The following is a 126,764-nucleotide window of genomic DNA, read 5'->3' as shown; positions in this document are numbered from 1 at the left end:
TGAGATGCGTATATGTACATATGTATGAGGCTCTGGGTTGCAAGTTAATATCACGTCTTCAGTTTAATTACGTGATGGCTTCTTCGAAGGGAAAAATCGTTCAGTTATCGATAGGGACTTTAGTTTGAAAACCATTCCCATAAAATTGGAGTGAATGTTATTAAATTTTTTTTGTTAGCGGTAGAGGTCTGATTTACTTATACCAGAGCACCAAATTTCTTGTTGGGAAATAAATAATTAAATTATTAATAAAAATAAATAAGAATTCATAGGTTGGCGTGGTATTTAAAAATATTTAAATAAATCGCAAAACTAGCTGTGATTTCCTATAACAAACTTATGCAAAATTCATCATTTCGACTATAATTTCAATAAACGGTCATGGACCACAACCCACCTGAAGGGTTTTTAATTATGGAGAGCGCGGTTCGTGCAAAAATACATATGCATATTGACACATTATAATGAAAATACAAAATAATTAGCATTTTGCATAAGCCACTGAGGCGGACAAAGCACCGAAAAGAGACAACTGCAAAAATTATTCAGAATGAATAAAAAAGCTTACACGGCGACTGGATAAAATTGTAAATAAGTAAAAATGACACTCACTGCGAAGAACAAATGAAATTAGACGTGCAGAAAATGCCAAATTGGAAAATGTAAATTTTATAAAAACAAGAATATATTTTCATTGTTGTTAGCAGGAACAAATGCAAAGTAAATGAAAACAAAACACCGGGCAGTCCCAAACGAAATACAAGTGTCAACTGTTGTTTTCCACAAGAAATAATATTAAATGCTTGTGTTCAAATTAAAGTGAGACTTATGTGATTAAAGTTGGGCTTGATCCAGATTGTGGATGTTATTATTTAACAACCTGTTTTATTTGTATTTTTTCAGTGTCTTACCCGCCCACCACGGCTTCAACGGGCATCTACTCTACGGACTCGCACTGGGGCGAGAACGGAATCAATGGCAACTATGCATACGGCGGATCCGATTCGACTCGTTCCATTTATACACCGGACAAAAGTGAGTAGCAAGTCGAAAATCCTATATGAGTTCCATGCACTCTTTACCCCTAGCACTTTGTCACTCAACTCCTACTCACACAACTCTTTCGGTTTCTCTTCGAACTCTTTCTCATTTCATGACCACCATTTCATGGCCATCCATTCAGATACGCGATACCAATCGAATTTGAACGAAATCGGTTTATCTGAACAAAAATCCTTCTTAGATAAGACCCAGAATCCGATGGTGGCCAATGGCATTGCCAGCGGGGAGGATGCGGAATCCGGTGGCCAGAATCCTTCGGTGGCCATTGCGTGGCTGTTGATCACTATGCCGACACTATTGTTAACAATCCGAACTGCGGTTGGTTCTAGCTCTAGATTAAGCCTATGTTAGTTAACGCTATTCTAGCCTAGAGTTACATAATTTAACTATGTATGGGATTAGGTGTAAGGCTTCACGTCACGGTAATGTTTGCAAATAAAATATGTCTAATCGAATAGCCACTAGAGATACCAGACCCTAAATACAATCCGCCCTTCCCCACATATACATTACAAAATATATATTTACATATATATGAGACGTTAGGCGCTACTGAGCCTGGTATGCATATGTATATCCATCAATCACAATTATCAGATATTCAGGAACTAAGAAAAACCAATCAAAGGGTAAATGCAATTTCATTTTGCTTTTAATGCTGTGCTTCAAACTGAAAAAGTTTCATAATTACTATCACATAATTGGTACATTATATGCCACAAGGTCTATATAAATATATACATACACACATTTCTATATATTCGTGCGTTTAACGCTGCCAACACCTACACTTACATATAGAATTACGAAAAACCCCTGAGTTATGCATATAGACGCCTTAAGAATTGCAATGTTAAATGCAAATTAAACCAAGTTTAGACTTCTAAGCCCACACACATATCGATCATGGAAATTGTTTAAGTATTATATAGCCTTTAAATGATAAAACTATATTTTTTGTAGATATAGCAAGGTTAAGTTAAGGAATACGGTTATCATTTGTAACTTTCTAAGTTTCAATTAGATTATTTTAGATCAGATTTAGCAACGAAAACCTCTGGTTTTAGATACTTTTTGACTTCTTATTAATGATTTTCGATTCTGAACATGACCTGCTTAAGAAACATGTAACTAAATGCTTAATATTAATGTAAAGTGTTAAACAATTAAGCTACAGTAATGGAAATACCAAATGTGTTGCTTTAATTATTAAAGGAAATTAAACATAAAGAAGCATGTTAAATATGGAAAAATATATTTGAATTGGATGCAGAGCTATGGACACAATTAAAAAGACACTGAAAATATATATATACCAATATATACAATTATAGACGAACTACACTTATGTAACATGTATTTAAGCATATAAAATGAGTTGTAACTGAGGCATTAAATTAAATAAAAATCCCAAAAAATAAAAAAAAATCATAAAGTGGTTAAGGGGGCATTGCAAGGGGGTATCACAAATGCAATTGAAATAAAAATTAAAAACATCAGCAAGGAACAAAAATTATGTGTTAAATGCTTAATTAGCAACCAAATTAAACAACGCCCCGGACAAACAATGCCAAACATTAATATTACAATAATGAATAAAAGAAGAAAAACTGCGAAACACATTAATAAACAATTAACCTGGCTGCAGTTATTAATACTTTTTTGCATTTGTGTTTGTACTTGTTTTCCCCAGTTCTGATCTAGCAAGAGGCTGGAATCGGAAAGAACGACCAATTCACTCTGACCGCATTTTATTCGTTATGCAATTTTATTTTATCCATTTTTCATACGCATTGCAGCAACAGGAACTATAACAACGGCGGTAAAAATAAAAATACAGAAACGCAGAAAAAAGAGTAAAATTGCGTAAAATTGCCATATTCAATTTAATTATTATGTGGACGTGTGATGTCTGGGGGTTTAACAGCTGGGATTGCGGCGTGGAAGCAGCGGTGGCGTGTCACTTGAATTTCAATGACAAAAGCACCAAACTTTAGCATGAATATTTCATTACAATTTTTAATCATTTGAAAGTGCAACCGGACTGCAACGGTTAATGAGCCATCCCAACGTGGGGGATGCGGGGGATCATGATAAGTTCACGAATAAATGCACCGGAACATATCGATTTCACAATCTGATAATTTCTTTTGAAAATATCGCACTTGACACTTTATTTCGATTCCTTTTTTCCAAGCAGAATTATATTATTAAATTCGGAAAACTCCTAATCCATTCAGTTCCAATTGCAAAGTGATGGCAGAAAAGAGTACCAAACAAATGCGGAAATTGAATTCAACGCACCAAAATACTTGATAAGGAAAAAAGTAAATGGCATTGAAGAGCGGAACAAAAACGGAATCAACTCGAAATCGCGACATAAGATGTCATTTTCATTACGCAAAGGGACACAGCAAACGAGACTCATCTGCATAAAAGGGAAATTATATTTTCTACTTTTTTCCGTCCACTCCTATTTGCTTTTTTCCTGATTCTGTTTTCTGGAAATTGCAATCTGCTTGGACAAAGTTTTCGCAAAGCACGATGGCAAAAACGAAGTATAAATAAATTCAAGGGAAAACTGCAGAAATAAAGTATTCAAAACAATTTCCGCGATGCTCGGCAAGTGGTTAGAGAAAATATCACAGAATTTATGTAAAGTTGAGGACTTCGACCAAAAAAATAGAGGGCAGGATGAACTAAATTAACCTCAAAATAAATGGCCAAGAAAATACAATTTGAATCTGTTCCAAATATTTGGAAATTTTTAAAGAATTGGCAATAGGACTCGTCCCATTATTAATCCATTGCATTCGCTGCGGGCTCTTTTATTCATAGCCCATTGTTATAAACTTTGGCAAACTCTGGGAATTTGGCACAACATGGATGCAGCTGCGACTGCATACTTTTTTAGGCAGTTTTTTACAAACCAAAAAAAAACCAATCCAAGTTGAGGAAAAATGCATTGTGAATGCGGAACGACCCTAAGAACACGGATTTCCTTTTCTCCCAGATAATTTTGTATGGAGGGATGTGACTCATTCTATAACTTTGTTTACTTTCAAAAGTTTATGGTAATGAAATGAAAGTAAAGTTCGATTAAGCTCTTCCGTGTATTTAAAAACACATAATTCCCTGAAATAAGACAAATTAAATTTGATTTAATGAGGCCAAAATATATAAAAGAAATCGAAGAACAAAACTTTAGGTACAATAAATGGGCACCATTAGAAAAGCCACTGGAAAGCAATAAAAACCAGAAAGGAAATAGTAGATTCAGGCGGAGGCGAAGTTGATATACCCTAGCAGCTAAGTCGCATTTTATATTATTAGACATATATCGGATCGGATATAGTCTTTATGAGATCTTTATGAGTATTTCGCTATTAAATCGATTTTCTACATAAAATAATTCGGAAAAAGCTTTTGTCTTCAAAAATACCAAAGTTGTGTCATTTCCGATCGTCCAGACAAATGGCAGCTATATCGACAATCTCGATCCTTCCTCGATCTCGATCTCGAAAAGAAGGATGTGTGAAAAGATTGATAGCCGATAGCTTTAAAGTTGAGAGACTAGTTCGCGTAGAAACAGACAGATGGATAGATGCTTATATCGCCCCAGGAGGGGATCCTGATCTAGAATATGTATATACCTTATAGGGCTGGCGATGTTTCCTTCACTGCGTTGCACAATTTTGACCAAAATTATAATACCCTCTGCCAGGGTATAAGAATATCAAGAAGGCAGCAATAAAAAATTCAAGGAGATCTGAGCCAAGGAATCCAAGTGAACACTGATGGAGCATTGTCCAAATGACATCAATAAAATATTTAAACCCAACAACAGACTCGAGCTATCAAGAGGAAGCGAATCCCACCACAATTGTCCTTCCACGACGCGCCTTCTCACACCAGGGTAAAAAAGCAGAGCTCTACTTGAGTAGCGCCGCGACAAACGAGCTTAACAGGATAAACAGGAATAAGGATGTGCATGAAGACTCACTTGAATCTGGGGACTGGAGATGAAGCTCTGTTCTCTGTCGGAGCTTCTCGTCTCGGTATCATCTTGACTTTGAAGTGGAATGTCGGAATTTGAATTCAATTGCAATAGAATCCTGGCTCCAGCCCTTTAACTCGGTTTTTATATTACGATTTTCCGGTTCGGTTTTCCTCGAGTCATTGGTCGGGCCAGAAGGCGCCTGCAATCGTCTTAGACTTGTTAGCAACGTCTTTCAGCTGTTTACGGGTCTTAGGCGGTTGACTGGAGGAGCAGGGGGCTTGCCTTAAGTTTGTTTTGCCTTTGCCTTGATCCGCTCAAGAAATCGCGGAGGGCAATCAATGGAAGGAGTGGCGCAGTAGCTGGAAGGATTTCAAGATGGGTTGCCAATGATAGGACAGCAATTGCGATGGCTGGGAAAATGACCATTGGGCGGGGGCTATTATGGCACACAAAAAAACTTGGCTGTCTTGGTTTCCATTTCACGTTTTTTGATTTCTCATAATTTGAGCATGGGTCGTCGATTCCATCTCCCTAATCATTCCCCTTTGAAAGTCCCGAATCGCTTGCTCAATTTTTGTGGGCTACATTTACATATTTTAATCAGAAATTGTCGATTTCCCAACGGCAATCAATTTGCTGGGTAGGTTTCTGTTTCACTTTCTGCCCCAGCCCCAGTGGAGATTTAATCTTTGATTTCGCTAGATCTCATTTGCAATTTAGTGCTGGAATACAGAGGCTTTAGGCTTGCTTTAAAGTGGAACTAATCCCCAAGTCTACTGACTGGACGCCAAGGTGTCCACGGCGAAATGATAAATGACTTTGGTGGAAATACATTTTAAAGTGGATTTCTATTAAAAGCCAAGTGTTGCCCTTCCCTTGCAGAATACAGAGTCAATAAAGTATTAAATTACCTTTTAATATGCCACATGGCTTAATGAGCTAGCCACCCCACAGCCCAGTCCCCTCGCCAATGCCGTAAAATCGTCAGGTTAAGTGTTTTACAGCATTTTCCTGTGTACTGAAGTTAATTTTAGTGGGCTCGGAATCTGTTTGTGGCCTGTTAATGTGCTCAGGAAATTTCAGAATTTTAATGCAAATTTAATACAATTAGGCCAAGAACCGGAAGCGTCGAATTTAAAGTGGAAAGCGAGGGGGCGGAACAAGGTTGGAAAACCAATAATCTGCCTCGGAAAACTTTCTTTGTGGACGCCTACAGATATGTATAATAAAGCGAGATAGCGATGGAGATAAAGCGAGATAAGGAGAGGAAGGAAAGCCCGAAAATGCAATTGGGACATAAATTTCCATTTTCGGTTTTATGCCCTCGAGTATTCGCAGTAATTTAACGCTAAGTTTTCTGCTTCGGCCGCTGCTTCCTTTTTTTGTTGCTGTGGTGAGGTCCTGGTCCCAGCCAGGCCACAATAAAATAGTAAACATGAATAAGAAAATAAGTCGCGGGAAAAATGAGAAGAGGAAATTTTTGCCAAGTGGCTTCGCTGTCCGTCGTCTGAGTCTACTACAGTTGACCGCCATCGCATTTTGGATCTCGGAAAAACTTTTCCCCTTTAACGTCTTTCACGGGGATCCTCAATTTACCCTGCTGTGAGTGGTTTTTGTTTTCCTATTTATCTTGGCCTGGCTAAGAGCCTTCTGCTCATCCCTTTCCCGACGCAACTTTGCTCCCTTTTTTGGCGGCAATTTAATGTCATCATAAATACAAATTCAAGTTACTGAAAGCTTCTGCGCTTGCTTCTGTTTCTGTTCTTCAACTTGAACTTCACGCCTTCGGCTCTTTATTTTTCTTTTGGTTTGTCTTTTTATCCTGTGGCCATATTTAGTTACTTTTCGTGGCTTAAAGCCTTTGTCCTGATGCAATTCTATTAAGCGGGGCAGCCGCAACTTTCCAGACCCACTGGATTGCCTATAAATTTTAGCTGTTATCAAGCAAGCACGTCCACTTATTCATACATGTACTACGGCTTGCAGCTGCGCGGCTGGAGCTGGAGTTCCCGTCCGGCTCCAGAGTACATTATTTAGCATTTTTTCCCAGCAGAACATAAAACTATCAGGCAGCAGAAGGGCTATAGCGAATGGAGACTCGATAGACAATAGAATGCTCTCAATTAAGGAAAAATCAATTATAAGGTATTATTTGTTTTATTCAGAAATAATTTTCTGAGCTTTTCAATGAATTTCCTTTAAATCTGTACCTAGTTTTTAATAACATACATTTCATATTTAAAATGTCCTTGACAGGGCATTCGGGGACCGCAAGTCTTCGAGCAGGATCCGTGTGCAGTCAACGGAAAACGGGCGCACTTGCGCCTGGGCCGGGCCATGTCCTTGCACTTGAGCAGGACTAACAAATGCAATCAGCGAAAAAAGTCGGCAAGCACCAACAAAGGCAAGCAACCTCCATTTCCGAAAGGGGGTGTCCGCCGGATTTCAGGAGAGCCTGAAACTAAAGCGCTACAAGTGCCGACTATGCTTGTATTTTGTTTTACCGCTGAGTGCAAATTATTTATGCCACATGGGGGAATACAGCACCTCAAGCCCTACAAACACACACACACATACAGAGAGACACAGTCTCAAAGGGAAACACACCTTGCAATGCAATCAAAGCGAATGGTGAGAGGCAAATAACAAAAGCCACAATGCCACATTGCCACTTTCTAGTTGCCAGTTGCTGGCTGCTAGTTGCCACTTTCTACTTTCACTTGAGTGCAGCCCTGTTTCTGTCCCTGCTTATATTTGCTTTCCCGCTTCGTCTGTCGCTGGCCGGAAGTTGAAGTCTTTTGTTTTCATTTCCGTTATTTAATGCGAGTGCCAGCCAGAGAGGCTGTTGTTGTGTTTGTTGTTGGTGGTGTTTTGGATGCCAGCTGCCTGGCTGCCTTGACTAACATAATATATGGGAAGCTACCAGTCCCACTGGATAGGGCACCACCCATGGCGGGCGTCCCATGATAAAAGTTGGCCCCTTTCAGCAACTTTTAACGCTGCTAACTTGTTGGCACCTAGTACTTTCCCCGACATGCACCCTCCAGACCACCACTTGGCAGCACTTTTCGGGAAAGGAATTTGCATTTTAGTCCCCGCCTGTGTTTGTTTGTTGGCTTTTTGACTGCATTTTGAAAAATGTTTGCATTTTTGCTCGTACCTGAATAAAGTTTTCTTTAGTGGGCGCCCTCTTATTCTCGCTTTTTTCGCGCTTGCCCCTCTAAACGAAGTTAACCAGATTTTCATGTGAAGATAATGATTTTCGCTTTATTTGCATGCAATATTTTTCCTTTTTTTCCATTCTCCCTTTTATGCGGCTTACTTTTTTATTTAGCGATTTTCTAGTTTTCTCTCGAGTTGGTTTGGTGGCAGCGCGGAATTTATTGCATACTTTTGTGCGCTCAGCAAATGAACTTGGTCCTGGCGAAGTCCCTGCCATCCCATAGCTAAGCTAGAGTAAAAGGGGGCAAAAAAATGTATAATCTGCTATTGAGTACGAACTTTAGTAATCAAAGAGTGAATTGTAAATGCCATTGATTTCCTCCAATATTTGTATTCAAAACGGAAATTTACAAGTAGGATTAATTATTTTAATGGTTCTTTGGAGACAGAAGTATGTTTTACTGAGCTTTGCAGTGGCTTAATAAAAATTTGCCATGAAATGATTGGACAGTTTATTATGAATTTTATTTGATTAATAGTTTAGTAATCATTTTAGCTTTGACGTCTTCTTAGTGTATTTTTAGCTACTCTATGCCCTGTTTAAGCAGCCACACAAATCAAATCTTTGTAAGTATTGATTCATAAACTCTCATAAATTCCCTCAATGAAAACTAAGCCCTCTAAAGTATAGTTAAATTGTAATAAAATCGCTCTAAGCCTTTCGAATCCGCTCTTCTATATCGTCTTCTCAGCCAATTGGCTCAATTCTGTTGAGCTGCTTACTTAACCCATTGATGGCCGTCTGCGTGCTAACAAGTTTGCTGGCGGCAACTTTTTAGCCCGGCAGCTGCCGCTCAATCTGCTGCCACACACATTCCCCAACTAGCGATGGCCACAAATTGCTTTTTAATAACTCAACTAAGCCAAACCAAAAACAAGCAGAACAACCGCAGTGTGGCAGGAGCACTAACATCCTTGAACGGGAAGTTAAATGAAGGCAGCAACAATAACAGCAATAACATCAGCAGGAGCAGCAGTAGCAGCAAAACTAAGCAAATCTGCATTCCCATCCTGAATCCTGTGGATGCTCCAAATCTCTGTTTCTGAATAGTTTCCCAGCCTGCCCACACAATCTAACCCCTTGCTCCTGTCGAAACTTTAAAACTTGAGCAATTTGTGAATTTAGTGGCAAAGTTTCGCATCAATTTTGTGTTTGCCACTTTTTCATTATCGTTTCTAGTTGTTGTTGCTGTAGCAGGACGATGATGTAGTTGTTGTTTTTCAAAATAAGGATTCCAATTGTTGCTGTAGTTGTTGTTTCTCGCCAAATTGCGCCTGCTGAGATTCCTCGTCGGGCAACCGGAAAATGATAAACTCCTTAGACAAATATTGCAATCATTTCTGTACACAATTTTGCATTCCCAATTGTTGTTTCGATGTTGTGGGCGGTAAACTTTGCTTTTGGCAGCTTCGAGCTGAGCCAGCTGAAAGGATAATCAGGATTATTGGGCCACCGAGTTGCGGTAAGTATAATTGCTACAATGGCGTAATATTGCACTGATTAAATGGGGTGGTAGTTCAAACACGCTTTACTAAATTAAACAAAATATCTATCCCTTAAAAATAAAATCTTACAAGCCATGGATTGCTTTGTTTAAATATCCCTAAACATGCCTTCGCTAGTATCGTAAAATTGCATTTAAATACTTTTGGCTGCCAAACAAAAAGCTTGAAACGCCTAGACAACATTAAATGTAAACAAGAAAGGAAAGCTAACTTCGGGCGGAGCCGAAGTTGATATACCCTTGCAGTTCAGTCACAATCCGCTAGGTGGCGCCACCCATCTTATTTTATTAGATATATAGCGGATCGTTTATAGTCGGCCGATCCTTATGAAAATTGGCAGATCAGATTTTCCCCAAAATAGAATCTGTACCAAATCCCATCTTTCTAACTTAAAAAACACCAAAGTTATGGCATTTCCGATCAATCAGTTATATGGCAGCTATAGGATATAGTCGACCGATCCCGGCCGTTCCGACTTATACTGCTTATATACTTCAACTCGATAGCTTTAAAACTGAGAGACTAGTTTGCGTAGAAACAGACAGACGGACAGACGGACATGCTTATATCGACTCAGGAGGTGATCCTGATCAAGAATATATATACTTTATAGGGTCGGAGATGTCTCCTTCACTGCATTGCTTACTTTTGACCAAAATTATAATACCCTCTGCAAGGGTATAACAAGGCAGGAAAACTATCTTCGGGCGGAGCCGAAGTTTGTATACCCTTGCATTTAGGTAGCAGATTATCTTATTATATATATATCTGATCGTATATAGTTGACGATACTTATGGGAATTTATCCATCAAATCCATTTTGTAATACAAATGTTGAAAACACCCACAAGCAAGCTAGCAAGGTTGTGTCCTTTCCGGTCGTCCGGCAGCAATAGGATATAGTCGGTCGATCCTTCTAAAATTTTGTACATAAGATATGTTGGCCAAAAATATCGTTTGTGGAAAGTCCGAACCTAACTTAAAAATAGCACAGTTATATCATTTCCGATCAATTATGTAGTTATATGGCAGCTATGGGATATTGTCAACCGATCCCGTCCGTTTCGACTGACTCGATACTGGCTGCTATAATGTGAAAAAAAAACTTTAAAACTAAGAGACTAGTCTGCGAAGAAACAGACTGACGGGCTGATGATTATCGGACAGATCGACTCTGAAGGTAGTCCTGATCAAATATATATATATGTCTCCTTCTCTGCGTTGCACACTTATGACCAAAATTGTAATACCCTCTGCAAGAGTATAACAACATAAAATAAAACTATTAGACAGAGACAGACAGCGGGCGATGAAAAGAAAAAGCACTAGAGTAGCAGACAGCCATGAAAAGTTCCATATGCGGCAACAAAAAATTTTGTGTTTTTTTCTGTGTTGTGGTAATAAAAACTAATTAAATCTGTACGGAAAAAAACAGGAAAACAAGGCAAGCAAAGGAGCAGAAGTGCAGCTCTTCTATCCGCTGGCAGCCGTCTCGTTCGCGCCATAGTGTCTGGTACGTAACATGTTTTAACACTTTGCGTCTAGCCGGAAAACAACAGGCCAAGAAGGGGTGGCGACCAAAGGGATCTGACTGCTGGAGAGCAATTCAAATTCCCATTGAAAATTTAATAACCAAAAATGTTCGGGGCTAGAGTGGATCTCTCCTTCCTTTGGCGGATTTTGCAGGCTCCTGGCTGGTTCAGCAGATGCAGCTGCCAAATTGCAAAAGCGAACGGAGTCTATCAGCCTGTCTCTGTGCGCTCTTAGCTGCTAATTGTTGTTGTTATTCATTTATGTTTTATGCCGCATTTCCCGATGTCGCTGTTATTATTATTTTTTCTGTTTTTACTATTTTTTGTGTCTTGTTGCTCTTGGCACTTGCTGACAAAACTTTGCCTGGCACGGTGGCTTGCTGTTGCAATTATTGCTGTTGGCACTTTCCAGCCGTACGGCGTTGTTTCTGCTAAGTAATAAGCAACAACCGCAACAGCAAGTGGAAACCACAGTAGCAATACACTTGAAATATTTTCATTTTTTAGAACTACATTTTTGTAGTGAATTAATATTTTAGTCTAAGAAAGAAAAAAGGGGGAAATAAAATGTATCAATATGTCTTGCTATGGTTGAACCACAGAAAATATTTAAAATAGAAGTTTTAATATACAATTATCTTACCAACTTACATTTTTCTATAATATTAAACATGTTTTTTATGATAAAACCGAACCCTTCATTTTTTCTGTGCAGTGACGAAATCAGAGCAGAAGTGTCGACAAACGAAAATGTAATAAAATTGTTGGCAAACTTCCGAGGCGAGGTGAGTGCCAAGAGGGGTTGAAAAATAGGGGCAGGGGACAAAAAACATACCCACTCAAACACACTCATATACACACACACCTCCGTCGCAAGCAGGTGTAATTGAATGGCCTAGACTTCCGTTACCCGCTTCCCCGAGGGAGCTCTTCCGCTTTTGGCACGAGACTCCAAATGAGTGGAGCACGACAGCACAGTCTGTCTCTGTCTTGGGAGTCCATGCCGTCTCCCTCTGGCCTGGGTGGCTGTGCGGAAATTCCTGAGGAAAATTTCATATGCATTGTGCACGGGCATTAAATGTGATAATTGTATTAATTGCTTGACGGTTTCCCACAAAAGCTGGGGAAAACAATGTGGCTGGAATGAAGGGAGGCGTTTGTGAGGGAATTAAATCGACGAAGGAGCATTCGGAAGGATTGCAGGATAAAGCAAATTTAGGGAGTGATATTGTAGGCAGGGAGCTGTTTTTATTAAGAAGTTAAAAGTATTTGCTTTACACTTTGAAACCAATTTATTTTATTAGCCATTCCTAATTAGAGACACAGCTTAATTGAAGTGAAAATTAATTACCAAATTAATAACCCAATTTAATTGGTAAACAGTATACAATTATCATTCAACGAGAGCCATCAAATGAAACTCTAACTAGTTTATGACTTACCGTAAGCGGAAAAGTCATGCCCGAGGCAGGAAGACGACATCAAAGGCTTACAAAGGCCAGTGGGCTCAAAATGCAAATTTGATATTTTATTGACTTGGCCGAGCAATTTCGCCTCTTCAGCGTTTGCCCACAAATTTACGCAAACACTTTAAAATTAAATGCAAATTTAGAGAGACGCAACAGACAAAAGACTTGGTAGAGTCATTTATCATTTGGCGAGGACTTCTCTAAGCTTTGGTCGCGACGACGGCGGACAGTTGACAGCCAGAAAATCCTTGGCGGATAACCGAGGCGTTGAAATGGGATTAGTTGCATTTTAAAGTATCTTTGGAGCTGAGCCTAAAGACCAAATTGCAGCTGGTCAAATCAAAGATGAACAAGAAAGGAAAGCTAACTTCGGGCGGAGCCGATGTTGATATATCCTTGCAATTAAGTAGCAGCTTATATTATCGGATCGTACATAGTTGGTCTATCCTTATGAGAATTTTACTATTAAATACATTTTCCATACGGGCAAGCTTATATCGATTCAGTAGGTGATCCTGATTATGAATATATAATATATAATTTGTATGGACAGAATGTCTCCCACGTTTACTACTTTCCACAATTTTGACCAACATTATAATACCCTCTGCAAGGGTATAACCATCTCGGCAAGGGACTATCACACATTTTGATTAAAATATGTAAATCGCTAGGGGGACTGATTCGGTGGAAGTGGTAGAGTGCTTCTCAAATTATGAGAAATAAAAAACCTGAAATGGAAACCAAGACAGCAATTTCCTTCAAGTGTCTTGCTTTTCTTTTCATTGGTCTTTTGCAATCTAACATCTGAATTGCTTTCCTATCATCGGCCACCCATCTGTGAGTCCTTTCTATGTCTTCCTTCAGCTCGATTTTTTTCGAATGGCAGGGAAGATTTTACCACAACCCTTCACTTTCTTGTTCAACCGCCTAAGACTCGTAAACAGCTGAAAGACCTTGCTAACAAGTCTAAGCCTTTTGCAGGCTTTTGGCCCGACAAATGATTCAAGGAAAAAAGCTCAATGGCCAAGGGGATGAAAAATATAAAGAAAGGGAGGAGCGTAACAAGCGGTGGAGGATTAGCGATTGCAATTGAATTCAAATTCCGACATACCACTTCAAAGTCAAGATGAAACCGAGACGAGGAGCTCCGGAAGAGAGCCGAGTTTCATCTCCAGTTCCCAGATTCAAGTGAGTCTTTATGCACATCCTTATTCCTGTTTATCCTGTTAAGCTCGTTTGTCGCGGAGCTACTCAAGTGGAGTTCTGATTTTGTTCATCCTTGTGCCGAAGGGGGCGTGGCACAAGATATTTGTGGTGTGATTCAGTTGCCCTTGTTAGCCTTAGTCAGTGGTGGGGTTTAAATATTTTATTGATGTCGTTTGGACAATACTTCTGCAGTGTTCACTTCGATGCCTTGGCTCAGATGTCTTATCCCCCTTGGTTCCCTGAGTGTTTTATTGTTGGCTGTTTGATATTTTTATCATTTCCCTTTCCTAGTCCTCCATTTATTGCTCTTTAAGTGTTGTCCTTCGATTGTTATCGCCCATCCAATTGTTGTTCTCATTGTTGTTCGTCTTGCGGTTTAAATGCTCAAATCGAATCAAATTTGGTATGCCTCATTTGTGGCAATTACGAGGGAAACAGATTGGTGAGAGGGGCGAAAGTTGTCTTATTCAGATTTCGGTTTACTGCTGGTCTGGGTCCCAAGTTTGTGGGGTTAACCGAGTTGACCATAAGAGAAAATATTTATCTTTTCAATTTCATAAAGTTATTCCTCTGGCCACGTTCCCAGTTTGGATTCTTTGTGATTGTTTCGATAAATTGAACAATTTCCCATTTAAGCAAAATGCACTTACAACTTTTTCAGCCCTAGCACCCATCCTCCTTTCCTGCCCTCACATATTTGGTCTCTTTTGTGCTTCTCCATAATAAACTCTCGCCCCCTCCCCATGGAAGATAAAGAATACACCAAGTATGTTACCCATAAAAAACTTTTACCCACACCACCATATGCTTCCGCATCCTCCTTCATTATGTGGATGCCCCTAACACCCACCCACATAACCACACCCCACACTTTCTTTGGCGAAAAGCATAACTGTGTTGTTAGGCAGGAATGCATAAAGAATTTTCTATGCTTTTCTTTGGCATTTGGTTTGTTTTTTTCCGGTTAGAGCCCGTAGAGTGTGCAACTATTTCATGCAATTGGCTGTTGAAAATTGAAAAAGAAATGGTAATGCCTAAGAATGCAGTTGGATTCCTTTTATACTTACATTTTATGAAAGAATGCCTAAAGTGGTGCAAGAAAATATTTTTACAAGGCTCGCAATTTTTTGTGTTTTTCCTTCATCCTTAAAGGGATGGATCTTAGCTCTGGGCACCCACTTTCTCCTACGTGCTCTTTTCCCGATAATCGAAAGCTATTATGCCCACATTAGTCTGTCTCACAGATTTTCGACTCCTCTGGTTGTTGTTTTTCCGGCGAGATGGTGTCGCCTTTTATGCAAATATTTACATATGCTCCACGACATCGGCTCTGGCACACTTCTCTGGTGTCCTTGTCACTCGGGGGTTCCTGGCGACATTTATTTTGCGATTGTTTGCGGAGGCAGCCGGTGGTCTCCCTTCATCCCCTACCCCCCTTAAATTGCCCTGTCTCGCTTGTCTCGTATTTTATTGTTATTTTTCCTATTAAATTGCGTCGGCTTATCGCACGTTTAAAATGGCAACAACAACATGCCAGTCAGCCTTCCTGCCATCCGGCATGCCCGCGGAAGCCGTTTGAATTGTAACTTTTAACTCCATTTATTGTAAATTGTTGTCTGAACAATACGAGCACACCCGCGTTCCCTCGTCAAAAGCCTAGGGGGCATGTTGCGTGTAGGCGTGGCATCTATCATTACAGATAAGAAAGAAAATAAAATGTTGCGCGTGCTGTACGATTTTCTTGGCGGAAGGAGAAAGGCGGAAAGAATTCAACATCGATTAGGGTTTTTCATAGAAGGAATTATTTCAACGGATGCTTAAGTTTTAAAATTTATTTTTTATTTTATTTTTAAAATTTATTTATTTTTATTTTTAAAATTTATTTTTAAAATTTATTTTAAAACTTAACTTAAAACAATACCTATGAGTACTCCTTTATAAAATCCAAATAAATTTCTCAAAAGTGTTATTTTATCCCTTTTGTATTTATTTATAGACGCCCATTGTTAAATTCTACTTTAAGCCCAAAGTCTGAGGTCATTTTGCTTCTGTTAGGCTGTCTAATTATTAGGTCAAGAGCATAATTATTTGGTATATTTCTTGCAGCTGATGAAAGGATAAAAAGATTGAGTAGTTGTGTGAAAGGCAAAAAAACTTGAATAGCTGTCAACTTGTGGCTGACTCTCTAATACCCACTTAGAGGAATGAAACCCACTCAAGTTCACAACTTGTCTATCTTTTCAGCTGCCCGCCCAGCCATTCGGCTCTTTTCAAATTGAATCAACACAAATTTCTTTGCCAAAATAATCATCATCGTCGTCTTGGTTTTTCTGCGGTCCTCTTGTTTGTGTGAATATGTATATATATGTATATGTATGTTTGTATACTTTAAGTGACCAAAGGACTTTGGTCTTTCGTTCTGGGACTTCAACTTTTGGAGACTTGTGACAAGTCACTTAATTAGAAAATAATAAAGATTTTAGCAGCAGACTCCACGGCTGCTTTCATTAACACAATTCCGAGCTCTCCTTTCGGCGGACAAAGTTGAATTCTAATTTCAGACTCGTCGCTTCCATAATGACCTGGTTACCATTTACAAGGCAGCCTCTTCCTCCGCCTCCAACACCTCCCCCAATATCTTGAAAATTTCAATTTGGTGAGTCTTCGGACCCACTTGTGGGACTCACGTGCCACCGGGTTTCCAGTTTCGTTGGGTAGCCTGTTTGTCTGATTTGATTATTAATTGAAATTATGTTTGCCGCGGCAACGCGCACTGAATTTCTGACAGTTTTGTGGCAGCTCTCTGGCAGGGATTTGAAAATCCATTTCCCTTCAGGCCCCGGAGCTAATGCCAGAAAATCCATTTCGATTATCGGGATTGCTATTGCATAGGTTGATTTATTTAATTACCAACCGATGCGTTATTATTCAAGTTGAGTGTTTGTGAGTGTGTTTGAAAGTTATCAACCAATTTATTTTATTGGTAGCATTTTTGAATATTTTTATTTGATTTGTGTCTTTTTTTTTGGTTCTAATTGAATGGCTTATTACTATGATATGTTATAAAAGGGTAATCTCAGGCTAGCATGGAACGCATTTATTGGATAGGCAGTAACCAAAATGCCTGTGGCCCATCTAGCTTTGATATGAAGGAACTTGTCGGTGTTGGTTTCATCTGAAAGATGTCCGGAGGTGCCGCCATGTCCCGCCTGACATTTATGATGACAGGCGGACTGGTAGTGAGTGAGTATGTGTATGCCTCATTCGTTCCCCTTCCAAGTGATGTTGACACGTGCTACATCATCATAGATGGCGATTCGTTGCCCTATTCCCAGCTCTTCTCTGGTGCTATCCTCGGAGGCACGTACAAAACATAAAAGTAACTGCACTGCGCTTTGTTGAAATAGTTGCAAAAGGAAACGAGTTGCAAAGGACCAGAGGGCCGGCACAGGGCACAACGTCCAACAAAACGACAAACACAAAAAAAGTGCCTGAAAAATTAGAAAAAAGGACCAGAACAACGCAGGCCAACACATAGAACGTCCAAATTCGACTGGACTTCAAAGTGTTCAAATTGCAGCGTCACGGAAAGTGCGAGAGAGATTTCTGTCGAGTGCAATGTACCCAAAAAAAGAAGGCAGAATACAAGACTTGGTTAAAAAGGAGAAAAAATGGAATTTCGTAAATGCAGACTGACAACGATAAGGCTAAAAAAATTCCTAGCCTAATGACGGCCTTGATGATGTGGAAGGGACGTTTGGGGATGTCATACAAGGGATATAGTATCCTTTATAAAGAGTGATCTTGAATGAAATTTTAATAAAATGGAATTAATTAAATTAACTTTAAACAGTATAAACCGAGTGTGTTATTGTTTAGAATGGGCTTGTAAAACGTTCCATTTTAAAGAAAAAATAGAATAATATTGATCTAGTAATCCATTTCGCTTACCCCCTCCAGCTCAATCACATCAACTATAGCCACTTTAAGTAAACATTCCTAACACAATGCACACAAACACACTGGCATGGCCAAAAGGTTGAATTTCAATGCTGCAAGGTTGCTCTACAACTTCCCAGTGGCAGGGATTCCTCGGATAGAGCACCGATGGCAACTCTCACTTGACTGCCCTGAAAGTGCATTTCATGTTCAAATCAAAGTAAAGGTTGCCACTCAACCCTCCCAGCCCACTCGAACCACTCACTCAACTCAGTCACCCACAAAGCTCAGTTGTGCTGGCAATTTTTCAATGATGTTCCACCATCTATGGATGCTGGAGCTTTAAGAATTTATGAAAATGATGGTTGCCATGGCCATCAGATAGGGCCAAAGACAAGGCAAGGCTAAAACAAACAAAAGTCTCTGGGAGCACCAACAAAGATCCCTTTGGCGAAAAGGGTAGGGTTGGTAGGAGATTGCCAATGCCATTACCACAATGCAGTCATCGCTGTTGTGCTTATAGTCTGTATATATATATAGTATATATATCCTTGCAATGATTTCCAGCACTGTTTACTCACGTCTCCTTCGAGCCCGCCAAGCTGCTCAGTGAACCGCGAAACACTAGTCCTGGCCCTGGCCAGGAATAAATTATTAAATCATACACCATTTTAGTGCACTTTAAGCTGTGTGATTTCCAATGATTTCTGATGATAAGATGTACAGGTTGGAGGTAATAGAGTTTCAAAGAAAATTGAAAGCATTTTCAATTGAGTATTTATTATTGCAGAATTAAAACTATTGCAGATTTTTTTCAATTACATAATTTAAGTGTTTATTTCATATGGAGTTTATTCGTATAGTAATTTAAACTAATTATTCCAACTTCAAAAAAATCTAAAGATCTTAAGTAGTACTGGCGTATAGGTAATTTATTCAAAACAAAAACCGTTCAGATATTTAAAAAAAAAATGGTTTTTTTTGTTGTTTTAAAAAAAGTTGGTATTATTATAGAGCTTAAACTTTCTCATTTAGTATCAATTTGTTTAAGTGTATGCTTTCGCGGCTCACCATCTCGTAGACAACTTAAGCCAGTTATGAATATGAGGGGCTTAAATGGCGAACAGCAAATTTCACAGTCAGCGCTTTACCGAAATCGTCCTTCGCCTGAGAAACACAAAATGCGAGTTCCTTCGCTCAAGCGCCTAATTGAAGCCGGATAAGAAGATTGAAGGAGAATAGAAAGGAAAGGCGAAAAATGCGGGATACCTCGAGGGGGTTTTGGGCCATAAATCTTTGGCGTTTCAGACAGCAAGTGGAGAGAAGTCGCCGCAATCGATAAGCGCTTAATTGGCCGCACGAAAGACATCTTGATGCAGTCGAGCAGGCCGTGTAAACCCTGACAATTGGCTAAGCCGTGAATTCTGGTCTGAGGTGGTCTGATGAAGTGGCCAAATGCTACCTAACCGCGGCGTCCATGCCCCAGCTCTCTCTACTCCATCGAGATGAAATTGTGGCGATAATCGGGGCTGGTATGGTCTTCCACCTTCTCTCTGAATACTTCATTAAAATTTACCAGATTTTTCATTAAAGTTTTATGCCTGACCAAAGGACCATAATTGCGAAAACTTTTCACCCTCGAACAACCAAAAAAAGATGTGTTTGGGCCTCAAAAGCTGTTGCCTCACACCCCCACATATGCTCCTATTTTATGAGGGCAATGAGCAGTGGTGGCTTGGCATTGGATCACATTGTAAATAAAACATTGTTGCGAATGACAAAGGAGCCGCTGTTTGCCATAAAATGAGCAGCGACCAAGTGTTCCATAAAACAAAAATTCCCAAAAACTGTGAAAAAGGCAAAGGCAAAGTGCCGCGAGTGCCGTCAAGTGCGAAATTTAAATTTGCATAAATTATACAATGGGCAGACCCTGAAAGAACAAGACGAAAAAGGCAACAGACAATGAAATTCAACCACAAACACCAAAGACAAAAGCTGGAAATGTACCCAGCAATTTTTTGTGTAAAGTCATGAAATATATATGCGATAATCACAAAGGCGTGAGATTGTGAGAGAGTGGCCATAAAGTGCTTGACAAGGTAATGAAATGGTGGTCATCGCAATGACCGTCCGAAAAAAATAATTCGGGGGTGATTATAAAACACATTTTAAATGCGGCTGGTTTTAGAATTGGTAAAGCTGAAAATGCCGATTCTTTTGCAATGGTAGATTAAAACCTATTATATATTATTATGTATTCATGGGTATTTTTCGCATCAAATAAATCTTTTAAATAAAGTTTCAAAGCAATTACAGTGATTTGGGTTTATAATTAAAGCCTAAACTATAAACTATTGAACTCATAATTATTCAATAATAATTTTTTAAGCCTTAAGATCTGTTATACAAAAGAACTACCAAAGCGTAATACATTTTATTATCTTATAATTTCTTTCAAAAAACCCTAAACCTTTTAGAAACTTTGCTGTAACTTAATAATAACAAATCCCTTTCAGTCCAAAAACGTATTCAACAGTTTTTCGGTATTAATCAGAATAAGTAACCCCAAACTGGATAAGAAAAACAGAATCTCCATAAATATGCGCAACAACAGAAAACTATTAAACATAAACACACCCATACATATGCATTCATGGGTGACTTATTTCCGGACATTTATGAGGGGGCTTTCCCCAAAAACAGGAACCCAAAAACCGCAGCTTGTCATAATAAAGGGGAGAGATGGAAGGAAGCACGTTTACATTGGTCTAGCAAACGGCGGGACATCCACAAAACAAAAGCGGCAGAACAAGGTTTGAGGGGCAAGGAGGGAGGAGCAGTGATGGACAAGGGCCAGTCGAGGTCCTGTTGAGTCCCCTTCTTGGGTTCTTCGTGGTACGTGACTTTGTGATTTTATGAGCGACGAAAACGCCACACGTACTCGGCAAGGATTTGCTTTGCCTCTCCCATCCAATCCTTTGCATTAACACTCAACTAGTGGGGAGTCCTGGCAATGCTTTTTATGGCTATGTTTAGTGAAAAAAAGGATTCAACTTGATTGCGCCCCCAGGAATCTGGTGTTGGGTCAGGATATTGGCCTTATGGCCAACTTAATTGGCCGAAAGACAGAGCGAGACTAAGAGCCATGGCAAGAGAGGTAATCCCGGCCAATTAGGATCCTCAGCCAGGACACTTGAAATGATCGGCATTAAAGGAATTTACAGTCACAATTCTATGCAATATTTTTGCATTCCAAAATCAAAATAATAATTTCATTTCAGGCTCCAGAGGAGCGCTAGCTCCAAGTATGCAACCAGGAGCAATTTAATGCAAAGTCGTCTGTAAAGTTTCCATTCCCTAGTCGACAGGACTCTTTTTTTTAAAGCGTTGCGAAATGTTTCAAGTGCACAGAAACAAAAAGTAAAATATATGAATACACGGCCTGGGCCAAAGGCAAAAGGCATTTTTTTCCCAGCCCCAGAGGAAGAAATTGAAAGACGGCAGTGGCCGTGTAGAGGTCCTGTCTGGTTGTCCTGGCTGGCTGCGGATATCCTGATGATTTTATTGGGCCGCCAGCAAACATTTTTGAGTGTTGCCAGCAGCGGCGGACTGCGGAATGCGCCAAAGTATTTGGTAACTTGGTTTTTTTTGTTCATCTCTACCACCATTCTGTTCTTTTAGCTCTTTCGCCGTGCCGGAGGCCATCCAAAGGATGCGGCATAAAGGATTAAGCATGGGTAGCCAGCGGGCTTGTAAATTGTTAAGGAACTTTTTCTTTTCATTCTCTGGATTTTTTTCTATTCCTTTTCCTTTTTTTGTGGAAAAAGTGTTTTTAAATTTAATTTTTTGAGGAGTCATACAAAACCGAAGAAGACACAATAAAATGTTGCAAAATATTGAGCATTAGTAATGGGCGGCGAGTGAAGAAAGGGCTTTCTCACAAACATACACACGTGCGATGCGAATGCATCCCAAGCATCCTTTTTTCAGTCATTCTCACTACGGTTTAGTTCGCTTTCCGGGCTCCTTATTGCATCCGACAGGCTCCAGGCTACTTATGGCTCCAATGGAAACCAGGCCAACACCCACTCCCCCATGCAGCTCCTTTAAGAGTTGGTGTGCAGAGGAGAGGAGGGGGAGACTGTGTAAGAGTTTCTCCTTGGGCTTTACGTATCGCTGCTTATAGACTATGGCATGGCTTCTGGGCAACTTACTTAGCGGTCGAGTGCAAATCTTATGCGAGTGTGTTTGTCTACAGGAGAGTGTGTGTGCTTGGGCGGGCATACCAGTGCGGGTGCGTGGGGAGCGTTGAAGTGTATATGTGTGAAGTGGCTGTTTTGTAGGTTTAAGTTGCAGCTACCAACGTGGATATGTTAAACATTTGGCCTAGCTATGCATAGCTATGGGAGATTTCGTATATGCGATTGAAATTATCCTTCCAGGAAGCAGTCCTAATCAGCAAATTGGGAATTTATATCCAGAGGCGTGGCCAATAGGAAATATCCGGCCCACTTAAAGCCATTTTAGTGTTTAAGATTACATGGCGTATGTGAAATTCATTAATCAAAAGCTAAGGTGCCGATTCAAAATTTTCAAAACAAAATAAGCAGAAATTAAATCTCTGATAAGAGAATCTTACAGGAGATTTGATTTTAAATTGATTTAAAAAATCCCATAAAAAGCGTCAACAATTCGTCAATGATAAAAGGGTGTCGCTTGTTATAAGAGATTGTTATTTAAATTTTCCAAATTCAAATAATAGTTAGCCATATTTCCCAATTCAGACATTTCACATTCGAATTAATAATTCTCCAGTATATTCAAACCTCACGCAGTATTACATTCTTTTACCTGGACTCGTATGACCCTAGCGACAAATGCTTTATGCTATTTCAATGTCATGAAGTCATAGACCAGACGACTCGGCACTCGGATCGTTAATCATTTGCGGCTAGAAATTACGTATACGTCAAGTGTAACCGGTCAGATAAGCGGCCCAGAAGGAGACTTTGCTGGAGGAAGTGGTAAGAGGTGGAGGAGTGAAACAAGGTTAAGGCTTGAGTAGGACAAAAGGGTTTATCGTTTGATAAATGGCCCCCGAAGTTCTTCAACCTTTGTCTCCGACTCGTTTCATCTTATACGCCTGCACTTGTGGATGGGTTCAAGGTGAATTTCTGAACCAAGCACTGATCTAAAATGGCTTTGGGCAAAGTGGGCGGAGTCTCTGCCAATAAAATTATGCAAATGAGCGCCCACAACCAAGAGAGGCAAACAATTTGTCAGCTATTCCGTTTGAGGGCAGGGGCAGCCAAAAAACTTTGAAGACAAATCAATAGAAGACCTCGATTGCAATTAAACTAGTAAAGGGAAAGTTTCCCAAAGCGAAAGACGTGACTGTAAAGGGATTTACTTTCTAATTAGGCACAAGGGAAAATCAATATTTGAAGCGATCCGCAATCTATTCCACATTTCCACTAATTCAGCATCATATCAATCGAATCGACAAATTCAATTTTACAAGCAACTGAAGACAGACAATAAACTTGGCCAAATAAAAAGGAATTTTTTGCACTCCTCTCAACCTACTGCACAAATATCGGATAAGACTCAGCCAAAAAGGGAGGGTGCAGGTCTGTGGGTGGCTGTTGCACATTTTTATGCAGCCTGTTGTCTGTCTGGGGTCCTGTGGCACCCCCCGAAACGTCTCGCAACCTCCCAGCCACTTTGATCTCTCCCGACTGTCATTTAACTGTCAGTTTCTCTGCTTGTTTGTGTCGGCCCGCTGTCGCTTAAATGTCGCCTCAAGGGGCGCTGATGGCAAGAGGCAAAGGGTGCGGATCGTGGAATACAAATGGGACAAAATATGACTCCTTGCGTGATTATACTTGTATTTCTTGTGGAATTACTAAAAAAAAGTATAAAATATTCGTCGCCAATCAACACCCATATATTTCCGTCATAGAATTTAAAGGGCCAATTCCCTTTCAGCCTAATTGATTTCATCGCACTCGCTTGCTGCTTAATAGCCAAAATAAATATAAAATAAAAAACCAGCTAGCCAGGAGCCATGAAAAAGTGCATGAAGGAGGAGGATGGACTAAAAGCCAAACGGGAAACATATTTTAGCCATGAAATTTATGCCGTCACACACTAAATGAATTTCGCAGACCAAGGACCTTCTGTAAACCAGGACGAGAACAGCAGCAGCAACATAGACAACTACAACAACAACAATAAAAATAGCAACAAGAGCAACCGGAGTTGCAACAACAAAGGACAAATGCAAACAATGCAGATAATTTAGTTGGCGGCGGATAGTTTGCAACAAAAGCTCAACAGCGAAAGGAGATCAGAGGCTGGACTATATTGTATAACCAAAAAGGGGGAAAACGGTGGGGCGAGGCACAGTTTGGGCCAACTAGGCCTGCCATCTTGTTTAAATTGGCGCTAACTCTGCGAAAAAGGATGGGTTTTTGGGTGATGATAGAGCACCGGAAAATCCATTGGCACGCCACAAAAATAGTTAACTTTGTGCAGGCAACATTTAAATTATGCAAGCTCCACAGACCAGTGGTCCACAGTAGTCCACACCCAGCCTCCTCCCTGAATATCCTGGCCTCTCATTTGTGTATGTTAGCTTGTTTGTTTGCCTGTTTGCTAAACGTCTGTCAGGCAGTACAAATGTTTACATTTGGCATTCAAAAAGTTCATGCAAAGTGAAATTAAGTTGACTCCACCGTGGCTTTAAGGACCCACAAGTATCTAAGCTGCCAAAGACCAGTATCTGTATCCCGTATCTGTTGAATTTTGCCACTGTACTAGGCCATCCCTGGCAAATGCAGCTCATTTAAACACATGCCACAATACTTTCGCACAGCTGTCACTTTGACAATTTTCTAGATGAGTTTCTTTGCGATTTCGTCGCTTCAGCTTTAGCTTCAACGTCTGCTTTAGCTTCCGCACACCAAGGCCCGAATCGAGGAAAAATGTGAATCTTTAAGCCATCTCGGGAGTCGTCTGGTGGTTCGTCGAAGGTCTGTCAACGTCATCATCCTACTCGTAATGTTTCCCTTTCCACGGTCATATGGTGACTGCCACGTCACACGCCGGTTTCTTTAACTTTCAGACGCATAATGAAAACTTATATCACGAGTATTAGAGAAATGGCAAACACATGTGGTCCCGCCTTATGTTGAATTCCACATATGGTAGCCTAACGCTAGGAGAGCTTTAAATTGGTCATAGAAGTTGTCTTTTGAAAAGAAATCCTCATAAGTAGTGAATATAAAGTTATATATTACAATAATTGCATTATTTTATTTTCAAAACTAATCATTAAAGAAGACTTTGAGATGTTTTTTAAACTCATCAATATTTTTGGCTTTCTCCTTTCTTATTTAATATAAAAATGTTACTAAATCTTCTTTGTTATAGTTATGAACTAAGATTCCATAAAAAGCAGATACCACTCCACCAGATTATCTGTAAAAATTAGTTTTACCAGCTTAACACGTGTAAGCCCCTGAAAAAGGATCCGCCAACGACTCTTCTTGCATTAGCGAAATTAAAACCCATGACCGAGGAGTGCACAATTCATGGGCTTCCTATTTATCCTATTCCTTAGTTGGGTGGCATAAAATTTCATAACAAGAGTTCGTGCCGGAAATGGGAAGGATGCGCTTTGTGGCCTCCCATCCGCCTCCGCATCCGCATTTAGTGTATCTCCTTGAAGGGGAGACTGTGTGCTTGTGGTTTCCTAGGAAGTAAATTTCGTTATCGTTTATTATTATTATTATGCGCGATGTGTGAAATGTCTGAGTCCGGCACCCTGCCACCCACTTGATTCCTTGCCAGTGTCGGTGTTTGTGTTGTGACGTGGGAAATAAATTTATATTCATAACACACAGGACGAAACCAGGACGAAGAAATGAGGGTGGGCGTCTAGGGCGCCCGACATGCATACAAAGTGCTTTATGTGTGCCACAAGATGCTGAAAGATGGCTTGTAGATGTGGCCCGCTCTTGTAGCATTCCATCAACAGACTCTGGCAAGTTTTTTGATTAAACTCGAGTGCCTCAGCCAGTGGGTTCCTCTTTTTTGGGTCCGTCTCTCCAAGCTCTGGCCGGGAGCTTATTAAAGCCACGTCAAGTGCGTGTAGGAGGCGGAATTCTGGCATAGCATGTGCAACTAATGGGATTAGTGGTGCATCTAAGGATGGGATGATAGGGTACGAGGAGAGAGGCAGTCCTCAGAAAGGAGCTCCTTCAATCTCCACATATTGATTACTAATTTACTTGTCGGAGTAGTAGCACACCCACTTAACTGTAGCCTTAAAAATGCATTAAAAGTGGTATACAAGGACATAATGCACTTTGAAATATTAATAATTTAAAAAACCTCCAGGATTAGAGTTTTTTTTGAAGTAACTGTCAAATATCTTTAGTTAAATATTATTTTATGTGGCATTTCTTGTTAAAGAATTAACACTGTATCTAGCCACCCTGGACAATCTTGCAGACACTGGAAGATAACTAGATTTGGGGCAGCCAAACTTGGCATTAACATGACGACAACGGAAACGACGAAAGTTGAAACATGCGTCTAGAACTCCGTCGCTGGACAACTTTACCGTCATCTAAAATTTACAAAGCTCAGGTAGTAACAACCCCCAGGACGCCTGATCCAAAATCCCCACCAGCCAGTTACAGTCCAAGTTACACTCAAAGTCATTCATGCACAAAGTCAAACGGCAGCCGAACATCGCAGCACAACAATCAAAAAAGCGTTTCCGAAGTCAAAGACGCTGCAAGGCAACTGGCACTGCCGAAAAAAGTCAGTTTGGGGAATGGAGATGGGCATGGAAATGAGTTTGGTCATTGGCTTGGGATTGGGAATGGACCAAATGCAGTGCAATAACTTGCCGAACTGACACTATGTCCTTAGGGTCTACTTTTTTCGGGAAGAGTGCGCGAGTTGTATCGATAACAGTTTGTCTATGTCAAGAAAAAAAGGATTCCTAGTGCAGGATACTCATGAAATGCAGTTCATCATACAAACAATATGTTGCAAGAGTGTCCAAGGGAATACAGTTTACACAATATTTATAATATTACACGATTTTCAATCATTAAAAAAATCATTATCATTCAAAATATGATTAAAAAAGCCATAAATTTAACTTTTGTTAAAACTTTCATTTTAATTGCTTAATTTTAATAAAACTAAGCCCAAATTTTTCCAACTGCCTCCGACTGTGCAAACAATGAGAAATCATGCACAAATCGAGCAAATTGCATATTTCTTATTTCTTTCGCTGGCGACTTTTAATTTTTTATACGATATGCAGTTGAGACTCGAATGCAGTCTGCAGTTCCTTCCGCCGCCGACATTTCCATTCCGATTCGCAAAATTCATTCCCCCGATGGCCAAAGTGGAAAGATGAGAGAAAACCCAACCGCATTGCATTCCCTGCCCCCTGCCTTTGCCATTTTTTGTGAGCTATATTTTTTGTACGCTCGTGTGTGACTTGTAAATTTCCCCAGTCGGACTTTCTTTTTCGCTTCAGTCAGAGGCGCTTGATTGAGCTCACGTTTCTCCGGCTTCTCCTTCCACCATATCCTTCGTCTGCGCCGTGTCCTTCTCCCGTATCCGTCTTCGGTTTGACTGTCAGAGGACGGAGTGCACACATTGCTTGACTTTTTATTTAAAATATATGAAATGGAGTGCATACTCGAATAAGCCCTAAAATTAAGACCGAAGGCGAGGAAAACTCTTTTTATTTCCCCCGTGTGTGTGCGAGAAGTTTGCCGCAATTTTCGGACGTGGATCCCGGAATTCCTTGGGCCCAAATGAGTTTACAAACTTCGACATCATTGTCTTTAATCAAAGAGCATTAAAATGAACATGCGTCGAGCAGGAACCTAATCCTCGCACGAATAGGGATTCGCCTCTCCAAAGTCCTGGGTAACATTTTTGCATGTCACACGGCGTATTGCAAAGCATGAGTATGTAAATTTTTTGTTCCCTTCCATCGTATATGTATCCCTCATAGGGCTGTTCTTACTGCCATTATACTGTATTAAGTACGGAGTTGATTTCAGATGTGAGCCACACCCACCGGCCCACAAGCTGCCGAGGGTGGCTGCTGTGAAAAATGTTGCAAAGATGCAAAACAACTGTTGGCAGTTTGTCAAATTTGATTTGTCATACATCAAATGGCTTTAAAATGACAAGGAGATGTCAGGATGCGTAGCTGACAGCGGGTGTAAAAATTAGGGCGGGGTTTTTTTCCAGTTTCTATCTATTTGAAGAAGACCAAAGGGAAAGCTGTTGGCAATTTTCCTCCTGGAGGATAGCATTCCATTGTTTATCATTGTGGTGAAAAATGTCCAGAAAATAAAAGTGTTGATGTGGAAACTTAATTCTAGTGGTGTCCAATATTGAATAATATTTTTGTTCCATTCCTTTTTTGAGTCACCCTTGCGTCCATTCACCCCGTCACTTGATCAAAATAATGGGAGCTTCTCTGCTTAATAGCCACATCATTAGTCACTTGGCCAACTCCAGATGAGGCCAGCTTAAACAACAAATTGACGCCACTTGAGTTAGTTAAGTGCCCTGCTCAGTGCTATAATATTCTAATATGAATTTAATGCCCTTCATCATAATTTTAGCCACCTCAGGCTAGGATGTCAGGAAACGAAGGAGCATGACCAGGAGAAGGTGGAAAGGAAATGAGTTAACTGACTTATGAACAACGACCTGGGTAACCGGTGCCAAAGGTACTTGAGGCCAACAAGGCAAGTCAAGGACCAGCTGAAGGACATGGAAATGAAACTCATTTGCTCCAGCACTCAGAACAAAGCGAGAAGCACACAGAAGGCTCCACAGTTGGTTGTGGCAGGACCTGGTCTACATTTGCGCATCGTGACAAGCAAATTGCCAGGCTACACACCTAGCCACAGACAATGCCAGCCCCTTTGGCTCCACCCTGGTCTTTCCTTCACTTTGCCTCGCTTGGCAGCGCTCGCGTGTTAAATTTCGCCTGACCAGGGAGCTGGGGGGTAACTAAAAGGGCTCCACACAAACACTCATTTAGTCACTCACACACACTGATAAACTGGACCAAAAGAGCAGAGGACTGGGATTGCAATTGGCCTGTGCGACCATGACTAATTTGTTAGCAATTATGCTGGATTGACGTCCCGGATTGGGCCACATTAGCATAATTGTTGTTATGAGATCGCCCAGGAGTCCACCACACACCGGCCAGGCCAAAGGGGCTGGGTTAAGGGGTAAAGAGTTGTTCGTACATGGAGTGCACTTGACATTCATTAACATGGCACTCTGAGATACATTAGAGAGTGGTTTGGAACTGTGCAATCATGTGGGCCAGGGTAAGTGATGGGGACTGAAGCAAAATATAACAAGGAAGGCCATCTGAATCCGACTTAAGCTCGGCATGTCTCTATTTGACCCCAAGTAGTTCTCATTAAATTACCAGATCCATAGAAAAAGGCTGCAAAGAATAAGTTAGACCTTTAAGTTTTATAGTATATCGAAGTACCGAATCAAGGCATCTGTCAACAACAAAATTTAGATAAATATGTGAAACAAAAAACCTTATAAATAATTCTCACATAAATGCTTCGTTTTTAAATCTTTCGCATGGATTGTTTTTTAGCAAGATGATAGGCGAAATTTCTAAATTTCTCTTGCCCTTCAAATGCCATCGCTGCCATTTGAGGCGCCGCCAAGAAGGCAAGCCACCTTTCACTTCATCGCTGGCGGCACCGCTGGCTTCCTAGAGATAATCTCTTTCCATCCTCTGAACGTGGTCAAAAACCGAATGCAATTGCAGGGAGACAAGCCGTTCCAAGGTGAGCTAACCTACCATGGGTCGCTCGATGCCATGGCCAAGATGTATCGATATGAGGGGCTGAGCGCCTTTTGGAAGGGAGTCGTGCCGCCGTTATGTGTGGAAACACCGAAGAGGGGTCTAAAGTTCCTGGCCTACGAGGCGATGACGCGGCACCTCAAGTTTGGAAGCCCGACACCGACACCACTGATATATGCAATGACCGGAGCATTTGTTGGAGCCCTGGAATCGATCCTCACGAATCCTTTTGAAGTGGTTAAGATCACGCAACAGGCACATCGACAACAGCACCTGGATTCCATGAGGGTGGTAAAATACATAATCCGCAAGCAGGGCTTTGGCTCAGAAGGTCTATATCGCGGCCTCTATGCCCTCATGGCACGCAATGCCATATTCAACTTCGGCTATTTCGGCATTTACAATAGTGTCACTCATAGTTGCAACATGTCTGAGAATCCTTTCGAGAAGTTCTTTTTAAAGTGCTTTCTTGGAATGTTTGCCAGCGGCGTTGGCTGCTTTCTAAGCATCCCTTTCGATGTGGCCAAGTCCCGGATCCAGGGTCCGCAGCCGGTCAAGGGAGAGATCAAGTACCGGTGGACCATTGAAACTCTAAAAACAACGGTTCGGGAGGAGGGCTTCCGGGCGCTGCTCAAAGGTCTAGCTCCATCATTGCTGCGGTCTGTTCCAGGCGGGGCCCTCCTAATTGTGACCTATGAATATATTTACGACATACTTCTTGACTCCTTCGCAAAATAGTTTACGCACTTTGTATTCCAATATTAAAAAAAACTTGTCAAAATTGTTACACGTGTTTAAGTTAAAAAACAGTTTGCATTCTCTGAATCAGTCAGAATAATATTCACCCAAAAATTAGTGACATTAGTGGGGCGAAAAGTATGCTTGCCAAAAGTGCCAAAGAAATAATTATGGTTGAGTAGGAATTAAGTGTTATAATGAGGTGTAATATACCTCTTTATTCCCTCAGGTGTGTCCTTCAATTAAATGCTTTCAAGAAACAATTAAGCAAATATTTTCACAGAAACTATTTAAAATCAGATCTGCAGCAACCAAACCAATGATTGCAAGTTTCACATACAAATTTTTCCAATAAAGTGCCGACTATCTAAAAATTCGGTTGAATGAGAAACCTCAAATAGTTTTGTTGTGTTTCAGTTTCAGCTTCCGTTTCCGGTGGGAGGTGTGGTTACAGAGACACACGCCCACAAGCAACAAACCCAACAAGCACACAAACAGAAACATTCCGCAGCACAGACATGACCGCAGACCGCAGCTCTGCATGTTTTACAATTTACACTTAATTGTTTAGCACGCCAACGACAAGCAGGAGGATGGCCAAAAACACCAAAAACAGTAACTGAAGCAGCATCAACAAGACCGACAATTATAAGCCAGCCATAACAACAATTACAATTACAGGGAGCACTTACAAGGGGAATTATAATTAATTTATGCCGAGTGTTGGCAAGTGGTTGCTCGGACGCTCTGTAAGTGAGCTACTGGCGGTGTCCTTCTTCCTTTCGTCTTTTTGTTTTTTTTTTTTTGGTCTTATTGTACTTGACACTCGCACCTAATTGCGTGGTAATTGAAGAGTCCTGCGGAATAGCAGAGAAATGGCAATTAAGGGCCATTAAGGTGAAACAAAGTGGAAGCTGCGGCGAAGGGAGCAATGTCCTGCCTTATCATATCTAAAATCGACGACCAATTAAGCTGCCTTATTCGCACAAATCAATGATGAATGCCTGGCAATTGGGCACTGGCTGCCATCAATCAAATTTTGAGCATAAACAAGTCGGAATAGAACTTTTGAAATGGATAGGCCCAGAGAGAAGAGGTTGGAAGGGGGATGACAAATAGAGTTTCATGCTTAATTAGTTTTAATGCGTAATAAGCATATTTCAGCTGAATTAGCCAAAAACATCAACCGTAACTGTAACATCAACCGTAACTGTAACTGTAACTGCAATTGCAAAAACAGCAACATCAACATCAAACTGTTCAATTGTAATGGCAATTTCGGGCCTTAAAGTATGCAATGCACATTTTCAATTATTCATAGTCGAAATTGCAAATGCGTAATGAAATGAAATCAAAAGCAGAATTTCCAATGCACCAGTCGTGCCTAATTCCGCCAACCTCACCCAGCCGCCCACAGGACACCCCTTGCCCCCCACCCCAACTATTCCCAATCATTTTCATTCCCAATGGAGTGGAAATGCCCTTGAGCCGTTTGCCATGTTCATGTCGACGTCATTTTCCATGGTATAGTAATTACACTAATCTATATTGCGAGTGTCCGTGTCTGTGTGTCTCTGCCGTCTGCTTCTGTGTTTGTGTCCCCAGTGTTTGTGTGTGTGTTTGTGCGGGGCTATGTAAATGCATTTGAAATTGACCCTGGAGACATTCTCGTTGGCCTAAAACCCAATATTCAACCCAAAATGCATTTATTGTTTTGTGCTCTTGTTGTTTGCTGTTTGTTTGCTATTTGTTTCTAGGTTTGTTTAATCGCTTGTCACTTCTAAGTCGTCCTCGATTGTTGCCCATTTCTAGATGGACTTAACTTATTGCAGTAAACACAAAATCAAAATAGACATAGAACTGGCAACACAAATAGTCACATAATATAAAACTAATATAATACCATCTCTAATGAACCGATTTAGAGTAGACTATTGAAAAAAGAATAATATTGTCCATCACTTAGACCCAAAATCAATAGCTAAACCAAAATTTTGCTTTGAAATTTTTTCAAAAAGCAAATTGAATTAACACAAAAGTGCACAATACAATTTAATTGCTCCGGCCAGTGTTTCGGCCAAATATGTACAGAGCCTCTGCCGCTCCTTCCACCCACCATGTCTAGTCAATAAAATATGAAATATTTGAAATATTTAAACGTCCCAAATAAATCAAATGCCAACACTCGACACCATCACATCGAGAGAGAACAATTTACAAGTATTTTTTTAGCTCTAGTCTGGCAGTATTGTGCTGCCTGCCAAATATTTTTCCAACTGCGGATAATATATAGGAATATATAGTTTTTGTATGAGGAAACTGCAAAATTTGTGTTGCTGTTGTGGTTGTCTAAATAAATTTTTTATTGACCACGGTTAACGCTTCACTGGCCAATAACCAGAGTCAGGGGCAGTCCCCGGGTAAGGGACTTGTGGGGCAAAAGGAGAGTGTGAAAAAGCAAAAAACCACTGGAGAATGCGAAGAGAGGGGCAGAGGGTAGGTCGGGTGTGTTCAAAGTTCTGGCTTCCCACATAAACGCCTCAAAGCATGCCACAAGTTATTTTCACAGCACAGCACACACAAAGAAGCCAGTCAGTCGGATGAGTATGTGTGTGTGTGGGTGGTTGGATGGGTGGGTGGGTGTCTGTGGATGTCTGCCAACGAATAAATAAATGTATGAATGAACGAATGAAATGCTCAAATTACACATGTTATACAATTGTTGGTAGAAAATATGATTATGCTTGAGGGAAAAAGGCCCACAGAACCCAGAACACGCCCTTACAAATTTCAAATGTTTAAATGTGTGTTCGTTTGAGTTTTGAGAGGTATATCATTGAATATAGAAGTCTTGATAGACTTTTAAATACTCTTTCCTCACTTTCAAAGGCCAAGTGTTACATTTACATGTGCTACACATCAAAGAATCCTTTTTACTGGATATATTTGTGTTTATAAAAAAAAATTTACTTTTTTCGAATATATCGAGAATATTTCGAGTATGGCTTAGTAGAGCTTTAGCTGTTCGTTTAAAACTTTTTTTTTACCAATGGCGTTCCATAAATTCATAACACGTTTTTGGAGCACCTTCCATCGAATGTTCCGAAGGATTCTATCCTTCTTGACTGACTTTTATTCTCGTATTTTACGTGTCTCATGTGGCGCTCATTTTCAACTTTAAAGCAGCTACTGGCAGAGGGCGGACGGCGGAGCTCTGGGGGCGGTTGAAAATGAAATGAAATTAATATGAAGTTTGACTTAACGCCTCATAAATCATTGTCCAATTTTCAGACGACAACGACGACCAGGACATACCGGACAGAAGGACACTGAACTGTGGAAGGAGGTCCTGCGTTGGCTTTTCTGTCCTGCTGACGTTGTAACACAAACACACTTAAAATGATTGAAATATATGTAGAGTCGGATATATGCGTAACATGGCACGACATTGCCTCGTATATAGTACACAATCCGACTATATATTGGCTGGCTACCATCCTAGACGAGCCAAGACTGAAGACTTCCTCATTACACGCTTGTCACGTGCACATTTAACGTTCCGTTGCACACACACACACTCGCACACCGCCATAATTATACGCACACAACAGCAGAGACACCAACACCAAAACCAAGCCATGACAGTCATTCATATTAATATGGTTGGTCAAAAAAAAAACAAACAAAAGCACAGGAAAATGACTCTTTAGACGCTAGAAGTCTGGCTTGCATACAAATTTTCTGCATTTTTTTCAGATTTAAACAAAAATTTTTTTTAGGGCCCTTCCTTAAATTAAAGGTTGTAACATTTTCTAACCGAGTTCTTAAATTGAATCTGAAGTAACTCCTTGCTTATGCTAATTTCCTACCTCCAAAAGCAATGTCTGCCAAAGTGTTTCTAAATTTGATTTTCAAATGAGAATGGAAAACTGAAACACCTATGCAGACAGTGTTGTTTGGAATTAAACTGATGAAAAAATTACATATTTCATAAATTATTTTTAACACGTCTATGCCTTTTTAAGGCTAATCAAGTTAATCTTTTAGTTGCAACTTTTAATTCCATTTCGAAAATTCAGCAAAATTTGAAATTGCAGCCGGGCAGCTAGTTCGTGTGTAATTTAATGGCAACTAAACAAACCCAGAACCAGGACGAGGTCATTAAGCTTGGACTTGAAACATTGACCATATGAGCCGCAACCACAGGATACCGCCGCCCCACTCAGTAAGTGCCACACATCCGCATCCACATTTGGAGATAATTAAACATGCTGCGCACGTGCAGCGGCTGCTTTCAACATTTTATGCTCAAGCAAAAATGAAATAAAATGCAGGGAGCCCTAGGGGGATTTTGAATGAGGGCAGGGAGAAGAATGTGAAGGAGGACAAGGCTGTGGTCCTGCAGACCCATGTCTGGCTCTGTGTTCCACAAATTGAACCGCAAGTAGACGAAGCAACTGCTGACCAACAACAACAATTTTATATATATTAATTAAAAGGAATTTTACGCGCTAATGAAATAAAATGTGAAGGTCTGTGCCAAGGGAGGTTTAATAAGGATATGTCTGCATGGGTGAGTGTGAGCGTTTTTGGGGCGGAGCATATGCGTCGAAAAAGCAAACCACAATTCAATTTTGCTGGAAAAAATGAAATCAGGGACTACGTAATTTTAGTGATAGTGAGGCAAATAGAAGCGTAGTCCTTGCGAAGTTCTGGCAGTTCCAAAAGCAGTCACCATGGAACTGAACGCCTATTTTATTTGAGCCAAGTTCTGTCTGAGCTTCGAGCATGTTTCGTCCCATACAAGTTGGCTCAAACATTCGGTTGCCTCTGTTAAGGACCAAGAGTGAAAAGTGGGCGGTAATGACAAGTGTAACTGTAACAATAATGATATGTGGCCATAGGTAATTGGATATGTGGGAAAAAAATAATTAATGTCAGTGCCCAGAAATGCTCAGCTTTCACGACAGATTCCACTGTTTTATAATTAAGAAAATCCACTTTTATATTTTCCATTAAGCCCATTGAGAGTCCTTGAAAACATCACCAGAGTCACCCCACCACATCCATCGAATCCTTTCCCATCTGCTGTCCATTGGCTGACCCATATCGTGGCAGTTCTGTCAACGTTTTCGGACAAATATTTTGACAGCTGTCACCGAAAGCGAAAGTGACAGGCCAGTGACCCACGCTTCCGGTTGGCCATTGACTTTTCCCAGCACAACTGTACGCTGACCAAATTGCTTTATCCTGTGACGCATCCTTATAATTGAAAATTAATAGTCGCTAGTTGCTTGTTTATGCATTCTCTGGCCCTTTTTTGCGCCTCATGCCTGTGGTGCATTGCATTGGTTTCCATTTTGTATTTTTCGGTTGCCATCGAAGCAGTGTGAGGATGTGGGTGTGTGGGCGGCAACTCTGGCAACCATTCCCGGAGAGTGGACACGCGTTCAGGCAACAATACCAATTACCAAGCGCGTAACGGCGCGTCACAGGATATGTGCCAGGTTGGAGGATATGGGAGGACGCACTTGTGTACGAGCGCTTCCTGCCAGCCCTCACATATTCATATAGATATATATGCACATGGGTGTGTGTCAACCACGGCCGATGCAGATGTCTGCATGTGTTTGTTTTTTGCTGTTTGTTCGTTTAACTGACATTCGTCCAGTGTTATTTCTGTCCCTCACCGACCGCCGGACCTCCTCTCATATATTTTTTTTTTTTTTTGTTTTTTATGTTTGCAGTCACTGCCTGGCCGAGAACCCATTGTACAATTTTAATTGGCGTTTCAGTTATTGAAATGTTGCACCCAGATCGATTTCTATATACACTTTTTAAAAAGTTACAACGACAAAGGCAAAAAATTAAAAATGTATAAAATACATATTAAAATGTTGTTTAAATCAAAAATCTTGGGAAACTAGCCTTATAATAGATTGAAAAGGTATCTGATATTTTTTTAAAAAAAAGTGCATTGAATCTTCTACATTCCCGTTGAATATTTATTTTTGTTTTCCAGGATATTAACAGTCAATAATGTCAGGTTTTTGTCGAACATATGCAGCAGCGATTTTTCGTTGTCGCCTCCAATAAAATGTTTTTCCCTCTCACTCAACCTTAATGTTTTAATTTTTTCCTGCATTTCACTTTTAATGTGCTTAAATGCAGAATGAAAAAAACAATAACTTCATGAAAAGAATATTTTTGACGAAGTGAATAATAATTTTCAGCTCGAACGATTAAGCTGCAAGACATAAAACTGATTTTGCAACAATATACTTGAAATTCTGACTGCCTCTTTTGAATTAAATAAAACTGTATTGCCACCAGCTGTGTTTATCGTTTGAGGTTTTAATGTTAACAATAATATAAGCAGGCTGAGAGACTGAACTCTTGTTTTGTTTTGTTCAGCGATTGTTTGACAATAACAAACACGTCACACTCTAATACCCTGTCCCTGCAAAATCTCTCGCACTTTCTCCCAGCATCTGACAGCTCACGTTGGCGCCTTGGCAAGGATTAAGTCATGCTGCTGTCATGCATAAATTCTGCAAGTTGTGCACCAGGGAATGGAAAGTAGAAATGAAAGGGGGACGCGGTATGTCAGAAGAGAATATATCCTGATTTAAAGCACTACAGGTCTGGCATTGGGTTTGCAGCGATACACAGTGCCCTTACATTTTTCCTGTTGAATCCTAAATCCTACTACACCCTTTCCTTAACGTCATAATTAAATTAATTTTATAATTTGCTTATTGGGTTGACTATTAACAGAAAATGGGCCTAATATCCTTTTAATGACTTAGCAAAACTAAAGGCATTCTATAAACCTTTCAACAAAACCACAAGCTTATGAAGAACCACCCTTTCTTGCCATTTTGTCACAATATGATAAACGATTTAGGCAAATATTAAAATAATAATTTACAAGATTGCACTGATTTTGTAACCAAGGAATTCCATGCTAGATTAAATTCATTTTCGTTGCCACAGCTCTAAGAGATTTTCACTTTTCATTCGAAAATGTTTGGTCGAAACACACACACTGAGCGACACTCATAAATTATGGACACCTTTTCTGAATTTCATTTTATAAGGACAATTTGCATGGTAATCTGAAAACAATAAGCCTCTCCTTTCCTTTGATTTACCTTTGTTTTATTGGTAATATAAAGGAATATATATTTATTATATATATTTATTGTTTTATTTTAAATAAAAAATCACTTTTCTATGAAAATACTTTAAAATTAATATGAAAGCTTGAAAATATTTTAACATTTTAAATCAATTTACTTAATAAAATGGAAATCACTAAAACTATGGAACTATTTATGCAAATTCAATTCAATAGAAAGCTTTCCAAATTCAAACTTAGAACTGAAAAGGTAATAGAATTTGAATAATTTATACACAAGTTTATTTATTGAATGAATATACTTATACCAGGTACTCGTAAAGTAAAAGGGTATATTGTATTCGTCTGAATGTATGTAACAGGGAGAAGGAACCATCTCCGACGACATAAAGTATGTATATTCTTGATCAGCATCAACAGCATAGTCGATATAGCCATGTCAGTCTGTCTATATGAACGCGTGGATCTCGGAGCCTATAAGAGATAGAACTCTGAAAGGAAATCGCAGCCAAATCGACAGATTTTTAGTGGAGCTACAGAAATTTACCTTTGATTTCCATATTGGCTAGACGTATATTGAACACTTGGATCTCAGAGATTTTATGAGATAGAGCTATCAGATTTGGTACATAGGTTACCCACTCAGATCAAGTTCAAGTGTAGCGCCGTCCCAAAAATGTTTTTTGTAAAAGTTTTGGGCCAAAATTATTTTAATGCTCACAAAACAAAATTCAGCAAAATCGGACCATTTTGGATGGAAAATATGAGTACCGGGAATCATATAAACGGGAAACTCGTCGTCTAGCCGTCCTTTCTTGTTTTATATGGGAAATATGGAATAATTTATAGTCTCTAAAATCAGATCGTTACATTTTTCTATTAAACTTTGATTTCAGCATCATTATACAAATTGCCTTTTCTTTGATTCAAATTCCAAAAATGCACAAAGCATCAAGCCCAGACCGCACACATTTTGTACAAATTTGAAAATTCAATACATATTTAATTTGCCACATTTGTTCGTCCAAAGCCACCAAATAGCTGTCAAGCTGCTTTTCGTGCCAAATTACAAAAATAATGAAAATGGCAAGGAAAAATGAACGAAAAAAAACGGAAAAATGGAAACTAACAATGTGAAATGGAATAAAAATGACCAGAGAATAATAATAAAAAAAGTGTATTAACCGCGAATTACAAATCAATTTAAATGTGCCAAACTTTTTTAGGATGAAGCCAACAATGAAACTTCTCGTTATTCTATTTCCTCGAAAGACGCGAAAACTTTTAATTCAATTCCTGTCTCAGGCATGTCAATGAGTTTGAATTCGAGGATGGAGAAAAGTTAATGGGCCCCTTTTGGCCTCTTGAATGCAGCATTTTTGGGTCGTTGTGGATGGAAATTTGTTTAGTAAATTAAAAGTACTTAAAGTGCAAGTCAAGATCCCAGTTCCAGTCCCAATCTAAGTCCCGGATCCGGTCTCAACTAAACCAATCCTCTCGATTGCGTTGTCTTTGTCCCCCTACCCCTGTGTGGCATTATGTATTCTTTTTTAAAACATGCAAAATCACGTCTATGCATCTTAATAACTTTTCGTGCTTGTGCAAACAATGCGAACGTGAAAGTTGAATAGGTTTGGCTTAGTTATCAGAGGGTCCCTGTCTACGTTTTGGGTGGCAGGGGGAATATCTGACGTCGGGACCAAGGTGGGTTTTGGTCTATGGTCTTTCAATGCATAAATCAAATGTACATATTGTAGTTGAAGTTAAACTTAATTTAGTTTTTGGGAGTTTCCAACTAGTTTTCGTCCCGGATGGGGTATTGGAAGACACGAAAGCTATACAATTGGGGCTGATTTTAAAGATTAAAAGGGGGTTGGTTTGATTTCTGCAGTTTCGTTTTCTTCTTGACTGTGTTTTCCTATTCAACTTAGATTCAATTCTAAAATAACAAAATACAGTTTTTAGCTGAAATTAATATTAATTCTGAAGTATCATTTGTAGTTTTAGGAATATAGCCATTATATTTCATTTATTATTTGACTTATGTACTTATTACTTTTGAAACGACTTATATTAATATGTGTTTAGATCGCGCATCAAATAAAATATTTTTTTTTAATAAACTGGTAAATATCATGTTAAAATAAAAATCTCAAATAAAATGGCGAGTTTTTCTACGTTTAGATGCCAAATTCATAATCGGAACTTTGTTTAGCAAACACATCCATTCCCATTCACATTCCACTCACTCTACACACGAAACAATTGAATCGAAAAGAAACCAATCAGTCAAACAGGGGACCCCCATACATCCCATCGCATGCTGCAAAAAAGCCCACAAAAAAACAAAGTTACAACAATACAAAAATTAATTGATGGCGTGCACACACACACATCTCACAGGGGCAGATGACGCACCAACACTAATTGGCAGCAACAACAAACACAACAACATGCCAACATGTGGCAAAGGCCACCAAGTCGATTTGATAACGGTACAACAGGAGATGATGGGCGTCGGGGAGTGTTCCACGGGGTTTGGTTATGAAACATCCAAAACGAGCCTGTAGAAGGGTTTGGTTGCGATTGAACATGGCCAAATTGATGCAGACATAGACGGGCAACAATCAATCAATTAAATGCCTCACTGCAGCTACCAAAAATAGCAAAAACAAAAACCATAACAACAACTTCAACAACCAGAGGACGAGCTGTCGGATAATGTCCGGCATGCAAAATTTTTGCAGCCTTTTAGGCAGCCGGGCAACAATATTAAAGATTTATACCTGTTTCTCGAACTCGTTCCGATTCAGTCGTTCTCTTAGCAATACTTTGTCCATTTAAGTGACAGGTTGAAATTTTTAGAGATCCCTCGATGACTTTTGCACTCGAAACTATGTTTTTTTTTTTGTTTTATATTTATTAAGTGAAGAATCTGTACATCAAATAAGTACCTTAACATCACATGAAGTGTATATACAATGTAAGCCTAACCAAAATATAATACATATATATGGATTTCTAATGTCTGATTTATGTTCTAATTATGTGTCTTAGCAAAACCTAGACGTTTAAGACGCCTCAATGGTCTAGCTGGAAGTAAATTTCTAGCCAGTAGGCTGCGATGTCTTAGAAGTCTGTCGCTGTAACGGCTTGTGTGTCTATTTATCTGTTCTTCCACAGTATGTATGTTAAGGTCTCTATGAAGAGTGGAGCCACGCACGTACCAGGGACAGCCTGTTATGGATCTCAGCATTCGGTTCTGCAACACCTGGATTCGCTTATAGTTCGATTTGGCGGCGTTCCCCCAAATTTGTACACCATAAAGCCACATTGGCAGGATGCAATGAACATATACTGCCCTTTTGCACCTAAGCGGCATGGTACTTCTTTTGCTTATCATCCAACGCAGCTGCTGAACCCTCATATTACATTTTTTAGTTGTTGACTTTAGATGTGGCCCGAAAGTAAGTCGCTTGTCCAGAGTAATACCAAGATATTTTGCTTCGTTTTGCTGTTCTAGTGTAACTCCCTCAAGTTGGATTTGAGGGGTATTAATTATGAGCCTCTTCAGTGTAAAGCAGACGTTCGTTGTTTTCTGCGGATTGATCTTCAGGTTCCATCTTTTGCACCAAGCTGCAAGAGTGAATAGGTATTCCTGTAATCCATTGGAAGCTTCTCTGTGACATCTGTAGTTGTAAATGACTGCAATGTCATCTGCATAGGTCGCAATAAGTGCTTTAGAGGGAGCTACCATATGTTGGCTGCTCGGGATAGGTATATCTGCCGTATACAGTGAGTACAGCAACGGTCCAAGCACACTTCCCTGTGGAACTCCTGCTCTCATCAAAAAGTTGTCCGAGTATGTATCTTTTACTTTCACCTTGAATTCTCGTCCTTCTAAATATGATCTAAACAGACCATAGTACGGCGCAGGTAAAAGATTTTTAATTTTAAGCAATAAGCCATCATGCCACACCTTATCAAAAGCTTGCTGCATATCGATAAAAACTGCGTTGGAATACTCCTGATCGTCAAAAGCCTGCAAGATATGTTGCACCAGTCTGTGGACCTGTTCCACGGTGCCGTGTCCTCCTCGAAAGCCAAATTGATGATCTGGCAAGATATTTTTTTCAGTCATAATCCTTTTAACTCGATTTGCAATAAGTCTCTCCCACAGTTTAGACAAACAGGGTAGGAGACTAATTGGACGATATGACTCAGGATCAACCTCTGGTTTCCCTGGCTTGTGGATCATCATAATCGCAGCCAATTTCCACTGTTTTGGGAACACTTGGATCTTAATTATTGCATTAAAAATTAATGCTATGAAAAGGATTGCTTTCGTAGGCAAGGCCTTTAACGTTGCGTGACAAATTCGATCAATACCCGGTGTTTATCGAGATTATTTTATCTCGTTGCGAAAAAACGAAAGGAAAAAATTGGTGGCTGTAGAAATAATCAATATTCTCTTTTTTATTTTATCCACAGGCAGTACATTTAGGTTAGCACATATATTTATAATTAAAATTTTAGAATTTTTATATATGTTGTTATTTATTTTTGCTCTACTATTTTTTCTACGTACGTATGCGCCAAGAATTGAAAGGAGGGTGCAATATTCCAGCACAAGACGGATTTTAATTTGTCTTATCTCAACTTTCAATTTTTTGCACAAATACCTGGGTTTCTGCTTTCGGATCCTTTAATCCTGCGGCCACTTTCCTTTCACAATTGATGCAGGTGCAGTGCATGGGGACGACGAATCCTTCCAGTAGCAGCTATGTAGAAGTTTGTTTCGCGACGCGGAGAATTCTTTAATTTGTGTTTTGAATTCACTGGCACAACCGTCGCGAGCAACTCTTTTTGTTTTTGAATATATGTATGTAAATATGTAATATATATTATATATGTTATGTGTCACTGTCACTATTTTTTGTTGCTTTTTTATTTATTTAATTATACTACAGTCCACCCGGGGGCGCCAAAATGTTTATCGAGATTATTTTATCTCGTCGCGAAAAACGAAAGGAAAAATCGGTGGCTGTAGAATTAAATTATGTTGCGAAAAAAAACGAACGAAACGAAAATGCGTGCACTCTTCGACGTTATAAATTCGGTTATATTCATATTAACAAAACCTTAAGCCTAGCTTATCTAGTGCGGCGAAGCGGGGCGAATTCATGGGAGAGCGCAAGTGAGAGCTTCACTTGCGCTCCCGCTCCGCCCTAAACTAACTTATACTAAACTAACTATATACTTCATACAATTCCACTTATTATCTACATCTAATTATACACCCGGAGCTTTGTTTTTGGGCAAAGATTGTATAACATCAGATATTTCCTCGACTCTTATAGGCTTAATAGGCAGTGACATCTGCAATGGAGTCTCCAAACTCTGATAGGTCTCTCTAGTCTGTTCTACCGATGCAAAGTTAAAGGGAGTGAAGCGATCCTCTAGATGCTGGCCAAAAGCATTAGCCTGCTCCAATTCATTTTTTGCCAGTTCACCATCAGGACATCGTACTGGAACTTGTCTAAAAGGTTGTCGTTTAAGCGATTTTGTGCACTTCCATAGTGAGTAGTTTGCGTCAACGGTATAGTCCATAGAGGATAACTTTTGCTCGAAAAAATCGCTTCGGAGTTCATCTAAAACAGTTCGTAGTTGCCTCTCAGCCTGGTGCCATCTATTTCGGTCCAAAGGATCTTGAGAACGAATTGCTCTTCTTCGAAGGCGCCTTTTTCTCTTGATTAGCTCTCTCGCCTCCCTTGTAAGAACAATGCCATAGCTTATAGGACGAAGAACAGGTTCTGGTGGCGTTGAAACAGTAGCAGCTCTATATATATTATCAGTAAGAATGTCAACTGCATTCTCGATGTCTTCTCTAGAGTTCAGAACAGAATTTAGTTGAAAGGAGGTCTCAAGATGTTGTTTGAAAGTATTGAGATCAGTTCGGCTTGTAATTAAACGAGGGCTTGGTCTGATCTGTACACCATTTGTTTGCAGATTAACAACGAGAGCTATGTGATCCGAGTCCAAATCCCAGTTTTGGCCTATACTTATTTGAGAATCCAGTATCCCATGGTATAATGCAAAGTCTATGCAAGAAGCTGTGTGGCCAGGTACATAAGGGTATCTAGTTGGTGAACCAGTGGCAAGAATTTTAGCCCCTGTTACTACAGTGGATTCAGCTAGCTCGCGTCCTCTTGGTGAATTGTAAGTGTCGCCCCACATCCAATGTCTAGCATTCCAGTCACCACCGACCAGATACCTCTGACCACAAGAAGCGAGTATGTCAATGAAATGCCTTTCTTCAATTCTGTTTCTTGGAGGACAGTATATTGCGCATACTACCATGATACCCAAACCTGTGTCAACTTTGATAGAGGACATTTGAATGGTTTGTGTTTCAATAACACTTTGTGGAAAATGACTAAGAGAGCTCCTTACCAATACCGCCGCTCCTCCGGTGCCGTGATTGTGTCTTGCCGGTTTGTATGCTGGATAAAAGGAATATCCATAAATTTTGACAATTTCTCCTCGATTGAGCCTTAATTCACTTAAGAGTAGGATATCAACATCGTTGGTGTGCGCGAAGAGTTCAATTTCTCTGGCTTTACCTAAAATGCCATTGACGTTCCAAAAAAGAATTTTGAGTGTGTTCATTGTGAGGCTGAAGCGTTGTTGGGAAGCTGAAGAAGTGATTTATCTCCAGTCCATTGCTTGATCGAGTTTGCCATTTCAAAAACCATATTTTCAAGACGTTCAAGTCGTTGACTGTTCAGCTTGTTTTGCATTTGTTGTTCTTGATGCTGCTGCCTTATCCACATAAGGAATTGCTGCTGCTGCTTTTCTTGGAGTTGTTGTTGCCATTTCATAAATAGCTGTTGCTGTTGCTCTAAAATTGCCTGAACATCAGTCGCATATTGTTGTTGCACATTTTCCTTCGATTTGTGTACTTGTGACTGCGCTTGGAGATCATGTAGACGGCGTTGAGCTGGTTCATTTCCATTTCTTATTATTGAAGCTTAAGATAAACCTCCACTATTGGTTGCAGAAATATGTGGAGTATTTAGTTGTCGAGTTGACTGTTGTTGCTGATGACGTTGTTGTGGTTGTTGTCGCGTTGTTTGCTTCTTTGCAGAACCCATAGATCGCCTGAGGTAATTTTGATAGGACTGACAACCCTTGTAGCTTGCCGAATGATTGCCTCCACAGTGCATGCAGATTGGCGGTTGATCTTGGGGTCGAACACATTGCTTTGTAAAATGGTCTTCGCCACATCGAGCACAATTTGGGTGTCGACGACAGTACTTAGCTGTGTGGCCAACACACATCGCATGCATTGAGCAATTTCTGATGATTTGCGCATCCTTTCAATTCTCACCCGTTGGCGACACAATGTTACTATATCATATATAGCATTAATTCTAGCGCAAGGCTTAATATTAATAAAAAATATGTTTAATTTTACATCATGGTTCGACCTTGATCTTGGGTTATGCACCTGAAGAGCATCGAAGCCAAATGTTTTAAAATTGGCAACAATTTCAGTAGTTAGTGTGCTATGATTCATTTGGTATGTATGGAATTCAATTTCCATTCTATCAAAATGGTCGACAATAGCTCTATAAGTTGTAGAGACTGTTACGTTATCCAAGCTAGTGACCTCCGAAATGAGGTCAAATAGATCATTTAGTTTAGCAATGCTTAAAACTATTTGCGGTGGTTTTGCATTTTCTTTAGGATTATAATTTCTATTAGAATCATTCTGTTGGGATCTATTGCCTAAAACATCTGTGTCTACATTATCGTCAGATATATTTTCTTGAACAGCCATAGGAGATCTAGTAGGGCTTCCCTCTGCATTGATTGTTCTTTCCTCAGCATGGGTGATACTGTTTAGGTCCACTTCCATGTCTAGTAAGGCAAATCTATTGATGGAGCTTTCCTGGCTGGTTGATACTGAATCAAACTTCAGTTCTCTATGCACCTTTTTAGAGTTCATAGTGGGTGATAGTGGTTTCTTCCTCTTTTTCAAAAGATTTCGTTGGCCAACCTTCAACTTGGTAGCAGCATCACTAAGTTGTGTAGAAGAAATTGTGGCATACCCATCGAAAGTTGGAGAAGCAATCGACTCATGTCCACTGAATGTTGGAGAAGCAATGTCAGATGAGCATTGAATGGGATAACCATTATTATTTCCTATGGTCTAAGTAAGACGCACACTGCTAATTGCTGCAGTTGTCGCACTTGCCGTGGAGAATACTGTGTTACTTGTAGCACTAGTAAATGTTAGCGTTGTGGTCACTGGGCTGATGTTCTGGGTCTGAGAGCTCTGTGAGCGTTGAGCAATGATGATTTCTTCCCTGATCTCCGAGGGTGTTTTTCCACCAACGTGGTACATTTTTTCGTAATTAGTTTGCTTATTGCTAAGCTGAGAGTGAGAATAATGTCCATCCATTTACAATAGGCAAGAGTTTGCTTAGATCCTTTAAGGCTTCTTCTGCGCTGACTTTATTACCCCTCGTGTGCAGCCACGCACCACGTGAGGGGTGATGTGTTGCCCAATGGGAAAGAATGCAGTTTTTTCGCACTGCAGTAAAGTGTTTTGTATTTTTCAGTTGCCGACACTGTGCAAGACAGCATCCAAACCAGTCAATGGTATTTTCGCAAGAGGATTGGTCTTGTTTTCCAAATAAATATACCACAAAAAATTATTTTGCTCACAATTCCTTGGGTAGTGTGATCGACTCCCTACTCCGGCTAGTAATCTCGAAACTGTGTGAAAACAGATGTGAATCAGAGAGAGCTATTATCGGTTGACTTACTAAGCAGAGAGTATTTAATATTAACTAACCTAAAGGAAACATCAAAAATCCATGGATTTTGTAAAAGTGTTGATTCTCCATAACAAGTCTAGGCAAGAGTAATAAAAGTTGAGAGTTAAGCTACCGAAGTACAACTAAAAACCATAAAATTTAATCGAAAAATCGATTATGGTCTTGTGAAGTTTTGACAAAAGCGTGAACTTCTGGGAAGTCCAAAAACCTAATCTTATCGAAAATGTGATAAGAACCGCATGAAATTAGTTCTATAATTTATAAAAAAAAAAGTATTTTTTCGGTTTATTTCCTAAGCTTATAATATATTCTATGCATAGATCTTAGCCAATACTATGCCCACAATACTAGCTGCTATGGTTATGCTGCTGCTGCTTACTTTTCCAGCCGGATTCTTGTTACACTTATTGCCGGAGCAGAGAACACATCGAGTCTTATTGAAGTGAGAATAGGCCGGTTTTAGAGACAAACTGCAGGCTCCAACTGCTGGATGTACGCAGCCATGAAGCTGATGGATCACATCGTTGTCTATATAAAAGATTTGTTTTATTTCGGAATATCTTGGGAAAATATTTTACGGTAAAAACTCACTCCAGGTATACTTAAGAGCCAAACAGTCAAACCTCGTGCTTGTCGCATTTCGCACTCCCTGGTGGTAGACGTTCAAATAATTGGAGGTCTCATTGGCAGCGTTATTGGTGCAGGTGACTTTCTTGGGACTCTTGCAGTCCTTGGGAGTGGTGCAAGTATAGCAAACCAAAGAATCGGCTATGAAAGGATGTAGAAAAATTTAAGTTTCCGTAAAGTAGTATTTTTTGTCCGTTTGACTTACCAAATTGTACACAAACAAACGCAAGCAGCACGCCGGCTATGACAAGTTTTGCGTTCATTTTTCTAAGACTTTTAACTAAAGGTACTGAAACGATCCTATCTACAGGTGTATTCTTCGTAAACTAATCGGTGTTGAAAATTTCACTGCGTTTTTATATAGCACTTCTCGCACCTTACTCAATTTTTCGCAGATAACTGAGACGCGATAAGCTAGAGTAAATATATAAAGATTAGTTTATCTCGATCACTATATGCCGCACAACAAGCTGCCCGATCAGTCTTTTAAGAGAGGGGAATTCAAAGGGATTTCCCTTATGGTTTTAATTCAGAAATTTTTGGTTTGCAATTTTAGTGTGTATTTATTATACTTGATACTTATAAGATACGGTGCTTTGTTTCTTTTTAAAGCGTCTACCGCCTGGTAACCATATAGGAAACTCTCGCAGACCTCACTCTCTACTCTCCATATGCATTCCTGGTATTATCTGTAGCTTAAGCCACTTAGTCACCGGCTACAAATTCTGGTCCCAACTGATATGCTAACTACTATATAGCCATAAAAAATTATATTGGCTCACTCAATTGGTAGCTATTGAAAAGGGGATATTTTCGGACTAATTGTTTCGCAAGATTTCATGATACGTCCAAAAACTTCCAAAACTCATAAATATAGCCAAAATGCAAATTCATTTAAGATTCGCATGGTTACAATTTAGAAGTACATTTATTCAACAAGCAACAACAAATTTGCAATTTGATAATCTTTCATAAAATTCTTCAAATTTGTGATTCATACCACTAAAGTTAAAAACTACCATAAATGATAAATAGTGCATGTTGAATAAATGTCTAAAAGTCCGTTTTAAAAATAGTTTGCGGTATAAACACGGTTTCAATTTGATAAAATTTTAATCAATTTAATAAATTATAGAAATTTAAAGTATCGTTGAATACTGCATTTGACTTTTAATACTTAAGAGCCTTGGCCAGGAGCAAAGCAATCGCTGATCCCACAATGGTAAAGAAACTTCCACTGAAGGTTGCTGCAGGATTGCAGTAGTCAGTGGTGCAAGTGGTGCACCGTCTCGACCAAGAATTGGCATTCGTCAAAGTCAGTTGGCAGACATTAGTGCCGGGATGCACGCAACCCAAGAACTCAGATGTGGTGGAGTAGTCTGAAAAAGTTTAGAGAAACAGAGTATGAAATATTTGTGGTTAGGCAGATACTGGTTATGATCTTACTTGATTGGAAGTAGTATGTGAGATTAGCGCAGGCAAAAGTCAAGCTACCATTAACGGTGGGCACATTGTTGTGGTAGGTAGCCAGAAAGTCCTTGTTGGCATTAGCAGTGGCATTAGTACAGGACTGTGTCGAAGGACTGCGGCAAGATGAGGGACTGTTGCAACTGTAGCAGCTTAGCGAACTTGCTATTATAGTAATATATTCCATAAGCGACGATTCGTTGTCAAATTTTGGTTAATTCTTTTACCGAACTGCACGCCCAGAAGGGACACCAGGACAGCAGCGAACGTCACTTTCTTCCACATTTTGATTGAGGTTGTTTTAGTTGTTTTCGCAACTTTTGCTAAATATAAACTAACGCGATTGCAATCGAGAGCCGCATTTTGTAGTCGTCTATTTGCCGATAAATGAAGTATATTTTATAACCTCTATAAAGATTAGATTACGATATCAATATGCTTTATCCCCATTTGAGTCAGGGAACCACTTTGTGCCGTTGAGTAAACCCCCATATATATTTGAGGACGTCTACATTGGTTGAGTCTACTGAATGGAATTTATTTTCTCAGGTTTTAGGTCAAATATATACGATTAAATTCCAATGCTTCTAATCAATCAATCAATCAAACGAAGAAAATAATTATATCTTTAAATAATATACAATTTTATTTAATTTAAATATGATTCAAAATATGATTTTACTAATGAAATTGCTTTTGTAAGGAAGCTATTCCATTCTATTCCTTTTTATACAATTTGTGACCTTAATCTTTTTCATATCTGAGTTTAACTTGTCCTCCTATCTAAACCAAGGATAAACTTCGAGGAAACACATCTTTTTTCTGGAAAGAGCTTCACCTAAATTAGAAAAGGACTAGCTGTAGGTGAAATTGAAAATCATACATCACAATCGTGGCCACTGGCCAGGACATGCCACGAATATTTAAGTAGCTACCATAACAACAAGAATGCTAAGCCGCTGTCAACTATGCGTGAGGAAATATTACAAATGACAGGACAAATGACTGAGTGCAATGGAAAAGGAGGCAGAAGACAACGTACAAGAGCACTCCAATCCGGTACACAAAAAAGGACGCCTGCGGCTGAGATTTTAAAAATACGTGTATCCTTGTGTCCAAACAGGTAAACAACAGAATTACAATATGCTTTCTTAAAAATTAGAAAAAAAGACAGCAAAATAGGACGAAACAACTAGAAGCGAGCGTTTTTCTGACAGGACAATAAGCAAGGATAAGCATCGAAATGATGACGACGATGATGATGATGGTGGAGACGGCGGCGGCCCGGCATTGCGGAAAGTGGCTAAGAGCGGTGGCAAGACAAATACAAACACAAACCTAGATACAGATATGCGTCAGGCGAAAAGTCGACGTCGATAGCAAAAGTCGACGAGTCTGACAGTTACATTTTAGTCCTGTTGCGACTCCATTTTGTCTACTTTTCCCGCTATTCCGTTTTTTTTTAGTCTTTTTTTGTACTCGCCTTTTTGGTTCCGCTTCTGGCAGGACCAGGCCACATTCCCGCATGCACATTGCATTCATATTCCGATCACGTATCCTTTTTAATCCTGACAAGAATATTATTTCCATAAAAAACACACACAGTAACATGGGTAGAACGAGCTATGGAAACATCCCGGAAGATCAAGAATACGCATCCAACTAAGTCATAGACAAGCCGGAATGGACCCAAAGCAGATGTATTTAATTTTTCTATTACATGATTTCGAGACTTGGTATTATATGTTAACATTTTATATATTCTTTAAAATGTTTACCAACTCCATAAACTTGTCTCCGCATAAAATGCAATATTTTTTTCCAGAATGTCTTATAAACAAGGATTGACAAGATTGTGTATGCCATTGACAATATTTGTTGTGCACACTACAAATTACAGAAGCTGGAAAACAATTTATTACAACTCCTTGTTGTTGGGCTGGCTGGACACACACAAGAACACATTAGTACATCCTCACAGACAGGACTGGCTAAGAGAACAACAATGTGGACTACAATGCAAACAAATCGACAAACTATAATAATAAGACAGTCCCCTGACATGCCACCAGATAAAATTAGAGACCAAAAAGGGGATACGGAGTGGACGGCGGAGGGATACAGGCATCGACTCATTGCATTGTCTGCAGCAGCTGCAAAAACTTTCAACATCAATGAGAGAAAACAAACAAATTTTACATTTTCTATGTCTCGGTGGCTCCAATGAAACTGCAAGAAGAAAAAATGGAAACAGAACGGGTGAAAAACAAGAAAACAGGGGGAGTAGTCCAGCGAGAAAAACAATAACAAAGCAGCCTAACTACTGCCACAAGTCGTTAGTCGAGGTCGGCACTTCTAAACAGGAGCTCAGCCACTTTAAAAGGATACAGAGAAGGCTCTCATTTCTGTTTGGAATATAAAAAACATGTATATTATATCCAAAGGGCAATAAAGCTATTGAATCCGGCACATTAAAAGCTAAAATAATTGCCATAATATAGGTGTTTTGAGGAAAATCTATATTTTTGAAAATAGGAGCCTTAAATAATATATTTCTCCCTTAAAGTATCCTCTATATTGACCCATATTTTAAGCACTTTGTAAAAGTGCAACCAAAAATAGTCTTGATAACCCATCTCCACATAACCGTTCAATTTGCACTTCATGTCTTGCCTTTGTTGACTTCTCTTCCGTGTTTTTTCCGCAATGCTCCTTGCTGTTAACAAGTTCACGTGCAAAATTGCAATGACCCAAAGGACAAGGCGTTCGCTCACATACACTGACACACCTTGTGGGCAATTTCCCCCCATCGACCAATCGACCATTCACCTGGTCCTCCCCCTGTTAGCACCTGTGGTTCAGAGTCCTATGGCAACCTTAAATGGCGGACGGAAAACAGTCAAACGAGAGACGTGGCAAAGGTTACCAAGTAAGTGGTCGGAAACGCCAAACAGAAGAAAAGCAGGACACGAAACACTCGCAGTCATCTGCAGCATTTAATCAACAATTAGTGCGACTAGGAAAACGGAACTGGTAAAGCGGGAAACGCAGACTCCAAAACTGAGGAGGACCCCATCAATGGTCGACGTCAATGGTAAACCTCTCGAAACTGAAACTTATGACCCACATGGCCACTTCTACCCAATCAATTCACTTTACCTAAGCCAACATTGTCGTTCCTGTTCTTGTAAACTTTTATTTGCTTTCGGGCCAATCATTAAGTAAATTTGCTCTTCGTCTCCGACTGCAGTTATTGATATGATATGTGGTCAGCCCCTTTCCGCCCGACTGTCAATATTTGGCTTTAAGGTTTTTCTGGGTCGATTGCTCCAGTTCGGAGAAGATGAATGGACCAGCAGAGGAGCAGCTGCAGAAGGACAAGTGCTTTATTGAATTGGCTACAAAAATAATAGAAATTTTTACCACATTCGAAGCGTTTTTGGTAAAAACTGCGAAATAAAATTATTAAAATTATTGGAAGCTAAATTTATGGCACAATTTTGAAGGAGTCTTGTGTTGACTCTTATAACTCTTATAGCATTGAGTACATTTACCTTTATTAGGTTTTGAGCAACCAGCGTTTTACAATTATGATAAAGTTTAAAAATATATGCCCTATAAACACCGATCCCCTTTCCAGGGATATAAAAAAAAACTCAAACACCACTGACCGAGGCGATCCACTCCCTTACGGACGCCACACGTGAGTAGACACCCGGATATTTCGGCCTGGCGCACCCGTAACCCCAGGAAACGACGCCCCACAACACTCCGTCGGCGGCGAGGGGTCCACCGGAGTCTCCCTGGCAGGCATCCTTGCCACCCTCAGGGAGTCCAGCGCACAGCATACGATCCGTGATGGTGCCAAATCCTCCATACGCATCCGTGCACTCCAGTTGACTCACTTTCGGCACGGTGACTGCTCTCAGTACGGCCGCAGACTCCAGGGCATTCTGTGTGTTACCCCAACCCGACACCAGAGTGGGAGTGCCATCCGCAATGTCTGCATCCTGGTCGGGCAGTCCCACAAAGGCCTGCGTTATATTCGCGGCACTGTACTCCTCCAGCTCCAGCAACGAAAAGTCAAAGTCGATGGTATAGGCATCGAATTTGGGATGCCTGTGCACCCGCTTGATACCGACCAGGATGCCCCCATCAGCAGTACGCGAGGAGCCAATCCGTACCTGGGAGAATTCGATGGCAGAGCCCTGGGTGCAGTGGGCGGCGGTTAGAACCCAACCCTGGGCAATCAGGCTGCCGCCGCAGAAGTGATAGCTCCGCTGAAGAGAGACCTGGTAGGGAATATCCTTAATGTTCGCCTCCTGGCCGCCCACTATACGGCCATCTAGGCGTGGTCGTCGCGGCGGAATCGCCAAAGTCAGAGTTGTGAGCGCAAGGAGCAGAAAACCGGTGAGTTCTAAATTAGTTCCAGCCATGTCTTCACCTATGGGGATCGATCGATAGTTAGTGGTGCTTGTGCAATCCGATCCCGTCTTTATATAGAGTCCGCCGTTTTGAAACTATCTGCACTTTCAGGGTCAATCCCTGCACACTCACCTCGCCTCCATATCCACTTGGCCTAGTTTGACGAGACGCCACTCACGCTCAATAAAACAAAATTTATTGCCACCAAATAAACGATGTCAACGATGCTATCAGACGTTATCTAAGAGGGCTAATCAATCAAGGGGAGCTTTTGGTCTAGTGCACTATTTTATGACTTAAGCCAGGTCAGAAACTTGTTGTTCGACGGCATATCCACGATTTTCTCCAACCGCAGGCCGTTTTCCTGGGCCAGCACTTTCAGATCTTTAATGTCGCGGATGCCCCATGAGGCATCCCTCGACCGCAGGCTCCGGTCAAAATCCACGTTGCTCTGGGGCGTCAGGATGCCATCCTGCGCATAGGGGCCGTAGGTAAACATTTTACCTCCCTGAATCAGCATCTGCCCAGCAGCTCGGAAGAGTCCCACAGAGCACTCCCAAGGGCTGATGTGCATCATGTTGGAGTTAAACATGTAATCGTAGCTGGCCGGGGCAGGTGTTTCATCCCAATCCTTAGGTTCCCGAGTAATGTCCACGAAGAATGGCAATCTGATGTTGCCGGTAGCGCAGTCTCCGGCATATGCGGAAATGGAATCAAACTGCGATCTTTCGAACTCCGTCGGCTGGAAGCTAATATTGGGCAACAGTGGAGCCAGGTATCCCGCGTGCTGCCCCGATCCCGAAGCTATCTCAAGCAGCTGCAAGTCCTTTTTCTGCCGGTCCACCTGGGCCAGAAGAGCTTCTGAAATCGGCTGGGAATTACGATCTGCCGAAGGGTGCGTTCTCTTGGCGTAGCTACAACGGGAGAAAATGTGCAGGAGTCGCTTGGTCAGGCTGTGTTTTGTTGCCAATTAAGTTAAAACCAAAAAAGATATAAAATTATTCACCTCATTTTGTTGTGCTAGTCAGACCTTGCGCGATATATCAGAATTCGGTTGTATTTTCTACATTTTCACCCACCTCTAGAAACAACTGTGACACCCACCTCTAGAAAAAAAATACCAAACAAAACAACATGCCTGGCAACTCTATCATCGATTGTGTTCTGAGGATTTGTGTAATCGATAGCTCTATCGACAGTTTTCCAGCTCTAAAGCTAAATCTCTAGCGCTAAATTTTTTGCTAAACAGTTTTTGTTACAAAAAAATAGTAAATTACGCATATTTTTAATCACAGATCTGCACAATGTCCGACAACGATGATGACTTTATGTGCGACGACGATGAAGATTATGGTTTGGTACGCACAGGGAATATTCGTTTCGAAAGCGAACAACCACTTAATGCCGGCTTCTTTGTTTTCATTTTCGATGAATAGGAGTACTCTGAGGACAGCAACTCGGAGCCCGATGTGGACCTGGAGAACCAGTACTACAACAGCAAGGCCCTAAAGGAGGAGGAACCAAAGGCGGCTCTGGCCAGTTTCCAAAAGGTGCTTGACTTGGAGAATGGTGAGAAGGGCGAGTGGGGATTCAAGGCGCTGAAGCAGATGATCAAGATCAACTTTAGGCTGGTAGGTCATTAAATAGTCGGATTGGGATCAGTTTATAACGCCTTTATCCTGTAGAACAACTACGATGAGATGATGGTGCGCTACAAGCAGCTGCTCACCTACATCAAGAGCGCTGTGACCAGAAATCACTCTGAAAAGAGCATCAACTCTATACTGGATTACATATCCACGTCGAAGAATGTGAGTGAAAGCAATTGCCTTCCTGCGATTGCTTCAAGGGTGATACAAAATTTTGGTCCGCCCAAAAATCTGCCAAAAATCCTAACAACTTCCTATATTTCAGATGGCTCTGCTTCAGAATTTTTACGAGACCACCCTGGACGCCTTGCGGGATGCCAAAAACGACCGCTTGTGGTTCAAGACCAACACTAAGCTGGGCAAGCTATACTTCGACCGTAGTGACTTCACCAAGCTGCAAAAGATACTCAAGCAGCTGCACCAGAGCTGTCAAACAGATGACGGCGAAGACGATCTCAAGAAAGGCACACAACTGCTGGAGATCTACGCCCTGGAGATCCAGATGTACACGGTGCAGAAGAACAATAAGAAGCTAAAGGCTCTCTATGAACAATCTCTGCACATCAAGTCGGCCATTCCACATCCTCTTATCATGGGCGTGATCCGAGAGTGCGGTGGCAAAATGCATTTGCGTGAGGGCGAGTTCGAAAAAGCTCACACAGATTTCTTTGAGGCTTTCAAAAACTACGATGAAAGCGGATCACCAAGGAGAACCACTTGTTTAAAGTACTTGGTCCTGGCTAATATGTAAATTATACTGCCTTTTAAATTCCTGTTCCGAATTTTAAATTTTTAAACCGATTTTTAGGTTAATGAAGTCCGGCATCAATCCCTTCGACTCACAGGAAGCTAAGCCTTATAAGAACGATCCTGAAATCCTAGCCATGACCAATTTGGTTAACTCTTACCAAAACAATGACATTAATGAGTTTGAAACGATTTTGCGCCAGCACCGCAGCAACATCATGGCCGACCAGTTCATTCGGGAGCACATCGAGGACCTTTTGCGCAACATTCGCACACAGGTGCTTATCAAATTAATCAGGCCATATAAAAACATAGCTATACCCTTCATTGCGAATGCTTTGAATATCGAGCCGACTGAAGTGGAGAGTCTACTGGTGTCCTGCATCTTAGACGAGTGAGTACGGAAATAAAATATACAGACACATTATAAAAGCAAATTTTATTCCCTAACCAGTACCATCAAGGGACGCATTGACCAGGTCAATCAGGTGCTCCAGCTCGACAAGATCAACAGCAGTGCTTCGCGTTATAATGCCCTGGAGAAATGGTCCAACCAAATCCAATCGCTGCAGTTTGCCGTGGTTCAGAAAATGGCTTAACTGTAATCAAGCCCAGAACTCTGGCTTTCAATTCATTAAAATTCTAAAATTTGTATTTAATCGATTAAGCATATTGTTTGGAAGCTGTATCACGGGTTGGTTGTTCTTCCACTTGATTTTTCGTGCAGCATTTGACCATGGAGATGCGCAATCTGTAAATTCCGAAGGCCACAAAAGCGAAGCAACAGACAAGGGCCAAACTAGCGCTCACAAATCCAATAGCTAATCCAGGACGGGCCCAGTCTAGGGCAAAATAGATAAATCGATTGCCATCCCTGTGGGGTAAAGGAAAATATAGGTTGGAGAATGATGAATAAGAAGGTTTTCTTACATGTCAGTACCGCCCGCGAAATAGTAGATTAAAGAATGTATCAGGAATAAAATAACAACCGAAACGGGATAAATAAAGAACATGATGCGAGCTGGAAAGGCCACCATAAAGCAGTCGAATATCATGGAAATGGAGTTGAAGGCATGCGACCACAAGTTATACAAGTCAGTTGCTTCTTCGGGCATAGCTGAAAGGTGAGCGAGATACAGTTGGACTTATGCGTAATTTTTTAAATTTAAAGAACACTTACTACTGGCCAGAGCAGCCCAGAAAACCAAAGAAATTAGCATGGATAGCACAGAAGTTGTATAGTGAGAAATCCAGTAAACTTTAAGAGCTCGACTGTTAGAAGCTGAAAAGTACAACCATTTTTAAGAGCTATCATTCTTGACTTTCTTTCTTACCAAAAAATGAGGGTTTTATATAGTAAATAGTCGCCACAACAGCCCCGTAGGTGCACGTAAAGAAATCCAGAGAAAATCCCCAATTCGTGAGGAAAATAAACCAACGACCACCGTTGAAAATTTTAAACATGCTCCAAATCACACCAGTTCCAAAGAATGCTGCTAAAAACCATCGGTACAGGATCCAGATTATATTTCGATCACCTTTTTGCCATTGGGAGCGGCAAAAAATTCCAGGATCCTTGAAGTCCAATGAGAACTTGGAACGCTGGAATTCCTCTTTTAGAGGCAGGCAACTGGATTCCTGGTTTTTATCACCCATTTTTCTATGTGCTAATAAAAAAATCTAAAACAGGTGACTGCCTTGCTGGTTGATTACCGACTGATGGAGGCACAGGTGTCCATTACTCTAAATAGCCTGCCGTATTCCCACATATAGTTTTGGCTAGTGTTTAGGTAATCGGTGGGGGTAATGGACGCCGCTTGAATTATCTCGATTCTTATCATCCTGGTGAGTAGCGTTTATGTCTGATTCGTGGCCAGTGCAAACCCCCGATAAGACCCCCAACGTGGCCATGGATTTTTGGCTAGACGCGGTCAGGGCGGTCAAACCTATCTAAAGAAGGTCTCGGAGTTCAGGGCTCACAACACCATGAACCCCATATGGTAGAGTCCCGCTCATAGCTATTGGAATTTAACCACTTGTATTCATTGGATTTCCCGAATGCTGAAAGTAGAACCATAAAAGTTCGAGTGTATCGAATGATTTTCAGTCGAATGGAATTAGCCAAGCTAATCAAGTAAATTTGGAATATATCAGCTAATTCTAATCGGAATAGAAGTCATTTTAAACTACAAATTAAAGTTTTTTTCAAATCAAATCTTAAATAAATATGATAAAAGTTTTACAACATTTATACTGTAGTGAATATAAAGTTTAAAGTAAATTAAAGAATGAAATAATACTAAGGATTAATTCAACAGTGTATAAAGTAAGTATAATTGTCAATTTGTATTTATTAATAATTAATTTATTAATTTTATTAATCATTTATTATTTAATCACTTTCTTCGTGGCAGGTCCAGCAATTATTAAAATTACATTCATAATTATTTAAAATACAACATATCTCCATTTCAATGTGAAGGATGAATATAAGTTTTAATTTGACTAACAAAATCTATATTTTTTTTGGTCACTTATTTTCAAATTCTGCCTATTTAAGGCAAAGCAATCCCAAAAATCCTCAATGACCATGTCAGGATTTGATGAAACATAATCGATTTTTGGAGTTCAGTTACCAAAATGATCCATTAAACTGTATGAGCTGGTTCCTTAGGAGGTGCTGAGGTGGTTGGAATCTCATCGGGCTGTTTGAAGCAGCATTTGTGCAACGCAATGCGCCATCTATAGAAGCCGAAGACCAAAATGCAGAAAGCAAAAGCCAAAGCCACGCATCCACACACACATCCTATGGCCAGACCGGGACGCTCCCAATCCAATATGAAGTAAATGTATCGGTTGCCCATGCTGCAGAAAGTTTCCATGGGTTAGTAGATGCATCTTAAAATTACATTTTTATGTATCTTACGGATCTACTCCACCACTCCAGAAATAGATTAAAGAAAAAAGTCCGTAGGAAATGCCAATGGTGAAGGGATAAACAAAATGCATGATACGAGTGGGAAAAGCCACCATAAAGCAATCGAAAATCATGCATATGGAGTTAAAAGCGTGAGCCCATAAGTTGTAGAGCTCGGCTCCCATTCCAGGCATGGCTGGAAAGTATATATAGTTTTACAACCGATTTCTTCAATCAAAGAATCACAACTTACAAGGATAAAGAGCAGCCCAAAAGACTAGAGTTATTAACATTCCCAGGACGACCGTTGTATAATGGGATATCCAATAAATTCTCAAGGCCCAACTGCCAGGAGCTAAAAACGGTGGATATTGAAGGAAGAAAATCTTTTGAATGTTTCGATTTTAGCAACTACGTCAATCCCTACATTTTCGATTAAAAAATTACTCAATACCTTAACGTCTTCTGATAAGAATTACTCACCGAAGTAAGAGGGCTTGATGAAGTATATGGTGGCTATCACAGCGCCATAAGTGCAGCAGTAGAAGCACAGACTGAAGCCCCAATCCGTAAGGTAAATGAACCACCGGCCACCGTTGAAGGTCGACACCATGCTGCCAATTACTCCACCGGCAAAGAAACCAGCCAAGATCCATCGGTACAAGAGCCAAATTAAATTCCTGTCTCCCCTTTGCCACTGGGAGCGGCAGAAGGCGCCAGGATCATCATGGTACAAAGAGAACCTTGACCGTTGGAACTCCTCCTTGAGGGGCAGACAGCAGGGCTCCTGGCTCTTGTCACGCATGTTGGCCGGATGGACTCGTCGACGGTTTCGCTGAACTAGGATGGCCAAAAGCGTCCAGAACAGGTGACTGGAGCGCCGGTAGATCGCAGACTGGCGAAACAATGTGGCGCAGGTGTCCAATAGTCTGAATGGAGTGCCATTTTTTCCACAAATCGTTTCGGCTCTATTCGGAATAATAGTAATGTGAATGATACGACCGCACGAGTTATCTCAATCCTTATCACCCGAACGAGTACCGGTTATGCCTAATTGCATTGAGCGTACGCCTTCTCTAATGCCGGAGACTTGGACGTGAAGTGGACAAGTACGGCCAGAGTAATAGACTAAATTGAACCCCTATACTGAGTTCGTGACTGGAACTTTTCCCATGCCATTTATATCCCAGCGGGGATATTGTGGGGGACTCTACCAGCAATCAATAGCCCTAAATTTTTTAAAATTTTTTGGGAATTTCGCACATGTTAGTTGGATCGTAAACCTATTGATAAACACTCGTGTTTCTAAAGTGACGGCGGTTTTTCCTGTGACAGGCCAAGTGCTGCCAAACCCACTCCCCTTGAGCCCAGACGAGATAAGAAAGCGCCGAAAACAATTATGATTCATTTTATTTCTGAATACATCAATTAATACCCTTTCATAAAACTATGCTATTAGTTTTGAATTTTTGTACCTGAATAAAAATCTTTATTTTAACACTTATGATGTATTTTTGATGTATTTCCTTTTTATATAATTTTTGAAAAACTATGATAAGTGCCTCTTCATAGTGTAATCAATATATTCTACCATTCATTTGGCTAATTTATCAGTTTTACTATCATGATATGTTCCAAGTGGTTAATACTAGTGGTGATTGGCGTTGTTTCCTCTTCTGATATGGCATTTCGAAAATATATGGAACTTGATCTTTGTGGATTTCAAGTATTGCAAAGCTTTTTGAAATTACTAAGTTACGTTAAGGGGTTGTTGGCCAAGTTCATGAATCATGAATTATCTGAAAATCTAAATAAAGCTAACAGTTTACTTCAACGTAAGCTTTAAGAGGATACAGGGTGTCTCAAATGTATTTTTCTTTATAATCGTTCACCTGAGACCCTTCCAACTTTTTGTAAACTGACTCTGTTATCCAGATTAAGTTACTTCATTCTCCTACTTATCGGAAATGTTTACTATCTCAAATATCTGTGAAGTTTTCCAGGCCCATTTATCATCATATTCCCACCAAGTCATGCAAAGCATCAATTTGAAACCGATTTAATATTGACATTCAATAATAAAGGCAAATTTAATTTATGCAATAAAAAAGTCAAAATCAATTGATTTTCCTCGTTATCTGAACACAAAATGTCGACGACACTTTCAGTTTCTTGTTCTCTTGACCAATGGCAAGGTCAGGTGGTAGGCTAATGAACCTGTAACCCTTTCGATGAGATGATATATGTATGATTGAAGCATGAGTCTGGGGCGGCAAATTGTACTTGGGTATGCAAATTGTGTTGGAATGTCAATATGTAATCGATGCTGGGTGTTTATTTGATGGGTAAATTGATCCAATTTTTATAAAAATGTGGAAGTGGGGAACTAATGCATAGTTTTTTCTTTTCCTATAGAACAATGTATATTATATCAGGGTATCAAATAAGCGATAATGCAAAAAAAAATAAATATTGGCAATTATATTTCCTTCTTTATATACTTACAATGAGAATTATCTTATAAACTTAATATCCAGTTTTAGAATACTGCTTAAAAACAAAAAAACAATGTAAAAAGCTTTGAACCAGTCCCGAAAATGATATCACGCCAGCTTAAAAAAGTTTTCGCATTCAAAATGGTTTTAATTTTAAAGTATTATAAGTGGTCTTTAATTATTTTTAACTTCTTAATTTTCCAGATATATGCATTCTGTTTAGGAATGGACTATCGATACATAGTTTATAAGTTATCCCATATTGTCATCTTTATATTTTCTATACCAACTAGCTTTACAATCCACAACATGTATGCACACACACACCTATCGTTAAGTTCCACAAATGTAAAATTTTCTTAGTACCAATTAGACAGCGAAACTGACAAGAACATATTACTCTACAGTCCACTACTCATTCGTCTTGCCGGTTGGGGATCATTGTTTGGTCCTTCGCATCCGGATTTGTTTTGTAGTTTACTGTGCATTGGTTCTCATTTGTAATTGTTTCTCGGCATGGAGCAATTAAAAGCATTGACAAAAGGGCGCGCCAGACTCAAGGCCAATATCACACGGAGCTTGGCTTGGGCTGAGGACGCGCAACATTCGAACGCCACACGGGCAGAGGTGTCTTCGCGGCTGGAGCATCTCAACACAACATGGAAAGACTTCAATAGATTTGGTGATGAAATAGCTATGCTCGACGAAGTAGATGGCTATGTGGATCCGGAGCATGACAACATATTCTACGAGGAAAAATATCTAAGGGCGCATGCATTACTTTCGGCGATGGTAGGTACAAGACCTAGTCCATCAATTGGGAACAGTGAAAACGGCAGCGGCGTGCTGCAAAACAACGACGCAATAATAAGTTTGCTACAACAACAACAACAACTCTTCGAGCAGTTGGCGGCAAATCGAGCCACTGCAAACATGTCGAGACCTGAAGGAGGAGACGCCTACGCGGCGAATTCAGGTAGTGCTCAAATGGTAGGGGCATCAGCTCAAAGCGAATTGCCTAAAATTCAAATTAAACGGTTCGCTGGCAATTATTCAGAGTGGCCAGCTTTCAAAGACATATATGAGAGCACAATTCACAACAAGGCGAATTTGACAAATACGCACAAATTTCATCATTTGAAATCTCTTCTGATCGACGAAGCTGCAAATCTGGTACGACATTTGGCTATTACGGATTCAGCTTACAACACTGCGTGGGAGCGACTTAATGAAAGATATAATCGTCCACGGCATATCGTGAATTCACTATTGGAGCAGTTTATGAAGCTGCCAACAACAACAAGGTCGGATACCGCAACATTACGGAAGGTGTCAGACGGCGCCAATGAAATAGTGCGTGGTTTGGATGCCATAGAGGAAACAGGACGAGACTGTTGGATCATCTACTTGACGCTGGAGAAGCTGGATGCAGATACTCGACGCAGGTGGATCGAGCGCAGTGTGGAGACAGACTCACCCACACTGGAGGAATTCTTCAAATTTTTGGATGCACGTTGCGAGGAACTAGAGCTCAGCAAGCGTGAAACAATCGGAGGCAAGACTACAGCCTCAATCGGTGACAAGGGAAGGAAGGTCACACATTCGCTGGTTGTACTTGAAGGAAACAAGTGCAGCAAATGTCATTCTACAGAGCATCGTCTGTATGGATGCCAACAATTCTTGGATATGTCAGCAGGACAGAGGTTTTCGTTTGCCAAGGAAAACGCTCTATGTTACAATTGTCTGAATCCTGGTCATGGGGTCAGAAAATGCAAATCTACGTTCAAGTGCAGACAATGTAAAGGTCAGCATCACTCACTGTTGCACCTGCAACGCACGCAACAGGCTATTGGAACAATCTCTCAAACTGGTGAGGATCAGGAGGATCCTAGCGCACACATCTCAACGGTGACTACGAGTCACATCGCACAAGCAGAAGGTTCTGCAGCAATGGTATGTGCACAAGGCACTGCAAATTCACAACAATCAACTGGATGGAACAGGAGCACCTTGCCGACGGCCATGGTCAACGTTCGCAACGCAAAGGGAGATTTGGTTGCATGCCGACTCCTATTGGACACGGGTTCAGAACTGTCGTACATATCTGAACGCTGTATACAAACACTTGGTTTGGCTCGTACGCCATCACGCATACTGGTTACGGGAATTTCATCAACCAAAGCAGACACTACAAGGGGATGCAGCACTATAAGCATCCAATCCCGTATTTCGCAAAATCAGCTGGTAGTCCAGGCTCACGTGCTTGGAAAGATTACGTCATCATTGGAAAGGCAGACCATCGACGCGTCTGTACTTCGAGTTTTCAACGATCTGCAATTGGCAGATTCGCAATTTAGCACGAATGCCCCAATTGACATTCTTTTGGGCAGCGAACACGTTTGGAGTGTTATAACTGGAAGAAAAATCTACGACGACAAAGGAAAGCTCATTGCTATATCATCAATTTTCGGATGGGTAATTACATCACTGCTTTCATCACGCGCATGCAGCGCTACGGCACTCACAACGACAATAGACATCGATGCTTATCTCAGAAGGTTCTGGGAGCTGGAGAGCATACAACGCAAGGCAGAAGTTCAACCTGAAGACGAGGAGGTGGAGAAACACTTTCTTGCAACACACACTCGAGACGAACAAGGCAAGTACATAGTGGAACTTCCGTTTAAAGTATCCGAAACACAATTCGCAGATACACTTCAAGGAGCGCTGCAGAGGTTCAAATCAGTTGAACGACGTTTGGCACAAAATCATCAATTACGTAACGACTACGTGAAGTTCATGAGGGAATACCAGGAGCTAGGACATATGCGAGAAATCTCACCGAGCGAAATTCCCAAGGGTAGGAATTTCTACTTGCCACATCATCCCGTATTGGGTCGGAAACTTAGAGTGGTTTTCGACGGCTCATATCAAGACGCCAAAGGCATGGCATTAAACGACACGCTCTCAATCGGACCGAGTATTCAGCGAGACCTATTTGCTGTGTGCTTGCGATTCCGTATGTACAAATACGTCTTTTCAGCGGACATAGTCAAGATGTTCCGTCAAATATGGGTGAGCGAAAAACATAGAGACTACCAAAGAATCGTATGGAGAGAGGATCCCTCAGATCCTATCAAGCACTTCCAACTATGCACGGTGACGTATGGAACATCATGCGCACCATTTCTAGCAGTCAGAGTGCTAGAGCAACTAGCTGCTGACCATAAGCACGAGTTTCCGAACGCAGCAAAAATCGTGTTGGAGGACTTCTATGTCGACGACGTTCTCACTGGAGCAAATAGTGAGGATGAGCTGCTACGCAACAGGGACGAACTGGTCCAACTGATGTCCTGTGCTAACCTAGAGCTCGGGAAATGGGTATCGAATACCAAACGCATCAAATCGGAGGATAACACGGATTCCTCACAATCACCAGTCAAAGTGCTAGGGCTGCATTGGCACCCTGGAGAGGACACATTGGCGTACAATGTAAACCTATCGAAAGACCCTCGCTGCACCAAGAGGCAAGTGTTGTCGGATGTCTCACGTATATTCGACCCTCTCGGTCTATTAGCACCAATCGTAGTTCAATTCAAAATACTATTTCAAAAACTCTGGCTGTTGAATTTGAATTGGGACGACGAACTACCGAGCAAACTAGCAAACAACTGGCTCAAATGGCGAGCTGATCTGGACAACCTTCACAAGCTCCAGATACCGCGCTTAGTTAAAAGCGACAAACAGAGAATCGAATTGCACGGATTTTCAGATGCATCCACCAAGGCGTACTCAGCGGTGGTATACAGCCGAGTGGTTAACGACGATGGAACCATTTCGGTCGCCATACTTGCTGCAAAAACCAGAGTGGCACCTTTGAAGCAGCAGTCTTTGCCGCGCCTGGAACTATGTGGCGCACTTCTATTGAGTCAACTTCTGCAATCCATAAAAGCTGGACTAATGAACAACGACGTAACGATCTACGCATGGAGTGATTCGACGATAGTCCTGTCATGGTTATCGTATTTACCAGCCCAACTCAAGACGTTTGTTGGGAACCGCACTTCAGAAATCCTCGAAACCATCCCGAAGCATGCATGGCGGCATGTAGACTCAAAATCGAACCCAGCGGATTGCGCATCCCGTGGCTTGGGAGTATCCGAGCTCATTGACTTCCAATTATGGTGGAAGGGTCCTTCATGGCTGAGGGACCAGGAACAATTCTTGGAAAGGTTGAACAATACTCATAACTGTACTTCTCTTTCAGACAAACGCATACAAGACGAAGTCAAAACTACCTGCCTAGCTGCGCAGACGAATGTCACGACGGACAACCCATGGGATAAGCTTCTCAATCGCAACTCATCTTGGCTGAAGCTTATACACACACTTGCTTACGTTTTGCGCTTCATTCATCGCATGAAGCACCCATCTTCGAACCAAATATCGAATTCTCTAACATTCGATGAGATCAAGGCAGCAAGGATTCGGTGGCTGCAACACGCTCAAGCTGGTTTTCAACAGGAGATCCAGTTACTACGCGCAAACAAGGCTCTAGGGAACCAATCTCAATTGGTCAAGATCTCACCAATCATCGACAAGGACAACCTGCTAAGAGTAGGTGGACGAATCCAACATTCGCAGTTGTCAGCAGAGGCGAAGCATCAGCAGCGTCCTAAGTGGACCACGCCAACCCCTAACATTTCGATCGGCAGCGTTGCGCTCGTCAAGGAGTCCAACACACCACCAGCATTATGACATCTAGCGAAGGTGATCGACACTTTCCAAGGAAAGGACAATAAGGTTCGAGCAGTCCGGATCATCCGGCTCAAAACCCGGCCAATAACGAAAATTGCGAAACTACTCAGTTCAGAAACCGTGTTTCAGGGTGGCCCGGGATGTTTAGGAATGGACTATCGATACATAGTTTATAAGTTATCCCATATTGTCATCTTTATATTTTCTATACCAACTAGCTTTACAATCCACAACATGTATGCACACACACACCTATCGTTAAGTTCCACAAATGTAAAATTTTCTTAGTACCAATTAGACAGCGAAACTGACAAGAACATATTACTCTACAGTCCACTACTCATTCGTCTTGCCGGTTGGGGATCATTGTTTGGTCCTTCGCATCCGGATTTGTTTTGTAGTTTACTGTGCATTGGTTCTCATTTGTAATTGTTTCTCGGCATGGAGCAATTAAAAGCATTGACAAAAGGGCGCGCCAGACTCAAGGCCAATATCACACGGAGCTTGGCTTGGGCTGAGGACGCGCAACATTCGAACGCCACACGGGCAGAGGTGTCTTCGCGGCTGGAGCATCTCAACACAACATGGAAAGACTTCAATAGATTTGGTGATGAAATAGCTATGCTCGACGAAGTAGATGGCTATGTGGATCCGGAGCATGACAACATATTCTACGAGGAAAAATATCTAAGGGCGCATGCATTACTTTCGGCGATGGTAGGTACAAGACCTAGTCCATCAATTGGGAACAGTGAAAACGGCAGCGGCGTGCTGCAAAACAACGACGCAATAATAAGTTTGCTACAACAACAACAACAACTCTTCGAGCAGTTGGCGGCAAATCGAGCCACTGCAAACATGTCGAGACCTGAAGGAGGAGACGCCTACGCGGCGAATTCAGGTAGTGCTCAAATGGTAGGGGCATCAGCTCAAAGCGAATTGCCTAAAATTCAAATTAAACGGTTCGCTGGCAATTATTCAGAGTGGCCAGCTTTCAAAGACATATATGAGAGCACAATTCACAACAAGGCGAATTTGACAAATACGCACAAATTTCATCATTTGAAATCTCTTCTGATCGACGAAGCTGCAAATCTGGTACGACATTTGGCTATTACGGATTCAGCTTACAACACTGCGTGGGAGCGACTTAATGAAAGATATAATCGTCCACGGCATATCGTGAATTCACTATTGGAGCAGTTTATGAAGCTGCCAACAACAACAAGGTCGGATACCGCAACATTACGGAAGGTGTCAGACGGCGCCAATGAAATAGTGCGTGGTTTGGATGCCATAGAGGAAACAGGACGAGACTGTTGGATCATCTACTTGACGCTGGAGAAGCTGGATGCAGATACTCGACGCAGGTGGATCGAGCGCAGTGTGGAGACAGACTCACCCACACTGGAGGAATTCTTCAAATTTTTGGATGCACGTTGCGAGGAACTAGAGCTCAGCAAGCGTGAAACAATCGGAGGCAAGACTACAGCCTCAATCGGTGACAAGGGAAGGAAGGTCACACATTCGCTGGTTGTACTTGAAGGAAACAAGTGCAGCAAATGTCATTCTACAGAGCATCGTCTGTATGGATGCCAACAATTCTTGGATATGTCAGCAGGACAGAGGTTTTCGTTTGCCAAGGAAAACGCTCTATGTTACAATTGTCTGAATCCTGGTCATGGGGTCAGAAAATGCAAATCTACGTTCAAGTGCAGACAATGTAAAGGTCAGCATCACTCACTGTTGCACCTGCAACGCACGCAACAGGCTATTGGAACAATCTCTCAAACTGGTGAGGATCAGGAGGATCCTAGCGCACACATCTCAACGGTGACTACGAGTCACATCGCACAAGCAGAAGGTTCTGCAGCAATGGTATGTGCACAAGGCACTGCAAATTCACAACAATCAACTGGATGGAACAGGAGCACCTTGCCGACGGCCATGGTCAACGTTCGCAACGCAAAGGGAGATTTGGTTGCATGCCGACTCCTATTGGACACGGGTTCAGAACTGTCGTACATATCTGAACGCTGTATACAAACACTTGGTTTGGCTCGTACGCCATCACGCATACTGGTTACGGGAATTTCATCAACCAAAGCAGACACTACAAGGGGATGCAGCACTATAAGCATCCAATCCCGTATTTCGCAAAATCAGCTGGTAGTCCAGGCTCACGTGCTTGGAAAGATTACGTCATCATTGGAAAGGCAGACCATCGACGCGTCTGTACTTCGAGTTTTCAACGATCTGCAATTGGCAGATTCGCAATTTAGCACGAATGCCCCAATTGACATTCTTTTGGGCAGCGAACACGTTTGGAGTGTTATAACTGGAAGAAAAATCTACGACGACAAAGGAAAGCTCATTGCTATATCATCAATTTTCGGATGGGTAATTACATCACTGCTTTCATCACGCGCATGCAGCGCTACGGCACTCACAACGACAATAGACATCGATGCTTATCTCAGAAGGTTCTGGGAGCTGGAGAGCATACAACGCAAGGCAGAAGTTCAACCTGAAGACGAGGAGGTGGAGAAACACTTTCTTGCAACACACACTCGAGACGAACAAGGCAAGTACATAGTGGAACTTCCGTTTAAAGTATCCGAAACACAATTCGCAGATACACTTCAAGGAGCGCTGCAGAGGTTCAAATCAGTTGAACGACGTTTGGCACAAAATCATCAATTACGTAACGACTACGTGAAGTTCATGAGGGAATACCAGGAGCTAGGACATATGCGAGAAATCTCACCGAGCGAAATTCCCAAGGGTAGGAATTTCTACTTGCCACATCATCCCGTATTGGGTCGGAAACTTAGAGTGGTTTTCGACGGCTCATATCAAGACGCCAAAGGCATGGCATTAAACGACACGCTCTCAATCGGACCGAGTATTCAGCGAGACCTATTTGCTGTGTGCTTGCGATTCCGTATGTACAAATACGTCTTTTCAGCGGACATAGTCAAGATGTTCCGTCAAATATGGGTGAGCGAAAAACATAGAGACTACCAAAGAATCGTATGGAGAGAGGATCCCTCAGATCCTATCAAGCACTTCCAACTATGCACGGTGACGTATGGAACATCATGCGCACCATTTCTAGCAGTCAGAGTGCTAGAGCAACTAGCTGCTGACCATAAGCACGAGTTTCCGAACGCAGCAAAAATCGTGTTGGAGGACTTCTATGTCGACGACGTTCTCACTGGAGCAAATAGTGAGGATGAGCTGCTACGCAACAGGGACGAACTGGTCCAACTGATGTCCTGTGCTAACCTAGAGCTCGGGAAATGGGTATCGAATACCAAACGCATCAAATCGGAGGATAACACGGATTCCTCACAATCACCAGTCAAAGTGCTAGGGCTGCATTGGCACCCTGGAGAGGACACATTGGCGTACAATGTAAACCTATCGAAAGACCCTCGCTGCACCAAGAGGCAAGTGTTGTCGGATGTCTCACGTATATTCGACCCTCTCGGTCTATTAGCACCAATCGTAGTTCAATTCAAAATACTATTTCAAAAACTCTGGCTGTTGAATTTGAATTGGGACGACGAACTACCGAGCAAACTAGCAAACAACTGGCTCAAATGGCGAGCTGATCTGGACAACCTTCACAAGCTCCAGATACCGCGCTTAGTTAAAAGCGACAAACAGAGAATCGAATTGCACGGATTTTCAGATGCATCCACCAAGGCGTACTCAGCGGTGGTATACAGCCGAGTGGTTAACGACGATGGAACCATTTCGGTCGCCATACTTGCTGCAAAAACCAGAGTGGCACCTTTGAAGCAGCAGTCTTTGCCGCGCCTGGAACTATGTGGCGCACTTCTATTGAGTCAACTTCTGCAATCCATAAAAGCTGGACTAATGAACAACGACGTAACGATCTACGCATGGAGTGATTCGACGATAGTCCTGTCATGGTTATCGTATTTACCAGCCCAACTCAAGACGTTTGTTGGGAACCGCACTTCAGAAATCCTCGAAACCATCCCGAAGCATGCATGGCGGCATGTAGACTCAAAATCGAACCCAGCGGATTGCGCATCCCGTGGCTTGGGAGTATCCGAGCTCATTGACTTCCAATTATGGTGGAAGGGTCCTTCATGGCTGAGGGACCAGGAACAATTCTTGGAAAGGTTGAACAATACTCATAACTGTACTTCTCTTTCAGACAAACGCATACAAGACGAAGTCAAAACTACCTGCCTAGCTGCGCAGACGAATGTCACGACGGACAACCCATGGGATAAGCTTCTCAATCGCAACTCATCTTGGCTGAAGCTTATACACACACTTGCTTACGTTTTGCGCTTCATTCATCGCATGAAGCACCCATCTTCGAACCAAATATCGAATTCTCTAACATTCGATGAGATCAAGGCAGCAAGGATTCGGTGGCTGCAACACGCTCAAGCTGGTTTTCAACAGGAGATCCAGTTACTACGCGCAAACAAGGCTCTAGGGAACCAATCTCAATTGGTCAAGATCTCACCAATCATCGACAAGGACAACCTGCTAAGAGTAGGTGGACGAATCCAACATTCGCAGTTGTCAGCAGAGGCGAAGCATCAGCAGCGTCCTAAGTGGACCACGCCAACCCCTAACATTTCGATCGGCAGCGTTGCGCTCGTCAAGGAGTCCAACACACCACCAGCATTATGACATCTAGCGAAGGTGATCGACACTTTCCAAGGAAAGGACAATAAGGTTCGAGCAGTCCGGATCATCCGGCTCAAAACCCGGCCAATAACGAAAATTGCGAAACTACTCAGTTCAGAAACCGTGTTTCAGGGTGGCCCGGGATGTTTAGGAATGGACTATCGATACATAGTTTATAAGTTATCCCATATTGTCATCTTTATATTTTCTATACCAACTAGCTTTACAATCCACAACATGTATGCACACACACACCTATCGTTAAGTTCCACAAATGTAAAATTTTCTTAGTACCAATTAGACAGCGAAACTGACAAGAACATATTACTCTACAGTCCACTACTCATTCGTCTTGCCGGTTGGGGATCACATTCATTTTTGTTACCACTGGAATCTAAAGAACACAAATTATGTTTTAAGTGTTAAAAAATAATTAAAATATAATTTGCTTATTTTTGAGAGCGTAATAGCTCTCTCTCTCTTCAATGGATTAGATAAGGAGCAACTTTTACCCACTTGTCTTGTTATCTTCTGAAAGTATTTATGCCGTAAGAGGAACATGTAGGTCAGCCAGAATATCTATCGTCGAGTGCTCCTCGACAAGTTCAACATTTTTGGTGTTTTTTTGGGCTGTTACTGTTAATAGATATCTCTTAATTAGCCGACCTCTGGGGCTTCAAGTTCATGATGTGGTCAGTAGTGACACAGCAGTGTGTGCCACTGCTGTCAATATCATTGATATAGTAACGGTTGAAAAGAAAACATTTTATTCCCACGAACGAGAGGGCGTCAAGTGCTCTACATTTTTAATTGAATCTTGTGATGATATTTCGCGTATAAAGCCTGAAACGTCGATGGTCGGTTCCCATTTCCCGTTAGGCATCCGATGGGCTTGGGGATCGTCTGCCGACTGCCATAATCGAGCGATCACTGAGTTCCGATCGAGTAGCGATTGAATACGCCGGTCAGTTTGTTAAGCGAAGCGATCAAGTGCGCGTGCCAACCGGAGGAGACACCCAACGCCCCATATAGCAAAAACTTTTCAAGATCACTGCTCCGACTCACCTGGCTCCTTCTTTCTCCACTCCAGTCTGCTCTTTACTCTCTCCTTTATTGTGTCTTCGTATACTGCTTTCGGGGCTTGTGTGAATCATAAACATAACCATAACTCAGAAACCCCGGTGGAGTTAAGCGAAAAACGTTTTTGACGTTCAGTTGCCGGCTATACGCGACTCACGTCGGAGGTCTTCCCTCCTCGCAGTCTGAAAACCAACAAAAAAATCCCCTAAACTTCCTGTCCGCGATAAAACTGTGTGCACAAAAAGTAAATAAATTATATCATATAAAAATAAATAATAAAAAATATATGAAACCATGCAAATTTTTGACGACTTCTGCAAAAGCCTCAACAAGGAATTGCAACGAGCGAATTTTGGCTTCTCATACAATCGCGTTCATTTGTTCTATAGATCACAGGTGAGGTGTATTCCCTGTAAGTCTTGCCCAAACACTCGAAACAGACCTTATCGTTGGTGTAACGGCGCAGGTGGGATATCATACGAGAATCATACGATATACGTATCATACGAGCAGTGAAAAAGCCAGTAGCGAAAATAATTTATAAACATTGTGGACGTTGGAAGTTGTAATTGTTCATGTGAGATCATTTTCGTAAGAGACCTTAGCACGTGTTTTCCCAGTACAAATGTTCACCTAAGTGTTTTAACTGCTGAACTCAAACTTACAATTTAACTAACATTTAATTGCTGACACTAACGGTTTCTAATTCTTGCGTGTTGCATTCCCTAGACAATAGGCTTTTAAAATAAACTCAAAAAAATATAATTAATATAAAAATGTCTGTCTTAGAAATGTAGTCCGAGTCGGGCGCTGTTAAGAACTCAAATGAACTCGAATGAACTCAAATTAGTTCACACCAAGCCTTCCAGTCGAACCATTAAAAATGCAGCATAATGAGGAAAGTGGCGTGAATACCGAAATTTGAGTGCTCGACATACAAAGTTTTTAGTTTTATGGTGAGAAAAAAAGAGCACACGTATGCAATGCTAATTAATTCGAATTTAATTAGCGTGGCCCAACTAAAAGCTAAGTAAACACTCTTCACGCTACTCCCAGGTTTTGGCAGCTGTAGGATTCTAAACAAACATCAAGATTTAGTTCAAGAACTACACTAAGGTAAAGATTTTTAACCCACAACGATAGAAGTTATGAATGAAAACATTAATGTGATTGTTTTGATTTTTACAAAATGTACGCAAAAAAATGGCCTTGTACACCAAAGTTCTCGCAAAACAGTATATGACAAACACCTTTTAAACAGATAACAACTAACAGCTTCTAATCAGACGCTATCGTGGCTCCAACTTAGATACAAATAATTTACGCTTCATTCTGATAATCGAAAACATAACCAAATAAAAATGTAATGTTTCTGTTCTAATGCAAACCAAAATGATTCACATTCAACGAAAAATACCCTTAATGATTCACCCATAAATTTCTCGCTAAACATATCAAAACCAAATCAGAGGAGGAACCAGAAAATAGCTTTTGGCGATGGCCATAAATTTCCGGACGCACCTTATCAGTCGACAAAAAACATGCCCATAAATACCCATCGAGGGCGTACTAATCTAGGCAGTGAAATAATTTCGTTTCCGCCAAAATTTTAAGTTCAAATCAAACTAATTTGATTATTATTGCACGCGCGTAAACAGAGACTTTGATTCGGAGGCAAAACAAAATGTGACAAGGCGGACAGGCCCTAATTCTGGCTACGTCATTTAGTGATAAGCGGTTCCTGATAGGAGATTATAAGTTATAAGTATTTGGTATATATTTGCACAAATCAAACTATAGGTGTGGAATATTGAAATTGAAATGTTTTTACGTAAGAAACAGAAAGATAGTGTGACCTTACAGGTGATAACAAATTGTAGGAATATCCCTATTACCCGCAATTAAATCGTCTACTACAATGTCTGCGGGAGATTAGGCTTCTTATAATTGAAAAACAAATTACGCTTTATTTTAATAGTTATGAGGTCGTAAACTGTCATAGTCGGAAAGTACTTACGCTTTTTTTTAATCTCCCTACAGTGGCAAAAAGATGAAACCAACATAATATACCTATTATACCGATGGATATGGGCCCTGTTTTTTCTAGCGGTATACATTACCTGCATAATCGTCCAGTTCTGCGATGGCAAATTCTTTATCTACATGACAAACTGGGGATTCGGCCTTTGTACCATAACGATGCTGATTTCAGCCGTGCAAGTCACTTGCTGGCATTATGATTTAAAAAACACTCGAAGTCGTGTACAGGAGTCCGGAAATAAAGCCAAAACTACCAGAGGACTGAAGATGTATTGGTGGCTCTACAATATGACACTTTCATTAGCCCTAATTATTTCAACGGTTTACTGGGTGTTCCTCCATGGAAAGATGAGTAAGTAGACAATATTATTTTTTAAGTAGACTATATTAAATAATTTTTATTCCCTTGCAGACGGTATTAAAATTTTTGTAAAAAGAGTTCAACACAGTGAAGGAGACATCTCAGACCCTATAAAATATATATATTCTTAATCATGAGTTGATATAAGCATGTCCGTCTGTCTGTTTTTATGCTAACTAGTCTCTCAGTTTTGAAGCTAGCAAACTTGCAAACTTGAAACTTTGCTCACAATGTTCTTCTACTTGCGGGCAGTATATAAGTCGGAACGGCCGGGATCAGTCGACATATAACTGCCATATAACTAATTGATCGGATATGCCATAACTTTGGTGTTTTTAAGATAGATGGGACTGTCTACGGATTTCATTTTGGATCGGCCACCATATCCTATAGCTGCCATGTAACTTAACGATCGGAAATGGCACAACCTTGCTATTTTTAAAGATGCATAGGGCTGCTTCCCACATTTTTATGAGAAAATTGATTTGATGCTGAAATTCTCAAAAGGATCTCATAAGGACCAAATGATCTGATATATATATAATAATATAAGCTGCTACCTAACTGCAAGGGTATATCAACTTCGGCTCCGCCCGACGGCTATATTCGAGTTTTCCAACTATATGATACCCGGTACTCATCTGTGCCGGGACTCTCTTTTTTTCTGTAAAAACGATCTATAAGACTACGAGAAATAGAGCCATATGGTGGTGACTCCTATAATATTCACGCAGTTCTGATTTCTTTCGACCCGCTCCTCACAAATGGCATATTTCTGATTCGGCATTTATTGCAAAACTGTACAAAACTGCAAAAAAAAACTATGGCCATTTTATAGCTGGATAACAAAATTCAGCCAATAATACCCGGCCATGATACCCAGTACTCAGGAAGAATTTATTCTGTTTACCTACTAGATTTTTTTAGTTGTCAGAATTTATTTTTAGTTTTTAATAATAATAATAGCAATATTTCATAATAATTATAAATAATTAATTAATTTAAAAATTGAATTAATAGAAAAACTCTTGTTTCCATTTTTATATTAATAATATAAAGCATTCTTATACGTTTTTTTTAGACAAACCAACTCGTTTTCCTACCATAAGCATCATAACCCATGGACTGAATTCCCTGATGATGCTGATCGATTTTCTGGTCGTTGCATTTCCGCTCAGGATATTGCATATGATCTACGGGATGAGTCTGGCTATATTTTTCTTCATTTTCACCCTCATATACCATTTATGTGGCGGCACAGATGAGTGAGTATATAGACAGCCCGCATGTGTTAAAAACTCAACTTTATTTACTTTCCACAGATTCGGCAATCATTATGTGTATCCCATTCTGGATTGGAATAATCCCCAACGATGCCTGGTGACATTTGTGGGCATCTTCATTCTGATTATCTGCTACTGGCTACTGCTTTTTGGACTGTACAAGCTGAAGAGGATGTTCAATAGGGCCTTCAGTGTGGTTTGGACTCCTCATGCTGTGGGTCTGATATAAGGGATAGAATTAGAGAGACATGCATATTCATCTCATTAGACATCATTCATATATTGCATTATTAGAGTTATGTGAGACACTTTTAAATTCCATCCTGCATTCAAGCAATCACACACGCATGCATTTATTTATGTCTAGCGTTTTGTTAAGTTTTAATCTTCTGGTTCCTTAAAGTTGAATTGGCTTAGTTAGGTTAATAAACAAACAAAGATTTTGTTGGACAAATATGAATTCATTATAGTAAATATGAAATTAGTTAGAAGACCCGCAACGCGATATTTTTAGATTATGTGGGATGCATTGTAAGCATTATGGAAGTTAATAAAAAATACTAAGTAAAAAAATGTATAAGGCTGAAAATGTTTTCTATCAATTATTTATTTTTTAAGTTAATTTTAGATTGTACAGAAGAAATATTTTTACGATCTCATACCTCATCTTAGGAAACACAAATAACTGAAAATTAAAGATATTAGTATCTTATAGAAGACAGGTTCATTGATACGTGAAATTTTTGCAGATTTTTTACCTTATAACCCAGTTTGTAGACTTCTGAGTTTCTTCAATGACATCGTGATTTAGCGGTTTCTTTGTAAATGTTGTAATTGGAACACAAGGTGGTAAATGGTTCTTGATTGTAGTTATGACATTTTCTCATTAAAAGGTTGCCAAATACCAGGGCAAACTGTACCTCTTAGCCATTAGCCAAAAACTTCTACAAACATTTGCCAAAAAAAAACAATAAAAGAAAACTCAAAAAGCACACAAAAGATAAAAGAGTAATTAAGCTCGAACGTAGAAACAAGAGACCCGAAGGCATCCGTCATGCTTTATACGTTTTTTATCGTTCTGCCGATTTCGCAGAGCGAACTTGCCTCTCAATCGCACTCAAAACCCACACATACCTATCCAGGTGGAAACACACCTGGCTACCTGGCGTATGCGCTTACGATATTTGATCTCCCTACGATATTCAACTCCACCATGATGAAGATATACAAGCCACGATCAGTTGTGCGACGGGCTTTGCCATGTAAAGTCGTGATTTGATCGTCCCTTAATTTGTACATCCTACACCCATAGTGCGTGCAACTTTTGTATTGTCGTTGCATCTGAAGTTCTGGTGCATTGGCGCGTGAATGTAGAGTGCTGTTGTCGTCGGTTGGTGTAATACCTCTTGTAAAATAAAAATGCAAGGCACAGCAAACAAACAAACAACTCGAAACTGACTAGATACCGTTATGCAAAGTTGTTGCCATAGTTGTTTCTATTGCTATGGCCGATGCCGTTGCTGTTGATGTTGCTGCGGTGACCCAAATAAAAGCCAAGCCAAGCCGAGCTGGCCAAAATAATAAAAAAAAGACTGGCAAGCCAAGCTTCCAATTGGTACAAGATATTGCTGAAAAGACCGTAATCAATAAAACTTGAGCAGAAAAACGAAGATCTTTAAACAGTTCTGTCAACTTAGATCATAATTAGAATAGTGTTAAATCAAGTATTAAACAAAAATACTTTGTTTGGTGTGCTCAAATAAAAATTTACAGGCCTTAGCAAACTTTAATTTTAAAATTAACTATTATATTACACAAATATTTAATTACAGTTTGGAAAAAACTTAGTCACATATATTTATTTTAATGACTTTACTTTCCAAATTTTGTATATGAAAAAGAACTAGATTTCTTTTCCTTTGTCGTTGCTGTTAAAGTTAAATAAATTCTCGAAAGTGCTTCATTTGGTTAAATGTGTCGAAAATAAAGGAAGAATACTACGTATTCCTCGTATGCAAATCTTGGATTCTTTTATTTATCATATCTGTGTTTCTATTTCATTTAGAGTTTGGATTTCGCATACATATGGTCTCATTGACTTGAAAGCTAGACTCAGAATTTTAGGCACGTCCCTCTAAAATATTAATGAAAAACAAACTAAGTGAACAATTATAAATTTCATGTACACACACAACAAAAGAATCCAAGGAGCGCCTTAGCAAATTTGGACAAAACACGTTATTCTTAGGGGAATGAATTAAGAATTAATCGAAGGTGAGTAATTCTAATAATATGGGCTAACACTTGTGTTTGAATAGTTAAGGCATTTAAGCAGTAAGGCTTAAATAGAAAACTAGGAGGGATAAATTATCCAAATATTGTATGACAATTATCGTATCCCAATATTCCTACCTAGAATTATCAATCATGTGCGGTCATTAATTTCTTACACCTCAGATACTATAACTGACCCCCTTCAACGTTGTAATGTTACTTATTAAAAACAGGTTTCATTATATAACAGAAAATGGCTTTTAGAATGTGGTCGGGGCATTGGACTATTCGATTTACAATTTCAGTTGTTAACTGGTAAAAGGTAGTGCTTTATTTCTAACCATTTCCTTCACAAATATCAGAAACAATCAGGTCCAATAGGTTTTGTCTTAATTATCGTCTTAGAGTGCCAAATCAGGCCTAATCAAAGAGCTAATAAGTGGTCACTAAAAACTCAAGAATGTTTATTGCGGTTTTGATTCCATTAGTGAACAAAACTGTGGATCAGCCACTCAAACGTCATATGAAAGTTATTTTGACTATGGTTTTGACATTACCATAACAAATATTTCCAATGGCGTTGAACGCTTTTGATTTCGCTTTCATTTGAAGTGATTGAAAAGAATTTGAATTATTCGGGCTATCGAGAGTGTGGCTGAAATATCTTATCGTATCGACAAGAGGATCTTTATGGAGGCGTAAATCACTAGCACTAGGTCTAATAAGTTGGAATATCTTGCCATTCACCCAAGCTGTTTGACTGCATTCAGGCCAAAAAAATATTTACACAGCTTGTAAAGGTCAACTTGTTTTGGTAAAACTTGAAGAGCCATAAACCTATATATCATTTTAGTTAAATTGCGTTTTGTAACCCAAGGCAATTGTGAATTCAAATTGGCTAAATTATGTTTGGTAATTAAGACTTTTTATTAAATATATTTATTTGCGATATTTTATTTAGGCCTTGAACATTTTAGATTGTCATACTTGCTTGATACGGACTGTATGCTTATAATACATACATGTATGTATGTTCGTACTACTTTTTTGTTGACAAAAATTTAGCTCAAGAGACAGCCGAAAATACGTGGAAACCAAATGGGAATAATGGGTTGGTTAACTGAAGAGACCAGTCCACCACCCGCCCCGTTTTTACCTTCTTTTTCGTGTTGAAAAGTTTCATTAGCGTGTTGTTCGTGCAAGTTCAGGGACGTTGAGCATCGGCATACATCGCGCTCAAAATTATGTTTATATCAGAGCAAATCTTTGGATAAGTAATTAGAGTTTGTACGACGCAAACTGCCAAATGTTTTTATAAGTTAATAAAGATGTCGAGAAAAGTATGATTATACCAATGTTTCAAGCTATGTGTATACACTTGAAACGTTTGCCATCTTATCAGAAATAGTAATGTCGCCCCCAGGTAACCATAACAATAACAATAAAGTTGTTTATATTTTCAAAGTCATGGGGTATCAGAGCTCTGTAACTCTAGTACAAAGCTTAACCATTTTTTAAACATTACCCAGCCTTTTAGGTGCTCGACCTACACACCTGAAAGCTCAAGTCGAGGTTCTGTGTTTTTATTTTGCCACTAGTTCGACCTTAGCACGCTAATTATTTTTTGCAAATGTTCGTATTTATATTTCAGCAATTACCCGGCGACCAATGCCAGAGACATTACATTTAACAGCGCAGAGTGGCAACAGCCGGGTGACGAATAATTATTGTATAATAGAGAGGCCTTTTTGAAGCAAATAAGCTGTCTCATATGAGTAAATTGATCCATCAATGATGCTATTCCGACCGCCACACTCTATATAATTATATGAATAGACTGTCACATAATGCTCACATTATTGGCACGATTAAGCACGATTAAGTCTGCCAGGCCCAGCTTGTTGGTCTCCGCAACTGGCAGGCTTGTTTCGCATTTCGCACATTAGTTGCAAACATGACTGGGTCGGGCCGAAGGGTTTTAAATGCTTCAACTAAACATAAAAGGCCAAGGAAATTTGGAAACTCGCTATGGTTACCCAAATGTGTCTGGCTGGAGGTTTGGTGGGTTGGACAACTGTTATTACTTTAAAGTTTATATAAACATAATACATAAACCAATGAACAATTTCTAAATAATCTTAATTAAATTTTGCTTAAATTGTTACTATTCCCTTGAAGGCGTACGCAAATGGCTGCCATCATTCCAGACCCACGTCACATCCCCATAAAATTTGTCTCAAAAATTATTTACTAAGGAAATTTCAATTAAACACTTTAAAGTATTTCTAGAATTTAGGAAAAAAAATCGGAATACTTCATTCCCCAATTCCGAAAGTAATAATTCCAAATCTTAAAGTGTTACTCAGGGCTCCATGCCGCCAGACTCGGCGTCAATCTTATGGTCGGCATATCGGGGCTGAAGTACTTCACGGGCATTCTCGTGATCGGCCTTGCCCAGGGTCTGGGACCGGCCATAGAGCTTCATGTACTTCTTTTCCGTGTCGTGGATCATATAACCACCGCCAAGTCCTTGAGTGCACAAGCCCTTCTTCGATGCCTCCTTTTGTAAATCGTCGTAGACGTCGACTGTATGGTGGTGTGAGGAAATCAATCATCAAAATCATAGGTTTCATAGATTTTCTCAACTTACGGTGGTACTTGGCTCTGGCGTTGCTACGGATTACAATTTTGGCGTTACCCATTTCACCGTGAATATAGACGTAAGCCATCATGTACTTGGATTTCCCCTCTTGGATTTCAGCAATGGGGAATGTGATTAAATTGCGCATGGGGGTATCACAATAGGACCGAAACACTAATCCAAATAATTTGTGATTATTCATTGTTTTTGGAATCCCATAGATTTACTCACCCTGCATCGAGGGACGCCAGGCGATCTTCGAGAATTTTCTAAAAATATCCATGAAAATAAACCAAACTTTTCGTTTAACAAGAAATTTTTTATATTTTTTGTGGCTTTGTGTAAGACGAATCTGATAACGTTTTCTGAGGAAAATGAAATGCTTAGTTTAGCGTACTTGATGATTTTTAATTTAGTGCCTACTGCGCTGTTATGGGGCAACAATAATGGTCTCCCTCTGATTAAACTTGACTTTAAAATAATTAAAATATTGTAAAATCGATGCTAATATACTAATAGTTTTTTTTTTTTTTTTACTTTCAGAGTCTAGTGAATCCAAGTATGAAGTTGCTTTGAGAATGACTTTACTGTGGAAGTATTGACTGCATAATAACGTCTCGATTACTTACGTAATTACATAAAAACAAACAAGTGTTCCCGACGAAATCGATCTACAGGGAAACTAATAAGATGGGCAAACTCCAGGTGATCGTGCATCCAGTGAAAAAAGAGTTCCAGCGAAAAAGCTGCGGCTTCGACCATGATACCCCCGATGATTTCGTCAAGTCTCAGGTGAGAATCCAGGTATTCAGCGGAATGGGGAAATTTAAATAGTTCAATGTAACTTGAATGATAGCTCGAGTAGCTGTGACCTCGCGGCAACTTTATAAACGCCTACGATTGTCACGCACCTGGGCAGGTGTTTGTATTTGCTCTTTTGGGACTTTAGGCACAGGTCAATGTACAGGGCTGAGATGAGCTTTGAAATAATTTAAAAAGAAAATCAAATGCAAATAGTTTCAGTCCGAGTGAAAATCTTTACGCTCATCTTTAAAAATAGTCCTTTCAATGTTTCAAAATAAGTGCATCTGTCCTAGCCAAACCGCATTTACTTACCAACGTGAAAAAGCAGAAGGCGGTCGCCCATTTTGTATTCGACTTACCTTGAGCATATTTAATGGTTTCTACAATTCACAGTATCAATAGAAAGAGAGGTCACCCAGGGTATATCCACAAAACTTATATATGTCTATATATATATCTAAACAGAATATACATACACATATATATCTGACAGAATGGTTTTTTTCTTCGTAGACCGATTGTTCTTGCATTGTAAATTAAACCCTTGAAATATTCATAAGCAGAAAGCCGTTACTAACCGTAACCAGTCAAGTAAGCAAAACTTTAAACATGCGACAGGTACAATAAACTGAGCTTCTCAGTACGGCTAACCTTTAACCTTTGGACTAATCTATCTCAACTGTATGAATTCTTGACAGTGCTGCGGAATAATTCTCTATAAAAAGAGTTATGAATGGGAAATGCAATTTTGGAGGAAATTTTAAATAAATATTTTAAATCTAAAAATATAATATCTTACTCTTTATGTTTACAGTGGCAAAGCTGTGCAAAGAGCATGGCATATTTGTTCTACCGCTGGTTTATGGCTCTGTTTTTCGTGGGCGTAGTGATCGTTTCGATGTGGCCAGATCCAAACGATGAGTACAGCTATTGGTTGTATTTAATCTATATGACCAATTGGGGAATATGGATGTGCATGATGACCAATCTGATGGGTGCTATATTAGTCACCATTTGGCACTATCATCCAGAGTACGCGGGTAAGATCAGTATTATTAGTCTGAAACAATTTGAATAATTTTTTATATACACATTTGCATCTTTCAGATAAACTCTTGAATATGAAAAGTTCCTGCAGCTACTTTCGTGTCTATTGGGGTATGCACGTTATATCTCTGGTTTTATCTATTGTCATCACTATTATCTACTGGAGTTTACTCTATAATGGTATGAATTTGCAAAAAATATGCTGTCCTTTATCTTTAAAATTGTTTTTAATTAAAGTCAATGAGAGTACTTTGGACGCTACAAACGTGCTCACCCATGCATTTAACTCGGTTTGCATGTTCATCGATCTGTGGATTGTGGCACATCCCTTGAGGCTGTTGCAGATGTTTCTGCCCGTGGTATTTGGCGTTGTGTATGCCATCTTCTCCTACATCTACCAATCGTGTGGTGGCATTAATAAGTAAGTCTGCAAAGGTATTTATTATTAACAACAGGAAGATTAAATTTTGAACTTGTTGCAGAAAGGGTAAGCCCTACATTTATAATGTTATCGATTGGAGCAAGCCCCAAAACGCCTTCATCACAGTAATTGGCGTTCTAGTCCTTTCCTGTTGCATCTACATCCTGCTTTTCGCTTTCTTCAAACTGAGAATTTTCCTCCATCGACGCTGCCTCAAGGCCAGCTTCGTACTGCCCACAACTAGCGCCAAGAATAATGGGATGGACGATAAAAATTCAACTGGAAATGGAATTCAACACTCACCTTCACGCATATCCATGGTATTGGGCAACTTTAAAGGCTATGAAAATCAGGCTTATTCACCCAGTGGCGAACAACCGAACAAAACCTAGAATTTATATTTCATCTAGGAGATACTAGTAGTAATTAGTCGAATTATCCTGTAGAATTTACAACCAGTGATATTATATTTTATCGTTTTAGTCAATAAATTCTCTTTGTGAAGGATTATTGCTTAAATGCACTTCAAAGCTAATAAGCTCGCTAATTTGATGATTTCGATGGGAATTGAAATCAATATTAATGTGGCGAAAACAAATTTAAAAGTCTCATCAAAAATTCCATCAAATAGTTAAAAGTCAAAAAAGTAAAAAAGTAGCCGCCAAGAACCTTCAGGTTTGGTTGGTTGACACACCCGCCTTTGGGAACTCTACAGTTGATAATTAAAAATTGATGAGAGGCGACTCGTTGGAAATATGAGGACAATAGGTACTTATGCACTTTGAGAAAAATATTCAGCCGTTTTGTCTGGTTATGTTAGGTAGGAGATGTGTAAATATTTTACTCAAGCCCCTAATCACCTTTGAATGACTATATTAGCCCAAATAGGCCGAGAAGGACATCGTATTGGAGGCAAAAGACTATCAAGGGCAGGATTAATTCGGACAATCTATTTATATGCGATTGGAGTATTTCAAGAGATTTTCAGTATACGTTACTTCAGTATTCACTTGATCCAAGGTTTTAGGTTCTATATAAAATATGCTCTATAAAAAATGCAATGCAGAAAATAATAAAACAAAATCAAAACATTTCCAAAAAACAAAACTTCAATAACTCTCTTCTTTCTTTTGACACATGGTTGATTATTTATTTTTGGAAATTTCTGCAAGTCAATATCTTAAAAATATTATAAATAATTTATTATTAATTAATTTAATTATTAATTAATTATTACGAGTGAAACTTGAAACTCCCATCATTTTACGCAGGAAAAACCCGTTGACAGAGTCCTTAATCACAGATGTTAGGTTCGAATTGCTTAACCCTATGCTGACCCGTCTGCAATTGTGTACACACCTTGGCCAAAACGCGTAGCCTTAATTAAGTTTGAAACAGCCATTTAATAACCACGGGGCCCGCCCAATAGGCCCAAGGACAAGTTAGAGACACGGGCCACAATGCGGTGTTGTGGTCGAGGGGGTGGCTCATTGGTAAGGATTTACTTTACGCATAAGTTGGAATTTCTGTGGCAAGCCAGGTACATAAAGGTGTGTGTGTTGGAGTGGGTGACATTTTAGGTGTGGGTGTCAATGTCAATCGGTGGGCTGGTGTTGTTATCTTTGTTGTTGCTGCTGTTATTGCCACTGTCCTTGTGTTGACGCCACATGACATGTCAGAAATTCCAACAAATTAGGCGTCGCATCTGTGGCCAGCCATGGATCGATATGCCAGCAATTTGATCGATACAGAGTTTCCTTGAGCTTTGAACTTCTTCGGGTGTCCTTGCCCAGAGTCCTTCTTTTTGAGTGTCAACTTCAAAGTTGACCCAGCAAAACGAATCAATTCAATTATAATTGTATATTTATTGGAAATTTGGACAGCTGTTGTCGGCTTTTAGACTTGCCGAATCCTCCCTCAAGAGTCATCAACATTGAACTGCACACCAAACCAAACTGAATAAATAATGTCAATTAACAGTGTGAAATATTTACTGAAAGCATGCCCACGCGTCCCAGTGTTCTAATTCCCATCCAATGAGGTCGAAGTCCTGTCCACATGCATGACTCCCTACAATCCCAAGGGATTAATTAATTTTACTATTCTTTTTGTCATTGTCTGATAGCATGATCGGGCATATTTTTCTGCCATCAAGCTCATGAAGGTGTGTGAAGGTAAGATATATAAAAAGAATTTATTCTAACTAAGCTTTTTGACATTTCTTCTAAAGAATATTTATCCATTTTTTTCTCAAAACAAAATTTATCTATAGTACTTTTCTCACATTTTTTTATAAGTCATAACTTATAAAATTATATATATATTATAAATTATAACCTAGTAATCAATTAAATTATATATTTATTTTCATTTTTTCTTTTACTAATATTGTGATTCCCAACAAATTTTAGTTCACCTCTTGACTTAAACAGCTGCAAGTCAACGGATTTGTTTTCACCAATAATATGAATAAGAACAAATGTGGCAAACACAATCAAAATAGACGACAGGATACTAACACGCCAGCACACTGACAACCAAAAACAAGGAAAATATTTCAAAAAATGCGCTCCACATGTGTATAGGAAACGCACCGCTGGCTCCAGGACACAGGACAGGACATTGTTTGGAGCGCATAAACAAATGGCGGCTCATGAATGACACACGAACAGGTGAAGTCGTCGTAGTGAGTGGTTCGACGGTAGGGTGGGTAGTAGTTGGGTAGCAAGGAGGCGTTGTGCTGTCCTTTGGCGGTAGTGCGTGTGCCTTCCAGCGGGCAATGAAAATCCCGACCGTTCGGTAGATAAGCCCACGGATAGAAAAACCGAACTCCTCGGGCCACCCACCTACCATTCCACCGACAGTGTCATGACTGGAATTGCATGTGGTGGCCAGAAAACTGCTGGAAATCATAAAGTATTCATTAATTGGAAGCCCGCGCCACTGAGTGACCACATTGAGTGAATCCGCTGGCACAGGTAAAAACCGAGGCAGTTGTCAATTTTCAAGCTCAGTTTCGATTCGGACGCTCGGCGTGCAGTATGTGCCCGGTTAATTGAACCTACGAAGGAGTCGTATCGAAGGATAAATATCGGGTGGAAAGAACGCGAAAAGTTCAGAAATCAAAACATAACACCGGCAACGACATGTAGCTCGGCGTTGTGCGTGCTGCCGACGATTAAACGCGAGAACAAGTATCCCTGAGATATCAGAGCCACAAAACGAACACTAATTTATAATATACACACATCGGCGGTATTATTTTCACGGTAGCCATGGGCAGAATTTTACCGCTTTCCATGAATCTGAACTGGTTTTAAAAAAGCCAAAATTATAAACATAGTTTTTTTTCGAATTAAAAAATATAATTTTAAAGGCGGGCGTGTGCGCGCGAGTGAGTGGGTGTTTAGGTGTCGGTGTGTGCGCTTGTGTGGGTGCAGAAGGGAAAACACAATTGCGAAAATTCAGCTATACTGGCCACCGAATGGATAATGGGTATTTGTTTAGACACAGGTGAGTAATGGCCCATCCAGGAGATTTATAAATGAAGATTAGCACTGCCTCTCCAGGGCTAAAGATAACGAAAATAAACCTAATGAGTTCTGGGCTGAACACGCCAGAGGGAATACATTACCATAACACATATACCCCTTATGACCCAAACGTACTAAAAAAAAACTTTTCATTAATTTTTGTTGCACAGAATTGTAGACATCACAAAACAGTAGGGGACTGTAAATTAAAGTCCTGATTTTAAAAGGCCATCTTCACGCTGACCATTCCCTGGGATTAAAAATATAAGGCATACTTTTAGGCACTAAGTTCAATAAACATTTTTCTTAAATAAAAATTCTGGTGGATATGCAGTCTTCCTTTCTTAGTTAATTAAATCACCATGACATATTCAATGATTCACTCAAAAGACGGTCTCTGAAGACAAGTAAAATTGAAATTACGGCAATCATTGGCTTTGAAACCATTTTAAATGGCAATTATTTGTCACAAAATGACTCAAACCAAAAATACGAACGAATGTATGAATGTGAGTGGTTCTGTATCAGAATCGGACCTTGCCCAACGCTATAATTTGTATCGGAACTTCGAGCTCGGCCTTCATAGCTGCCAGGTCCTTGGACATGTTCGTTGACCACCAATCCTTATACACATAAATCCTGAAAAAACGCGTCACAAAAAACAACAGAAATGAAACGCAGAAGGGGAAACCCCAGGTCGGAAAGAGACAGCAACAATAACAAAACATGTCAATTAAATAAAACTGCAGGAAAATCAATAAAAATGTGGCAAGACCGAGCTAGTTCGTCGCTGGAAAAATCATGACACCGCAGATAGGGTGGTCAGTGGCCACCAATATCGTATTCTTTGGGCTTTTGCATTGTGGCAGCTTATTTTCCATGAATGAATTCAGGCGGTGACGCCATTCTACATATACTAGACGCGGTTGCCATATAATTAAATAATTGTTTAACATATTTTAATGATGTGTTTTTTGCGATTTGTTTCGTTTTTCTGTTCCTATTTCCCGCCCCACCTAAGTTTTTCATTCCTTTGCTGAGTGCGTGTGCTTCTGTCCGTAATTTCCGTACTCCTGGCAAATTGCTTCCGCCCTCGATGAAGGTTGGCTAATGCCTACTTGACACGTTACGGGTGCCCTTGCCTTGGCGGGCGTTAACTCGCCAGCACATCCGGTTTCCGGTTGAGTAATGGCTGCTCACAAGCTAAAGTTATCTGTTGCTCCTTTATGGGAAACTGAAAGAAAAAACAGAAAAAATTCGGAGATCTATAATTTTGTAGACAATCAACCTTTTAATTATAGAAAACTTAAAATTATATTCTTCAAAGCCTAAAGTTTGTGTACACATTTTACTATAATTGTTTCTTATTTGGAAACTACCATAAAAAAGGGTTGTTTTCTGTAAAATTTTGAAACTATATTTCACTAATTTACAAATTTTTATTACACTCCTATACTCATATTGAAAATATATTTTCAGATGCCACCGCGGCACAAGATACCGGCGAACAAGGCAACGATTGGAATCATACACGGAATCGAAATGGCCCAAATGCTGGAGACTTGGAGGCCGCCGCGGCGGCTGGCCATTTGGCCTCTACCAATATCGGCGGCATCGATATGCAAAATGCTGGAAAAATCAAATTCGATCCGCCCAAAGTGCCAGTGATATTTGTTTTAGGCGGCCCAGGTAGTGGCAAAGTCACCCATTGCGATACTTTTATGCAGGAGCGACGCGGAGTGACGCACATCAATATGATGGATCTGCTTCAGCAATATGCAATGGGCAATGGTAAGATATTATGAATGATTGATTATTTCCATCTAAAGTGTGAAATCAGAGAAAATAAATCCATAAAAAAGTAACAAAAAAATGCACAGCAACTATCTCTGAGTTAATTTTGAAAATGAAGTAGAATACACATTACTTTTTATAGACATGCAGGACTTTTCGCAACTGTCGTCGAAAACAGTCACCGAGGTGTTGATGTTGGAAATGAAAATGGCTCCAGCTGCCAAAGCATACCTAATATCTGGATATCCACGCTCAATGCGCGACGTTGTCGAATACTCAGAGAAGGTAATTTTCCCCACCATGTCAATAATTTTAGTTGCCATCGGCACTGGTGGCACTCCTTTACCATATTTATTATGAAGGCAATTTTTGTTGCCGCACACTTTATTTGCCCAGTAAATTGCTGTTGAGCTATTTGAACTAATTAACTAGCAAATAGGTCACCGTCGTCTCCCTGTGTGTTTGTTCGGCAATAATTCCAATGGGTTCACAGTCAAGTTCACGTTCGGTATCTATTATGTAAATTCTAGTGCTAATTGGGCAAACTACAGGACTCACAAATGTCCAGTCACGCATCCCAATGGCGTAAACTAAATTACAATATATAGACCTATCATTGCATAAGTAGGACGCACATTTTGGTGACACCTCCATACGAATTGTCCTCGATTAATTTTACTTTTTTTTTCTTCCTCACTATTTTTTTTTAGATTCAAGTCGTTAATGGCGTGATTCTAATATCCTGGCGTCAGTCGGTTTTACAAAAGCAAATCGACTATGGAGCCAAATTAGGTCATGTAGTACTCTCCTTAGCCAAAATGGAATTGGAAAATTTCTTTAAAAATGTGATGCCAGTCGCCGATTATTTTGATCAAAGCGACATGCTATTGGCTGTAAGTACTGTCAAGGTATTAACCTCTTAAAGTTGTGAAAACCACCACTTGATATTTTATTTTTGAGATATATTTTTTCTGAGATTTAAATATGAACCTTTACATGTTTTGTTTTACAGGTTAATGGTGAGCGTGCCCCCACAGAGGTGTATAAAGACTTTCGCACCGCTGTCCTCGATATACTCAGCACTCTCGAGAACCAAGAGGCCGTAATGAATGGAGTTACAGGTATGGGAAGAGGGATACATGATATACCCGGCAGTATAGTTAGCGTTGACACCGCACCAAGTCAAGCCCAACAAGCGACTCAAATTGCAGAAGGCACCGCCGCCGTCAGCACCACCGACACCACTGGCACCGCTCTGGCCAAAGATCTGACCTTGAATCCTACGGGTGGGGCTGTGGCCATCATGAAAACTGGCACCACCATTGCCGATGACGACAGCGGGGTGGTGATAACCCAGCAGCCAAAGCTCCGTCCAGAAGCCGGTCTGGATGAGTCCAACCTACCACCTATCATTTGGGTGATCGGGGGACCGGGAAGCAATAAGGCCACGCTTTGTCTCAAGGCCGTTGGACTGAATCAAGGCTGGGCTCACATAAGGTATTTAATTACACGGTGCGACAGTGAAAAAACACTTGTGAAAAGAGATAGTGTAGGTTGTTAATCTGGTCGAAGAGAACTCAAAAATATTTTTTTTATATTTTTGGAACCCTCCAATTTTTATTTATTTAAAAAAAACCGTTTTTCGGTACTTTTTTGCGCTTAAAAATTCCTGAACGCGTTTTTTTTCAACCGATTTCAAAATTTTCGGTGTTTTTCAATAGTTAAATGTTGTAGCTTTTGAAAAAAAAATATATCTTCGATTTTGTTGAACAAAAAGGACAAAATTTTTACACCTGAAACTGAAGTTTTCGACTTTTATTCGTGTTTTTCGGATTTTGATGCCAGTTTTTCGGTACAACTTACAAAAATTTGGCCATTTTTGATACATATCAATGTTGTCTCATTCATTCTGAATAAAACGAGACAAATTTCATCAAAAAATTATGAAAATTGGTGAAGTTATAACGCTTTTCCCAAAAAAAGTCAACTCAACCTAGCGAGCGCTTCGGAGGAACAATGTGTATAAAAATAAGAGTATATTGCTTTCTTCTGACAAAAATTCTTTCATTTTTGCCACATATTAATATTGTCTCTTTAATACTGAATAAAACGAGACAAATTTCATTAAAAAATAATAAAAATTGTTGAAGTTATAACGCTTTTCCCAAAAAAAGTCAATAAAACCATGGGAGCACTATAAGAAGAAGAGCATATTCCTGTCTTATACACACAGGTACTCCGGAGCGCAAGCAAGGTTAAATTGACTTTTTTTGGGAAAAGCTTTATAACTTCACCAGTTTTCATGTTTTATTGATGAAATTTGTCTCGTTTTATTCAGAATTAATGGGACAACATTGATATGTGACAAAAATGACAGAATTTTTGTAAGATGTACCGAAAAACTGGCATCAAAATCCGAAAAACTCGAATAAAAGTCGAAAACTTCAGTTTCAGGTGTAAAAATTTTGTCCTTTTTGTTCAACAAAATCGAAGATATATTTTTTTTTCAAAAGCTACAACATTTAACTATTGAAAAACACCGAAAATTTTGAAATCGGTTGAAAAAAAACGCGTTCAGGAATTTTTAAGCGCAAAAAAGTACCGAAAAAACGGTTTTTTTTAAATAAATAAAAATTGGAGGGTTCCAAAAATATAAAAAAAATATTTTTGAGTTCTCTTCGACCAGATTAACAACCTACACTATCTCCTTTCCCAAGTGTATTTCGTTTTTTTTTTTGTCGCACAGTGTTATCTATTTAAAATTTTTAGTTCATTTATTGTAAAAATATAATTTAAAATATTTTCAACTATTTTTAGTGTGGGTCGCCTTTTGCGGAATATCACTGACTCTGCACCACGTGCCAATACCGAAAGTTTTGCCGTCAAGGAGGCCCTGGCCGCCGGAGACATGGCTCCCGAGAAGTCCTTGAACCAGCTGTTGGAAACAAATCTGCGTCAATTGCAGGATAGAACTGGTATCATCATAGATGGGTATCCCAGGAATCTGCAACAAGTCAAGTACTTTGAGAATAAGGTAAAATATTCCATTATTATGTAATTATACAATTAAATTAGGGACTTGGCCTGTAAAAAGAAGATAAAAGCTAATATTTAAATTATACAATAACAAAAATATATATTAAATAAAATGTATAACATATAATTTTAGTACAAGCAACGCCCGCCCATTATTTTGCTGGACTGTTCGAAGCTTCAACTGGGCCGAGGACGAATAGACGACACAGTTTCCTCATTTCGTCGCCGCCTGGAGCTCTTCCGAGAGCAAACCCTACCCATGCTTAAGACCCTAGACTCCAGCAATCGTCTGCAGATTGTGAGTTACCTGATAATACAAGAGACACTAGAATTTTTATAAATTTCCGGGAATTCTCAGGTCGATGGCGATACAGACAGTCCGTCAGTACAGCGCGAGTTCGAGCGTCTCATCCGAAGTCACATTCAGCGACTGCTTAACCAAGGCGAGTATACGGATGCCATGGAGCCCCTGGGCAACCAAATGATGCGGAACGAGCAAACGGATGCCATTCTACACGACCTGGAAACGAATGTGCCGGGAGCAGTGCCCACGATCAGTCATCATGTCAGCATGATGAACGGACATCTGAAGAACCGGAGTAGTGCCGTGGGAAGTGGCAAGCAAATGATGAACGGTCATGTCCCGGGCAGGCCAGGAACAGGCGCCGGAAATGGAAATGGGCCAGTGGGACAGTCTGTGCCTGTTGATTTCCGACACATGCTCGAGGAGGCCGAGCGATATCCGGTGGACTCATATATGTAGAGAAACTTAAATGAGAAAAGATTTTTAGTTATAAAATCAACTAGTTTAGGAATATTGTTAATGCTGGTTTGTTGTTGAGTCAGGGACCAATGAAATGCAGTGTCCTTATAGCCTAATGTAGCAGAATTAAATTCTATTATTTCACCAAACATTTAGCAACATATCAAGTTAATCTTAAAGACGCCCATGTAGCTATAAAAATAAAGAACATTTGAATAAAATCTGCAGTCATTTCATTGTTAATTTATTTTCAGTATAGCTACATTTTCAGAAGCATGGAATGTTAAACTAAAGTTGAATTTTTCTCCATTTTCTTTGCTCTCATGTCTTTCCATTTGATCATTTCATCGTTCAAGTTCTTTGGATAGCAAAAACAGAACTTTTTGCCAATTTTATTGTCGATACACCCCGAATGATTCTTGAAGTTGTGCAGGACACTAACATCCTCCCATTTGATCCTGCCCATACGAGATAGTTGTGAGTTGATAAGTAATGTGGCCTCGTAAATTCCAGTTTCCGGAATCGTCTTGATTCCTATGCGGTAGGTATTGACCCCGTCACTGGTCTCCGGTCCCAACTTTCGCTCAAAATAATCCACATTCAAGAGCGCCAATCTCTGGCAGAATTGATTCAGGTCGTTTATCAGCATATGCGCGTTCATGTGGTACAATAATATTTTCGCTACATTGTAGGCGCGAGCATCGTGGGGCAAGGGAACAAAAGAGCGGCAGGTGCAAAAGTGCGATTCAATGCAGGCCTCCTCGCAGCCCCGATCCTTGGGCAATTGATGGAACAAGGACCTACTTGACTCGCATAGTCCCTTGTCCGATGGCTGTAGGACTAGCTCTTCGTGGGTGGTGGCATTTAATTGCAGGATGTGACGCAGAGTCAAGTGCAAATCATAGGGTGAGGTGAGGCGTTCGCGGTTCATCTTTATATTTGTTGTAAACTCCTCATAGGCCACCTGGAACCAAACTGGCAAATGGATGTGCAGCAAAGGTAGACGCTGCTCCAGGAAGCCATCTGGCAAAAGTGCCAGATCTCCTGTTTGATATCCCTGGTCACTAAACAGTATCACTATAGAGTGCTCGAATACCTGGTTCTTTTCCATTAGTTCCAACTGCTTGACGAACCGATCATCCAGGCTGGTGGACGCAAAATGATATTCCCGGGTGAAGGAAGAACTCCAAAACAAGCCTAACACCGGCTGATCCAGTTCTGAAATTAATCTTTTTGTGAATTGATGGCAAAAGTCAAACAGATAGTCAAAAATCAGACGTCTGCCCATACAATATTCAATGCCAAATCTATAAACTAAATTCATGAATTTTGAAAGGGCTGAAAGCAGAGAATGAAGTTCGAAGTCGGCTGGTATCTCCAAAGGGAATGATGATTTAATGCTGTCCTCCCCAACTGCCGTCGAATAACCAGCCCTTTGGTACTCCTTCCACATCAAGGGGAACCGCATAATGCACTCCTCTTTTCTTTTGGTCCCAGCAAATACCGCACAGAGGTTGGCGAGCATGGATGGCCCTACCTTGTTGTAGCCCTGCATTTCCAACCAGTTTGGTTTTCGGACAAAGTTCGCTGTTTTTGGCATAGTACGTTGGAAATTCATTCTCGATAGATTTTCCAATCCCAGAATTATTACACTGGGTGGCCTCTCCAGAGGATGGGTTTGAATACGAGTGCTCTTGTTAAAAACCTGGACCAAGGGAGCAGCATCTTGCTGCACAATATTTCGGGTATTTCTCGCTTCATGACATTCCACTACAATGCCGCTAATATTGGGTTTCAACAGAGTATTCTGCTGGAAACTCCTTTGAGAAACACTGTGGGAGGAATATGACGTTTTCATGTTTTTTTTTTATTAAAATGTTGAAATTAATAAGTTAGTTTCTTACGTGATATAGGGATCCCTATTTTTGTTAAAAAACTCTCTATAGTGGCAGCTGAATTTTGTAATATTCGGGGCTATTTTCACCATCGCATCCGTGTAAACGTGAACTTTATATCTCTTTAGTTTTTGATTATATCTTAGCGAAATAATATCTGATTCATTGTTGCACTTCTTAAGGTCCACTTTTTGAAAGATTTCCATAACATCCGAGGAGAAAGGATCTGCAAATGGTACTTGACACTTTTTGTCGTTTACAAAAAATCTATCTGTTGGATTAGCAATCAATCGGCGATTCGTTCTTTCGCTCAAATCATATATAGACTTTTCAGCATATTCGGCCACTTCAACATTCGATTGGAAAAGGTTTGGCGACTGTGTGGTCGCTAGAAGAGCCAAAAGTCGTTTATGAAATTTGATCAATTTTTGGTCAATAGTTCGAGTTGTGTATATAACGATTGGGTCCTTCACTTTTCCATTTTCAGATTGAGGAGGTTGAACCTCCTCGGCGACTTCTTCCTTCCCAGGGAAAACATGATTGCACCAAATTAATAGCAACAGAGCAGCGAAAAAAATAACCGCAAACTTTTTAAATTTCATTTAGTTGTTTTCTATTTATTGTGCTCTTAAATATTCAGTGTAAATTTTTGAATTGCTTAAAATGGATAGCTTGGATGATTTTGGGGAAAAAATATTACAGGTTTTAAATTTTATACAGATACAGATTAGAAAGTTGAAAAAAGCGAAGATATTCCTTAAACTGTATGGTGATTGGGAATGTTAAGCGACAACGCATATCTTATTTTTGGCCAATACTTTTTTAACCGATTCTAGGGCATTATTTTTTATGAATCGACACCACTCGAGTCCGATTTCCAAATTTTATACAAAGACAAAATCTGGCTAAATAAAATTGCATTCCATTTGTAAACATTTTTTAAGAGATTTGTTAAAAATGGCACTAACATGTTCAAAAGCTTAGCCTCTTTACTTGATCCTAATCTGACTAAAAACAAGAAAGGACGACTATAGTCGAGTTTCCCGACTATTCCCGGTATTCATCTTATCTACTCACACTTTAATTAACCTTTCAAAGTATAGAATCTGTAGAAAAAAAATTGTTACATACTTTTATATATCAAATAAAAAACCTCTTGACGTAATATTAAGGTGGCGAACCCGCATGCCACGCCCAAAATCCCAAAATCCACAAGCGAAAAAAAAAACTACAAATTGTTTGAGAGTCTTTGTGAAAACTACAAACATTATAGTCTTTGTGATCCGACTTCATAGAGAGAGTCGGACTGGCGAACATGGCTATATTGATTTGGCTGTCGATGCTGATTGAAGTGAAGACATATACGAATATATATGTATATATATCTTTATTGGGATCCTGTTACATACACTCATGCGAATACAATATACCCTTGCACTCTACGAGTACCGGGTAGCAATAAAAGAGCAACAATACACTATCATGTAATATATTTATATATGTATATTAATATATATGTATTATATTAAAATATTTTAATTTTAGGCAAGTCCAGAAACAGTTTTGGTTATTTCCATATCATCATAAAAATCATCTTCGTGATGTTGCAAATATTCATAGACCACTTTTTGGACCTTTGGGGAATAGCGTTGTTTTAGAGCCAAGACCTCTGGCTTGTAGCAGAAACATATTTTCTTGGCCATAGCATCCTGGGCACAATACGATTCATTTCCGTAGGAGTTCAGGCGACTAATCGACTCCATATCGACGGTGACTTCGACTTCTTGCGAGATAGTGTGCACAGTGGCCCGAAAGAGACCGTTATTTGGAAGGGTGCTGAAGACCAGGCGATACGTGTTTATGTTATGCGGAGGAGCTATCCCATTCCCAAGATCATCGAAGTGCAATTCTTTTTCCGCTCGCAGGACCTGGTTCAATCGCAGACGTTGGCAGTGCTCCTCAAGATTCAGTTTGTGCAGGAACTTGTTCATCCGGTAGACAACCATTCTCGTCAGTGACTGGACGAACTCGCTATTTTCCACCTGGACAAAGGGCTGGCAGGTGCACCAGTGCCGGGGTATTAAGGCATCTTCGCAGCTCCGATTTACCGGCAGGGGACGAAGAATTGATTTGCAATTGACACAGGGCTCGGGAAAAGTGAGTCCCGGACGAACCTGCTCTAGTAGCTGTCGGATGCCCAGGTGAAGATCGTAGTTGGAGCAGAGACGGTTCTTATTCACCTCTAGAGCCTCCACCACCGATGGATAGCGTTCCCGGTACCAGGGCGGAAGGTATATGTGCAGCATGGGCAGTCGCTCCTCTAAGAAACCCGTATAGTGCTGGGCCAAGAGACCAAAACGGGAGCCGTGATCGCTCATCAGGATAACTACGGAGTTATTAAACAATCCGTACTCCTCGAATTCTTTCAGATAATCGACAAACAACCCGTCCAAATTGTGCCCGCCCCGAAAGTCATCGTGCGTGAAGCTACTAGTCCAAAATAAACCGAAGAGAGGCTTTGGATTCTCGTGGACAAAACGCTGGATAAGCTGCTTGGCAAAGTCAAAAATATAGTTGACACTCAGTCGCCTGCCCACACAGTACTTAAAACCAAGGTATTTTACCGTTTTAAGGATATTTTCGGCTATAATCATAAAGGGCCTCAAATAAAAGTCTACTGGTTTTCGGATAAAACCCCACTTCATGTAGTTAAAAATAGAAAAGGTGCTCATGTCCTCGGCGTAGGCTGTTAAGTAGCCGGCATTGTGAAAGAAGTTCCACAAAAATGTCATAGAGTCCATGCATCCTTTTGTTCGCAAATCGCAACGCCGTCGCCATCTCATTGGATTCCTCCCGGTCAGTATGGCTATTAAATTGGGAAGGGTATTGTCGGCCACTTTGTTATAGCCCTCCATTTCGAACCACCCTGGCTGGCTAACAAACTCCGTGGTTAGAGGCATCATTCGTCGGAAATTCATCCTGGACATGCTGTCGATTCCAAAGATGAAAACATTAGGATACGTGGCTGCTCGAATGGCATCTGCTTTGTCATTGTGGTGTTTCGGTTGTTGAACAAACGAGAAGGCATCCTGTTGAATGATATGCGTCCTATTGGATAATGTATGACACTGCACCACAACACCTAAGAAGTAACTCGGCACAACCCAATCCTGGCCAAAGTCATTGGGTGGCATTAAACTGAAAAATAAAGATAAGGCGTTTAAAAATGATTTCTTTTAAAACTCATCAAATATTGCGATAAAACCACACCACACTTGCTTTTAAGCCTATTAAGAGTTAAACTCTTTATCCCTTAAATGCTGAAGGTCATATAAAAATTAAATCCAAACTCACTATGAAAATGTGTCATCAGTTCCACGAACTATCTGGTTGTATGTACAACCAAATTCCGTAACATTCGGAAAATGCGAAGAAATCACATCATAGTTTATGTGCAGTCTGTATAGCTTTTCCTCAGAATTATAAAGAACACTTATTAAACTTGGCTCGTCGGTGCACGACTTGAACTTAAGGGGCTTAACAATCTTCCATATATCGTCACCAAACCAATCCAAATACGGCATTTGGCACTTGGGACTGAGTACAAAAAACCTTTGGACAGGTTGGGACGCTACGCGGGATGGCGACTCTACAATGGCCACACTTTCAATGGTACCACTGTGGTTGGTATTGTTGAGGTCGAAGCGAGTTAATGGCTGTATGTTGATCTCCCAGGATGTATTTGGCGGAGTCGGGTCCCAGTTGCTTCGTTTGTAGTTAACCAGTATGAATATCAACCAGAAGACCAGCGTGCAGAGACATAGTTTGCGAAGGTAATATCGGAACATAATTGCGTTTTTTGAGTGTAACTACTATGTGACGTTGACTGAATAATGCTTGGCACACTTTATGAATTAACTAAAACATTTAAAAATCGTGAAATAAGAAATTACTAAAATATTCAATTTTTATTAAGAAATTTCATTTAATTTATGTTATATATTTATAAACTCTCCTTTTAATATCAAATCTTATGAATAGCTTGAGAATCATAATTTCGGATTCCTTTTTTTAAATTCAATATCTACTTACAGCTAAAATATGATGTCTATAATAAATACAAATAAATAGGTATAAATAGGTGTAGATAAGTTTAAACCAGATTTTTAGGATTTGAGGTCACTGAAGCAAATACAGTACAGCTTCGCTAGCTTGTCCTCGATACAGGTGGAGTCTTCCCGATAGGAGTTTGTTCGACTGATTTTCTCAACATTTACTTCGGAGATGTGGGTGACATTATTGTAGACGACAGTGGCTTGGAAGTCAGCGCTATTTTGGATCACTTTGAACTTGACCCGGTAGACGGCCTTCTCCACCTCTGGCAGTCGGTCGTCGTGCCATTTAACGTTCAGCCCTGTTTTAATCTCCGTCTTGATAACATAGTGCAGGGTCAGGTTTGAGCAGAGTTTAGTTAGATTCTTGGCTACGAAGTATTCGTTCATGCGATCGATCACACTGCGGGAGATCTGATCAGTCCAATCCGTGTCAGGGATGGGGATGTAGGGTTCGCAGGTGCACCAGTGATTGTCGATAGCCGCCTGGGCGCACGTGCGATCCTCTGGCAGGACATGGAACAGCGACTGGCAAGTGGGGCAATCGAAGGATTTGGGCAACACGGGTCCATCCGGAGTGCCTCCCATCTCAATAATGTGTTTGAGCGTGTTGTGAATATCGAAGTTAGAGCACAGCCGATGTTGGTTGATCTCCAGCGCGCGCACATAAGATGGATATGTCACCCGAAACCAAGGCGGAAGATAAATGAACATCATGGGCAGTCTTTCCTCCAAGAAGCCTTCCTTCAGCTTGGTCAGACGTCCGTATCTGACCCCATGATCGGCGAAAAATATTATTATGGTCTCCTCCAGGGCACCAGACGCCTTTAAGTCCAAGAGGTCGCCCAGGATCTTGTTCTGCATAGCGGAGGGCATAAAAGGGTCGTCATGACTGAAGTGATTTGACCAAAACATTCCCCATATGGGACGTTCGTGGACAAATCTTTCCGTGAACATGCGTCCATAATCATAAATATAACGATTTGCTATCCGGCGGCCCAAACAATATCGCATGTAATCATGCTCTGGTATTCGGTATATATCCAACTTGGATTCCAGAGCCCTCAAAAACGGTCGGAAATAGTAATCCACAGGCTTTTTCTGAAAGCCCGGCTTTAAATAACTGAAGTGATTTGAGTTACTTTCATCCTCCGCATATCCTGTCAAATAGCTTGCATTTTTGAAGTACTTCCATATCATGGGCATTTTATCAAAACAACCTTTTGAGTCTGTATCACAAATTTGCTCTTTGGCCGTTTCCGCCGAATAGCCACTGAGCATGGCAAAAATATTGGGAAAAGAGTTGTCAGCAACCTGTTAAAAATAAACGAAAATGTATGGTTAATTTTATTCCTACATTATTTTTCAGAGTTGTTATTTATTCAAGTTATTTGTCTGTGCAAAAAATAAAACTATTATAAATCTATGTTATCAAGCTAAGTTAATTTTCTCTTATTTTTACTTTTAAAATAAAATAAAACCGTACCTTATTGTATCCCTGCATTTCGTACCATCCAACCCCTTGAAGGAACTTGAAAACTTTGGGCATAGTTCTTCTCAAATTTATCCGAGACAGTGAGTCTATTCCGTACATAATAACACTAGGTTTTCGCACTGCATGTTTCTGCTTCATATCCTTGGGAAGCGGCTGGTGTTGTACAAATGTAAAGGCGTCCTTTTGAAGGAGTATTGAGGGCTCATCAGCGGTGCGGCACTCAACCACAATGCCCTCAACATGTATCGGCACCACATAGCCATCCGAGAAATACTTATATGCCTTGAGTCTGGAAGATATGACGTGAAAAGTAGATATGGGCTCGGAAAAAACGGATCAATTAAAATAGCTTTATTTTAAATGTAAACTATGCATACAGGTTATTTATTATCTACAAACTCACCTGTCGTAGGTGTCTGCCTCACTGCCGTATTCCACTTCCCGGTAAAAGCAATTGTATTCCACATCCGTGTTGTTAAGCAAATCCACTGCAACTTCCTCGTCTATTCGCAAAATGTATCTCTGCATTTTTGGGCTATATTCCGTCGATATCAGATCGCTGTCGTTGGTGCAGGTAACCAGGGTTTGGGGCTTATAAAACTCCATGATTTCCGGTGTGAAAGGATCCACATAGGGAATTACACACTTCGATGTTTTCACATAGTATTTCTGGGTCTTTGAATTTTCATTAAACAGTCTCGGAAGTGGAGTGGGTTCTGACAATTCCAAATCCGAGTAGTCACTTTGCCGCTGGGTGAAGTAAACCAGAAACCCCAGAAAACAGCAGAAGGCAAAGACTTTGTATAAAGGATGAGTGGCTCGAAGATGCGACTCCATGGTGTGCCATCGACCACGAAAATAATTAAACTGAAACTGATCGGTGCCTGCGAAACGAAAACGTGTCGAGAATTGTGAAGACCCCTGTTATCTCGCCACCTAGCATTGCTGGGCTAGCAACGTGCGAGGCAGACCTTATGTTAGTAAACCACCGACTTTTATCACCACTTAAAAAAAATTAATTAAAACTGGAATGCAGAGTTGACACACAAAAATGTTCATCGAACCTTTTTGCGTAAGGTCAGGTACCGGATATTGGGTACCCGTATTTTTAATATTTTACCCGTATTCTATTTTGCAGCCGTATTTTGTAATATTTTGGGATGTGTTCATTACCCATCTAATATTACAAAGATTTTGGGTATGCAATTCATTTGGGTCTAAATTGACGAAGTATGACGATTTGTACATGCTCTTGAGCGTCTTTTTTACAACTGATGTTACGAAGGTGGTGGAAATATGTATTATCTTTCTAAACATGCCTCTCACGCGCTTGTAAATAAAAAAATGTATACATTGATCAATTTATTAATGTATATTTATTAGTGGTTGCATAGTCGTATAACTGCATCTAAGTTCCATTTCAAATGATTTTTGAATGTAATCGATCGTCGAAAGAAGTTTGTGACTATACATCGATACTCACGCCATGTGATCATACATATGTCGCAGATTAGAGAACATAATATAATATTTTAAGTTTTAAAGTAACCGATATTATGTTAGACGAATACAGAGAAATGTACTAGAAGTCTGTTAAACTTGGGTGAAACTCAAATGTCTAATTTAAAACAAATAAATTTAATTAAATTAAACGAATGTAAAAATATTTCTTTTAATTATGTCAATAAGGCCTCGTGATAAATCCACGGCCCAGGGCCTCGCATTGGCTAACGCCGGCACTGTACCCTTGCATAGAGCATTATAACATTATAATTTTGGTCAAAAGTGTGCAACGCAGTGAAGGAGACATATTCGACCCTATAAAATATATATATTCTTGATCAGGATCACCTCCTGAGACGATATGAGCATGTCCGTCTGTCTGACTGTTTCTACGCAAACTAGTCTCTCAGTTTTAAAGCTATCGACTTCAAACCTTGCACACATCCTTCTTTTGCTTGGAGGCAGTATATAAGTCGGAACGGCCGGGATCGGTCGACTACATTCTATAGCTGCTATATTGGTTGTAAATGCCATAACTCTGGGGTTTTTAAGCTAAACATGTTATATTTGACCAAAAAATCGTATCTAGAAAATTTCATAAGGATCGGCCGACTATATCCTATAACTGTCATAGTACGATCGGAATTGACATAACTTTGGTGCTTTTTAAGTTAAAACAAGAAAGGAAAGCTAACTTCGGGCGGAGCCGAAGTTTATATACCCTTGCAGTTGAGTCGCAGTCCGCTCGGTGGCGCCACGCATCTTATATTATTAGATATATAGCGGATCGTATATAGTTCACCGATCCTTATGAAATTTGGCATATCGAATTATTTTGCCCAAAGAGGAACCCCCATTGAAACTCCCATCCTTCTAACTTGAAAAACAACGAAGTTATAGCATTTCCGATAAATCAGTTATATGGCAGCTATAGGATATAGTCGACCGATCCTGGCCGTTCCGACTTATATAGTACCTGCAAAGAAAATAAGGATGTGTGAAAAGTTTCAACTCGATAGCTTTAAAACTGAGGGACTAGTTTGCGTATAAACCTACAGACAGACGGACATGCTTATATCCACTCAGGAGGTGATCCTGATCAAGAATATATGTACTTTATGGGGTCGAAGATGTCTCCTTCACTGCGTTGCACACTTTTGACCAAAATTATAATACCTTCTGCAAGGGTATAATGATAACCGGTCATTGGTTCCACGAACTGTGTTTCTGTTTCTAAGTTACACCAAATTTCGAATAGTTTGAAAAATGCAAAGAAACTACATGATCGTTTTTATGCACTGTGTGCAGTTCTGTACAGCACCCATTGTGATATATTTAAAAGATTTAATTATTATTTGGAACATTTATTTTAATAAAATAATGTAACGTATGAGTAGGAATACAGAATCGCATTCTTTTTTAAAAACATGCAATTTCGACTTACACCTAAATACGTTTATTCAAACGGTTAAGTTTATATGAGATATTTACTGTTTAAGGTTGCTGAAGCAAATACAGTACAGTTTCGCATTCTTTTCCTCAATACAGGTGGAGTCTTCCCGGTAGGAGTTTGTTCGACTGATTTTCTCCACATTTACTTCGGAGATGTGGGTGACATTATTGTAGACGACAGTGGCTTGGAAGTCAGCGCTGTTTTGATTTACTTTAAAGTGGACCCGGTAGATGGCCTTCTCCACCTCTGGCAGTCGTTCGTCGTGCCATTTAACGTTCAGCCCTGTTTTAATCTCCGTCTTGATAACATGGTGCAGGGTCAGGTTGGAGCAGAGTTTAGTTAGATTCTTGGCTACGAAGTATTCGTTCATGCGATCGATCACACTGCGGGAGATCTGATCAGTCCAATCCGTGTCAGGGATGGGGATGTAGGGTTCGCAGGTGCACCAGTGATTGTCGATAGCCGCCTGGGCGCACGTGCGATCCTCTGGCAGGACATGGAACAGCGACTGGCAAGTGGGGCAATCGAAGGATTTGGGCAACACGGGTCCATCCGGAGTGCCTCCCATCTCAATAATGTGTTTGAGCGTGTTGTGAATATCGAAGTTAGAGCACAGCCGATGTTGGTTGATCTCCAGCGCGCGCACATAAGATGGATATGTCACCCGAAACCAAGGCGGAAGATAAATGAACATCATGGGCAGTCTTTCCTCCAAGAAGCCTTCCTTCAGATTGGTCAAACGCCCCCATCTGATTCCATGATCGGCGAAGAATATCATGATCGTCTTCTCAAGAGCACCAGCATCCTTCAGGTCCAAGAGGTCGCTCAAAATTTTGTCCTGCATGGCAGATGGTAAGAATGGATCGTCGTGACTGAAGTGGCTCGACCAGAACATTCCCCAGATGGGACGTTCGTGGACAAATCTCTTCGTAAACATGCGTCCATAATCGTAAATATAACGATTTGCTATCCGGCGGCCCATACAATATCGCATTAAGTCATTATCGGGTAATCGGTATTCATCCAACTTGGATTCGAAAGCCTTCAACATAGGTCGGAAATAGTAATCCATTGGTTTTTTTTGAAAGCCCGGCTTGCAATAACTAAAGTGATTTAAGGCACTTTCATCCTCCGCATATCCTGTCAAATAGCTTGCATTTTTAAAGTACTTCCATATCATGGGCATTTTATCAAAACAACCTTTTGAGTCTGTATCACAAATTTGCTCTTTGGCCGTTTCCGCCGAATAGCCACTGAGCATGGCAAAAATATTGGGAAAAGAGTTGTCAGCAACCTGTTAAAAATAAACGAAAATATATGGTTAATTTTATTCCTACATTATTTTTTAGAGTTGTTATTTATTTAAATTATTTGCCAGTGAAAATAATAAAACCGTTATAAAACAAGCTAAGTTAATTGTCTCTTATTTTTACTTTTTTAATAAAATATTTAATAAAATAAAACCGTACCTTGTTGTATCCCTGCATTTCGTACCATCCAACCCCTTGAAGGAACTTGAAAACTTTGGGCATAGTTCTTCTTAAATTTATCCGAGACAGTGAGTCTATTCCGTACATAATAACACTAGGTTTTCGCACTGCATGTTTCTGCTTCATATCCTTGGGCAGTGGCTGATATTGCACAAATGTAAACGCGTCCTTTTGAAGGAGTATTGAGGGCTCATCAGCGGTGCGGCACTCAACCACAATGCCCTCAACATGTATCGGCACCACATATCCATCCGTGAAATATTTATTGGCTTTGAGTCTGAAAGAAAATAGGAAGTAAAAATTATGGGTTCCAGAAGACTAAGAAATAAATATGGTTTTTTTTCGTAAACCAATCTCGAAGATTATTTATTATCTAAAATTAAAAAGGGGAGTCTCACAATACTAGGTGGTGCTCCAATGAGGTGTGAATAAAAAAATTAATTAATTCATACAAATCTCTTACAAAGAAATTTAAGTTCAATTTAGATACTAAACTTCGTATCAGTTATTGCACCATAAGTAAACTTCATATGACTATACAGTTATATTATTATAAGCTACACCAACCCATTGTTTGGTGGCCTGCTATGTGATCCTTTTGAGTGCGTCATGTAGTGGTGCCACTTACGCACTGCAATATTAAGCTTTAAGGATCCCTTATAGAATACATAATTTATTACTAAATTTTGTAAGACCGATCACTTGAAACCTTATTTTTTTCAATTCTCTTATCTGTCGCGTTCATCAAACACTATCAATTATCTCTAATTATACAATTTTGCAAATTACTCACTTGTCAAAGGTGTCTGCCTCACTGCCGTATTTAACTTCCCGGTAAAAGCAATTGTATTCCACATCCGTGTTGTTAAGCAAATCCGCTGCAACTTCCTCGTCGATCCGCAAAATATATCTCTGGATCTTTGGGCTATATTCCGTCGATATCAGATCGCTGTCGTTGGTGCAGGTAACCAGGGTTTGGGGCTTATAAAACTCCATGACTTCCGGGGTGAAAGGATCCACATAGGGAATTTCACATTTAGATGTTTTCACATAGTATTTTTGGGTCTGTAGATGTTCTTTTAAAGGCAAGTCATTTTCTTCAACTTTCAATTCGTGGGTTGTTGGCAGTCGGATGGATTCTGTAAATTCAAAATCCGAGTTATCACTTCGCCGCTGAGTTAGGTAAACCAGAAGCCCCAGCAAACAGCAGAAGGCAAAGACTTTGTATAAAGGATGAGTCGCTCGAAGACGCGACTCCATGGTGTGCTGTCGACCACGGAAAGAGTTGAACTAAACGCGATTGGTAAATACTTTTGGGAAGATATGAATTTAAGCTGGAATTTCGAACTGGCTCACGTAAATGTTCATCACACCTTTTTGTGTTAAGTCAGGTGCGGGTGTTATTAAAATAAATGTAATTATTTATATTGGCGTGACAATGCCGAATTGACTTAATTGTTCGGCATATTATTTTTTAAAATTTTTTAAATTTGTATTCCATGACCCAAAGAAAGAACAAACAGTCTTCTTTGAATTTAATTATTTATATATTTAAAAAAAAAATTCAAAATTATTTAGTATTTAGTTCTGTGACACAAATGCAATAAAGCTTCTGAATTTTATTTTGCACACAGACTGAATCGTTTCCATACATATTGATGCGACTGATGAGTTCCACATTAAGTTTCAGCTCCTCGTTGTCCTTGTTATACAGGATAGTGGCAAAGAATTCGCCAAAGTTCTGGTGAACCTGAAACTTTGAGTGATAGTAACGCAATCCAGTCTCCGGATTCATGTTTCCATCCAAATTGTCGATCCTCTCTTCAGTTGCATTCACAATCCTAAGTGTGAGGTTGCTACACAAATTCTGCAGATGATTCTTCCAGAGGTACTGATTTATTTGATTCACGATTAGCTCCGCCATTCTCCAGCTCAACGCGGTGTCACGCACTCGCACGTAGTTGTGGCACGTGCAGTACTCCTCCTTTATGGCGGCCTGCGAACAGCTGCGATTTTTGGGCAATGGATAGAACAAGGACTGACATTGGGGGCAGTCGTATGACCAGGATACCTTGGATCGCTGCTGCATTTTGTCGATTTTCAAGATGTGCCTGAAGGTGTTGTATATGTCGAAGTTGGAGCTGAGGCGATTCTGATTCTGGGCCAGGGCCCTGGCATAGTGGGGATATTTATTTCGGAACCAGGGCGGCAAATAGATGAACATCATTGGCTGTCGCTCCTCCAGAAACGCTTCCTTCATTTGCATCAAAGGACCAAACCGGGCGCCATGATCTGAAAAAAATATCATGATTGTGTGTTCAAAGGCTCCATCTCTCTCGAAGTTTAAGAGATCATTAAGAATTTTGTGTTGCATTCCAGAAAGCATGAATGTGTCATCGTGACTGAAGTGATTTGACCAAAACATGCCCCAAATCGGTCGATTTGCCACATATCGTTGCATGAACTGACGGCAATAATCATAAATATAACTATTGGCCAGTTTCCTACCAAGGCAGTATTTCATTAGGCACCCCGGGCAGTGTGTGGTAGGAGTATTCTCCTCCAGGGCAGTCAGAAAAGGTCGAAAATAATAATCTACCGGCTTCTCAGAGAATCCATGCTTCGCATACGTAAAGGTATTGGCCACGCCCTCGTCTTCAGCATATGCTGTCAAATAGCCCGCCCTTTTGAGATCCTTCCAAATGAAGGGCACGATGTCCAGGCATTTCGGGAGATCCGTATCGCATATTTTTGTCTTTGCCGTTTCTGGCGAGTATCCGGTTAGCATGGCAAATATATTTGGAAATGAATTATCAGCCACCTGAGAATACCAAGAAAATAAACAAAGAAAATTCGACACTACGTATGAGAAGTATGTATAAGTAATATAAATAAACTTTGTTTATTTAGAAACATTTACCTTATTATAGCCCTTCATTTCAAACCACCCAGGAGATTTTAAAAACTCAAATACCATTGGCATTGTTCGACGCAAGTTTGTGCGGGATACTGTATCGATTCCATACATAATAAGACTCGGCTTACGATGTGATCTATATTTTCGAAGCTTTTCTTGAGGTTGAATTAAAACAAAGGCATCCTTTTGAAGGACTTTGGTTTCGTCTGCTGTTCTACACTCTACCAACATGCCCTCCACGTCCTGGGGCACCATATAATCCTGATTAAAGCGAGTTTTGTTTCCTAAGCTATTTTAAAGAGATTATTTTTGAGTTTTAATTGTTGCATATACAGGATTACCTATCATAGACATCAGCATGTTGGCCGTAAATAATTTTCTGATAAAAGCAAGACACAGCATTGTTGTTTAATTGTATCATTTGATGAACTACTTCTTCATTTATGTGAAGAACATACTTTTTAATGAACTCATCGTAGTGAACTGTAACCAAATCACTTTCATTGGTACAGGGTATGAACTTTAAAGGCTTATATACTTTCATCACCTCGGCATTGAAGGGATTCACATAGGGCATTTGACATCTTCCTGAATTCACATATAATTGGTCCTTTTCCTTATTAATATTTTGTTCTATAGACCTAATATTTATATTATTCCAAATCAATATTAAGAGTAAAATGGGAAAAGCCCAGAGACATCTTTTCACAGGAAATATTACGAACCGAACCATTATAATATTTACTTTGAACTAAATGGACGATAAGTAAAATGTAGCTCGTCAAGTGAAACGAAACAAATTAATTTCATGGCGATTTTAAGATTTGGTTTCTCTCTAAATAAACATTTAAAACTCAATATGCTCTTTTTTAAATTTATTTTAAAAGTTACAATTTTAATTGTATTTAACTAGATACTTATTTTTTTAAATTGTTTGGTTTCTTCAAATTTCTTTTAAAAACTTTTCGTTTTACCCAGTGCCCTACAACAATCCTGCCGTGTTTACGGATTCTGAATTGTCCATTTTTTTTTGCATTATCATAAAAAGATTTATGCAACTTCTTTTTCTCATCGGTATTGGTAGTTACTTGTTCTAATTTTAAAGGCTCTTTTACCGTATTTTCTAACTTTTTAGGCTGTTGACTTTTACAAATACAAAATGATTTTAGCTTAAGAGATATTATACATTTTGATGTTTCAGTATAGTCACCCAGCCGACTAAAATGCTCCACATTAACGCCTTCCAATTTTTCCAAATCTGAGTTATAGTTTACAGTGGTTAAAAATTTTACGTTTTGAGGATTTACAGAAAATTTGACACGGTAGGAGTTTGTTCTAAAAGGAGTAAAATAATCTTTGTGTTGGTGGATTATCTTGGAAGAGTTAAGTTGCAGAATATGACACTTTTTTAACAATTCATGTTCATTTAAATAATTATTTATACTTTCAACTAAAAGTTCTCCCAAGTGCAAGTTCTGAGCGTCTTTGGTTCGAACCTCCAATTGGCTGAAACCATTTCTACTCAGGTATTGATTGATTTGATTTATAATTCTCGGAGGAGCTGTATTTACGGCATACTCATGAATTTCTTTTTTGGTTTGGCAGGCACAGTCTTCCTTTGGAATTCCCGCTTTTTTACAGTCACGATCCCAAGGAAGATTTATGAATAATGATTGACAAAATGGACAATCGCGCGACGTCTGGTATGAACCAGAACTTCCATTTCCCATTTGAATAATGTGCATTAGGGTATTGTATATATCAAAATTAGAGCTCAGTCTCTGCTGATTTAGATGCAGGGCCTGAGTGTGTTTGGGATACTTTTTGCGAAACCAAGGAGGCAAATATATAAACATCATGGGTAGATGAAAGTCCAGAAAAGCCTTGTCCATTTTCCGCGTAAAATCACCCTTTTTATGATGATCTGCTCCAAAAAATATCATAATAGTGTGATCGAAAACTCCATCAGATTCCAAGTCAAGAAGATCTCTCAAAATCTCCTGTTGCAATGATTCGCTAGAAAGGCTTCCGTAATTTGCCCAGAAAAGTCCCCAGATGGGTCTAATTTTTAAATATCGTTGCATATACTGCCGTCCAAAATCGAAGATATAGCTATGATTTGTTCTCCGTCCCAGGCAATTGGCATTCTTTTCTAGATTCTGGGTACCCAATAAGTTGAAAGGGCGAAAATAGTAATCCGTAGGTTTAGTGGAAAAAACTGGAAAGGTATTTCCTTGAGAGCCCTCTTCGGCATAGGCCGTCATGTAGTTGGCCTGGTCAAAATCCTTCCAAATCATTGGTAGTGAATTTAGACAGTTCTTCATTTTTTTCTTACAATAATTTGTTTGTGTGGCCGTATTTTTAGACGTGCCACTCAACATGGTGAACATGTTTGCAAACGAATCATTACCAATCTGAAAAAAATTTCTTATCACAATTTTAAGACAAATACAATTTTAAAGAAATACCCTATTGTAACCTTGCATTTCGTACCATCCTTCTCCTTTCAAATATTCATGAACCATGGGAAAATTACTCCTAAGTTTAAGACGGGATAGCGATTCAATTCCAAACATTATTACACTAGACTTGATCTTCTTTGAGGGCACGGTTGGCGTTAGGATTGGTTGATACTGAACCAAAACGAAGACATCTCGTTGCAGAACCTTTAGAGGTTTCTCCGATGTCTGGCACTCTATAAGAAGTGATTCCACATGCAAAGGAATAATAAAGTCCTGAGAGAATTGGATTCTCCCAAGTCTATAACAATGGTATAGGAAATTATTTTAATTTACTCTGCACTTTTTGCTTACGCATCATTTTCTGCTGGCACATTTCCATTTTTAATATTTCTATAGAAACAATGGTATGTCCTTTGGCTGGAATTTAATAATTCATGGATAATTGGGTCGTTTATGTGAAGGATATATCGTTTCAGAAAGTTGTCATAGATAACCGAGACAAGATCACTTTGGTTTGAGCAGCTTTTAAAAAAACTGGATCTATGGACTTTCCTGTAAATATTACTTTCGTTATCCTCGATATTTGCTATAAGACATTTGGGTCCTTGTACAAAATAATTGTAATCCAGGAAATTTGTATTCAATTCTCTGAACAGCTCGTTGAGAGTTTGGCTTTTGGAGATTTTTCCTTCAATTGGTCTGAGAAAATGGGACAGAAAAAAAATAAATTTAATATTCTTCTGAATCATGGTGTTTTCAGTGTCAGATTTACTAAAGGGAAATATTTGCATTTTTATTTTTATGAAATTTGACCATTTAAATTGAGATTAGCCATGAAATTGATATTTCCATAGATTTAATTGTAATTCTCGAAATTCTGAAGCAGTTAAGCTGAAAGATGAAACAAAATAGGGTACTTTTGTGGCTGATTCATTTTATAATATTATGTATTTTGGCGAAGGTGGCCAAAAAACGTACAGTCGATCGAACTACAGTCAAAAAAATAACTACCCCTCACCACCATTATATAAAAACCACTCAGTGTCATATACCCTATTATCCCATTATTTCCAAAATAAAAAAACACTCTGCCAGTTTTAACTGCTCCAAAGACAAGAGTTTAATCAGCAATCGATTTGATGAGAAGCTGCAGCATTATGTTTTGCAAATAAATTACCCAGTTGCTCAATTAAAATTGAAAGTAATGCGAAAAAAATTCCCTAACTTGATGGGCTACAATTGCACCTATCGGGAAATCCGAAGATTGAAGAATGCTAGTGCCGAAGAACCCATGAGGTAATAATTTTATCAAACTATATAAATAATTTTTTTATAAAATCCAACAGCTTAGGTGAAGAAACCGCCTTTGAGGATGGTTATGTGGTTCCCCTTCACATCGAAGCAATGAAAGTTATTTGCCGAAATGAACTTTCCGAGGATCTGCAAATGGACACCTTCGCCTTTGTCCAGCCCCGCAGGTCGATTCCTCTCCAAAAATCTTGGCACCGCCGACCTAGTATCATAATGCTAGGTATGGATAACCTTTCAAGGATGACCTTACGTAACAACATGCCTAGTCTGTTTGAAAATATCAAAAAGCCGTAAATAATTTTCTGATAAAAGCAAGACACAGCATTGTTGTTTAATTGTATCATTTGATGAACTACTTCTTCATTTATGTGAAGAACATACTTTTTAATGAACTCATCGTAGTGAACTGTAACCAAATCACTTTCATTGGTACAGGGTATGAACTTTAAAGGCTTATATACTTTCATCACCTCGGCATTGAAGGGATTCACATAGGGCATTTGACATCTTCCTGAATTCACATATAATTGGTCCTTTTCCTTATTAATATTTTGTTCTATAGACCTAATATTTATATTATTCCAAATCAATATTAAGAGTAAAATGGGAAAAGCCCAGAGACATCTTTTCACAGGAAATATTACGAACCGAACCATTATAATATTTACTTTGAACTAAATGGACGATAAGTAAAATGTAGCTCGTCAAGTGAAACGAAACAAATTAATTTCATGGCGATTTTAAGATTTGGTTTCTCTCTAAATAATCATTTAAAACTCAATATGCTCTTTTTTAAATTTATTTTAAAAGTTACAATTTTAATTGTATTTAACTAGATACTTATTTTTTTAAATTGTTTGGTTTCTTCAAATTTCTTTTAAAAACTTTTCGTTTTACCCAGTGCCCTACAACAATCCTGCCGTGTTTACGGATTCTGAATTGTCCATTTTTTTTTGCATTATCATAAAAAGATTTATGCAACTTCTTTTTCACATCGGTATTGGTAGTTACTTGTTCTAATTTTAAAGGCTCTTTTCCCGTATTTTCTAACTTTTTAGGCTGTTGACTTTTACAAATACAAAATGATTTTAGCTTAAGAGATATTATACATTTTGATGTTTCAGTATAGTCACCCAGCCGACTAAAATGCTCCACATTAACGCCTTCCAATTTTTCCAAATCTGAGTTATAGTTTACAGTGGTTAAAAATTTTACGTTTTGAGGATTTACAGAAAATTTGACACGGTAGGAGTTTGTTCTAAAAGGAGTAAAATAATCTTTGTGTTGGTGGATTATCTTGGAAGAGTTAAGTTGCAGAATATGACACTTTTTTAACAATTCATGTTCATTTAAATAATTATTTATACTTTCAACTAAAAGTTCTCCCAAATGCAAGTTCTGAGCGTCTTTGGTTCGAACCTCCAATTGGCTGAAACCATTTCTACTCAGGTATTGATTGATTTGATTTATAATTCTCGGAGGAGCTGTATTTACGGCATACTCATGAATTTCTTTTTTGGTTTGGCAGGCACAGTCTTCCTTTGGAATTCCCGCTTTTTTACAGTCACGATCCCAAGGAAGATTTATGAATAATGATTGACAAAATGGACAATCGCGCGACGTCTGGTATGAACCAGAACTTCCATTTCCCATTTGAATAATGTGCATTAGGGTATTGTATATATCAAAATTAGAGCTCAGTCTCTGCTGATTTAGATGCAGGGCCTGAGTGTGTTTGGGATACTTTTTGCGAAACCAGGGAGGCAAATATATAAACATCATGGGTAGATGAAAGTCCAGAAAAGCCTTGTCCATTTTCCGCGTAAAATCACCCTTTTTATGATGATCTGCTCCAAAAAATATCATAATAGTGTGATCGAAAACTCCATCAGATTCCAAGTCAAGAAGATCTCTCAAAATCTCCTGTTGCAATGATTCGCTAGAAAGGCTTCCGTAATTTGCCCAGAAAAGTCCCCAGATGGGTCTAATTTTTAAATATCGTTGCATATACTGCCGTCCAAAATCGAAGATATAGCTATGATTTGTTCTCCGTCCCAGGCAATTGGCATTCTTTTCTAGATTCTGGGTACCCAATAAGTTGAAAGGGCGAAAATAGTAATCCGTAGGTTTAGTGGAAAAAACTGGAAAGGTATTTCCTTGAGAGCCCTCTTCGGCATAGGCCGTCATGTAGTTGGCCTGGTCAAAATCCTTCCAAATCATTGGTAGTGAATTTAGACAGTTCTTCATTTTTTTCTTACAATAATTTGTTTGTGTGGCCGTATTTTTAGACGTGCCACTCAACATGGTGAACATGTTTGCAAACGAATCATTACCAATCTGAAAAAAATTTCTTATCACAATTTTAAGACAAATACAATTTTAAAGAAATACCCTATTGTAACCTTGCATTTCGTACCATCCTTCTCCTTTCAAATATTCATGAACCATGGGAAAATTACTCCTAAGTTTAAGACGGGATAGCGATTCAATTCCAAACATTATTACACTAGACTTGATCTTCTTTGAGGGCACGGTTGGCGTTAGGATTGGTTGATACTGAACCAAAACGAAGACATCTCGTTGCAGAACCTTTAGAGGTTTCTCCGATGTCTGGCACTCTATAAGAAGTGATTCCACATGCAAAGGAATAATAAAGTCCTGAAAGAATTGGATTCTCCCAAGTCTATAACAATGGTATAGGAAATTATTTTAATTTACTCTGCACTTTTTGCTTACGCATCATTTTCTGCTGGCACATTTCCATTTTTAATATTTCTATAGAAACAATGGTATGTCCTTTGGCTGGAATTTAATAATTCATGGATAATTGGGTCGTTTATGTGAAGGATATATCGTTTCAGAAAGTTGTCATAGATAACCGAGACAAGATCACTTTGGTTTGAGCAGCTTTTAAAAAAACTGGATCTATGGACTTTCCTGTAAATATTACTTTCGTTATCCTCGATATTTGCTATAAGACATTTGGGTCCTTGTACAAAATAATTGTAATCCAGGAAATTTGTATTCAATTCTCTGAACAGCTCGTTGAGAGTTTGGCTTTTGGAGATTTTTCCTTCAATTGGTCTGAGAAAATGGGACAGAAAAAAAATAAATTTAATATTCTTCTGAATCATGGTGTTTTCAGTGTCAGATTTACTAAAGGGAAGTATTTGCATTTTTATTTTTATGAAATTTGACCATTTAAATTGAGATTAGCCATGAAATTGATATTTCCATAGATTTAATTGTAATTCTCGAAATTCTGAAGCAGTTAAGCTGAAAGATGAAACAAAATAGGGTACTTTTGTGGCTGATTCATTTTATAATATTATGTATTTTGGCGAAGGTGGCCAAAAAACGTACAGTCGATCGAACTACAGTCAAAAAAATAACTACCCCTCACCACCATTATATAAAAACCACTCAGTGTCATATACCCTATTATCCCATTATTTCCAAAATAAAAAAACACTCTGCCAGTTTAAACTGCTCCAAAGACAAGAGTTTAATCAGCAATCGATTTGATGAGAAGCTGCAGCATTATGTTTTGCAAATAAATTACCCAGTTGCTCAATTAAAATTGAAAGTAATGCGAAAAAAATTCCCTAACTTGATGGGCTACAATTGCACCTATCGGGAAATCCGAAGATTGAAGAATGCTAGTGCCGAAGAACCCATGAGGTAATAATTTTATCAAACTATATAAATAATTTTTTTATAAAATCCAACAGCTTAGGTGAAGAAACCGCCTTTGAGGATGGTTATGTGGTTCCCCTTCACATCGAAGCAATGAAAGTTATTTGCCGAAATGAACTTTCCGAGGATCTGCAAATGGACACCTTCGCCTTTGTCCAGCCCCGCAGGTCGATTCCTCTCCAAAAATCTTGGCACCGCCGACCTAGTATCATAATGCTAGGTATGGATAACCTTTCAAGGATGACCTTACGTAACAACATGCCTAGTCTGTTTGAAAATATCAAAAAGCAGGGCTGGTTTGAGATGCAGGGCTATACTAGAATAGGTCAAAACAGCTTACCAAACCTCATGGCCTTGTTAACAGGTTACAGTCCCGATACCTGGTCGAATCTTCAGTGCAAGTCCAACAAACATGGATGCATCGACTCCCTGCCCTTGATTTGGAAACGTTTCCAACGAAAGGGTTATATTACCGCCTATGGGGAAGGCAGTTCGGACATTTCAATGTTTCGCATGGACAAGTCGGGATTTGTACAAGGATTTCTGGATTTCTTTGCCCGTCCATTTGAAAAAATTCCAAAAACAACTGACTGTGTTGATAGACGAATGCACATCCAGTTTATTCACGACTATTCTGAGCAGTTCCTTAAGCGCCATTTAAACACAAAACGATCCCAATTCGGGTTCTTCTGGACTAATAAGGTAAAACAAAGTAATCACGAGGCAGATAATATTGCAGAACCCATATGGTTGGATCATTTTGTGCGCAGGAAAAAACAAAACCTATTCTCGCAGTCGATTGTCATCTTTTTTAGCGATAAAGGCCCTTCCGGGAATGCAAAAGGTCCAGACGTTCTTGCGGAAACCCAACCCATGTTGCTTATATGGCTACCACCTTGGTTTCGAGTACGCCACCCGGAAATTGTTCAAGCCCTGAGGATAAATGGAAAAAGACTGACTTCAGCCTATGATCTCCATCTAACACTGCATCACATTTTGGAACTTGGGGAGCGTTGGCCCAGAGCTGTGCGAAAACTGCTAGACTGTCCCACCTGCCAGACCCTTCTAGCCCCCGTACCCGAGAATCGCACCTGTGCCGATGCCGGAATAAGCGAGAAGCTGTGCCCCTGTGACAGATACCAGCTCTTGAAACCAAAGGACTACAAGAGTGTGCCCTTGGGAAAGCTTTTGGTAAAGAGCATCAATGAATATCTCTATCACCAAAATTTGCACGAAATTTGCTCAAAGTTAAAGATGAAGTCCATGGAGTCTGTGCATCTGAGAGTTGATGGAAACGGCACAAGTGGCAGTACTTTTCGAGTAGTCTTCACAGCCAGTCCCAACAACCCCCAGTTTTCGGCCACCACCCGATTCAGCCACAAACACAAAAATCTGGAATACATTAATGTTGCTTCAATTAATCGTTTGAATTTCTATGGAAACGATTCCGATTGCTTAAGAAATTTAATGGGCAAAAAGTTTTGCATTTGCCTGACTCGCAGAATAAAAGACATTCCAAAAACAAAAAAAAATGAACAAATTAAGCAGAACCCAGAAAATTTGAGGAATAAAAAAGCACCTCAAAAAAACACAACCAAAAATGAAGAAAGAAAATTAAACCAAACATCAAAGCGTGAGCCTAATTTAAATTTTGAAACAATTTCAAATGTTAACCCTGAAGAAGCAGGGAGAAAAGTGAAGGCGGATCTGTATAATATTCCGGATATTGATCAATTTGCGGAAATTGACCAAAAAATTGAAATTATCTCGGTCTAAACATTTGAGTTTAAAATAAATTTCAGCCCCTGGTTTATTATAGTTTTTATTTCGCATAATGAGGGTGTGTGTAACGGGTGTTTTTTTGATTTTTACTTTTTTAATTTGTACATTGGGCACTCAAGCCCAAAGAGGCAGAAGGAATAATACCAGAAGACCTCTTTTCAAACAGTTTAATAAGACTAAAAAAACAACAGAAGCTAATTCCACAACAAGCCCCTTTCTAAATATAAAAATTATTACTCCTCCCAAGATTACAGCCCCCCTAACTACAACTCTCAAAACTACAACACCCACGACTACAACACCCACACCTACAACTGCCAATAGTACAACACCCACAACTACAACTGACAATACTAAAACTGAGAATACTACAACACCCACAGCTACAAGCCCCAGTACTTCAATTTCAACTAGCACATCTTCCTCGTATCTGAATATTATGGAAGATACAAATAGAGACAATATAGTCAGCTATACCTACGACATTGAAAGGCTTGCCAATGTTATGCATTTGAGTCGATTTGCTGCCAATCAGAGTTTTTATCGACTAACAAACCATTCCCTGGACGAAAATTTCAACTGTGGCTATAAAACTATTTCGAAGACCTCTCAGGGAAGATATCAAGAGGACAGTATCAAGTAGGTAAACCAAAAAAATAAAAAAATTTTCTTATTTTAATGTTATACATTTCACAGCAAAGTAAAAGAGATTCATATCACCAATGGGGATGTACTACCCGCCAATACTGAGGCAATAATTACAAGTTGTAAAACGACAAAGGGTAAAGTTCTTCAAATAAATCCACAGACCTTTGTAAATTTGAAAAATCAAACTAAAAGCCAGATTTCTCAAAAGCAACGTCCTAATATTTTACTGATCGGTTTCAATGGAATGACACAGAAAATGATTTCATCTGCTTTGAAGGATATTAATATGGAACGTTGGTTTAAACTACAAAAGTTCAGAAGAATTGGCGAAAACTATACATACAATTTGATGGCATTAGCCTCGGGATATAGTCCTAGTAGCATTGCCAATTTAGAGTCAACGGGTTCCGTGCCTTTTATTTGGAAACAATTCAAAAGCGAAGGCTATGTCACGGCCTTGGGAGAGGATATTGCCTTCATCAGAGACTTAACATTAGATTTTGAAGAGCAGCCTGTCGACTACTACCTCAGACCCTTCCTGCAAGGAATAGCCGAAAGTGTGGAGTTACGGAATAACACTCCGAATATTGAGAATTTGCTAACATCAAACTATGTGTTGGATTATTGTGAGGAGCTCTTAACGATGTATGCCAAGAGCACGAATCCATTTTTTGGACTATTCTGGACCAAAATTTCCACCGGGGAAGCGAAAGAAAGCAATTTGGTGGACTACTTCAAGAGATTTAAACAGCTTGGTCTATTCGATAATACGATCGTGATATTCTTCAGTGATCATGTATGCAGGCCTTTTCTTAATATCTGGTTACCGGATTGGTTTAGGGAGAAATATCCCAGGATGATTCGAAATCTGGCTGTAAATAAAAACCGTTTGAGTTCCCCACACGATATATATTTAACTCTTCGGCATATTCTCGAACTGAGCAAAGATAGTCCCCAGAACTTGATAGTCCCCAGTCAAATTTTCGGATGCCCCACCTGTCAGTCACTTTTCGAGGAGATACCAAACAATCGTAATTGTCAGTCAGCTAGTAACAGTGAAAATTATTGCGAGTGTGCCAACTATGTAAAGATATCCACAAAAGACGCTCATAAATTACCTCTTGGAAAGCTATTGGTTGAAAGTCTAAATCAATATCTGCACAAGAATAAATTACAAAATATTTGTGAGGAATTCACTCTTGACAGTGTGGAATCCGTATACCAAAAAAAATCATATTATAGAACACGTCTGCGAAATTATAGAGTACGTTTTTTAACCCAACCACAAATGGGCAGTTTTTTGGCCACCGTTCACTATAATCTGATATCAAAGACTCTTTTTAATGTAAATGTTTCGTCTTTCGGGCGTTTAAACCGCTATGCGGAGCAATCGAAGTGTGTTATCGACGAGGAGACCAAAAAATTTTGTATTTGTCGAAACGGAAGGTCAGAAAGAACTGTTTGGAAAGATCCAAAATATGTTTCTAATCTTACATTAAAGGAGGAAAATGCAGCTCCGCTTAGAAAAATTTCCGTTTTAATGGATAACCTTCTGGAAAAAGTAGAGAAATTTGAAAAAAAACAGTCTTTTTTGGCGGAAAATAATCAATGAGGAAATTCAAAGGATAAGGAAATTATTGGCCACCTCACAGTCGACAACAGATCCAAGGCCAACATTTCTAGAACCCATAACTACGGAATCTCCAGAAAGCAACGAAACTCATGTCAGTGTGCATTTTAGCCTGCACTACTGAAACTTTCCACGCAATAAATAAAAAATATATAACACTGGAATCTTATCTAATATAAAGCGATATAAATCCGTTATTTAGATCTTCTTGCGTTTGTGGCAATTAACAATTTTATCTTGTTCCCTGTTTGACAAGTTGACTGGTAACAGAAAACTGTGTATCTGAAGATAGCGAAAAAAAACATGAATCAACTGTGTACATAGCCTTCTGCAGTAATGACAAAAAAAGTATACTAAAAACGTTATTTCTTTTACTGAATTAAATTTTGAGAATTTTTTTTATCTGTAGCACTCTTTGAAATTAATTTGACATCCTTAACACAGTTGCAATTTCAATTTCCGGTTATACCCAGCATGTGTACTTTTACTCTAGTCATATCGACACCATTTTTCCATTTAATGTTATGCAGACTTAAACCATTGAATAATTAAATACAAGTCTACCCATCAAGGCTCACGTGACACAACCGGGTATCCAATTAGCTGCTTATCAATTTGCGGCTGAATGTTCGGTAGACTTTATAGCAGTGTTTACTAATACATTATGATAATAGGCCGACACCGGCTATCGGTATCAGCTCAGATGAAAGAGCTCAGGCGTCATCAGGCGTCGTTATCCCAGGCCACACAGTATATATTAAATATAAGAAAAGTCGGTCGGAGGCTCACGTCTGATTAGTATTTTACATTTGTCGTTAGTTCGTCTCGATTACTTGCCAGCTACGGATGTGCTCCAGCCCTCAGTGGACGTTTAAAATATTCCCATTCTCGTACAACATTCAGAATGCCAACGAAAAATATGTTCAAACGGGGTACTTCAATTAGTCCCGGCCAATTGCATTATTATCATACGGATTTCTTCTACTCAATGCCGGACATAAACAGTGAGTTCATTTTAAAAAATTCTTTTAATGTAAACCTTACGATTAGTGTTGTTACGAAGTGTTTAATTAGCAATGAGTTCAAATGTTTCGTTCAAAATGGAAATATCAATAAATATACATAACTCTAATATACTTTAGATGTTACAAAAAATGACAAATTTCAGAATCCTGATAAATGCTGTTGATAACAATATTTATTTTATTAAAATATCCTCAGGTAATTATATTTATTCAGCTGATTAAAAAATGACTTCTCAACGCTGAACGCTGCATTTTTATATATTTACTGTACGCTGCGGAATAATATTTTAATAAGGAATGGTTCGATTTTTGGTTGATAGACATTACGCCACCCACATATTTAATCTTCTATACTAATTATTATCTTAGTCTTCAGTATAAGAATTCTTTTGCTTCCCATTGAATTTCTTTTTAAAATGGAAGGTACCTATTTATTAGATTTGAGATGTTTCTAGGGGACAATATGGGACAAAAATTCAAATTGGGAATCCTTAGGGTCTGCAATGTTTTGTTTTTTTTTTTTTTTTTTTAATTTTAATAAACTTTTTGAAATTTCTACAATACCCTCTCACATTTTTTAATTAAATGTTCATCGAATTTTTTTTATTTAGCAAATCCCAAATAGCTGGCCGAATTTCAACCAACTTGGTGAGTTTGATTTTTCCATTTCATCAAATTGAACGACTTTAGTTTTGGCCGTCTTTTCCAAAATTTTCCCTCCATCAATTTAAACTATCCAATCTGAGATTTTACTTTGAGAGCGATTACTGATTAAAGTTTTTAATCTTTTCGCGATGGTCATGTAAAATGTTCATCGGTGCGGGTTGGCATCCCTACAAAAAATTATGGTATTTTTTTCTATCCGAGTGTGGACCTATCTATTAGCCTCTCGTTCACTGTCATAGCTGAAAAACTGTTTCTGTCGATCTAAGTAGTGGTTTAATATATTTGACTAATATCTATCCGACAAATTAGCAGCCCACAAAAAAGGATCGCAGCAGTTCAAAACAAAAATAGCTTCTCTTAATTGTCTCGTTCGGTGAGTTTCCCAACACTGAAATGTCACATTCAAACGCGCGGGCTGTTCGTTTAAGAAAATTTGGAAATAACGCTCAACCCGCGCGTTTGAATGAAAAATTTCAGTGATTAGATAAAATTAGTGCTGAAAAACGCTTACATTGGAAAAAAATTTCACAGCACCGTCCGTGGTGGTTCGGGGGTTATTTATTGTATTTTATTTCTCAGATACTTCGTATCTCGTAGCTACTTTGTTTCAGTTAGCGCAGCGAAGCGCTTTGTTTCTGCCGCGTCGAGGCCGAATAATTTCGTAACAACACTCTTCACTGATAAACAAACATTATAGCCAACAAAAATGAGAGGAGTTGTTAATAGTTTTTTGGAAATGTTACTATGGTTAAAATTTTATTAAAATTATAAAATACTACTTAACAAAGAAAGATATGCGGAAGCAAAGTGCAATATAGTCGAGACAGCGAGAGAAAAGACAACCGCCTGAGGAGAGAGTGTGAGCAGGCAACAACAATTGTTGATTAAAATGTGTGTCAAAATAGAACAACATATCGCTGAAGAAACCCGTGGATTTAATTGATAATACGAAATCATGTAAAGATGCACGTGTGATTTCGTGCATTTCATGGGTGCATCCAATTAATTTTGGTTGTTTCTATACTAAAATGCTCACCTAAGCAAATGCAAAACAACAGACTGCGCCAACAGTACCGCCAACTGCATGTGAAAATTAAATAAGACACACACTTATCACCACCACCTTGACGTCAGGCTACGACAATAATACCTAGTGTAAATAAAAGAAAAAACAGGGAAAATCGCGTAAGTACCCAATACTTGAAACCAAAGCTACAATTAAAGCCCACACTTTTTATTTTTATTAAATTCCCACGCACCATAAATCGAACATAGGCAGAAAAAAGACAAAAGATAATGTTTCTACAGGTGCTAGAATTGTGCTTAAGTAAAAATTTCCAAATATTCCACATTTCACACCTCGAATAAACCCGTTTAGAAGGCGTTTTTACACCAATATTTAAGACAAATAACTGGTAAAACCATGTTTCGTTTCTATTCAATTTACCAATTTAAAGAGAAATATTCGATTAACAAAAAAGTATGCAGAATGAAAATTAAACCAAACATTACCAAAGCCATCGCGATGGGAAATCACGACACGGAGAAATGGCAACAATGGGGTCATGTATAAAAAATAATTTAGCCTTTAGTTTACTACCATTAAATGTCTATTAAATCACTTATTAATAAAAATCTTATCAATACAACCGAATCAAAGGGTCCATAAATTAGACTTATTTTTTAACAAGGAGAAACAGTTAACTGTTATTTGCAAGCTCTGCTTATTATCACTTTATGGACCCCTTATCAATTAAATAAAAGTCAAATAAATAAAGCAACTAAAAGAGATTATTGTGCCAGTTGATTAAGCTTGATACTAAAATGTGTACTTATTGTAATAATCGTCTCAATTTATTTTTATAATTTTAATCTTTTTTCCTCAATGGATTCACAGACTATCATGCTCATGGTATTTATTCTGTTCATAATCTAAAAGTGCACCACATATCAGTCCGGTTCGAAAAGCACTCGACAAAAACGTGACAACACAAAAAAAAATAGTTTCTCGTGTTTACCATAAATTTTGATAGGAATTTAGGAATCTATATATACATATATTACCCCTGATCACAACCAGCCGTTGACGTTGATAACATCTGGCTAATATTAACAGCATTCGGTGTTAAAAAAAAGGCTTATCAGCATTGACATCAATTTGTTGTTGGTAATTAGAAAAGTTCTTTGATAAGCTTACATGTGATGGGAAATATAATTTGTGCTCAATATTGAATTAATACAATATAGCATTCAACTGAAGGAAAATAGTGCTCAAATTATGAATCACCAACTTACATTTTCAAAGAATATGATTGCTTCGGCTTATACCCCAAGATCTTATTCATATCTCTCTTTTAAATAAATAGCCTCACTACCTGATTCTGCTCCTGTTCCTTTTTTGGCTTAATTAACAGCGAAATTATTTTTTTTTATCAAGCCCATCAGGTAAACTAAAATGATTCGAAGTATTGGAAGTATTGAATCGCTAAATATTAATCAAACAGACTCTGTCATTTGCCGACCCATCGATCTGAGTCTGTCAATTGGATCTTGTGAATAGCTTAGTTATACAATGGAACAATATCAATATTCGTGTCGGTTTGTTGATACAATCTCGCCTCTCACACACACTCGTCCATTCAGATAAAAGAAATGACAGGGGGTGGTGGCAGGCGATAGGCGTGAAAATCCACGGAGGCCGACTTGCCAGTCTCAGGCAGCCAGACTAATTTGATAATCGCACAATCAAGGCAGTGTACAACACACCCGACTAGCAATCAGACGTATTCGCCATATAATTTCTGTTTTTTTCCAGTATTTTGAAATCTAAAGTAGCCGAGATGCAGCCCCTAACGGAATATCACTTTGAAGGTGGCACGTTATAACCAAACTAAAAAAAATATACTTGCCAGATAATAATCTTTATCATTTTTATTTATTTTTTTTCCAGAGTCCCGCAAAATGCACGGCGTGAAGCGGGTGCTTATCTTTTGTCTGATGATTGTGATTTTGCCGGCCATCCTGATTATAATGCCACTCCATTTGCGCAAGACCGTCTTCGCGGATGTCATCTATCCCATGGCCGAGTCGGACATCATAGAGATCCGAGCCGGCATCTCCTCCATTTTCTGTTCGAAGCACACATTGCGGATGAATTCCAATTTCAATGCCTTTCAGTTACGCAACAAGCCGGAAATCTCCACGAACCGGAAGCACATTCGGTTAAAGAAATCGATGACCCTGCCGGACGACACCCTGGAGTATTGGGGCTTCTTCCTGCTGGCGGGAGCCAAGGTACGAGTGAAGTTCTGCTCCCGCTTCTATGGCTCTCGCATCCTCATCGTCAAAGGCCAAAGGGAGTTGAATCTGTGCGGCCTCACCGATCACAATAAGAACAAACAGGATGCCAAATACGTCGAAGGACACGAGGAACAAGTGAAGGTGTTTTTCGAGGACAATGTGGAGATCACCGAGGAAAAGAACAATCAGGACACTATGATGGAGCATGAGAATCACGGTGGCGAGGACTTGAGTGATAGCCCCCATTTGAATTTACATTTCAAGCAAACCGTTAGCCAACCGGAGCCAGAACCAGAGCCCAAGGGTTTTAGGAAAAAACTACAAAAAGGCAGTCTGCCCAGCAATCAGGATCATAACTTAGGATTCCACCACGCAGACCACATTCTTAATGCTGCAATACACCATAATCAAAATGACACGACACACCATCATGGATCCAAGGCTCCAAACCCAAGCGATGCACCTCACAAACAGCGACTAAAAAGACACAATAATGGCATTAAAAAATATCAAAAAAGGCAGGAGCTCTACGAGCAACTTTATAAAAGATCAAAGCGAGAGAATGTTTACGACAGGAAGTACATACACGGAGGCAATGCCATCAACTTCACCCAAACTGACGAGTCCAATTCGGTGTCCAGTTTCGAGACAGGACTGCTCCAGTGCTTCAAAGGTGATATCCTGTTGCAGGAGTTTTTTAAGCCAAACAACGAGTGCTCAAATCCTCACATAATGGACTTCTCGGCGAACACAAGTGCTGTTGCCGTGCACAGTGTGATCGAAGATGGTTACTACTACTACATCTTCTATAGCGATAATGATTATGTCCGGAACGAGCTCCACGCTGTATTCGATATATATAAGCCAACCTATCAATACTCCAATCTTACCGAGTCGCAGAGCTGCCTCAACACCACAAACTGCACCTTCAACATCAGTTTTCTGTCCGACGAGATCGTAGTGGTGGAGGTTCCAACGCGGGATGGAATCGAGCACGAGGAGGATGACATCACCAACCTGATATCCACCTGCCATCCGCGAAGTGAGATCTATGCCCTGTTCCCCATAACTGTGCTGGTCCTGATCCTGTGCTGCTCCTTCCTGTAAACCCTCTCAAATCACCCGCTTTCGTTTCCGGTGGAAGTATTGCCGAAGCGGCGGAGTCTTGTGATATTTATAGTGAGGCATCTGGGTGATATACTTATTGTGGCAAAGTGATGGTCAGCCCCAAAACGAGAGCTTATCAAGTAGCCATAATATCCAATATCGATTATACAAACGTAATGAACAGTCTGAACTATATTTTTATTTAACCAACCACTGAATATTATTTTAAACAATCGCAGTGGTACTTGTAAAGATTTTAAGCGAACATTTCGCCTAAAAAGCAAAGCATTTGAAAAATTACTAGCTCTTAATTTTAGTGGAATAAGAATCATATAAATTGTAATTATGTATAAGCCAAATCTTAACTAAGTAGTCATAAGCACTTATTTTTCAAACTCATGAACCAACTCATTTTAATCCAAGAACAATATTACTATATTTTACCTTCTGCCCTTCAATTCCAATTCTTTTCTGAAAAATTACATTCATAAGACGCACACAGGCTATTTATTCCCCCGCTCCTCTTACTTATTCTATTATTCTTTGCCATCGGGCAATGGAAAAGAGTAGCATTTTGTCTGACTTTCTGGCTCCAATTTTGAATTAGAAACAAATTTTGTTGATTTTTGTTATTTTATATTAATTCACACCATAATCAGCCTAGTCAATGCTTATTTGTTTTGTGTGCGGCCTGCTATTTTATTTTCTGATTTAGCCAGCGGGATAATGCAAATATTTACCCACAATATCTGCCTGAACGTGGCTTATTAAATAAATGGAAAATATCATTCTCATCAAGAACACGCAAAATTTCTTTTTACTCATTATGCAAACAAATATGGATACTGTAAGTGTAAATCAAGTGCCTTAGATTATTTGATTAACGTAGAATAACATAATTTGTACAAAAAAATAAATATATCAAAATCCTAAATGTTTTTTTGTGGGAATAAAAGATAGAATAATATGGGGAGAGTGTCCCCAAGGGTCCGAGCATAGAAACCGTTTAATAATTTACTAATTATTCGAGCGTACTCAACAGCTTATCTGGTATTCGTACCCATTTACTTATAAAGTGTTCCTTAACTTACCTTTTTTTGTTCCATTGTCTCAACATAATCGATTAAAAGTTGCTTATTGGAAACACTTCACAAATAAGTTGCATATGAAGATTATATAATATTACATTTAATTGGAAATTTAAAGCTAAATGGCGAAACTAATTTATTTTTTTTATTAATAATTTTATTTGAATAATAAACATAATAAAACATAATCTTTTACAGAATGCATAATCGAATCCAAACACATTGGATAATCAAATGTTTATGTAAATCCTGATCCATATATGTATGTTCTGTGTGCCACTAACTAACCAAATATTATAACTAGAAAAGATATACATAGCTTCGATAAAATAAAAGATTCAATTAAAGTCAGGACCAACTCAAGAGGGAACATGAACCACGAACCACGTACACGTACAGAGAATGGAATGACTGTCACACGTATGGTACTGTAGCCTGGGTGCACAGATAAAAGAGGTTGGAGGTGAAATCGATGAGCCCAGTTTTCTCAAGTTCCCTACACACGTTGGTTATTAATTTAAGATTGAATTTATTTCAAAACAGTTTAACGCAAAACTGTAATCCAAGTTAAATCCAAGAATCCCAAGAGGTCCAAAATGGAACCTGTAAAAAGACCTGTATCGAAGCAAAATTATGCCACTTCCGATCAACCAGTTATAAGACAGCTATAGGATATATATATTGATAGCATTAAAACTATTCGCGTAGGAACAGACATACTAGCAGACGAAGATGCTTATATTGACTCAGGATGTTATCCTGATTAGGAACATAAATACTTTTTGGGGGTGAGGATGAAATAATATCTGGACTAATTCAAAAAGCAGGTGATATTGCCTCGAATTGGGTCTCGAATATCTTTAACAAATTGGTTTCGTACCGCAGGCAAGTCATCGCACACGACCACAAAGGACTTCAAACCAATCAGTCTATCATCCTTTTTGCTTGAGGCCCTAGAGAGAGTCATAGACCTTCATCTAAGATCCACTCTTGGCCCCACCCAAATTGCTAACGCACAACATGCCCAAAAAAGAGGAAATTTACCGAGACTGCCCTGCACGCTCTTATATTCAAATTAGAGAGAGCCATATCATAGAAGAGCCATATCTCTAGATATAGATATAGGCCTATATAGGCTACCTCGTAGCCTTTCTAGATATAGAAGGAGCTTTTAATAACGTTCTCCCTAACACCATAACCAGCGCCCTTAAAGAAGATAACCATCAAAATGGCTATAAGAGTCATCACGGGGCACAGTGTAACGGTTAGACTCTAACCTAACCTAGGGTCTGAGATGTCCCCTTCACTGCGTCGCACACTTTTCACCAAATTTATAATACCCTTGCATGGGTAAAACTGTAGAAATTTTTTAATATTTCATAAATAATTAACAAAATATCTCTAACCGACATTCTGTTCAGAAATTATTCAAAAAAAATTCCTATTTTTTAACCCTTGAAGAGGGTATTAAAATCCCTAATTGAATTTTTTTGTAAATATTCACAATTTTTAATAGCTTAAGTGAAAATTGAAAAATTTCTCTTTTATTTATTATAAGAAAACAAAAATGTCAACTAATGTTTAAAAACTCTGAAATCTTTGAAATTAAAAGAGTATAACCCTCGAACCCTCGAAGCTATCGAGCACACTTTACAACTTATGAAAAGTTTTTATTTATTCCACTTTTGTTAATGTCAAAACCGAAGGATTTCGGAAAAAAGATTAAAAGAACGAAAAATAAGACACGTGCCAGGTAAGAATATTTTTATACCCTTGCAGAGG

The 126,764-nt window shown here is 39.5% G+C and overlaps 25 protein-coding genes across 45 annotated transcripts in view; 11 read left to right on the top strand and 14 right to left on the bottom strand.

Annotated features, from left to right (window-relative positions):
• The window catches only part of LOC6504751 (lachesin), a 19,052-nt gene extending 16,424 nt beyond the window's left edge, over positions 1 to 2,628 (top strand). The window contains exons 7-8 of one of the 5 annotated variants that reach the window (XM_014904976.3): positions 904 to 1,035; positions 1,184 to 2,628. In XM_014904976.3, coding sequence (XP_014760462.1) covers positions 904 to 1,035; positions 1,184 to 1,413 — 362 coding nt within the window. In that variant the 3' untranslated portion in view covers positions 1,414 to 2,628. The remainder of the gene's footprint in view (positions 1 to 903; positions 1,036 to 1,183) is intronic. The other 4 variants (XM_014904974.3, XM_001964814.4, XM_044716014.1 and 1 more) reach the window with 4 other exon arrangements.
• A 26,864-nt stretch (positions 2,629 to 29,492) lies between these two features.
• On the top strand, positions 29,493 to 30,618 carry LOC6504762 (mitochondrial 2-oxodicarboxylate carrier). Its single transcript, XM_001964813.4, has one exon. The coding sequence runs from the start codon at positions 29,665 to 29,667 to the stop codon at positions 30,571 to 30,573; it is 909 nt and encodes a 302-aa protein (XP_001964849.1). The 5' UTR covers positions 29,493 to 29,664; the 3' UTR covers positions 30,574 to 30,618.
• Positions 30,619 to 46,812: 16,194 nt separating this feature from the next.
• LOC6505355 lies at positions 46,813 to 47,544 on the bottom strand. The gene is made up of 3 exons (XM_001964812.4): positions 47,393 to 47,544; positions 47,152 to 47,328; positions 46,813 to 47,088 (listed from the first exon to the last, which is right to left on the bottom strand). Exons 1-3 carry the CDS (start codon positions 47,448 to 47,450, stop codon positions 46,871 to 46,873), a joined length of 453 nt encoding a protein of 150 aa, XP_001964848.2. The 5' UTR covers positions 47,451 to 47,544; the 3' UTR covers positions 46,813 to 46,870.
• Positions 47,545 to 48,281: 737 nt separating this feature from the next.
• LOC6505351 lies at positions 48,282 to 49,006 on the bottom strand. Its single transcript, XM_001964811.4, has 3 exons — positions 48,882 to 49,006; positions 48,634 to 48,819; positions 48,282 to 48,566 (listed from the first exon to the last, which is right to left on the bottom strand). The coding sequence occupies exons 1-3, from the start codon at positions 48,937 to 48,939 to the stop codon at positions 48,358 to 48,360; spliced, it is 453 nt and encodes a 150-aa protein (XP_001964847.1). The 5' UTR covers positions 48,940 to 49,006; the 3' UTR covers positions 48,282 to 48,357.
• A 3,188-nt stretch (positions 49,007 to 52,194) lies between these two features.
• On the bottom strand, positions 52,195 to 53,090 carry LOC6505350 (trypsin-1). Its single transcript, XM_032455142.2, has one exon. It carries the CDS (start codon positions 53,088 to 53,090, stop codon positions 52,311 to 52,313), a length of 780 nt encoding a protein of 259 aa, XP_032311033.1. The 3' UTR covers positions 52,195 to 52,310.
• Positions 53,091 to 53,253: 163 nt separating this feature from the next.
• LOC6505342 (UPF0585 protein CG18661) lies at positions 53,254 to 54,183 on the bottom strand. 2 transcript variants are annotated; one of them, XM_001964809.4, is made up of 2 exons: positions 54,086 to 54,183; positions 53,254 to 53,993 (listed from the first exon to the last, which is right to left on the bottom strand). In XM_001964809.4, exons 1-2 carry the CDS (start codon positions 54,088 to 54,090, stop codon positions 53,369 to 53,371), a joined length of 630 nt encoding a protein of 209 aa, XP_001964845.1. In that variant the 5' UTR covers positions 54,091 to 54,183; the 3' UTR covers positions 53,254 to 53,368. The 2 variants fall into 2 exon arrangements, with proteins under 2 accessions (XP_001964845.1, XP_014760475.1); XM_014904989.3 differs by having other exon boundaries at positions 53,254 to 54,032; positions 54,086 to 54,176.
• A 62-nt stretch (positions 54,184 to 54,245) lies between these two features.
• LOC6504772 (COP9 signalosome complex subunit 2) lies at positions 54,246 to 56,134 on the top strand. The gene is made up of 6 exons (XM_001964808.4): positions 54,246 to 54,437; positions 54,516 to 54,710; positions 54,765 to 54,890; positions 54,994 to 55,475; positions 55,537 to 55,869; positions 55,930 to 56,134. The coding sequence occupies exons 1-6, from the start codon at positions 54,384 to 54,386 to the stop codon at positions 56,072 to 56,074; spliced, it is 1,335 nt and encodes a 444-aa protein (XP_001964844.1). The 5' UTR covers positions 54,246 to 54,383; the 3' UTR covers positions 56,075 to 56,134.
• LOC6505340 (protein rolling stone) lies at positions 55,900 to 57,214 on the bottom strand. Its single transcript, XM_001964807.4, has 4 exons — positions 56,810 to 57,214; positions 56,656 to 56,757; positions 56,406 to 56,592; positions 55,900 to 56,349 (listed from the first exon to the last, which is right to left on the bottom strand). The coding sequence occupies exons 1-4, from the start codon at positions 57,129 to 57,131 to the stop codon at positions 56,139 to 56,141; spliced, it is 822 nt and encodes a 273-aa protein (XP_001964843.1). The 5' UTR covers positions 57,132 to 57,214; the 3' UTR covers positions 55,900 to 56,138.
• A 468-nt stretch (positions 57,215 to 57,682) lies between these two features.
• On the bottom strand, positions 57,683 to 61,135 carry LOC6505337 (protein rolling stone). Its single transcript, XM_001964806.4, has 4 exons — positions 58,876 to 61,135; positions 58,646 to 58,747; positions 58,402 to 58,588; positions 57,683 to 58,340 (listed from the first exon to the last, which is right to left on the bottom strand). The coding sequence occupies exons 1-4, from the start codon at positions 59,195 to 59,197 to the stop codon at positions 58,124 to 58,126; spliced, it is 828 nt and encodes a 275-aa protein (XP_001964842.1). The 5' UTR covers positions 59,198 to 61,135; the 3' UTR covers positions 57,683 to 58,123.
• Positions 61,136 to 61,403: 268 nt separating this feature from the next.
• Positions 61,404 to 65,645, top strand: LOC123257382. The gene is made up of 3 exons (XM_044716202.1): positions 61,404 to 61,679; positions 62,166 to 64,437; positions 64,552 to 65,645. The coding sequence occupies exons 1-3, from the start codon at positions 61,404 to 61,406 to the stop codon at positions 65,643 to 65,645; spliced, it is 3,642 nt and encodes a 1,213-aa protein (XP_044572137.1).
• A 441-nt stretch (positions 65,646 to 66,086) lies between these two features.
• LOC123257381 lies at positions 66,087 to 70,328 on the top strand. Its single transcript, XM_044716201.1, has 3 exons — positions 66,087 to 66,362; positions 66,849 to 69,120; positions 69,235 to 70,328. Exons 1-3 carry the CDS (start codon positions 66,087 to 66,089, stop codon positions 70,326 to 70,328), a joined length of 3,642 nt encoding a protein of 1,213 aa, XP_044572136.1.
• Positions 70,329 to 71,176: 848 nt separating this feature from the next.
• Positions 71,177 to 75,712, top strand: LOC6504794 (protein rolling stone). Of its 5 annotated transcripts, none has more exons than XM_014904977.3 (5): positions 71,177 to 71,649; positions 73,446 to 73,797; positions 73,858 to 73,860; positions 74,888 to 75,071; positions 75,129 to 75,712. In XM_014904977.3, exons 2-5 carry the CDS (start codon positions 73,569 to 73,571, stop codon positions 75,316 to 75,318), a joined length of 606 nt encoding a protein of 201 aa, XP_014760463.1. In that variant the 5' UTR covers positions 71,177 to 71,649; positions 73,446 to 73,568; the 3' UTR covers positions 75,319 to 75,712. The 5 variants fall into 5 exon arrangements, with proteins under 5 accessions (XP_014760463.1, XP_001964841.1, XP_014760466.1 ...); XM_014904980.3 differs by lacking the exon at positions 71,177 to 71,649 and adding an exon at positions 71,656 to 71,801; XM_014904978.2 differs by lacking the exon at positions 71,177 to 71,649 and adding an exon at positions 72,195 to 72,361.
• A 603-nt stretch (positions 75,713 to 76,315) lies between these two features.
• Positions 76,316 to 82,799, top strand: LOC6504805 (protein rolling stone). 5 transcript variants are annotated; one of them, XM_032455274.2, is made up of 7 exons: positions 76,316 to 76,479; positions 77,290 to 77,363; positions 80,548 to 80,796; positions 81,623 to 81,848; positions 81,916 to 82,035; positions 82,093 to 82,276; positions 82,338 to 82,799. In XM_032455274.2, exons 3-7 carry the CDS (start codon positions 80,695 to 80,697, stop codon positions 82,666 to 82,668), a joined length of 963 nt encoding a protein of 320 aa, XP_032311165.1. In that variant the 5' UTR covers positions 76,316 to 76,479; positions 77,290 to 77,363; positions 80,548 to 80,694; the 3' UTR covers positions 82,669 to 82,799. The 5 variants fall into 5 exon arrangements, with proteins under 5 accessions (XP_032311165.1, XP_001964839.1, XP_044571946.1 ...); XM_001964803.4 differs by having other exon boundaries at positions 77,155 to 77,363; XM_044716011.1 differs by having other exon boundaries at positions 76,316 to 76,485.
• Positions 79,594 to 80,472, bottom strand: LOC6505336 (sex-regulated protein janus-B). The gene is made up of 3 exons (XM_001964804.4): positions 80,236 to 80,472; positions 80,014 to 80,178; positions 79,594 to 79,949 (listed from the first exon to the last, which is right to left on the bottom strand). The coding sequence occupies exons 1-3, from the start codon at positions 80,285 to 80,287 to the stop codon at positions 79,726 to 79,728; spliced, it is 441 nt and encodes a 146-aa protein (XP_001964840.1). The 5' UTR covers positions 80,288 to 80,472; the 3' UTR covers positions 79,594 to 79,725.
• Positions 82,800 to 84,799: 2,000 nt separating the features above from the next.
• LOC6504816 (adenylate kinase isoenzyme 5) lies at positions 84,800 to 91,605 on the top strand. Of its 2 annotated transcripts, XM_001964802.4 has the most exons (9): positions 84,800 to 85,789; positions 87,289 to 87,600; positions 87,746 to 87,888; positions 88,314 to 88,496; positions 88,616 to 88,724; positions 88,815 to 89,100; positions 90,421 to 90,637; positions 90,773 to 90,937; positions 90,998 to 91,604. In XM_001964802.4, exons 1-9 carry the CDS (start codon positions 85,768 to 85,770, stop codon positions 91,400 to 91,402), a joined length of 1,842 nt encoding a protein of 613 aa, XP_001964838.1. In that variant the 5' UTR covers positions 84,800 to 85,767; the 3' UTR covers positions 91,403 to 91,604. The 2 variants fall into 2 exon arrangements, with proteins under 2 accessions (XP_001964838.1, XP_014760468.1); XM_014904982.3 differs by having other exon boundaries at positions 85,687 to 85,789; positions 88,616 to 89,100; positions 90,998 to 91,605.
• A 13-nt stretch (positions 91,606 to 91,618) lies between these two features.
• LOC6505335 lies at positions 91,619 to 93,988 on the bottom strand. The gene is made up of 2 exons (XM_001964801.3): positions 93,307 to 93,988; positions 91,619 to 93,234 (listed from the first exon to the last, which is right to left on the bottom strand). Exons 1-2 carry the CDS (start codon positions 93,897 to 93,899, stop codon positions 91,686 to 91,688), a joined length of 2,142 nt encoding a protein of 713 aa, XP_001964837.2. The 5' UTR covers positions 93,900 to 93,988; the 3' UTR covers positions 91,619 to 91,685.
• A 679-nt stretch (positions 93,989 to 94,667) lies between these two features.
• LOC6505334 lies at positions 94,668 to 97,205 on the bottom strand. 2 transcript variants are annotated; one of them, XM_014904988.3, is made up of 3 exons: positions 96,652 to 97,205; positions 95,922 to 96,495; positions 94,668 to 95,846 (listed from the first exon to the last, which is right to left on the bottom strand). In XM_014904988.3, the coding sequence occupies exons 1-3, from the start codon at positions 97,143 to 97,145 to the stop codon at positions 94,839 to 94,841; spliced, it is 2,076 nt and encodes a 691-aa protein (XP_014760474.1). In that variant the 5' UTR covers positions 97,146 to 97,205; the 3' UTR covers positions 94,668 to 94,838. The 2 variants fall into 2 exon arrangements, with proteins under 2 accessions (XP_014760474.1, XP_001964836.1); XM_001964800.4 differs by having other exon boundaries at positions 94,668 to 96,495.
• Positions 97,206 to 97,246: 41 nt separating this feature from the next.
• On the bottom strand, positions 97,247 to 99,806 carry LOC6505333. Its single transcript, XM_001964799.4, has 3 exons — positions 99,308 to 99,806; positions 98,896 to 99,193; positions 97,247 to 98,723 (listed from the first exon to the last, which is right to left on the bottom strand). The coding sequence occupies exons 1-3, from the start codon at positions 99,739 to 99,741 to the stop codon at positions 97,464 to 97,466; spliced, it is 1,992 nt and encodes a 663-aa protein (XP_001964835.1). The 5' UTR covers positions 99,742 to 99,806; the 3' UTR covers positions 97,247 to 97,463.
• Positions 99,807 to 101,755: 1,949 nt separating this feature from the next.
• Positions 101,756 to 104,643, bottom strand: LOC6505332. Its single transcript, XM_001964798.4, has 3 exons — positions 104,144 to 104,643; positions 103,330 to 103,627; positions 101,756 to 103,154 (listed from the first exon to the last, which is right to left on the bottom strand). The coding sequence occupies exons 1-3, from the start codon at positions 104,608 to 104,610 to the stop codon at positions 101,895 to 101,897; spliced, it is 2,025 nt and encodes a 674-aa protein (XP_001964834.1). The 5' UTR covers positions 104,611 to 104,643; the 3' UTR covers positions 101,756 to 101,894.
• A 264-nt stretch (positions 104,644 to 104,907) lies between these two features.
• Positions 104,908 to 107,035, bottom strand: LOC6505327. Of its 3 annotated transcripts, none has more exons than XM_001964797.4 (4): positions 106,815 to 106,990; positions 106,609 to 106,750; positions 106,271 to 106,556; positions 104,908 to 106,171 (listed from the first exon to the last, which is right to left on the bottom strand). In XM_001964797.4, the coding sequence occupies exons 1-4, from the start codon at positions 106,849 to 106,851 to the stop codon at positions 104,921 to 104,923; spliced, it is 1,716 nt and encodes a 571-aa protein (XP_001964833.2). In that variant the 5' UTR covers positions 106,852 to 106,990; the 3' UTR covers positions 104,908 to 104,920. The 3 variants fall into 3 exon arrangements, with proteins under 3 accessions (XP_001964833.2, XP_032310963.1, XP_044572557.1); XM_044716622.1 differs by having other exon boundaries at positions 105,167 to 105,356; positions 105,422 to 106,171; positions 106,609 to 107,035; XM_032455072.2 differs by having other exon boundaries at positions 106,609 to 107,035.
• Positions 107,036 to 107,169: 134 nt separating this feature from the next.
• Positions 107,170 to 109,030, bottom strand: LOC123257456. The gene is made up of 2 exons (XM_044716623.1): positions 108,736 to 109,030; positions 107,170 to 108,681 (listed from the first exon to the last, which is right to left on the bottom strand). Exons 1-2 carry the CDS (start codon positions 108,841 to 108,843, stop codon positions 107,185 to 107,187), a joined length of 1,605 nt encoding a protein of 534 aa, XP_044572558.1. The 5' UTR covers positions 108,844 to 109,030; the 3' UTR covers positions 107,170 to 107,184.
• A 572-nt stretch (positions 109,031 to 109,602) lies between these two features.
• Positions 109,603 to 110,357, top strand: LOC123257457. Its single transcript, XM_044716624.1, has 2 exons — positions 109,603 to 110,025; positions 110,076 to 110,357. The coding sequence occupies exons 1-2, from the start codon at positions 109,628 to 109,630 to the stop codon at positions 110,332 to 110,334; spliced, it is 657 nt and encodes a 218-aa protein (XP_044572559.1). The 5' UTR covers positions 109,603 to 109,627; the 3' UTR covers positions 110,335 to 110,357.
• A 523-nt stretch (positions 110,358 to 110,880) lies between these two features.
• LOC123257455 lies at positions 110,881 to 113,191 on the bottom strand. Its single transcript, XM_044716620.1, has 3 exons — positions 112,777 to 113,191; positions 112,432 to 112,723; positions 110,881 to 112,377 (listed from the first exon to the last, which is right to left on the bottom strand). Exons 1-3 carry the CDS (start codon positions 113,172 to 113,174, stop codon positions 110,881 to 110,883), a joined length of 2,187 nt encoding a protein of 728 aa, XP_044572555.1. The 5' UTR covers positions 113,175 to 113,191.
• Positions 113,192 to 113,298: 107 nt separating this feature from the next.
• LOC26515600 lies at positions 113,299 to 117,952 on the top strand. 2 transcript variants are annotated; one of them, XM_032455108.2, is made up of 3 exons: positions 113,299 to 113,721; positions 113,772 to 116,157; positions 116,215 to 117,952. In XM_032455108.2, exons 1-2 carry the CDS (start codon positions 113,324 to 113,326, stop codon positions 115,510 to 115,512), a joined length of 2,139 nt encoding a protein of 712 aa, XP_032310999.2. In that variant the 5' UTR covers positions 113,299 to 113,323; the 3' UTR covers positions 115,513 to 116,157; positions 116,215 to 117,952. The 2 variants fall into 2 exon arrangements, with proteins under 2 accessions (XP_032310999.2, XP_044572556.1); XM_044716621.1 differs by lacking the exon at positions 113,299 to 113,721 and having other exon boundaries at positions 115,547 to 116,157.
• Positions 117,953 to 118,553: 601 nt separating this feature from the next.
• LOC6504826 lies at positions 118,554 to 124,828 on the top strand. 3 transcript variants are annotated; one of them, XM_014904983.3, is made up of 2 exons: positions 118,554 to 118,800; positions 122,438 to 124,828. In XM_014904983.3, the coding sequence occupies exons 1-2, from the start codon at positions 118,701 to 118,703 to the stop codon at positions 123,892 to 123,894; spliced, it is 1,557 nt and encodes a 518-aa protein (XP_014760469.1). In that variant the 5' UTR covers positions 118,554 to 118,700; the 3' UTR covers positions 123,895 to 124,828. The 3 variants fall into 3 exon arrangements, with proteins under 3 accessions (XP_014760469.1, XP_014760470.1, XP_001964831.2); XM_014904984.3 differs by lacking the exon at positions 118,554 to 118,800 and adding an exon at positions 120,022 to 120,672; XM_001964795.4 differs by lacking the exon at positions 118,554 to 118,800 and adding an exon at positions 122,152 to 122,358.
• The last annotated feature ends 1,936 nt before the right edge of the window (positions 124,829 to 126,764 follow it).

The sequence above is a fragment of the Drosophila ananassae genome, chromosome 3R (genome assembly GCF_017639315.1).
Source record: "Drosophila ananassae strain 14024-0371.13 chromosome 3R, ASM1763931v2, whole genome shotgun sequence".
NCBI lineage: Eukaryota > Metazoa > Arthropoda > Insecta > Diptera > Drosophilidae > Drosophila > Drosophila ananassae.
This window is presented reverse-complemented; position numbering and strand designations above follow the sequence as displayed.

Excerpts from the sequence above, each read along its gene's own strand:
- LOC6505351 (XM_001964811.4), bottom strand. The coding sequence starts at position 48,939 with ATGTGGAAGAAAGTGACGTTCGCTGCTGTCCTGGTGTCCCTTCTGGGC. Across the intron at positions 48,820-48,881 it reads CCTTCTGGGCGTGCAGTTCG|CAAGTTCGCTAAGCTGCTAC; the intron begins GTAAAAGAATTA and ends TTACTATAATAG. Across the intron at positions 48,567-48,633 it reads CACATACTACTTCCAATCAA|ACTACTCCACCACATCTGAG; the intron begins GTAAGATCATAA and ends AAACTTTTTCAG.
- LOC6504805 (XM_044716012.1), top strand. The coding sequence starts at position 80,695 with ATGGGCAAACTCCAGGTGATCGTGCATCCAGTGAAAAAAGAGTTCCAG. Across the intron at positions 82,036-82,092 it reads CTGGAGTTTACTCTATAATG|TCAATGAGAGTACTTTGGAC; the intron begins GTATGAATTTGC and ends TTTTAATTAAAG. Across the intron at positions 82,277-82,337 it reads TCGTGTGGTGGCATTAATAA|AAAGGGTAAGCCCTACATTT; the intron begins GTAAGTCTGCAA and ends AACTTGTTGCAG.
- LOC6505327 (XM_032455072.2), bottom strand. The coding sequence starts at position 107,000 with ATGGTTCGGTTCGTAATATTTCCTGTGAAAAGATGTCTCTGGGCTTTT. Across the intron at positions 106,557-106,608 it reads CATGCTGATGTCTATGATAG|CTTAGGAAACAAAACTCGCT; the intron begins GTAATCCTGTAT and ends TCTTTAAAATAG. Across the intron at positions 106,172-106,270 it reads AAATGAAGGGCTATAATAAG|GTGGCTGATAATTCATTTCC; the intron begins GTAAATGTTTCT and ends TGGTATTCTCAG.
- LOC6505333 (XM_001964799.4), bottom strand. The coding sequence starts at position 99,741 with ATGGAGTCGCATCTTCGAGCCACTCATCCTTTATACAAAGTCTTTGCC. Across the intron at positions 99,194-99,307 it reads GAGGCAGACACCTACGACAG|ACTCAAGGCATATAAGTATT; the intron begins GTGAGTTTGTAG and ends CATATCTTCCAG. Across the intron at positions 98,724-98,895 it reads AAATGCAGGGATACAATAAG|GTTGCTGACAACTCTTTTCC; the intron begins GTACGGTTTTAT and ends TATTTTTAACAG.
- LOC6505337 (XM_001964806.4), bottom strand. The coding sequence starts at position 59,197 with ATGCGTGACAAGAGCCAGGAGCCCTGCTGTCTGCCCCTCAAGGAGGAG. Across the intron at positions 58,589-58,645 it reads TTGGGCTGCTCTTTATCCTT|CCATGCCTGGAATGGGAGCC; the intron begins GTAAGTTGTGAT and ends TATACTTTCCAG. Across the intron at positions 58,341-58,401 it reads TGGAGTGGTGGAGTAGATCC|CATGGGCAACCGATACATTT; the intron begins GTAAGATACATA and ends AACTTTCTGCAG.
- LOC6505350 (XM_032455142.2), bottom strand. The coding sequence starts at position 53,090 with ATGGCTGGAACTAATTTAGAACTCACCGGTTTTCTGCTCCTTGCGCTC.
- LOC6505355 (XM_001964812.4), bottom strand. The coding sequence starts at position 47,450 with ATGAACGCAAAACTTGTCATAGCCGGCGTGCTGCTTGCGTTTGTTTGT. Across the intron at positions 47,329-47,392 it reads GTTTGTTTGTGTACAATTTG|CCGATTCTTTGGTTTGCTAT; the intron begins GTAAGTCAAACG and ends ATCCTTTCATAG. Across the intron at positions 47,089-47,151 it reads GGCTCTTAAGTATACCTGGA|ACAACGATGTGATCCATCAG; the intron begins GTGAGTTTTTAC and ends TCTTTTATATAG.
- LOC6505336 (XM_001964804.4), bottom strand. The coding sequence starts at position 80,287 with ATGGATATTTTTAGAAAATTCTCGAAGATCGCCTGGCGTCCCTCGATG. Across the intron at positions 80,179-80,235 it reads CTGGCGTCCCTCGATGCAGG|TGTTTCGGTCCTATTGTGAT; the intron begins GTGAGTAAATCT and ends TATTTGGATTAG. Across the intron at positions 79,950-80,013 it reads CGCCAGAGCCAAGTACCACC|TCGACGTCTACGACGATTTA; the intron begins GTAAGTTGAGAA and ends ACCACCATACAG.
- LOC6504826 (XM_014904983.3), top strand. The coding sequence starts at position 118,701 with ATGCCAACGAAAAATATGTTCAAACGGGGTACTTCAATTAGTCCCGGC. Across the intron at positions 118,801-122,437 it reads CTCAATGCCGGACATAAACA|AGTCCCGCAAAATGCACGGC; the intron begins GTGAGTTCATTT and ends TTTTTTTTCCAG.
- LOC123257455 (XM_044716620.1), bottom strand. The coding sequence starts at position 113,174 with ATGATTCAGAAGAATATTAAATTTATTTTTTTTCTGTCCCATTTTCTC. Across the intron at positions 112,724-112,776 it reads GTGCCAGCAGAAAATGATGC|ACTTGGGAGAATCCAATTCT; the intron begins GTAAGCAAAAAG and ends CCATTGTTATAG. Across the intron at positions 112,378-112,431 it reads AAATGCAAGGTTACAATAGG|ATTGGTAATGATTCGTTTGC; the intron begins GTATTTCTTTAA and ends AATTTTTTTCAG.
- LOC123257382 (XM_044716202.1), top strand. The coding sequence starts at position 61,404 with ATGGAGCAATTAAAAGCATTGACAAAAGGGCGCGCCAGACTCAAGGCC. Across the intron at positions 61,680-62,165 it reads ATGCATTACTTTCGGCGATG|TTTATGAAGCTGCCAACAAC; the intron begins GTAGGTACAAGA and ends CTATTGGAGCAG. Across the intron at positions 64,438-64,551 it reads AGTGTTGTCGGATGTCTCAC|CAAACAACTGGCTCAAATGG; the intron begins GTATATTCGACC and ends CGAGCAAACTAG.
- LOC6504816 (XM_014904982.3), top strand. The coding sequence starts at position 85,768 with ATGGGTATTTGTTTAGACACAG. Across the intron at positions 85,790-87,288 it reads GGGTATTTGTTTAGACACAG|ATGCCACCGCGGCACAAGAT; the intron begins GTGAGTAATGGC and ends ATATATTTTCAG. Across the intron at positions 89,101-90,420 it reads CAAGGCTGGGCTCACATAAG|TGTGGGTCGCCTTTTGCGGA; the intron begins GTATTTAATTAC and ends AACTATTTTTAG.
- LOC123257456 (XM_044716623.1), bottom strand. The coding sequence starts at position 108,843 with ATGTTTGGAATTGAATCGCTATCCCGTCTTAAACTTAGGAGTAATTTT. Across the intron at positions 108,682-108,735 it reads AAATGCAAGGTTACAATAGG|ATTGGTAATGATTCGTTTGC; the intron begins GTATTTCTTTAA and ends AATTTTTTTCAG.
- LOC123257381 (XM_044716201.1), top strand. The coding sequence starts at position 66,087 with ATGGAGCAATTAAAAGCATTGACAAAAGGGCGCGCCAGACTCAAGGCC. Across the intron at positions 66,363-66,848 it reads ATGCATTACTTTCGGCGATG|TTTATGAAGCTGCCAACAAC; the intron begins GTAGGTACAAGA and ends CTATTGGAGCAG. Across the intron at positions 69,121-69,234 it reads AGTGTTGTCGGATGTCTCAC|CAAACAACTGGCTCAAATGG; the intron begins GTATATTCGACC and ends CGAGCAAACTAG.
- LOC6504794 (XM_014904980.3), top strand. The coding sequence starts at position 71,700 with ATGCAAATTTTTGACGACTTCTGCAAAAGCCTCAACAAGGAATTGCAA. Across the intron at positions 71,802-73,445 it reads ATTTGTTCTATAGATCACAG|TGGCAAAAAGATGAAACCAA; the intron begins GTGAGGTGTATT and ends ATCTCCCTACAG. Across the intron at positions 75,072-75,128 it reads TTATGTGGCGGCACAGATGA|ATTCGGCAATCATTATGTGT; the intron begins GTGAGTATATAG and ends TACTTTCCACAG.
- LOC6504762 (XM_001964813.4), top strand. The coding sequence starts at position 29,665 with ATGCCATCGCTGCCATTTGAGGCGCCGCCAAGAAGGCAAGCCACCTTT.
- LOC123257457 (XM_044716624.1), top strand. The coding sequence starts at position 109,628 with ATGAAACAAAATAGGGTACTTTTGTGGCTGATTCATTTTATAATATTA. Across the intron at positions 110,026-110,075 it reads AGTGCCGAAGAACCCATGAG|CTTAGGTGAAGAAACCGCCT; the intron begins GTAATAATTTTA and ends AAAATCCAACAG.
- LOC6505340 (XM_001964807.4), bottom strand. The coding sequence starts at position 57,131 with ATGGGTGATAAAAACCAGGAATCCAGTTGCCTGCCTCTAAAAGAGGAA. Across the intron at positions 56,758-56,809 it reads TATAAAACCCTCATTTTTTG|CTTCTAACAGTCGAGCTCTT; the intron begins GTAAGAAAGAAA and ends TGTACTTTTCAG. Across the intron at positions 56,350-56,405 it reads TTCGCGGGCGGTACTGACAT|GGATGGCAATCGATTTATCT; the intron begins GTAAGAAAACCT and ends TTTACCCCACAG.
- LOC6505332 (XM_001964798.4), bottom strand. The coding sequence starts at position 104,610 with ATGGAGTCGCGTCTTCGAGCGACTCATCCTTTATACAAAGTCTTTGCC. Across the intron at positions 103,628-104,143 it reads GAGGCAGACACCTTTGACAA|ACTCAAAGCCAATAAATATT; the intron begins GTGAGTAATTTG and ends ATTTTCTTTCAG. Across the intron at positions 103,155-103,329 it reads AAATGCAGGGATACAACAAG|GTTGCTGACAACTCTTTTCC; the intron begins GTACGGTTTTAT and ends TATTTTTAACAG.
- LOC6505335 (XM_001964801.3), bottom strand. The coding sequence starts at position 93,899 with ATGAAATTTAAAAAGTTTGCGGTTATTTTTTTCGCTGCTCTGTTGCTA. Across the intron at positions 93,235-93,306 it reads AATAGGGATCCCTATATCAC|TGTTTCTCAAAGGAGTTTCC; the intron begins GTAAGAAACTAA and ends TTCCTCCCACAG.
- LOC26515600 (XM_044716621.1), top strand. The coding sequence starts at position 115,571 with ATGAGGGTGTGTGTAACGGGTGTTTTTTTGATTTTTACTTTTTTAATT. Across the intron at positions 116,158-116,214 it reads TATCAAGAGGACAGTATCAA|CAAAGTAAAAGAGATTCATA; the intron begins GTAGGTAAACCA and ends TACATTTCACAG.
- LOC6504772 (XM_001964808.4), top strand. The coding sequence starts at position 54,384 with ATGTCCGACAACGATGATGACTTTATGTGCGACGACGATGAAGATTAT. Across the intron at positions 54,438-54,515 it reads ACGATGAAGATTATGGTTTG|GAGTACTCTGAGGACAGCAA; the intron begins GTACGCACAGGG and ends TTCGATGAATAG. Across the intron at positions 55,476-55,536 it reads TACTTGGTCCTGGCTAATAT|GTTAATGAAGTCCGGCATCA; the intron begins GTAAATTATACT and ends ACCGATTTTTAG.
- LOC6505334 (XM_001964800.4), bottom strand. The coding sequence starts at position 97,145 with ATGTTCCGATATTACCTTCGCAAACTATGTCTCTGCACGCTGGTCTTC. Across the intron at positions 96,496-96,651 it reads ACTGATGACACATTTTCATA|TTTAATGCCACCCAATGACT; the intron begins GTGAGTTTGGAT and ends TTTATTTTTCAG.